Genomic DNA, 140,694 nt, shown 5'->3' with positions numbered 1-140,694 from the left:
TCCGACTTTCAGACTAAGTCAGCTACAAAGGGCACTGACCTAGACTAAACTCATATCCCTCTCTCACGTAGCAGCCTTAACGCTATGACAACGCTATGCAAAAGTGGAATCAACAATAGTTGAGCAGTAAAATTGGTAGAATAACAAAACTTTATTTTCCTAGCGTTGAATGCAGGTTCTCATCAACACTTAGAGATTTAACGTTTGCTACTGCTCAACTACTTACTGAGCATGATCATTTTAAAAGCTACCTGGCGATGTATAACCGGGCAGAAACTGCCTCTTGCTTTTGCTCTACAGAAAACCTAAACACCATCGACCATATGATCAATCATTGTCCAATTTACAATCAAGATAGACTTATTCTGAAATCTTTACGCTTGGTTTCAGGTGGCCATGTCCACTCGATAAGCTTGTTTAGAAGCCACTGTTTGGTGCTTTTTACAATTATGTTCAAAAAACATGGAAGAAAAAGCTATTTATAATTTCTAATATCTATTTTTACATTTTAGTTTTCACTAAAAGTCGAATACTAATTTTATGTTTACTTTGTATCATGTATTTTGGTTCTGGTGGTTTATGTATTCTTAGTGTTATACACCCCATAAGAGTGGTGGACTTATTCTAATAAAAAAAAAATGAGAGAGACTACCACACGGCCTTTCTGCCATGATAAAAAATGTGTAGAGCTTGAATCTGTAAGCGTTATTATTTTGTCACATCACACTTGATGGCGTTAGTACAACGAGCGCTCTAAATAGAAACCGCCAAAAAGCCCAATTCAAAACTCCTCCACTCAATGAGATCAAAAAATACAAATAAGAATATTACGTAAGACGAGATCTATTACCCCTACCCCTGGGTGGCCGAGCGGTCAAGGTTAGCAGCCTGCCGCCCTGGGGACCCGGGATCGAATCCGGACAGGTCGAATAATTCCCAGGAATTTTTCGGGGGGTGGTCCGTCCGGATATGTCGGTCCCCGTCCCTCACCACCCGGCCGCCCCATTGTGGGCCTGGCCGAACCCACAATGGGCTTGCTATAAGAGGCCCTCTTAGTGCCCACTGGGCGGAAAGAGTTTAAAAAAAAATACCCCTACCCCTGAGTAAGAAATCGTAAGACACTCTTGACTCCCACCCACCCCAAAATACCCTAAAAAATTGGTTAGTTTTGAATAATATTTAGGAATCCCTAACGCGATATAAAAAATTCCAATATGTTAAGCCAGGCCTCAAACACGCGGCCCGCCAATACATAGGTTGTGGCCCGCCGAGACTTTTTAAAAATTTTTAAATATCGAGCTTTGACGCTTGAAGTTGGAAAGTTTGAACTGTTTGGTTGACGCTGCGTCGCGTGTGATCGCGTGATCGCTCGGGACACTGCGCGCTGGCGCGAGGCGCCAAATGAAAAGCGGCGGCCGAAGCCGAACGGAGATAAAAAGACAAAACGATTACAAACATGATAGAACGCGGAGTGATCTAATCCGACACACAACACATGTTTGTGTGGCCGTCAGCCATACTGATATTTGTATATTTGTACATATTTTATTATATTATGTTAGGCTTAGGAATCTTTCTTTGTTCTTTTTTCTAACTGTTCTAGAAATTGTTGATAAAAACTTACAAATGGAATTACATAAAATCCAATGCGATAATTTGCTGAAGCAAAAACGTATGGAAGTTGAAATTCCAGATTTTAATAGGCTTACACATTTGTCTGTAGATCGGTTTCCTAAAATGTTATCGTTTGTTACGTGTATACTAGCTATGTTCGGAAGCACTTATTTATGCGAGCAACTATTTTCTTTAATGAAAAATAACGAAAATTCATAAAGGTCAAGATTAATCATCAACATGACGGCCGGATGGCCGAGCGTTAAAGGTGGCAGCCTACCGCTCTGGGGGACCCGGGATCGAATCCGAACGGGTCGAATAATCCCCAGGAATTTTTCGGATGGGTGGTCCGTTCGGATATGTCGGGCCCCGTCCCTCACCACCCGGTTGCCCCATTGTGGGCCTGGCCGAACCCATAATGGGCTTACTAAAAGAGGCCCTCTTAGTGCCCACAGGGCGGAAAGAGTTAAAAAAAAAAAAAAAAAAAAAAACCATCAACATTTATCATCAATTTTAAAAATTTCATCAGCTGAATATGTTCAACCAAATTTTGATGACTTGCCTTGTGAAAAACGTTGTCAAATATCTTCTATAAAGTGATACTAAACTGTGATTTTGTTTATTTCTTATTATAACTTTTATTTTTGTTTTTATAAAAAAAATATAAAATATTTATAGTTTAAGTTTAAAAAATAACATGAAATATAAAATGTCTATGTATGTATAAAATACAATACATTGAGTCTAATAAATACATAATACATAATATAATCATTCTAAAAGTCGTATTTTATTAATTTTTTGAACATTGAAAACATGTGGCCCCGACTTAATACAAGATAGACCATGTGGCCCGTAATATCATATGAGTTTGACATGCCTGTGTTAAACATAGGACCACGCCATATTGAAACAGAAATCCTACTTAAATACAGCAGTAGGAGCTCGTAATCATCTTGGAAATTACTAAGCAAATTTTAAATGCTTTTTACTCTATTACCTTGTATTTTGTTTAAAATAAAAACTAATATTTTAAACTTCGTTAATAACCTCTAAATTTCATCTAAATTTAGCCAAACTTTGAAAATATAGTAGACTCCCCTATAACACGGGTTCATATAACACGAAACGTATCTACCTGTTATAGGGGGTCTACTGTATTATTATTATTTTAATATTGAAACAAGTTCGAACAATATATTTGGATAAGGGCACGCCCTTTGTAAGCTTGGCCGAACCTACGATGTTTCTTATAAAAACCCCCTTTTTCATTCTTTCCTTCCTGTGGGGGCCATAGCAAAGAAAGTTTGTTTATTTATTAAGTTATGGCAACGTAACACTTGGGCGGATGCCTTCCGGGAGGTCTTTTGAGGATAACTGGCTCCTATTCAGGCGTTACAGACGTGGAGAAACCCGAAAACTCCACGTGGCCAGCTCGCGCGAACCCAAGACCGAACTCCAGTGTTCAGGGAACAGAACCGCTCGGCCACTGTGGGCCCGGGAAAGAAAGAATAAAAAATAAAAAAACTTTTCGAAAGGTGAAAGTAATTAAAACTCCTTTAATTACATAAAATGCTTCTAAAGCTTTATTATTTTATATACTTTATAAGTTAATAAAAAAAAAATAACAATCGTAAAAATGAATATAAAAGGATATAAGTCATTACACAATACAACTATGTAGTTGTAAGATAACATCCGAAGGAAGTATTTATATAAACCACACGCTTTTAATCGTCGTTTACATCTTTTTACATCTTGTTGAGTTAAATAAAGTTAAAAATATGAATATTAAATTGGCCAGCACAATAATTTTAATTCTCTGCATCTGTTCAGATGCTAAAGGTAAGTAATTTTTTATTGTAGTTTTAATGCCTTGTATCACACCAATGTTATTTACTATTTTAGAGGTAGACTGTAATCTATATGTATTTGCTGGACCATGTAAAGCACGCCTTTTTCGATATTATTATAATAACGAAACTGGAAACTGCGAAAAATTCATGTATAGTGGATGCCTTGGAAACAGCAACAATTTTAAAACTTTAAAAATGTGTTGCCGCCATTGTCCTGCAAGTAAGAATGAATAATTATAATGCTTTATATTAAAAAACATTAAATTTTTAATAAATTTCATTTATTTCTTTCCAGAAAACTGCTAGTTTATGTGAATGAAATTTGTCATGATTAATGTTATATTATGTAGCCTATAAACAAATAAATACACGTATTTTATAAAATTCAAAATTTCTTTTATATATAAAACATGTATTTAAAAAAATTTGGTTAATGTTACCTATGGTTCCAAGATGGCGGCTCGTCTCTGATTCCAGCAAATAGAAGAAGGGAAACAGTGGGGACGCACGTTCTAACCTAACCTAACCTATTCTAATAAATTACCATAATTATTACCAACAAAATTATTAGAATAGATTAGGTTAGGTTAGAACGTGCGTCCCCACTGTTTCCTTGCTGGAATCAGACGAGCCGCCATCTTGGAACCATAGGTAACATTAACCAAATTTTTTTCTATATTTTTATTCGTGCAGGAGGATAATTATCAGTTTTTATCCGTCTATAAATCACGCCAAGAGAACGTTCTTAGCGAAACAATATAAAACGGAAATGACGACGTATATTTTATAACAAAACAATCGTCGTTCGTTTAGCTACACGAAAACATGCCCGTAGACCTCGTAGATAAATCTAAACTTATTTAAAAAGAAAACTATTTTAGATAAGTTTAAAATATTTAACTCAAATTCTGCGAGCCAAACAGTGGGCGAGTGGATAAAACCGCTGAACACTGGTCGTGGGTTCGTACCCTCCCAACGAACTTGCTATGTGAAGTTTTCTGTATTTTCTTTTTAATAAATAAATAAATAAATATCTGAATTTTCCCTAAAGATATTAATGAAAACAATTGAAATAAAAGATATATTACATCGTAGGACATTGTAAAATAATTTGTTTACTAGGTAAAGCGGGACAATGATATCAAAAGCTGGAAGTGTCACGTATCTTTCCAGCCGAAGTACTGTACGTTGTTCAGTAGGTCGTTTCAGATTTCACGGACGTTCAGGCTAATTATACACCGTGTTTTAAGAAATAAACAATTTTCCATGAAAATAGAGGGATATTGGCTCTTATTCAGGTGTTACTAACGTAAAGAAAATCCTTCACGACCGACTTCAGTGGTTTTATCCATTCGGCCACTGGTGGACCTTCCAAAATCGTACTTGGCAGATTTGAAATGGCGTAAAGCGAAATCGGCAAATTCAATTCCCTCCAAATTTTAATCTTAATATTTTGTAAGCACACATCTCCAGAAAGTCCATGCTGACGAATGAGGAAATAAAACAAGCTTTTGTGGTGACAGTTACTCATCTTGTGTGCATTGAAGTGGTCCACAATACAGTAATTAAGCAGTGAAGCGAAATACATACCAATGTTCAGTTAATGTAAGTGTTGGACTTGCAAATTGTTTTCCCAATTTGTTGTAACGGTCGGGTGTAACTTGATCTGAGTGTCAGGTCAGGGGTGAAAATTCCTACATACTTTCGTGGTCGGGGAGCTGTGTTCTTGTGCAGTCGTCATCCCAGTCAGTTGTATCCGAGAGTGAATAAAGTTAATTGTTAATTAACTATGTGTTTTATGTGAAACAGTGTCGAAAACAAACTCGATATAAAATTGGCGACGAGGAATAATTTACAGACTTGCCAGCAGAAATTACAATTCGATATAAAAAGCCAGAAATGTCGTTCCCAGGAACATCAACCAGTGGAGTTCGTTTCGAACCATTCAAGATGGACAGCCAGTGGAAAACTTACAAGGACCGCTTTAATTTTTGCTTGAAGGCAAACCAGATTGAAAATGACCAAGATAAGTGTGCTTTATTTTTTACTGTATGCGGTGAAACTTTATATGAACTTGTAGTCACACTCATAGCGCCGAAAGAAACGACACAAGTTAACTTCAATGAAGTAATTACTGCTCTTGATAGCCATTTTAACCCGAAACCTAGTGAAATTGTCGAATCGTTCAAATTTAACCAGAGGTCGCAAAAACCGGGAGAGAGTATCAACGACTATGTCGCGGAACTACGGAAAATTGCAATGAATTGCAACTTCGGCGCCTCACTAGAGCGTATGTTAAGAGATAGGCTAGTGGCAGGTTTAAGGGATAAAGGAATACAACACGTGTTATTGGCGAAAACGGACACTACTTATAAGGCCATTTTGGATGCAGCATTGGCAGCAGAGGCAGCGTCTAACGATGTTAGCCAGCTTGGGTCAGACGGAAACAACACCCAAGTGTATAACTTAAAGGCGGACTACAAGAGAAAGAATCAGCCGGCCATATTACGCTGTTTTCGATGCACCGGAAGTCATAACCCGAATAATTGCCGATTTGCTCAGGTAATCTGTAACTTCTGCAGAAACAAGGGACACATAGAAAAGGCGTGTATCACGAAACAAAAGAGTGGACAAAGAAAATTTGCAAACCAGGGAAGAAACCAAATTGGGGCACCACGGAAAGAGATATCCAGCCAGAGAGCCAAAGTACACCGAATTGAGGAACATAAAAATTTGATGTCTAACCAGGTCGAGGAATATACATCTCTATTCAAAATACAGGGAAGTAAGATACCACCCTTAAAAATCTTACTCAAGATTGAAAATATACCAATCCTGATGGAAATTGATTCAGGGGCTGGGTACACTGTAGTGAGCGAACAGACCTTAAAAGAAATCAAAATCCAGCGAGACAAGTTAGAGCCGGAAGAAGTCAAATTACAGACATGGACTGATCAGAATCTGGAGGTAGTGGGTACTACAATGGTGAGGGTACAATTTAAAGGAAAAATTAGGAATCTGCCATTGTTAGTAATTAAAGGAAATGGACCAGGACTTATTGGAAGAAATTGGTTTGAACCATTAGGAATCAGAATAGAGGGACTTTATCACCAACATGATGCAGACGATCTGATACAAGAATTCCAGCATTTATTCAATAATTCAGAAATGGGTCTATTTAGAGGCGAGGCAGTCAGTTTAGCGATAAATAAAGAAGCTAAGCCTATTTTTATGCGGGCAAGACAGGTTCCTTTTGCATTGAGAACAAAGGTAGAACAAGAGTTGAATCGACTTCATCAGTTAGGAGTTATAGAACCAGTTAGAACTTCTAAGTGGGCCACTCCTGTGGTACCCGTTGCAAAACCAGATGGAAGTGTACGTTTATGTGGAGATTACCGCTGCACTGTAAACAGAGAGGCAATAAAAGTAGATGTATACCCATTGCCGGCCATTAACGATATACTTGCTTCACTATCTGGTGGAAAGGTATTTGCCAAGCTTGATTTCAAGGAAGCGTACTTCCAATTTCCTGTGGACCAGGAGTCGTCTGAAATTCTGACTATCAACACATGCAAGGGGTTATACAGAATGAAAAGGTTACCATTTGGAGTGAGTAGTTGTCCAGCTATTTGCCAGAGAGAGATGGAAAAGATCGTAGGAGGTATTCCAGGGACAATTGTGATGATAGATGATATACTTGTCATGGGACTCAATGAAGAAGACCTACATCAAAAGTTGAGGAAAATTCTTAACCGGATTTCAGAAGCTGGACTAAAACTAAACGAAAACAAATGCCTATTCAAGACTAACCAACTTAAATTTTTAGGATATTTGATAGATGCTCAGGGCGTTCGGCCCACACCGGAGAAAATTGCGGCGATCCAACAGGTTCCGGAACCGAAAAACAAACAAGAATTACAAGCATTTTTGGGATTTGTAAACTTCTATGATAGATTTTTGAAAGATAAAGCAACCGAAGCTGAACCCTTATATAGACTCCTTGATAAAAACAAACAATGGATCTGGAAAAAAAACAAACAATGGATCTGGAAAAAAGAACACAGCAAAGCATTCGTGAAAATAAAAAAGATGTTAACACCAAAAGCATTATTAATCCATTATAATTTAAATAAACCAGTAGTGTTATCCTGTGATGCTTCACCATATGGAGTGGGAGCAGTCCTTTCAAACATATTACCAGATGGATCCGAAGCCCCTATATACTTTGCATCGAAGACACTCCACCCAGCAGAAAGAAATTATTCACAATTCGAGAGAGAAGTATTAGCTATAATCTTTGGCATTACAAAATTTCATAATTACCTAGCTGCCCGAAATTTTACTATATATACAGATTGTAAGCCAGTTGTGGGCCTTCTGAACCCTGCTAAACCAATTCCTGATTTAATCTCACCCAGAATGATTCGTTGGTGTTTAAGATTAGCAGCATACTCATATAAGATTGAACATCGTCGGTCAGCAGAGATGACTAATGTCGATGCATTATCTCGTATACCAACTACTGTGGAAGACAAGACTATCCCTGAACCAGGAGAGATATTCCTTATATTTGAACAGCCAGAATTGCCCATCACATCTCAGGAAGTAAGCAGAGAAACAAACAAAGACTCAGTGTTAAAAAGAGTTGAACATGCAATCTTACACGGATGGCCACTGAGTAGTCCAGAAGAACTTATGCCTTTTTCTAGGCGAAAACTAGAACTTTCAATTCACCACGGTTGCATTTTATGGGGACAAAGAGTAGTTATCCCTAGAACCTTGCAACCACAGCTATTACACCTGTTACACTCCACACATGAGGGTATGTCTAGAATGAAAAGAACAGCCAGAAGCTATTTTTGGTGGCCTGAAATGGACTCCCAAATTGAAGAGACTGTATCGATGTGTAGAAAATGCCAAGAACAGAGGTCAAACCCAACCCCAGTTAAGAATACTCATTGGCCATCACCCTCGGGACCCTGGAACCGAGTACACATTGATCATGCAGGACCACACTATGGACATACATATTTTATTCTAGTGGATGCTTATTCGAAGTGGGTGGAGATAGAAGAAGTACAAACGCAGTCAACCCAGGAAACCGTGAAATTATTGAGGAGAATATTTAGTACACATGGACTACCAAATACAATTGTATCAGACAATCACCAAAGCTTTAAATCCCATGAAATGGAAGAATTTATACGTAAAAATGGGATACAGCACATATTTACCCCTCCATATCATCCCTCTTCCAACGGACAAGTAGAGAGACAAGTGCAAACTATAAAGAGGAGAATTGAAAAATTACATCACAACCAAGAAAAAACTGAAGTGTTGCTCCCCAGACTTTTGTTTAGCTTACGCACAACACCTAGTAGTACTACAGGTAAAACGGCAGCAGAACTGTTGATGGGAAGAAGACTGCGTACCATCTATGATCGACTAAATCCACACCTATATAAGGATAGAATAGAGGAAACAAGAATACGAGAATTCCAGATAGGAGACAACATCAACTACAGATGCTATAGAGACGCAAAGAAGTGGAAACCAGGTAAGGTGACAAAGAAGACCGGACCATATACATACATGATAGCTTCACCAGAAGGAACTATAGAAAGGAGACATATTGATCAACTGATAGCTCGAAGAGAACAACCATTCCAGAACAGGCAACATCCAGTTTCTCAGAATAACCAACATCCAACTCCCCAGAATGACCAACATCAAGACAAAGGACCACCTGTTAGAAAGAGCTCTAGAACACGGACACTACCTGCACATCTCCGAGACTTCGTTTTAGAGGGGGAAGATCTGTTGTAACGGTCGGGTGTAACTTGATCTGAGTGTCAGGTCAGGGGTGAAAATTCCTACATACTTTCGTGGTCGGGGAGCTGTGTTCTTGTGCAGTCGTCATCCCAGTCAGTTGTATCCGAGAGTGAATAAAGTTAATTGTTAATTAACTATGTGTTTTATGTGAAACAGTGTCGAAAACAAACTCGATATAAAACAATTCTTGAATAAGACATTGCAAAAGTTTAATTAATAAAGTTTATTTTTTTTAATATATTTGTATAAAAACAAGTATATAAATAAACTGCGTAATAAATTGGCTTCAATAAAAACTAAAAAAGATCAATATATTCCAGCAGTGTACATACACTACCAGACAGTGGAGTAAACAAACAATATACACAAAATATGTGAATAATTTAACAAATCTGTGCATATTTTACAAAAATATTATGCATCTTTTCTATATTTTGCATCTTCTAAACATTCATTCTTCCTCTTGTTCCTCATTAACTTCTTTCTCTTTGCTTTTCTTCCCATCATCTGGAAAATGGTAACAATGTTATATTTTTAAACTTGCAAGAAATAGAGCATTTGTATCTTTGAATGCAGAATGAAATTTATATACCAATTCTAAGATTTGACATCTTTCTTATAATATCATCAATTTCGTCGTTGTTGTTGTTGTTGACATAAGGAGCACCACAATAGCTTTTGTTGTCACAACAATATTCCAATACCCTATGTAAAAAAAACAATTATTATTAATGACCTACTTTATACATATTTAGCAAACATTATTTAAAAAATAATTATTAACCTGTTCCAATTTTTATCCTTTGATAAGTTGAAAGGGTTTCCGATGATTATTAATAGTGCTTTTGCTCTTGTTACTGCTACATTGAATCTCTGAAATATACAAAAGAAATTTATATTTTTTAATCCAATCCTTAAATTTAATTAATTGAAAATTAATTAATTAAATTTACTTTAGGTTCTTTCAGAAATCCAAGTTTAAGTTTATGATCTTTGGCAAGAGGATTGGGATTGCTGCGGACAGTGGAAATGATGATTGCTTTCCTTTCTTGCCCTTGAAATTCTTCCACGGATCCGACAGAAATATCATCACAGCTTGCATTTAATTTCAATTTGTTTGTGATATTATCAACCTAAATTTATTAAGTAATTATGCTAATTTTATTATATTCATTCCAACTGTATAAATATGAGTAAACTAATTATAATTTTCACCTGTTTCCTATAAGGGGATATAATTCCTATATCTTTTGGAGACAAATTGAGATCTCCTGTAGATTCGAGTAATTTTTCAACATAATTCACGACAACTGAAATTTCCTTGGGATTAAAATATGACGAATCATTTGGCTCTCTCTCATCATGACCGATTACACCGTGAAATATAATTGGAAAACATTTTGATGGTAAATATGTCCAATTGCAGAATAAATCACACACACAGTTTTGTCTGCACATGGCTAGAAAAGAAACAAATTCATATCTTTAAATTCTTTGTGACACTCATTAATTATTATTCTCTACTTAAATTATTTCTGGAAGATTAGTGATAATTAATTAGTAGGTGAGAAAGCTGAGTTGGTTAAAGCATGTGATTGAATCCAGGCCATCAACTCACTCCGGGAATTTTTCATATGCAGTCTGTTCATATGTTGGGAGCCCACAATAATAGAATGGATAAAACCACTGAACACACTGTTGGTCGTGGGTTTGCATCTCGTGAGCTGGCCACATGGAGTTTTCTAGGTTTTCTTCAAGTCAGTAATGTCTAAATAGGGGCCAGTTTCCTATAAAAGACCTCTTGGGAGGCATTTCCCTTCAGATTGCCCACGTGTTGCATTGCCTTAATGGAATAAAACTAAACATACATTAGGCATCTGGTTGTCTTCATTGTGGGCCATCCGAATCCACAATAGGCATTAAAAAAAAAGATCTTCTTAGTGCCCGCAGGACAAAGCTTTAAAAAAATGCTAAGTAATTTGTTAAATCTCTCACCTCTAATTCATTGTCATAAAACAACTCATTTGGAAGTTTCAATATAGATGGATGACTTCGATAATTTTTTAATAATTTTGTAAGTACTTCTTTGTTGTATACATTTTCTTTACGTCCATAAACTTGCTCTATATTCATCAAGCGTTCCAAAAGTGACATACCTATTTAAATATATATATATATAATATATATATATATATATATATATATATATATATATATATATTAATTAACAAAATAATAGTTTAAAACCAAAAATTTAAAAATAATTACCCAAACCATATTTAGTGGCTAATTTTGATGCCACAACAGGTCCTAACTGTTTTGGATCTCCTGCAAGAATCAGGTGACCACCTTTAGGATTATCAATTGAACTCTTTATTAAGCCAGATATTGAAATAATTGTTTCTGGTTCAGAAGAATTTCCAGCTTCGTCAATAAATATATGAGTGAAATGATTGCAGGGAAGAGCAGCAGATACTAATCTGAAAATAAGATAATGAAATATTTAAAACCTTCGAATCCAAATTTGATTTCGTATCAAATTATAAATTGGTTAAGTAAAAATTAATGATATAGTACAAATATACTTTTTATATGCATAATTGAAATAAAATTAGATTTAAACTAAAATATATAATTAATAAGTGAACATGCTGTACTAAGGCTACAAATGAGGCAAAATGCCATAAGATCATATTAACAGTGACTCATTTAGAAGAAATAATTAAGGCTCATCCATGTACGAGAAGAAATAAATAACAACATAAGACTATATCACAGCAATCTTAATGAAACAAAATGTGTTTTGGATAATCTGCTGTATTGTATAGTATATTAAGAGAATGTTGTAATTGTAAAGCTGTCCACAGCTAAAAATTTTACTTGTTATTAATTATTATATACTTGAATAAATGCTCAGAGTTTTAAAATTTTACTACTCAGACACCTTATATCTCTGAGAAATTATTAATTTAATATTGCAAACGTTTTCCACCTGTTTCACAGGTCATCTTCAAGCAAATTTTACTTTTGGAATGTTATCTCGTGCAGGTTCGAATGTATATGCGTAAGATATTTCAAATTTTAATAACTTCAAATTTTATGATTGTGAAAGGTATATTTGTACTATATATATTATAAAAAGAGATTAGAAACTAATTGATACAAAAATTAATAAATGTCAATATTTTTAATTATTTCAAATTAAATCAATAATCCAATAAGTAATTAAATAAGTGTTTTTGTGTAACTGGCCTAATACTGGCTGTTTAACAATATTTTACGTTATCACTTCCAGTTTGTTTTTCAAAAAAATTGTTGTTTCTAAGTTAAAAAATGGCATTATTGCCAACTATTAATTTCTTTGATTAACACTAAACAACTTGATGAATTTATTTCTATTAAAAAATAATAAAACTGGAAGATGAAGATACAAAAATGCTGTAACAGAAGTCATGTTGACACACAATTATTCTTTACTTAGGATATGTTTTTTTTAATTAAATTTTTATCTTGCATTGTAATGAAAAATACTAATTCACGGGTGGTTACCCATGAATTTCTCAGTAAAAATTTTAGGAAAGTTTGAACTGAATGACCAAGCAAAGCATATAAATATATTTTAATAGATTTACTGTTTGTTATCAATACATTTAAAAAGGAATAAGTTTAAATTTTCTTCTGTAATAATACACTGAACAAGTTTGAGACCACTTCGAAAAACATTTTTTTAATATGAAACATACAGAGTTTATTTAAGCTAACTAATTTAAATTTCCTTCTTTGTTTATTTCAAAATAGATGCTGGTAAATCATTAACTAATTATAAACAAATAAAATTAGAAAACATCTGAATTTTCAGAAAAATATTATGAGCGGTGTGCCATCATTGGAAGGGATGGAAGTGCTGCTTCCACCTTCCAATGACCTTCCCTTGTATTTTATAAAATATAAATTTTCATGTTTTAACATACTTTGAATTAATTAAAATTAATATTTTATTATAACTGCATTATGTATCTTTTACAAATTTCTATACTACATGTGAAAAAAAACAATAAGATTGCTATTGTATATTCGAATAATTCAGTGGCAGAAGGAATGTCGAAACCGGGTCAGTTTCCAATCAGCCAGATTATATAGGCATTGGCACATGCAGTTTACAGAGCACCAATCTCACCCAGTTTAGCTGGTAGAAGCAACACACACGCATAAAGCATCCAACTTTATATCCCGGACTGGTTGTGGGCTGTTAGCTGCCTGCCTGCTAGATATTCAGCCACCCTCGCCCGATTATGTGAATCACGAGTAGACTAGATCAATGGCGGGCAACCCCCGGCCCGTGGGCCAGATACGGCTTGCGAAAAGTTTCTATCCGGCCCATGAGATCTTTAATAGATTATTAAATTGGAAAAATAACTATTAGTTATTTTTCCAATTTAATACCTAATTTTCCACCCTAGACTAGATTTATAACTTAACCCAACCGATAGGAGTTTACTGGCATGTTTTTATGATAGTTTTGTACAGTTGGCAGGAAATAAAAAAAAAAACTCCATTAAAATATTTGATATATTTATTCTGCATTTATTCTGCTCTCCCATCTTATATTACTTACGGATTTCAATGTTAATGATATTACAATTATAGTATATCCCATCTGTAAGGGAATGCAGAAAAAACGTGTACAACTCTTGTATGATGTTAAAAAATTAACTGTTACTTTAGCAGCATAATTTACAACCAAAATTAAATAATGAAACATACAAGGTACAAAAAAAGTTCTAGAAATTACAGTCAAACTTGTTTTTATGCGGGGGATAGGGACCGCATTAAAAAAAAACGCATTAAAAAAAATCTCACGAAACTTCACGAATGGCTGTAAATAATAGTTTTCGCAACACAATTAAAAAAATAATTTTTTTATGCGGTCAACAGGGACCGCATAAAAAAAGTCTCACATAGAAAATAACTCAAAACCATACGAACTAGAATTTATTGACAACAGATGTCAGCACTTGACTGCATCGTCTGGTCTATCGTCTGTTTTACATATTTTTGTCCAGGTGGTGTTTTGTTGACTTAAAAAGTAAATTATTTCATTTTTCGCATATTCATGCAATAATATTACTATAATAAGTGCATTTATGCTATAATAAGTTTATTTAGCTATAATAAGTCAACGTGAGGCATGACAAATCACACGAGACTAGTCGCCAACTATACCGTACAAATAAAAAATCGCACAAAAAAACCGCACAAATTAAAAATTCGCATAAAAAAAATCGCACATAAAAAGAGCGCATAAAAACAGGTTTGACTGTATTTTCCTTAAATTTACGATTTATATATCCGTTGTCATAAAAATTTTTTTTTTCAATGTTTTCCTAAGACTGCAGATATTCAAGTACAAAGTAACTGGTTTCGACTTATTTCTACTAAGAAGTAGTTAAATAATTAAGAAATTAGGGAATGGGGACATAAATAAAACCCTGCTGAAAGAGCCAGAATTTTACTTAAACAAAAGCTTAACCAAACCAATCACTCGCTCAGTACAGTGGGGAACTGATTTCCGTGTACACCTGGTATTAAAATGAATTAGTTAGAAAACAAATGACTATTAAGCTTAACTTAGTTAGATTTTTGCAGCTATGGTGAGAAATGTTTAAAATTTACAACAGCCCTGTGGCGTCCTTTGAGATATACTAGTGATGCAACAAAAGAGGCATTTGACATTGACCGATATCAGTACCTTCGGGATTTGGCACGCACACACTACACACCTACCTGGACTGTCTCTGATTCCATCCATTAGCCACTCGTATCGAAGCTATTTGACTAAGTGGATTGTTTTAAAATTTAAAAAGTAAAGAATATTTTATGTTATTTTTATGTACGTTTCTTTACAAAGCTATATTTTAATTATAATTTTATTTAAAAGTATATTAATACAATCGAACAATACATTGTACCAGGTATGTATATCCACCGCACATTTTATTTCACCGAGTAAGTTTTTATAACTTATTTTTAATTTTAGCCCTTATATCGTGGTTAGCGATTCAGAATGTAATTGTGATATTAAAAATACATTTAGAGAAGTCTACAAACTTTTCGAACAAATGAATACGAATGGACCCTAGACCAGTGATTCCTAACAGGGGGGCCACGGCCCCCTGGGGGTCCATAAGAAGTTTGCTGGGGGCCGCCAAATTATGCAAAATTTCCTTCAGAATATAATAAAATTGATGTATAACCAAATATCGTATTGAAAAGTGAAATAAGAAAGATAAAGTTTTCCTATTTAGTTTTTTTTATTTATTTTTTATTTCTTCCTACATACAACTTTGTTAGTACAGAAGAAATAAATGCAAATATGCTACTTACACCGCAGTATTTACTTCTTTTATTCCAAAGCAATTCTAAGAAACTATTAATGCTTGGAATTTTAAAAATAATTAGGAAAAATAGTAGGCTTTGAAAATTTAAATATTTTTGCAAAAAATATGCAAAATTCTTACGACAAGTAGGCGTTTTAGTTTTAGTTTAGTTTTAGCATCGACAATGGATCGATTTATCGACATGTTTCTTATTTTATTTTCTGTTAAATATTAATGAGATTTCATGTTTAATTGTGAAGTTTGAATGTTATTTAAATAGATAATGAAATAATAAAGTTATGATTTACATTTATTATATAAAAAATAAAGCAATAATAAAAAAATCAATTTATTATAGATAAATTATCAAATATAAATTATTATTTAAAAAATGGGGTTCACAAAAAAATTACGAAATATTTGGTGGGCCGCGAGTATATAAAGGATAAGAACCACTGCCCTAGACCATCACTGATGCGCAATTAACTGATTGCCACTGGAAGTCGGCTTCTTACAGAAACACAGCTTCCCTGTCATGAAATGTCACGGCATGCCACTGATGAGCAGTAATTATTTCATGTTGTTTTGACATTCCTGATGGTACTACATCATAATCAGTTGACTGAATTGGATATCAACAAATACTCTTCAGGAATATTATCACCATTATAAGCACATTACTAATTTACATCAGCCTGCAGAAAAATATTAAATACATCTTCCATATCAAGCTTCTTCGTGATCACATTTTTTATTCCATTACTTTGTCTTCAGTATTATCAATATGTAGCCACACATTCCTAGGACTCTTCTCAATTTGACCTAAGACATCATTGTGTAAGTAAGAACTCCTAGCGAGAGAGTATTGACCTTAAAATTTCAGAAGTTTAGGATACAATACTCTCTCATTAGGAGTTCTTACTTAACATCCCTCTTTTATTTTTATACTCACATCCCCATACTATCTTTCACATAGTCTGTGTGAAGTGTGTTGAACAAACATCTTACAAAGTAATTTCTCTCTTTTCTTTTTATCTTTATAATTCTGTTTATGTACCCATTTAGTACATTTAATATTTTTTCCTCACTTTTAGTTTCCCATTTCCATTATTTCACTCATCAAACCCAATGATTATATATTTGCTTATATTTTTAAAGTTATTTTAATTCCTTTTTTTGTATTTTACTGTTTAACTTTTCCTTACTTATATATTACCTTTGTTTTTTAGATTTTACTACTCATGTCTTTTTGAATGTCATCCAATCACACTGTATTATCACTAGCTAATTACTCTAGTTGTCTATAATCACTATGTATATTTTAATTTTTTATAAATTATCTTAATCTTAATATTTATTAATTCTGATGTATGTATTCTGTTATCAAATCAGGTCAAACTGATGAGAGGCTTGAGCCTAAAATGAATATTTGACTAAACCACAAGGCAATAAAGAAACTTCTTAAACAGTGAGTGGCTCCTTGTATGATTAGATATGATAAGTATGTCATAATATTTGTGTATACAGTCACTTTATACGTGGTACGATCCAAAAGTTTGGGGAATGCAGTAATCTACGACAACAAAAGCATGTATTTGAAGTTACAGTGTATGAAATGGATTCTACCAAACCACCTCTACGTGTTCAGGTTAATTTCACCCATGTCATGTGATTAAACCGCGAGCGCTGCTGTTTTTTTCCGGAGATAGTTACCTTTGTCCTGCGACGTAATCAAAGTGGAGTTTCAAGAACAACCTCCAACATTAAATTTTGTCAGCGTTTAGGTAAAACACCTACGGAGATTTTAAAATTGCTAAGAAAGGTGTACGGTGATTCTACGGTGAAAGGTCACAGTGAAGTCAAAATGTTGGAGGTTGTTCTTGAAACTCCACTTTGATTACGTCGCAGGACAAAGGTAACTATCTCCGGAAAAAAACAGCAGCGCTCGTGGTTTAATCACATGACATGGGTGAAATTAACCTGAACACGTAGAGGGGGTTTGGTAGAATCCATTTCATACACTGTAACTTCAAATACATGCTTTTGTTGTCGTAGATTACTGCATTCCCCAAACTTTTGGATCGTACCACGTATATATAAGGCATATGATAATCTTTATAAACTTTATAAAGTTATCTGCCTTCTACTGTTACTCAAGTCCACTGTGAAAGGACATTTTCAAAGCTAAAGATCATAATGACAAAGCTAAGAAATCCATGTATGAAAAGAATTTAGAAATATGTATGTTGTTAGCCATTGAAAAGAATTTGTTAGATAAATTGAATGCAGAAGCAGTTATTGACAGATTCTCACAATCACCTAGTGAATTCAAACAATTGTTCTTAATAGTATATACTGCATGAAATATGCTATTGAACTACCTGTTAATGTGTAAAATGTTCAGTATAAGCAAACATTTTCAAAATATCCACCATTTATATAAAATAAAAAAATTTAAAATCCAATTATAATAATCTGTATTTACATTTACTATCTACTGTATATTCCTAGTAACATGAATTGTACAATATATGTACAATATAATTACTAAAAAATATAAGTTTATTTAGAAAAAATTTTAATTGGACCTTTCTTTCATTTATGTATTAATCAAAAATTTTATTTATTTCTTATAAAAATTAAATAATAGCCTTATAGTTGTGGGTGGGCCTGTTTTGTCTCCTGGCAACCAATATTTTTTGGTCCAGTCTGCCACTCGATAGAACAGACCAGAAAGTTCTAACAAGGAAATGTAAATTCTAAATCCTTACTTCAAAAAAAAAAGAAAAAACAAATAAAGAAATACACATGTGCTCTTGTATTCCTGTTGTAAGGTGTGTGTAACAACAAAGCATGCTCAACATGTAGTGTTGCCACTTTACAAAAATCACTGACCCAGACTGCAGGTCAGGTTTGTTCGAACAGAAGTTCCTGACACATGCGCAATGTCATTTTACAATGCAAAGAATAACGTGCATGCTGCTCTAAATCAGTTACAGTTCAGTAGGGACTTGTGTAGGACTCACTACAAGCAAAAATACAAGCAAAAATAAGGTTGAGAGGCAGATTGCGCATCAGACATCAGCATAAACAGAGTAACATGGCAGAATGGCAGATGAGTTTCAGTGAGTGTGAGGTCTTTCATTGTTCAAATAGTGTAAATTTATAACAATATTTGCAAAAACTTTGTTTCATTGTAATTTCACAATTTCTACAAAATTCCCGGACAAAATTAATAGTTCACCCAGACAGTCAAGGAATTGACTCACTGTCCGGATGAAAACCAGACAGGTGGTAACACTATCAACATGACTATTGGAAATAATTCATTGGTTGAAAATAGTAGCTTTTTACTAGATGCTACAAGTGTCCTCAATCATTCTTGACATCACTTGGTTTGAACTATGTTGAAAATCAGGAAATTTTACTAGGAGATTTGAAAATTTGTTACATATTCAATATATCTATGAATATAAATTTATATTGTATTACAGGAATTCTCTCTCTGTATTGAACAAAGGAGAAGTTTATGAAGTTTACTATTTTATAGAAAATTCAAAATTGGAGAATTTCCTGTATATATGTGAATATAATAACTTAAAAATAAGCCTTACCTTCCTGCTGTGACAAGTGTTGTCACTATAATTCGATACTGCATTAGAGATTTACAGGAAGGGTAAAATATCTTTCCAAATATAGAGTCAATGTTACTACATTCCTAAAAATGATTTAAATAGTATTAAATCTCAAAATCGAATAATAAGTTTTAAATTTTAAAAACTTCAGCACAAGCACTCACTTTAAGCTTTTCAGGAATTAGATTCAAAGACCTAGAAGATGCATACATGCGAAAAACTTGGCACAGTGGAACATGTTTTATTATCCTTTCTGTAATCAGATCAGCTGCACTATTTGCAGGTGCACAGACTAGAATCTTTGTATTGTCATCTAGTTTCCATAACTGATTTAAATTTAAAATGAACATCTTAAATAAATCAAAAAAATTAACAAACCATTTAAAAACATGTATTTAAGCAAACCTGTTTAATGGCTTCTACAAGTGTAACTGTTTTTCCGGTTCCAGGAGGGCCAAAGAGTAAATATGGAGCAGGATATGAACTGCCAAGAACAATCTGTTCCACTGCAGTTGCTTGTTCAGGATTACTTTCTATGTTCTTATTAAAAAACCTAAAAAAAATAATTTCAACTTATAATAAAACAAAAAATACAATTAGTCCATTAAATTGTTTAAATACATACACAAATTCTCTCACAGATCGCAACTGATACTTTGCAGCAGTTTCTGCAGTTGGAAATAATAAAGGAGAAATATCAACTTGATTATAGATTTTCAATGCACGATGCATTAATTGCAAATTATATTTATTATATGAAAATCTGATATCAAATCTCATTCCATCAATAAATGTTTCAAGAAACCTGCAAGTATATTTAATATCAAAGTTACATCAGTCATATTTACAGGTACGCTAATTTTTAAAAACTCTTACTTCTTTGAAAATCTTAGTACCACTGTATTCTTATTTATTTTATGAACACGTCCTTCATACTCGGTACTTAAGTTCTGGGTATTATTACTTGATCGTACATATATAGAATTACCTTTAACAATAGGTGGTTTATTTTCCATTAAACCAGGCACCTGAAATAACATTTAAATAAAATTGTTTTGAATTCATTTCATTTTGTTAACAATAATTTCAATTATCGACAAATGCATTCATGTCTCAAAACATAAGCATAACCATTAATTTGAACTATATCTCAGGAGTAACACTTAACATACAAAGCAGAATATTGTATTCTTTATGCAACAAAACATTAACAATATAGCCCTATGTGTATGGGTGTTATCATCCATAAAAATAAATTCATAGCACCTTAGAAAAGGCTTGCATGGGGATTCAATAACTTCATTTCTGTGCCATCTTCCAGAAATGACATGCTTAGCAAAATCTTGGAGCTTAATGTGGACATTAAACATAATGCCACTCTGACCATGACTTTCTCTCCTCAATATGGTTCTTGTCCATGGTGAGGGGCCCACCCACAGATAGATTAGAATTTCTTCTTTACCAACTATGGGATCTGAATGCCTATCTATGTGTTTGCAGTGCATAGAGGCCCATACAATGGAAAGAGGAATATCCTGATAGTTGAGGGATAACATACTGTCCTCAATACAGTGTTTGGGGCTTTGCTTCCTATAACAAGAGGCTCAGTTCAAGCAATCAGCTGTTTGTTGGGTCACTTTTGACCTTAGTTTTGAGTCAACAGATTGGTGTAGACCATGTTTTCTTGACCCTGCTTGACAACATTATCATGTCAGCATTTTAGTCATTTGCAAGTATCTTGCTAAAGTACAGCCATGGAGCGGTTGTCTTGTTGAAAAAAATTGTTCTAGAGCAACCAAATTTTATTATCAAAGAACACAAAAATTGTATTGTATTATATATTTTTTAAAATTTCAACATATGTAAAATTTACAAATATAATAAATATATATACTATTATAAATCTTTAAAATTGTCATAAAGTACAGTACCTATAACAAACTATATTTTAACAATTATTTTAATCCTTCTGTATTTCTTTCTAAATAATAATAATACTAACTTCTATTACTTTTCCTCTGAATTTGCCTTGAATGCCACTTTATTATTGTAATTTTTTTATTATATAATATTGTCATAACTAAAATGAACCCCAGCCCCACCTCTAGCAATAGAATGATGCAAACCATGTGTTTACTCTCACTTTCTAAAGTGGTGACAGATGAGAGCTCTAAGCCATGTAACATGCAATGAACAAAATGTTTGCTCGTTTGGACAGCCTGTGAACACATGCTTCTCTGTTCGTGCAGCTGCACGCCCCAAACAATTTTCTGTTGATCTTTGCCACAAACATGAAAGGTTTGTCAGCACAGCATTCTTTATTTCCAATACTCATGCACGCCTTGGTACTGATACATGTGATACAAAATGATCTTTACAAATTTTATAAGTTTATGACACATAATTGACAAAAACTTAATCTTTCCAAAACTTGGGATTTCTTTAAAACGCTGTGGGAGGTAGGACAAATTGTTAAAAATCAGGACTGTCCCGACTGTCACCTTACTTTAGAAGGAACTCTATAGTTGATTTGCTCAGTTGCATCTATTACCTTTAATTCAAAATATTTTCTACTAAACAAACTGTTTTTTCTATCTTTGTGTTGTATGTTTGAGATTTTAATTGGACTGAAGAAGTGAAGGACATTCAGATGAAGGCTTCATTAAGCAACTTTATATGTCTTAAAAGTTCCTTTGTATACACTGCACCTAGAATTTCAAAGACTTCCTTTACTTAATTAGGCCTATTTATTTCTCTAGAAATAGTAATAACAACAACATAAAAATTTGGAGATCCTACTTAATTGACTAAATGGTCATCAGCTAAGTTCTTTATTTGAAAAATTTGGTTTTCAAAATAATTCAATGTCTTTAAACAATATAAATAATTCAGAAATCCTCTTATCAATGGGTAAAAATTATCTTCCAGATTTTAAAAGGTATGGCAAAATTCATTATTGATTTACAAAGATCTTAAATAATTGGGGCTCATTTCAATTATTCGACTTTCAAAAGACAATGTAATTTAAGTTTGCTTGTATTACATGTTTGATTAAATTCAATTTGACAGATGGCCTCTGATATTGAAATTTTCTGACTTTTGTAAGCAAGAAGTTAAGTTTGATGTATTTCACTTGCTTGCCCTATGTTAATCCTTACTCTCAAGAGTTAATAAAAATGTTTTTCCCAGAATGTGTTAATTTATACTATGCACAATAGGACAAAATTCATGTCTTTATATTTATTTTTCTTTGTTACTCACAAGATGGTATAAGGCATTGTTCCATTTGTCATCAGCAGGAAATCCTACAACACTTTAGAAATAATTTCATAACTTAAAACTCAATTACTTTTATATTACAGCTTTCTATAATTTAATATCTCTTTGCTATCCATTGCTATTTATGATGATGTTATTTTAGATTAATAATAATAATGTTGAAACTCTATAATTAAAATAAAATAGCCAAATATCACAAATAATATGTTACTCTGTACTAATAAATAAATAAAAATAAAAAGCTATTTACCTCAAGTAAAAATACTTTATCTTCACGAATGTATGTCATTGTCGAGTTGGTCATGCTGTACTTTTTAATATCCTCTTCCAATTGAATTTCTTCACAGTATAATAAAAAACTAAAGTATGCACTATATGAATTAGAATTGATGCCATGTTTCATGCGTTTCCTGTTTACACAAGATTAGTCTTAAAATAATTTGGTAATGTTCATAAAATTATTTTTAACAAATTTATTAATATAATTGTTGATTACAAAAAATTATTTTGATCTTTATAAATTATTCATTGTAGATTAATACATACCCACCATATCAATTAACCCTCAAAAATAAAACATTATCAAGTTATGTAAGTTAGATCTGAAGTGTGATTACAAGATATGGTATCCTATGACAAAAGTACATAGTGTCATTAACAATAACAACTTTTTTTGTGTAAACTATCATTTATTGAGATATGGGCTCTACATAAAACACTAAGCAAGTACTAAGAAATCTGTTTACCAGTACATCTGGTATAATAGCCATTCCAAATTCAACAACACTTCCAATAAAATTTAAGTATACCAGTATCTATATACGAACCATTGTTTGGATTCTTACAGTTGCTTGGCCCAGTATGGCCCAACAGTTCTTGACCCAATAAACAAACAATCCAATCCAATAAAAAATTTACACAGCTTTGTACTATAACAATAATATAATATATGCGACAGTAGAACACCAAAGTATGTCTTTACGTATGCTCTGTCATTTGTATCAGTAATGTACGGTTGGCTTATCAGCTATGGGGAAACAGCAAGGCATACTGTTCATTCATACTAAAATTTTTATTATAATTTTCTCAGGCTTAAAAAGTCTACTATATATGCCAGCATAAACAGTAGGAATGTACAAATTTATTCGAAACATTTATACCTTGGTTTTTCAGTAAAGTACATTACTTGCAAAGAATTGATACATAAAATATTGTTGCATTGATATATTTATGTTTACACTTAAACTTAACTTTCAAATGTAAATGATAAATCTTTTTCTATATGCTATCACCAGTGTAATAGAAATATATTTTGAAAAACAATGGTTTTTCATATTAAATAAAACCAGATAAAAATTACATTATTATAAATAAAAACAAATCAATGCTATGTTTGCGGATAAAATGTTAAGATAGGAAACATGGATATTATTTATGTTATGAAAATTAATTTATTTATGCAAGGTAAAGTAGTTAAATGGAAACTATTGAATTTAATATGTATAAAAAGCAGATTAAGTAAAAATAATGTTACCTAATAGAATCTAGCAAAACTGCCTCTTCTTCAGTAATTGACTCCCACTTCTTTATATTATTGAAAACAATCTTTCTTAATTTGTTAGGTATGGAATATTTTTCTAACGCTACACTCTTTTCTAAACAATTAAACACATCTCTGAAAATAAAATAAATTTTAAAATGTAATTCATTTATATATTCTTTTATAATTAGTTTATACTGTATATAATGTATTAAATCATAAGTCTACAGTCTTAAATTATTAGAAAGGTCTGGCCACTTAGTTATGATTTACAATAGATTACAAAAGATCTGAGTTTATCAACTGATAATAGGAGAAAAAAGAAAGGAACCATCTCAGAGGAAAAATGTAAAATTTTAGACATTTCTGTTCTGTCCATATTGTATTGATAGTACTTATTTATACAGGCAACAGGATCTACATAGGACACTAAGCAACTAGTATAATATCTTGCTACGAACCTTACTACATGCAGAACCACAGAAATCTGAATTACTACCTTTCCTTTTTATTTTCAAGATTAATAGTGCAGTTTAGCCCAAAATATTTTTGTTTTATTAAACAATACAACTTGATATTCTGTAATGGCTTTTTCCTAAACAATGTTAACATCTGTTATAATGTAGAAAATACTACAAAACTCAAAACTGTCTTGCAAAAAATCCCAAGGATGAAGCCCACTAAATGAAGGCAGGAAAACAGAATTTGTTGCACATGTGAATATATTTCTACTATAGTTGCCTTAACTTATTCATGTTATATTCATGCCTATACATTTAAAAAATATCTTTAATAAAGTTGTTAATTTGATCAAATTTATATAAACTTATTCTCACGTTTTTGGAGGAACTCCTTTAATTAAGTGTGTGGAAGGCAGCATTACTGCTCCTCAAGGTGTAAGGAACGTGAAGAAGCCCAGAATATTTACATAAACCCACAAAATATAAAATAACAACTGAAACGTTATAATACAAACTGAAATTTTAGAAGTTATATAATAGTGTTAATTAATTTTAAAAAATAGAAATATCTCTTAATCATTTAAATATTAATTATACAAAAACTTTAGCTTCTATTTTTGGCAAACGGAAAAGATACGGGTTGCCACGGACATGTTTATTAATTAACAATGGCTTAAGTGTTTTTAGCCTTGCAAACGTCACAATAAGAATAATTACGTATTTGATGGATCGATTTCGACGCAAGTTTCGTGAGCCTTTATATTTAAATTAAGGCAATATATTCAGTCATCTTCGAAACTTCCCCCGCAAACGATGCATTCTGTTTCTTGATCACAATTGTAGCATTACACCATTGTATATAATTAATTTAATCATAGTTTTAGAATATTTCCCTTTGTTCTTTGTTCCTTCTCGTATGTAGAACTTTCTTATCTAACTCTTTTCTCTTGGGTGGGAGAACTGATTCGTGGAACTACAGAAAACAAAGAGAGAAAGAGGGCCTCAGGGCACGAGTGTGACCTTTTTCGAATGGACCTCAGGGTGGACGGACATAGAGGAACAGTGCTATTCTGATAATCGACTTGGTATAAAGGATGATCAAAGGAAGATGACAGTCCGAGCGAGTTCCACATGGCCTCCCACCGAAATTGTGCGAAGTTCCGTACATCCCGGGTATTTCATTCTTTCCTACAATCTATTTCGGCTAATTGACATTATTTTCTGTTGAGTTGGTATTTTGGGAGCTGTCCATAAATGGCGTCCACACTGGAAGAAGGGTTGCGAGAAGTCCGACAAGTTTTTTTTTTTTTTTTTTTTTTTAGGGATACTTGAACAAACTGAGACAATGGGGGAGGAGTGAAAATTTCAAGAAAAATGCGGACATAGTTTATGGACATCCCCTAGCTTGAAAGTTTTTCAAGAACAGACGCGTGAAAATTAACGGACAAAATAGCTTTAATACCATTATACAGATTTAAAGAATAAGACATTTTTCTTATTTTATTTTATAAAGAAGGTATATTTAATAGACATTTGGAAAACGCATAACGTTTTTCCGAGAGACCCGCATATAAAGTGCTATAAACAAAAAATTGTAGGACTACTTACCGTTTGTGCCGCGTTCGAAACGCCATTGCTTAAGCTTATCTTCGTCGTGGAGATGCACGTTAGACTGCGGATGCACACAGATTGTATCACGTAACCCGATTCGACGTCACTCGGTCATGTGACTACACCTCATGCATTTCCGGTCCTAGGTCAGCTTTTCTCCCGGAAGAATCTATTCTTTTTGCACTATGCAGGAGGCATCACGTGATAGAGCAACGTCGTCTTATTATTAACACGTGATTACCTCTTTTGTGACTTCGAACAGCCAGCGGACCATGAAATAATGGTACAAATATAATAATTATCGTACAGACGGCAACATGACCGTACAACATGTTCAAATCTTTCTGTTGTGGCAGTATATTATCTTTCTGTTGTGCCATTTCGTATATATTAATTTAACTATAGTTTTTGTCCTACCCTTTGTTCTTTGTTTCTTCTTGCTTCCATAACTTTCCTTTCTAACTTGGGTGGTGATGACCGATTCTTGGAAACCACAATGAAAGAAAAGAGGCCCTGAGGGCCGGTGAGAAAAAGGAAGAACATTCTTTGGCTCAAACCACAAGGTGGACAGACGTCGAATGTAGTGGCACCAGGTCGCGAATGGCAACGACTGGAGAATTCGTCCAGGTCCCCTAATTCAAATTTGCTCAAGCCCCATGAAGCAATAACGCGCCACTATGAAGGTAGCATGAATGGAGGAATAGTTGTAGAGATAAATAAAGATAGTTATGGATGCGGTCCTATTCAACTGAGTGAGGTTAGGAATGCGAAATGGCAAATCTGATCTGCATGCGTAACTGCGTAAATGTTAACATATAGAGAGAAAATGTGGAAGAATGGGTGCTTCGAATTTGCAACTTATTTTGGGATAAGGGCAAGATGCCTTGTGATCGGAAAAATGCTGTTATTGTTCTAATATACAAGGAAAAGGGTGAAAGGATAGACTGCAAGAACTTTCGTGACATAGGCTTGCTGAGCGTAACTGGAGAAATGTTTGCACGAATGTTGGCTGACGAAGTTTAGAAGCTGACTGCAAAACAAATATGGAAAGTACAATGTGGATTTATGAAAGGGAAGGGGTTTATGACCAGACTTTCACGTTGCAAATGATTATAGAGAAATGTTTGAATGTGGGTAAAAAGTGTTTGTTACTCTTTAGCAACGTTTCTCAAACTTTTTGCTCATGCCACCCAATTAGGGAATTTGATCCCGGGATCTCGACCACTTTTTAGTCCCGAAATTTTCGGGATTGACATCATTTAAAAAATTTGCAAAATAGACTGCACGAAGCGGAACGTTCAGTGCCAGTGCTCTTAACAGAATTGCTTGCCTATCATTTTAATATAAAACTTCCTGTATTTTGAACTAAAATGATAGGCAAGCAGTTCTCACTGGGTTACTTGGTAATATACTTCATTTTTGAATTTTCGCGAGCGTCGATTTTCTGGCGCAGTCGAGAACACTTTTGGTTGACTTGTTTTAATTCTATAAATTAAGTAAATTTTATGAGAAATTTTTTTGATTTATCTAAATCACGTAGCGAATCGCAATATTTATATTTGTGTCTGGACTATAGGCCTATTGACAAGTAACTCTTAGACATAAAACATATTGTTACGAGCTGTGGGGCTCGGGATATAAATCGACAGCACAGTTTACTGAAACTTACACTTTTTAGATACACTAACAACAAATTAACTTTAAGTATCTCGTTAAAACAGCGTTTCTCAAAGTGGGCGATAACGCCCCCTTGTGGGCGTTGAGTAAATTTAGAGGGGCGCTGGAGGCAGGGTACTGAACGGTGATCAAGGGTAAAGTTCCCTTTCCTCTGTCAAACGGATAAGAGGAAACATTGCATTTAATGGTTTCCAGATGTCGAGAAAAATGTACGGTAAGGGCACAAAGTGTGAGATTCATAGAAAAGTTTTCCTAAGAATATTTTCAATCCTTTCTCACACGGGGGGCGTTGGGTATAACTTTATGGAACAAAGGGGGCGGTGGATCGAAAAAGTTTGAGAATCACTGCGTTAAAAGAACAAAAACAGAATTTTTCACCGTTCTTTTTTGTCCCCCGAATCGTTCTTCTTCATTCCAAAAACGTTTTCTTTTTTTTTAAATCGTTCTTTTTCGTTTTGCAAGTCTCCACACCATGGCGCTCGTCTTTTTTTGGAGCCGGCGCGACAATATTATAATTAATGTCGATCCGAACAAAGACGTACTAAAAGAATTATATGATTTAATATCGTTAATTTTTATGGTACCATCTACCAGTGGGTCTGTAGAGCGCAGTTTTTCGACCACGAAGCAAATTCATACATTGACCAGGAACGCCCAGTCGGTCGCTAGCGTTGCTTTCGATAGAAAAAGAGCTTTCAAATACGTTGATGGAGTCGACGACCAGCGACTTTTAAGATAAAGTAATTAACGACTTTGCCGAAAAAATCGCCGAATAGAGTTAATTTATAAAAATTAAAAAAACAAGTTTTTCTATCATTGTTTGTATCATATCAATTTGTATTATGTATGTATTATTTGTATTAATATTTAAGAACTAAAATACATAAATTGTTTATTTTTGTCATTTCCAGTATTTGTTTAAAACTTTTATGGAAATGTCATGTACCGGACTGGTGTGACCCGTCACGAAAGACGCGAAAAAACAGTTAATTTAGAGAAAAATTTATTAGTTTAAAATACTTAGGAAAAAGTTTCTGATTGTAGTCTGACACCCATTGTTTATATCAAACTGCCAGGTAGAAACCATAAATCACGGAAGGAAGTCGTTCTATGATCGGTGGAAGATCGAATTCGTCTTCGATTTTGACTTTTCTCCCGCTCTGGGTAAGAGTCTCGTTACCTTTAGTAATCAGGAACCAACCACTCGGGAAGCGTGATTGAGGGAGAATGACCAATCAAATGGACGAAAGAAAGAACGGAGATTGATATAATCCCCGACAATCGAGGACACCTGGCACTCGGTTAACCTTCCGAATAACCAAAACGCCGTGTGTCAACGTACAAAAATAAAAGCAGTTTCTCGTCTCACTTCGTAACCTGTAACTCGTGCCACTTCGGACTTAGACCGAGTCCCCGACGCCAACAGAAGAAGTCTCTCCGTGCCCTACAGACTTGTCAACGCCACTGTTCCGGGTGTAAGGTTTGGACTGGTGTAGACTGGGCTTAAATATCCCACTTCACTGACACCAGTGTAAGGTCGCCGACAGGTGGGGATAAGTTAATCCCATGTCAGGATGAACCTAAGGGACGTTTGCATCTGGGTGTGGCGGAGGAGGCAAATGATGACAAGTGTTTTACATAAGGAAACCCGTTTATTGGAGAACATATATGCTTACATCCACAATAGACAGTCCACTTCTCTACAGTCTTTCGGAGTGGCGAGGATTTCCCTTCTGTCGAAGCCCCGGGGCGGACGAGATGAGATCGCTGGACCGATGCTCGCAGAGGTGCTGAGGCGTCATACGTCGTTGGCGGCGACACAACACAAGACAGATCACGGCTCTTTGCGGGATGCGGAGGAGACTCTCCCCGACCTTGGAGATTCCGATTTTTGTAGTTCTTCGCTCGCTATTCCAATTTCCGATTGGCTCCTCATCCCCTTTCCCGTTTTCCGATTGGTCTTTCCCTTGTTTCTAGGCGAAACTCGGGACGACCCGGGTCATGGGAAAGGTCCGATTCGGAGTGTCCATCTGGCGTCTTTTTGACCATTGTGTTCGGAGACTGTTGACAAATTTACAAAACTCGAACTCATAATTCAGCCCGTTAATTGCGATTTCTGTCATTTAGGAACTTTTACGATTCAAGCGCGATTGTTTTCTATCTATTAAACTGTCCCCCCCTTCCGAAGTTGTCTTCTTAGATCGACTATTTATGAGCATTCGAGTCAGAATTTCACCTATTTATGAGTATTTATGTCATAATTCCATTTATTTATGGACTTTCGTGTCAGAGTTCTACTCTTCCGTTTGACATAGATGGATCGTTTTTAACACGTGTTTTGGCACGTGTTCCGACACTCGTTGGTTACATTTTGCGTCGCGATGTCTAGATCAAGAGTTTTTTTTTCCTTTTCTCTCTCTCTCTTTTCTATATAATCGATTGTTGTAATTTAAACGGAAAAATTTCGTGATTTACGGACCTCGTCTGCAACCTCACACCGGAGCCACCTTCGATCGACCATCAAAGAACCACATCGACGCCCAGGATGTCCGAACGGCTGATTGTCCTAAAGCAAACTATTTTGTACATAGTATATGTTTATTTTATGTTTCTTTTTTGTCGGTTTTTGTCAGATACGTCTCTTTCGCCACCACGCACGTACGAATGGACCCTAGGCATCACTGACGCGCAATTAACTAATTGCCCCTGGAAGTCGGCTTCTTACAGAAACACAGCTTCCCTATCATCAAATGTCACGGCACGCCACTGCTATTATAATAGAAAACATAACATTTTTAGTAAAATATTAAATTCAGTTTGTATCAATGTGGGAATAATAATTTAAAATGAATAAAAGTTTTAAATCTTTCGCGGACCACTGGTTGGGAACCGCTGATTTAGTCGATGTTAAGAGAGATTTTTGTTAATTCTCCGAAAGTTCTTCACCGATTTCTTTGAAACGTTCACACAACGTTGCAGTCGAATACGCGCGTGTTTTTATATTATATAGATGTCGAAATCCCGCCGCGGGGAGGGGGACAAAAGTAAGGCTTACCGTGGTTTTCTACTATTCTATTTTAGATGCGGTTTTTTGCGTTTTAACAGGGTACGTCAAGGGAATGTACACTAAGAAGGGATTTTTCGAAATTACCCCCTCCCGCGGGGAGTGTTATACATTTATAATAGATACATTTAGAGCCACAGCAACGCGTGGCCGAATACAGCTAGTACTGTATAAGATTTTTAAAAGACCTGGTAAACTGGAGTCACTGTATCTATATATATAATCGAGATGGGTTGATAATAATAATAAGCGCAGAGCCCAAACGGTTAGTAGTTGAAAGTTGCAATTTGGTACACAGTTAGATTACGTCATGAGAACGTACACTAAGAAGGAATTTTTCGAAATTCCCCCCGCGGGCGGGGGGAGAAGTTGTTAACAATAAAAGTGTTAAGACAAAGCGACGTGCAAGATTTACAGGCGCAGATGCGTTTTTACTGGAAATCGAACGTATTTATAGACCCATCTAAAAATTCTCTAATTAGTCTGGAAACAGGGGGACTTAATTCTTGCATCCTGTGAAAACGGGTAAGATTGGCTATAATGTAATAATCTTAATCTTCGCTATCGTCACTTTTTTCCACTTATACTATTCCTGATAAAGATAACAAAAAGAATGTAGTAAAGTTAAGGTTAACATAAGATTTAGTTGGTAAATATGGATTTAATTTGAGGTCTGGTTTGCTTTATTCGTATGGGGCAACACGATCTACTGAGGAGATGCCTCCGGGGCGGTCTTTTAAGGGAAACTGACCTCTATTTAGGTATTATTAACGTAAAGAAAATCCATGAAACTTCACATAGCCAGTCCGTTGGCGAGGTGCGAATCCGCGACAAGTGTTTAGCAGTTTCATTCACTCGCCCAGTGTTTGGCACGCGTAATTTGAAATAAATATTCATAAAATATTTAACGTAAATTGAATATTTATATAAGTTTAGATTTATCTGCGAAGTCTACAGGCATGTTTTCGTGTAGCTAAACAAATACTGGTTGTTCTGAAATAAAATATACGTCGTCATTTCCGTTTTATATTGTTTCTCCAGGTACGTTCTCGTGGCGTGATTTATGAACAGGGAGAAAAATTGACAATTATCTTCCTGCACGAATAAAAATATCGAAAACATTTCTCCAGCAACAACTAGTTTGATTATCACCGTTTGAATTAATAAAGTTTAAGTAAATATTAAAAAATTATTCTTACAATTACACTATTGTTCTGAATAATTAAATCTAATTATGAAAAAAACAATTTTTAAAATAAATTCATTTATTTAATTTTATTGTAATTTATACAGTATTACTTTACAAAATACATTTCATTTTTAGATTAATTATATTTATAACAAGTAATAAATTGTGAACGTCATAAAATACTTGTTTGTTTCTAACAAATAAATATAATAAAACATTCATCATCTTGACAGATTTCATTTATATAAAGTATTGTAGCAGTTTCCTGGAAAAAAGCAAATGAAAATTATTAAAAACTTAATTTTTTTTTATATAAAGCATTAAAATTAATCATTCTTACTTGCAGAACATTGACTACAACAGTCTTCTAAAGTAAAAAATCTGTTGCTGTTCCCACGACAACCACCATAAATGAAAATTTCGCAGTTTCCACTTTCACTGTTATGAAAATATAGACGAAAGGCTCCTCTACAAGGTCCAGTTTCTGCAGGCAGATTACAGTCTACCTCTAAAATAGGAAATAATATTGATCTAATGCTTAGCATTGAAAATACAATAAAAAGTTCCTTACCTCGAGCATCTGAATACATGCAAAGCATTAAAATAATTGTGCTGGCTAATTTAATATTCATATTTGTATCTTTATGTAATTCAACAAGGTGTAAACAACGGTTAAAAGCGAATGATTTATATATATATTTCCTCTGGATGCTTGCTATCTTACAACTACATAGTCGCATTGCATAATAACTTATATCCTTCTCGTAATTCGGAGAAATTACTTACTATTGCACCTACTTCAATTATACTTTCATATTTTAATTTATTCATTAAGTTGTTTTTATTTTTTTTTTCCTGTAGGCACTAACAGGATCTTTTATAAGAAACATCGTACGTTCAGCCAGGCTTACAATGATAATGAGAAACGGGCCACACCGAAAAGAATTTTAGGATTGTTTGATCGTCCGGGTTCGATTTCGAGTTCTCCAGAATCTCGACCATTCAGCTCGCTACATATTGACTATTTAAACAGAAATTCTACACAATTGCAGCAGTAGGAGCACAAGATGACATTGTGCTCCTACTGCTGCAATTGTGTAGGATTTCTGTTTCAACAGGGCATAGTCTTATGCTTACATTGTCACATATCGCGATTTTTCAGATCATGGTAGCACCTCTAAATATTATTCAAAACTAGCCAAATTTTAAGAAAATCATTATTTCTTTCTTAAAGAAACAGATTTAAAAGAAACCCCGTTCAACTTTTCTAAACTTAAAAATCAGAACCACCCTTCCCTAAACATTGGTAGTTCGGTCGTGAGTTCGTGCCTCTCCAATTAAGCAAAAATTCAATTATCCGGGCAGCCTGAGATTCCGGGTGATTGTAGCTTTACTGTAGTATATACGTTATATTATAAATAAATACATTAGATTTTACCGTTTCGAGAAAACAATAGTGTTTTTGTATTTACGATTTTATTTTCTCTGTATCTGCAGAAATAATATGACTCACAAATACACATATATTTTTATACTTTTAATTTGTACCTTGTTTACTATACATTGAAATGAAATTAAGTAATTTCTCAAAAGAATTCGGTCGAACCTATTGCAATTTCCTTGGAAAATATTAATTTTTATTTATTTTTCTTATCCTTGTCATTGCGAAAGTAAATTTCCTGTTTGTTTGGTCTCGTATATAAGTTCGAATCAAGGGAAAACGTCGTTAAAATTTCATCATGAAGCTTGTAGTAACCAGTCTCCTGGTCATTTTGCTCTTCGATTCGTTTTGCACATCGGACGGTTGTTTATTATATTCATTTATTTCTTTTAATTCCTAGATATAATTATAGTTAACTGAAGGTATAGTTAACTCTTTAGATGATGACTGCTCCCTACGTCCTGATTCCGGACCATGTTTAGCATATTTTCGGAGATTTTATTATAACACTAGAAGTGGAAGATGCGAAACTTTTATTTACGGTGGTTGCGGAGGTAACAGCAATAACTTTAACACCGAAAGTGAATGCTACGAAGCTTGCCACGACGGTAAGAAGTGTGATTTTGTATTAATTAAGTTCGAATTTATTAATATAATAATAATAATAATTTACATTTTTAATTTTAGATCGCCGCTGAAAAGAGTGAAGGAAACATGCTATTGTAAAACATGAATAAAGTGAACCATTTCAATATTACTAATTTACCTTTTAAATTTATTCGTATTTTGTTGAATAAAACTGTATGATTTATTTAAATGCAATTTGATAACATATCAGTCTGCGACTTGATCCTAGCAATGATAACGAGTTTACAAAATGAGGGATTTAATACACGATTTACTAAATTTACAGTATATTAGTGAGTATTAAGTGATATAATAATTCAAATTTAATAGATTTTAATAAAATATTTGGCAAAAAAATTCTAAATTTTATGTTAAGTATATGTGGTAAACATGATTTTGTTTACTCGTTTTTAATATTAATAACTCCTGTGTCTTTTGTCGAAAACATTTGAAATTTTGCACAAAGGGTTGTGTATTGGGGGAATTGACGCTACGTGGTTAAAGGTCAAGGAAATGGAGAGATAGATGAGGTCGTGTGTCATACTTAGGTTCAGGTAATGAAGATTTTTCTCGTAGGATTCACCTAACAGCATTGCTGTTTGATACGTATTAGTACTTAAATACAACACAAAAAAGGCTTGCGGGTCCGTTTTCAGAAGTGATATAGATGCTGGTATAAGTGTGTACCTACAGAAGAGAGTACTACATAAAGCATGTATTTTGTAACAGTTTTTGGATGTTTTGTAATAAAATTCGAACTGAACGTCCGATTTATTGTTTTTGATTCGATTGTATTTAATTATACTTTATCTCTATTTTGATTGTACTTTTTAGATCATCCCCGATCAACGCCAGTGTCTGTGTGTATAAGTTATAGTGGATCGGGAGAAGATGCCTAACATTTTACTTATGAAAGAAATTATAGCGATAATTTGGGTTTTGAAGGCCTCTAACAAAAAGTATCATATTCTTGAGTATGTTTTCAAACGAAACTTTGGAGTATATCAAAAATAATTATGTACTGTGTTTTCAATGACGACTTTTTCACTGTCTGGCATTTTAGGCATCTCACCCCGAGTATCCGGGTGAGATGCCTAAAAGATTAAGGTAAGATAACGAATAAAATTGCATAAAATTAATTTTCGAATATCTTAACCAAATTTAATTTATTGCATATGTAGTACAAAGTACTTTATAGTAAGTGTAACAGCACAGTATAAGTATTGTTAAGTTCATCCCGCCCATTCTAACGTGCTCTATAGATAGCTGAAAGCTTTCTTCAGTCCCGGAACCTTTTCGAGAAGTCCTAATATAATTTCTACGCATATCTTGCAATAAAACGAGAGGAAAAATGGTTGCATCTTTCCCATTTTTCGGGGTAAGATGCCTAGTGGAGTCACGTATTCTAGCATGTCCGATCGGGATCGGCGTTAGCTGACAATGAAAACTTTAGAAGTTTAACCGCATCACACATTGTTTTTCGCAATTTTTTAATAAATTCTATCTTAACTTTTAGTTTTAAAATTACTCTGAAAACATTTCACAACAGGAAACTTCGTTCTTATCCTGCTTTTATTCTTCTCAGATGTAGAAAACGTGGTCACGGTAGCCAAATTTATCCTTCCGCACTCAATATTGGCCTTCATACAAACACATTTTCTGACGTCACCGTTTGAAAATAAAAATTAGGCATCTTACCCCGATCCACTCTATATAGTAGTGATATTTATCGACATAAAATAGTGTATATTATTCAATATAATTGGAAGGAAACCGGTCGGACTTCCCAAGACATTTTTCTCATCTATACCTGTTTGATCTCCTGTTATAAAAACTTGTATCAAGGTTAAACGTCATCAGTTGTAACATGAAGTTAATAATAACCAGTCTCGTTATAATTTTGCTCCTCGATTCGTTTTGCAATTCGGAAGGTCGTTTAATTTATTCGTTTATTTGCCTTAACTCTTAAGTATAATAGTAATTAAATTAAGGTTTGCTTTGTAGATGTGGATTGTACTCTTCCCCCTGACTCCGGACTATGTCTAGCCCTGTTTATAAGGTATTATTATAACCCGAAAACTGGAAAATGCGAAGGTTTTAGTTATGGTGGCTGCGGGGGTAACAGCAATAGCTTTAAAAGCGAACGTGAATGCTGCAAGGCTTGTGGTGACGGTAAGAAATTAATTAATTTATGCAAATTTGTAATTAATATAATAATTAATATACTTTAATTTCAGATGGCTGCTTGAAATAATGAAACAAGATAGCATTTGTAAGATACTTTAAAGAGTGAAATTAAGTAATTATTAAATTCATTCTTGTGTAATTTTTCTATTGGATATGATATAATTATGCATATTAAACATTCCACTTAAGATATGTCATTGAATTCAATTAAACTATAAATCAGTACATACAATTTATACAGTTTTAAATAAGAATTGATTTATATCATCTAACAAACTACAGTATTAATAATGTGTTTCGTCAGCTTATGTCTAAGTAGGTCAAATACAATTATCTCTATAGTAAATTTTAAATAATGAAAATATCAGCAGTAATGCTTATTGAAAGCTTGGTAGACATGTTGAAGCGCCATATTTTCACCTAATGGCGAAAATTTAAACTAAATTCTGTTTTCCGGAAATCTATTCCTCTTAGCGTGAATAGAGTTTCACAGTTTCGTGTCTGGGTATACCCAGTGTATACCGAGACACGTGCCCATCATAATCGACCCTAGAGGACCATGTTCAATTATAATCGTCACTCGCTGTAGCCATTCAGCGCGTGTAGATTTCTCACGTGATTACACAGCTCAAAAAATAAAACAGGAGGATACTCGCTCGTGGACGGTTGGTAGAACACGAGGTTTAATTTCATTAATTCAATCATATGAATCATTTTATAACCATACTATTAAAGAGTATCACGATAAGGTAATCAAAGAAATACTTTCGCATCGTTAGCAAAAGTTTAGGATTACCAGGTAAGAAATGCTGACCCTAGCTTATCACTCGAACGTGTGCAATTGCCGGCTTAAAGAATCGCACGTCACATACCGTATATATCGTATATTTAAAAATTTAAGTCGATTGACATGTTTATTACATCGTTTAGTAGAAAACATTTCAAAAAATCCAGCAACGAGTTGCGTTACTTTTCCAGCAAAAAAATTTAAAGTTGTGGTGTCGCCATCTATTATGATATTGGGCTGCAATTTAAAAAAAAAAAAAATTGCAGGCCTATAAATTCTCACTGCCGTCCATCCGGCTGTCTTTCCCGAATACTGGTCGTGGATTCGCCCCTCGCCAGCGGACTTGTTACGTGGGGTTTTCTGGATTTTCTTCACCTAAACAACTAAAACGGCAAAGGTACAATTCTAGGATTGCCTGAGGGGGCGGAAACCCCCACAAATTGTAGTCCCCCTGTGCGAGGGAAAAAACAAATTTTTAGTATATTATGTAGGTGTCGCGTGATCGGAAATGACGTAGGTATAGCCCTCACCACCCGATCGGCCGATTTTGGGGGGACAATATGTCGCGATGTGTGGCCCATAGGGGTATGGTTCTTTTTTTTTTTAACTCTTTCGCCCTGTGGGCACTAAGAGGGCCTCTTTTAGTAGGCCCATTATGGGTTCGGCCAGGCCCACAATGGGGCGACCGGGTGGTGAGGGACGGGGCCCGACATATCCGAACGGACCATCTCCCGAAAAATTCCTGGGGATTATTCGACCCGTTCGGATTCGATCCCGGGTCCCCCAGGGCGGTAGGCTGCCACCTTTACCGCTCGGCCGGCCATCCGGCCGTCAGGGGTATGGTTCATTAGACATTATTTGATCGCACAGGGGTCTACAATTAGAGGGGGTTTCCGCCTCCCTTAGGCAACCCTAGAATTGTACCTAAAATCTGTACGCGGCACGTTTCGCTGCAAGGTGGAATTGGTCTGGATTGCGTCCTATCTTGTCCGTGATGTCCACGTTGACCTCGACCACTTGTTCTGCCGGTAAAAATTAACTGAGAAACTGATCCAGACAAATAATTTACTTTATATGGATCGACTACGCGATATTTACAATAGTGTCGAGATATAATACAAATCCATGATCGAGCTGTCGACTGGAAAGGTTACTAACATGAAGTAAAAAGATGTCTCTCTTCGTTGGAGTTCGGGAGCAAAGTGAGGTCAGAAGTCGAAGGTCACGCGGTGACGCTCTCTGCCCTAGACGTCAAATTTTTATCGGTCCCACGATTTTACTATACTAGATAATGTTAAAAAAAAACCCATTTGTAACGACATAAAACCCTGTTTTAACGTCATATTTTAAGCACTCCCAAATTTACAAAATTAGATTACAAATTTTATTTAACAAAGAAAATACTACGTGTTCAGTCCTAAGGTCAGAGTTCACTTCCTAGAATGACTGTGGGTGGTACTCTCACCACCTGACTTCGGTGAGGTGAGGTGCCTGTTTTGCCTGTTTGTATAAAGAGTGTCTCCATTTTGTATTTCATTTTGACTCCATTCTCAGTCCCTGACTACCTACAAGTCTGGATTTTTTATGCACAAATGATTTGGGCACCTAATACTCTGTGCCAAATTGCAACTTCTGACATGTACTCTTCGTACCTTTAAGCTGGTAACATAGGCCGGCAGTACGATTTTGTAAACAAGACATAGTCTTGCCAATAAGAGCCAGTTTCTCATAAAAGACCTCCTATGAGTCATCCTTCTCGGTAGGTACACCATGTATCGCATTGCCCTATACGAATAAACCAAATCTCATATTATGTGCATACTTAATCTTATATTCCCTTTATTTTTATCGTTATTTTCATCAGGAATATAATCATAAATGTTAGGGAAATTCAGATATTTCTTTATTATTTTCTCGTTTTAATTAACTGCATATGTTTCTTGTTTTTCAAAGAAAAATAGAAATCCTACGCAAGTGCAGCAGTAATTTCTCTGAATTACGAGACTGTTATAAGTCATTACGCAATGCGACTATGTAGTTGTATAAAATTCAGAGGAAATATATATAAATCATTTGCTTTTACACCTTTATATGTCTTGTTGAGTTACATAAAGATACAAATATGAATATTAAATTAGTCAGCACAATTATTTTAATACTTTGCATGTATTCAGATGCTCGAGGTAAGGAACTTTTTATCGTATTTTCAATGTTATGCATTAGATCAATATTACTTACAATTTTAGAGGTAGACTGTAATCTACCGGCAGAAACTGGACCATGTAAAGCAGCCATTCGTCGATATTTTCATAACAGTGGAAGTGGAAACTGCGAAATTTTCACTTATGGTGGTTGTCGTGGGAACAGCAACAGATTTGCCACTTTAGAAGAGTGTTGCAGTTATTGTTCTGCAAGTAAGAATGATTAATTTTAATGCTTTATATTAAAAAAAAAAAAATTAAGTTTCTAATAGATTTCATTTATTTCTTCCCAGAAAACTGCTAGTTTATGTGAATGAAATTTGTCAAGGTAATTAATGTTACATTACGTAGCCTATAAACAAATAAATATTCTATGTTATTCAAAGTTTTTTTTTAATAGATGTGTCATGTATATTTAAAAGTATATTGAAATGTATCCTGTAAAGTGATATTGTATAATTTACAATAAAATTTTAAAAATAAATAAATTTATTTTGTTTTTTATAATTACATTTAATTACTCATTACAATTAAATTTAAAAAAAATATTTTGTAATATTTACTTAATTATTTTAAAATGAGAATAAGCTTTATTTTGAGAGTAGGGATAAGTTTTATTTAAAAAAAAAAAAATGTACATGTTAATAAGAAGTCAAATCGTAAGTCCGATTCTACTAGAGAGATGACACACGACTCCTTGTATCTCCCAACCTCTTCGATCTTTAACCACGGAAATTTAACACCATCAATATACCTAGCACACAAATCTCTCTGCAAAATTTCAGAAACTTTTGACAAAAAGCACAGGAGTTATTAAGCTTCAAATAGGATGCATAAAATAATGCCTCAAACATAAACACATACTAACATCCATACATACAGAATAAAACCCCAAATCTTCGTATTTCTCAACTTTTAACAGGATCATCGAGATTACAACTTGCTTTTTGCACTCCCCAAGAATAAAGCATCTTAAAACCCGATCCTCTAAATCAGGGGTGGCCAACAAGTCGATGTCTTTGACTTAATGTGTTACACTTGTAACTGAACGCAACGCGTGAACGTAACGCGCAAAAGCAACAATATGCATGCAGTTATGACTGGACTCGTAGAAAACACAGCCATTTAGCTTGAACATTTGATACCGTCATGCGGTAGCTTCTTTTCTTTAGTATTAACAATATTATTATTATTAATCAATATTATTTATCCACGGTGACAACGTCGAGTTTCAATTTTTCATTTGTTTAAAATGTAAGTACCTGTTCTTTATGTTTTAAATTAAATTATGGCTTTTCTTACCTATCTATTTACTTGATAAGTGAGCGTTTTCGGCAACAGACCTCTATGAAATACGTCAATTGAGAAAAATATCCCAGTATCACCAAATGTAGCAAATATATTTATTCCTGTTTCGGAACTACATACCTGTGTGAACTGGCATTTTTATACTTAAAGTTAACGAAGACTAAACATTCTGTCCTGACTGATTCCCATACTGAAGAATCGTTATTATTATCTTTGTCAGGATATACACCTAATTATGTTTCCTTGGTAAGAGACGTGCAAACTCAGTCCTCCCGTTAATGTAACGTAATAAAATAAATTCTAAATCTGTCTTCATCAGTAGCTAATTTGAGTTAATAAATATTGTTAATAATTACTCATGTTGTTTTAATTCCCCTGGACGTGAGTTTTTTGGCCCGTTAAATAATTACGTTGTTTTTTACGTAGGTAGACACGAGATGTACAGGGTGTTTCAGTACAAAGAGCACTCCCGCGAGCTATTGATAGATTAGCAAAAAATAAGTCTAAAAATCTTATATCAGTCTGGAAATTTATTTTCTTTATGAGCCTATATCTTGAAAACTTAATAAGTGATTTAAAAAATAAAAAATAGTTTTGAACATATATTTTCCTTATCTACCCATAGCTCGCGGGAGTGCACTTCGTACTGAAGCACGGTGTATAAACATAGTATGTATTTCACACCCCCCTCGCCACTTAGACTATGCCTACGACAACAAGTCGATCGCGACACATTTTTAAGATAAAAAGTAGATCTTATGTACACAAAAGTTGGCCACCCCTGCTCTAAATCACCAGATATGAAACACATGATATAATTAATTATGTAGAATCATATAACCGTTAAATAGGGATTAATTTCCCGTAGAAATTTCTCTTATCTGACTATAAATCCGGTTTTTTTTTTAAGATTGAATTGTTTGTTTTCTCTGATTATTTAGATAATTCGTCTCATAAATATCTTCCAAACACGAATGGTTGTCAGGAAGGTAAATACTCTTATCATTTACTGATATCGCATCTATTTCTACTTTCCTAGCTGTTATATATAACAGAGGGAAAGTATAGAGATCGATCAAAAAGTTCTTTCGAGGTTTTTTACGTTTTTAGACTCAGAAGACTTTTTTAAACGTCGAAAAATGCAAAAATTAGAGTTTTTTTCTGCATTTATGGATGTTAGTGTACATGTATGTGTGACGCAATTTTGTTATCCTCTTTGAAGCTTAATAAATCCTGTGCCTTTTGTCGTAAATTTCTGAAATTTTGCAGGAAGGTTTGTGTATTAGGAAGATTGAGGTTAAGGTTCGCAGCCTGCCGCCCTGGGGGACCCGGGATCGAATCCGGACGGGTCGAAAAATCCCTTTTTCGGGGGGTGGTGCATCCGGATACGTCGGTCCCCGTCCCTCACCACCCGCCGGTGTGGGCCTGGCCTATAGCCCATTGGGCTTGCTATAAGAGGCCCTCTTAGTGCCCACAGGGCGGAAAGAGTTACAAAAAAAAAAAAAAAAAAAGGCAAGGGGATGATAGAAGGATTCACGTATCACATCTCGAGTGTGGTCGGACTTATTGAGGACATATTACAAATTTGTTATCCTTGAAAGGCAGTATCGTGCTGCATATAAGAAGAACAGAAGATCATGACGGGGTATACTATACAAAAGTTAATGTTTTTTATGCGTATATATATTCCGAATTTGAGTGGAGTGGGGACATTATAAAACTAATTGATAAGTATAAGAGAGACATGATTTTAGATCCTTTCGTGGAGAGAAATTGCTTTTCTGAACACTAATCTTTCTCACAAATTTTTGCTCTGTTCAAATTGGCCGAACACTTAAAATCTAATGGATGCACCCTTATGAAGTTTCCCTACATTCCACTCACTGATTTGAAAATTTAAGTCCTTCAATTGATTAGGCCCACTGTAAACTTTCCTTTTCGCATAGATTTGAGAAATCCATGACTTCTTTTGCATGTATGCTATGGTTATTAATGCCTAAAATCTGGTTCTAAATTGAAGCTTCACTTCATTTTCTAATACCAATGGGCTGTCCACGTGGAATTTTCTTTACGTGTCTGATATCTAAATAGGGGGGGACAGTTTCCTCCTAAGAGACCACCCCCTCGGCAAGTTGATCGCCATATACAAACAAACAACTCTTATAATAGGTGTTATTGGATAGATAATATTTTGGCACACAATCTAGAATTATATAAGGTGATATCTATAGGATATGATGTCTATGGCCAGAAGCATAAGTAGTCTGAGGATCAATAACTTCTAAAACCACTCCTTTAGACATAATTTAATAAATAATGAATCAGATACAAAGCTTTGAAATCTTTATTTTAAATTTAAAAAAAAAAAGAGTTAAAAGAATCGATATTTTATCAGAATACAAGTTATAGTATTGGATATAGTCTAGACTTCTGTTCGTAGTCATAGTTCTGTCCCTTTTCTGTCATAGAAAATATAGACATTTTATTTAATATTAAGCATTGATACAGTTTAAAATACATTAGACTCTCCCACATCCTGCTCTCTAATAAACCGACTGATCAAAGGCGACCAAAAATACTGTATTCCAAAATATTGTATAAAAGAGTCTACTATATTTTAACTAAAAATATTACATAGGCCTATAAAAAAATACTTGCAACTTCATTCTTAGCCTCTTCGTCTTCCTCGTCTGCCCTGTTAGAAATTTAAGAACGAATATTAAATATCGACTCATTAGCAGATATTTTCGCATAATTTTATAACCGAATTTAAGAATTTCCTATTCATTAAAAGTATTTTCATCATTAAGAATGTTTATATCTTCAATTTAATATATATTAAAAGATTTTTTTTATTCTACTTTTATTAAAATACTTACTCTTCTTCCTCTTCTTCTTCCTCCTCCTCCTTCTCCTCCTCCTCCTCCTCCGAGTTTGAGAATGTTTTTAAGAAAAATTCTAGCTACAGCACCCCAAATTCTCTTCTCATGATTCATGCTACTTAATTCCTTGGTCTCAATTTCTTCATTCTCTGCATTAGAAATGCTATCAAAAACAACCACGAAAACGAAGACCACAGCAAAAACTGTCAGCAGCTTCATATCTATTTTAAAATTTTATCAATATATTCAAGCTAATATGTTGATAACATTAATTTACTTCATGCTAAAATCATGCTAAAGGTACTATACTTGACTACAGTATTTGTATGCGGGATATTATAGCAAAAAAGGATCAAAGTATTATATAGAAATTCAATGGGAAGCGAAATGACATTTAGGAACAGGATGCCATTTTTTCCTAATATAACATTTAATTTTTATTTCCGATTTATGACCTTTCTAACATGACTTAAACGAGTCTAACAGAGTGTTTTGTAATTCATATAAACGCAAATTTCAAATAATAATAATAAGATAACCATAGGTATTTTCACTCGTCTGACTGAGTTTCCTGATGGAATATTTCATGTACCGTACAACAATACCGTACAGTACAACAATAAAATGTAGCAAATATTTAGCATCTAATCTTACTTATCAATTATTAATTTGTAGTATATATTATTATATTATGTAGAATTTTATTTAATACAGAATTTATTATATTATTTATTTGTTTAATATAAAATTTCTCGGAAATCATAAACGTTCACGTGATTTAACTAATCGTTATACCTGTCACGTGTTTATCTAGCATTGCCCAATACAACTAGAAGTATACAAATAAGTCGCTTTTATTCATTATTTCGTCATATAAAGTTAAGAATTATGAATACTAAATTGATCAGTTTAATCATTTTACTTCTATGTATCTGTTCAGAGGCTCACGGTAAGTTTATACTTGTTTTTTTTTCATATTTTTCGTCCTCTCAACATCAAGAGGGCCTTTTTTCCATGCCCGTCGTGGGTTTGGTCAGACCCACAATAATTAAGACACTTACCGTCCTGGAGATGCTCTTCACAGAAATCTAAAGCCTTAACCGCTATCTGTCTGCGTTAAAACAATAGTAAATGTTATTATTATTATTTTTGTTTTTCTGTATTAGCTGTAGATTGCAATCTACCTGCAGAAAGTGGACCATGTGAAGCAGCTGCTTGGCTCTATTTTCATAATAGTAAGACCGGAAAATGTGAAATTTTCATTTATGGTGGCTGCGGTGGAAACAGCAACAGATTTAATACTTTAGAAGAGTGTTGTAGTCATTGTTCTGCAAGTAAGTGTGTATTCAAATTTAAAAAGTATTGTAATCTTTTCGGTTATGCACGCCATTTTCACTGGATGGAGTTTAAAACGTGATGCTTTTTCTATGGGAAAATTAAGCATTACATTGTAAAGGTCATGTGCGTAACCAAAGAGGTTACAATCAACTTTTAGCAAATAAAATTTATTTAGATAACCTAAATTTATTATTTTTCCAGAAAACTGTTAATTTAAATAAATGAAATTTCATCAGAAGACAAAATTCGCAGTTATGAGCGGATGAAAATATAAATTGTTATTAGAAATAAAAATGTCTGTTTGTTTAATGAAAATATATTTGTATAAATCTAAAAAAAAAATAATTATTTTTAAATGTTATTCTGAAAGACAGATTCTGCTTAAACTATACACAACTTAGCAGCGAATAAAAGTTTAAATTAAAAGTTAATACTTAAATCACGTATCGTATATTAAAAGGAAAATTCTCCATGTCTTTCCCCTCTTAATAAGACAATTGTCAGTTTTGCCTAACTTCAATGGAGTTCAGACAACATTACGAAATATCATCATCATCCTCGTCCGTCAATAACAGGTTGAATTCTCCATGATTTCAGTCCCTATAGCTTGAGTCAAGGTGATTTGTCTGCATGTTTGGTCTGGAATAACTATAAAAAAGGCTCGTGAGAAGAAAAAAACAAATACATTAACTATAGACTAATCACCCTCCTTAATCACGTCTAAATTCTTTATTAGAATCTTACAAAAAAGGTTCAAAATGGCTACCAATTTCTGTCTTTAGAAATAAGTATATCGTTTGAATCAAACACCTCGGCCATTATTAATACAGCAATGTAGTAAATGCTGTATCGAAACATAGTAATTTGACATAAATTAGGCAATCGAGTTGCCATCTTGTATTAAATTTAATAATTAGAATATTCTAAATTAAAATATAAAACACAATTATCTTTATTTTTACTACAGAAACAAAACATTTTCTTACTACAGTAATATTAGTATTAAAATTAAAAAATATATATAAAAATGCCATTACGTTAAATGAATTGCACAAAAAGGAATGCTAAAATGATTACAAAATGCACATTTGTCAATAAATCCCGACAATTAGTAATAAAAAATATAATTTTCGAAATACAGTAGACCCTTGATTTAACGGACTAAATAAGGACTAGGACTATTGCCGAAAATTCGTTACATCAAACGTGTTTTTAAAACGTATATTCAGACTTACAAATGGCACACTTTGGCACATTCGGGACCGGCTAGAGGTTTCGTATGACATCGGGAAAAAGTTATTAGTGGGTCCCAAAATATTGCCACAGTGCTACAAGATATTTACGCGTGGTGTTATATCAGTTTGAAATTATATTTGTCTTTTTATTTACATTTTCTAGAACTTTTTGACCTCCCCTTTACATCCGTTATATAACTTTAGATTTAATATAACTCACGAAAGCACTTAAATTCGAACGAACATACGAACAAAATTCATTTCTTGAAGGATTACCAGTTGAAGGTATTCCATCGAAACGAGAATTTGACTTTTCTTTTATCATAATGTGTAAATTACTATTTATATTTAACGCTATATAAACTAATAACGATGAAAAAATAATCCCATTAGTATTACCCATTTTTATATTAATTAATTCTCTCTCTTTCATCAAATTATTGCTGGAATCAGTATATATTATGATTATTCCTCTGCAGTTAATACTTCCTCTTTGTTCTTCAGCCATTGTCTTATTATTATAAAAGAAAAATTTTATTTTATAATTTTTACTAAAAGCTTTATTAACCGGCGGGTAATGTTCCACATAAAATGGTATACCCTTTAAATAACTGTTAGGATCATTCAATTGATAGTTTTCCAGTACACGTAGAAAATTTCTGTACGTGTACAATTTACTAGTTTCAATATTGTGAAAACAATTTCTTGGTTTTCTCCATTGATCAATAATTGAGTTGTATTCACTATTGTTTATTAGTGTTGGCCTCGAAATTTCTCTGAAGATGTCTAATTTCTCATTCGTAGTGAGAATCTGGTCTTTAGTTGGATTACCCGCAAATTGTCTTGATGTCATTGTTAAAAATCGAACTTGTTGAAGAAGAGGATTTAATTTTTCGCGAAGTTCATGAGGTGAATGATCTGGATAATTCTTTTTTCCCCATTTAATAACCGCATCATACACATCGACTTCAGATTCCAATACTAATCTGTCCTCTGATACAATATCCATCATAGTTTGAAAGGTGACTTGTTTAATATAATTTTGCTTAACGATCACCGAAGCATTTTCGATTATGTATTGCCAGCATTTAAATTTCAGTTCGTTTTTACGCTTTTCAGACGAAATTTCGTATATTTTCAGGGCAGAATACGGCGTTATATTATTTGTGAGGTAAAGTACGCATACGTCGACCATATGTTTTACAGAATACTTTTCAGCAAAGTGTATACTTGATATAGCTTCGTCAACAGATCGTAGAATAACTTTATTTGTGTAAATATATCTGGAAATAAATATATAAATTATTTGCATTGTTAACTTACGAAATTTTTAATAGTTTCCTCTATTCTAAAATTGGTAATCTTGTCATTGGGATTTTCAAAATTAAACTAATGCACCCATTGTAATACGAGTATAATAAACGTTTCTTCTTAAATATAATAAAAGTACTTACTCTAGAAAAACGTGAAATGCTTCAACGTTGTCATCAGGTAATTCGATGTTGATCATTTCATTTGTGGTGTGTCCAAGAAACATTTTTTGGAAGACTTCGCTAAACATTGACAATAAGAAAGTATGTGTGGTAAATAATTGTTTATCCTGGCCGATAATTACATTTACATCGCACATTTCTTTCGTCGCCATTAAATATAACAGTTTATCCTGTATGGACGGTGAATTGGATTGCCAAGACATCTAAAAAGATTTAAATATAAATGAGTTAGTGTAATTACGCATAAAATATAATTATACTGAAAAGAAGTAAAATTAACGCTTACAAATGTAGACTGTAAGATCTACGTGCGTATAAGATCTATATATGACAAGATTCGCTCTGTCCTATGCATTGTTAGTACACAGACAGATCTACTTAATACGTAGGGCTATACTTTAGATAATCTTGTGTTTATTAGGCTAATTAGTGAGCATTGCTTAAACAGGAGATGGTGGTTAGCCTTACTTTCGATCATGATGATCTGTAGTGTTGTAATCCTTCCAGTCTTCTACTTTGGAAACGTTGCTTTGGCTTTAAATGGAGCTTTGCCTCTGTCCGAATTTATCCGAAGATTCTTCTTCCTTGGATAAATTCGACAGCTTCCAATTTCCTTAGACCTTGACTCCCTTGCTTCATGCAAGTGTGACGAGGTCGATCCTATTCTTTTTAGTACTTCTAACCTCGCAACACAGATCACCAACGCTATTAGAGAGGCTATTCGTTTGGGGTAGAAGCGTACTTAATTTAGTTATTATTACCTATTTTCCATTTTTGAGTGGGCTGCTTTGTGGGCAGTAAGAAGACATGGGTTCAATCATGCTCACTAATGGGAACGGCCGGGTGGTGAGGAGCGAGACCAACTCCCTTTTCTTTTTCCTTTTACCGCCCTGTGGGCTCTAAGACAGCCTTTTTAGGCATGTCGTAGATTCTACCAAGCCCACAAGTGAGGGACGAAGCCCGATATATCCAGGTCGAACCAACTATCAGAAAAATTCCTGAGGTTTTCCAACCCGCAAGGATTCGATCCTTAGTCCCCAGAGCGGTAGGATTACAATTAGGGGGTGCTAAATTCTCATGAGAAAAAGTGAGAAGCTACAACACAGAAACACAAAACTTTTCCGAACAGTTTTAACCTAAGATTATATCCAAAGTTGTATTATTTTTAATAATAATATAATAAAATATTTCAACACAATATTTGTTTGCCTATAATTTTAAAAATAAACGTAAAAAATACAATATTAAGCAATGAATAATTAAATTATACATAAAAATGAAGGGAGAAAGAATTTAGCATTAAAATACAGAATGAATTCTTACGTTATTTGCCATGAATCCTTTTATAACTAAATAATTATATTCGTTAGGCCTACAGACAAAAGACCGTTACGTTATCAGTTAGGAAGCCGTTTTATCAACTGCCGTAGCGTCATTTAACTCTAAGCAACAGTCCAGAGTTAAATGTAAATAGAATCGAAGGTCATTGGAAAGCGGTTTCCTTCCTATTCAAATGTAAAAATTAAAACAAAAGCTCTTATTTCACTTTTGAACGAATGGAATATGCCAATAAAAATATTTCCATCCACAATTTGCAATGAATTAATAACCGTTGGAATTTTTTTCAAATTAAATTCGTGGAAAACATAATTCTAATGCCTCGATTTAACGGATAAAAAAGAGGGCTAATTAACTGACGAGTGGGGAGACACGTGAGTAAGAGATAATATGTCTGATCGTGACAACCAACGACATTTAGTGAACAAGGAAATAACAAAATTTAATAATATAAAAAGTAAAAGAAGTTACAAATAAAATAACTAAATATTCCATCTAACTTAGACAGCGTTAACAACATAATAATCTCTAATATGGGAGATAAGACTGTTTACAACAACATTATATTGCCTCTGTAATATCTTGACTTTTTATTTAGTTGACTTGAAGTTTTATTTATGTATTTTTTATCACAGTTGTTGTGTTTCTTATGCTTGTATTTCATTCTCTGCCGCAGCACTGATGAAATAAGATGATGTTAAAGCAATAAACACAAACATATGTCATCCCAGTACTCAATTATTCTTTTGGAATTATACATTGGACTCACACAGATCTTGAGAAACCAAATGAAAACAAGAACAAAACTCACTAAGCATAAACAACATCATCCTAAATCCGCCAAAGAAAGATTAACCATTCCACGTAAAGATGGCGGACGTGGCCTGATCGATATAGAACTTCCACTACAAACAAATACAGACACTGCGAGAGTTTATCTACAAAAAACAAGAAATATCACAGTTACATAAACTCTAGTAGACTCAAATAATACACCTTTAAATTTATATTCACGAAGTATGGACACAGTACACAATATATAAATAGCATAGACACCATTAAGCAATCAAGGGTGCGAAAGGCACTCCATGGCAGACATCCCTATGACTTGGCCGAGAATTTTGTTGACAAAACTGCGTCAAACAGCTGGTTAAAACCAGCTGGGGAATGCCTCTTTGGGCAAACGGAAGGATTCATGATTACCATACAGGATCAGGTCTAAATACTAAAAAGTACATAAAACACATTCTCAAAGATACAACAATTACAAACGACACGTGCAAAAAAATGTCACATCATGCCAAAAACCATACAACACATCACTTCTGGTTACAAGCTCTTGGCACAGACAGATAATTTACATAGACATAATCAAGTAGCAAATACATCAAGATCTTGCAACAACAAGCACAAAATGTACTACAACAAAGCCATAATCACAGATAAAACAATTTACCACAACAACAGGACATCACACTCATTGACAAACACAATAAAATCACATACATTACAGACATATCTATTCCAAACATTCACAATGTACAAAACACATGCACTGAAAAAATCAGCAAGTGCACAGGAAATAAGGTATCTATGGAGAATGGATAGGATGCTTATGGGAACATTAAAATTGAACAGTGTTAGCCGAGTATATGAAATAACAAGACCCTGAGAGTCGCTCGGCTTTGATAGAATAAAAAAAAAAGGTTTATTAATTTCAGCGAACATAAATAATTTACAAAGAAACGATTACACACATTACTAATTACTAATAAAGAACTTTTGCGGCAAGAACAATCATCATTATTGTGTATAGGTGTCAGCGCCGGATTAAGCCTCTAGCGGGCCCTAGTCAAAATTTAAATTGGGGCCCCATTTAAATAAGTTGCATCTAAACAAATCTTATATAAAGTGACATTAGCGTAGCTAGTATGGGTGACACCCGGTGCGGATATCGTGGTGTCACCCATAACTTTTTAACTCTTTTATAAAACACTATTGAATTGTAATATCTTCGCACTCGAGCAACTTGAACGCTATATTGAATATGCGATGTCGCGACATATAAGTGTAGATTTAGAAAATAAATCATAACAATCCATACATCAGTACTACCACGAGACGCGGCCGTAGGAATATTTGTAGATGGCGGAGGGATCTCGTGGCGTACATTACTTCTGACGCACGGGTGGCTGTTGACCTTTTTTTTTTTTAGGCAATGGATAGTCGAGCGGAGCTTAGTAAGAATTGTTAAATACAGCTTTTTCTGTCCTATCGAATTTCGAATTCGAAACAGAGCAGTCTTCTGCACTGAAGCCGGGCCCCTCCGAATTACGGGCCCTAGACATTTGCCTACTTTGCCTATTCGATAATCCGGCCCTGATAGGTGTATTGTATTATTATTTATTGTAAAATTTTGCGGCTCTCTAAAAGCGCCGCCCGGGGCGGGCTGCCCCTGCCGTCCCCACTACGCTACGCCACTGATCACACTACAGAAGTACTATATTGAATACATGTCATATTGTTAGGAAATTCCTGAATACAGACACACACAATGACACACTTATTTAATTTTTGTCCTTTTTTGAAATTACTATGCCTTGACTCCAGTCCGGCATAGTACACAGTCATCGATGTCAACCGAGTATAACTCACAAAACCCAACATAATAATAATAATAGGTATATGGCATTACGAAATTCTATTAATAGTATCATATCTTACGTTTTTGAGGAGAATAACATTTTGGTGTGCCGTGTCTAGTCATAGGTGTGCAGCGAGTAGAATAAGGTTGCGGAACACTGCTCTAATGCTTCGAAATTGTTGCTGTTTCCGCCACATCCACTATAAACGAAAAGTTCGCAATTACTAGTAGAAATATTATAATAATAACGGTGCATTGATGCGTAACATGGTCCTATATCTAGTTGAAAATGACAGTCCATCGATCTTTCTAAATTCAAAATCCAAAATTAATAAAAATATGAATATTTTAATTGCACGAAAAGAAAAGATTTTTACCCTCAGCATCGGTATTGATGCAAAGAATTAATAAAACGATGCAAACCACTTCTGTATTCATATATTTTCATATTTTATATTTACTCGCCTTTACTTATACTGTAATTTTTATAGCTGAGAATTATATACGTGACATGCAGTTATATATATATATATATATACTAGCTGACCCGGCCACGCGTTGTTGTGGCTCAAAATGTACAGGTTATATATATATTATAACATATTTATCATCATTAAATTTCGTAATAATATCGCGATATTATAAACGCATTTCACATATTTCAACGCATTTCACATATGAAAAATTGCTATTTTTTTCATAAATAATTTCAAAGAGTTTCATTTATTTCAAAGCTTTATTCATGAACTTGTCGATTAAAATGCAAGCCTGGAAATAGAATCCGGGAGAGCTAATCCTCAAAACTTTTTCACGAGAGGCCGGATCAACTGGGGACCTTCACAGGATTGGCTGCAGAGTGAATTTCAGGCTTATTTATTTCAAATATGGAGACGTTAAAAGCGGCTAAAAAGCAGCACAGAAGATTCCGTATAAAAGTATGTAGTGAGTACGAGAAAGAAAACGAGTTATCGGATAAGGAAAGTATTATAAAGTTAAGTCTATTCGAACGAAAGGCGAAACTGATGCTAATGGTTAAGGAGCAAGTTAGAGAAGTACTTTTGACAGAAAGTAAGGATGATGATGTTACTGAGAGAGATCGATTAATCGGAAACACATATCGAGAAATGGATTATGCACAGCAAAATGAATAGTCTTAAAGCAAAAGTATTCCGTTCAATTTAATATGCCTGTTTTTCCCTATCTACAGACGATTAACGAATCAGTTTCGCAAAATTCGTTATTGTTTTACTTATTAGTTAAAATTACCCACATTTGATGGTATTGTGAAGAAATGGTTTGGATTCTGGAGACGGTTTCAGTAAACCGACGAAGTTGATTTGCATCGACTTTCAAAATTTAGACAATTATAACAAATTCGCTTATTTATCTCAAGTTATTTAAAAGGGAACACCTGCCGAAGAATTCATTTGGAGTTTTTCTTTCACCAGGAAAAGACAATTGCAAGCCCGTTTTAATAGAGAAGAATTATTTGCAGAAGTATACGTTTGAGATAATTTACTAGAATTACAAAAAAATAACTTACTTAAAGGAACTTACAAAAAAATAACTTACTTAACTTTAAGAAAACTTTATGATCAACTCGAAACAAAATTACAAGCATTAGAAACGTTAGGAGCCGCAACAGATAAGTATGCAGCAAAGCTGTAGCCACTAGTTGAGTAGTCTTTACCAGGCGAGACACTTCGTTCTTGGGACAGATTTCGATCTGCTCGTCGAAGGTTTAGAAAAAAAAACGACTCAAGAAGATGATTCTTGTATCCAAGTAATGTTCACAAACTCATTGTGTAGGATGATCTTGATCGTTTGTGTTGTTTCAAAATGAAGTTGATGAAGTGACGATACAGTTGGCCGTCAGTGTTTGACATATTCGTTCGAAATGAGCTTTCTAATAATATAGGAGAGAAAAACCATTCTAAGAATGATAAATTATCATTGATATCTTCCGCAGCTGATTTGTTTGTTTCTGATAACTGAAACCGTGTCGTATTCTATTTCTATTGTTTCTCAAACACAATACAATGCAGCTTAACGATCACTTGGCTTCTTTCGTTTTTATTCCAGTTGATACGTGTGCAGTATATCTCGCGTTTCGGGCTTAATACGCCCTCTTCAGTCAACTAAAATTTATTAAAATAAAGACTTTTACATACAATACCTTAAAACTGGCTATACCTTAAAAAATACAAATTAATTAATTACAGGCATACCTTAATATCATAGATTCTGCAAACTGCAAACTGAACAAGGTTTCACGTAAATGCAACACGTACGCAACCTACATGCATACACTGGCATGTCTGCTTTGACAAATATATGACATTAATTGTATTATAAACTATTATTTCATATTTATATGATATAATAGTTAATAAAGAAACAGTACCTCGTGAAATTAAACCCGTATCTTACTGCTTCTCTCTCAGGTTTCCTTTATGACATTTTACTACTTCAGATTTTTCAGAAACCTAGAGATGAAACGGTACCAAAAATTAGGTATGGGGTTATATATAACTACTTGAGTAAATCTGGAATTTACACTGCAGATTTATTACAAGCATGTAAAAGCTTACATGCTTACAATTATTTCATCGGCGGGAAAATTCGAATTATTTTGGCATATTTATCGGGTGAAGTGCAGTAGATACGTTTTATGGAAAAGTAAAACCTGTCAATATCAATAGAAAAACGGAAAGAAATACAGTAGAACCCCGCTTAACGAGTAATTCGCATAACGAGCGAAACAAATTATAAAAAATGACTCGCTAACGAGCGACGTTTCGCATAACGAGTGACGAGGGGAGGGGGAGTCCCGGATTTTTTGCATGCTCCATCAATCTGTGTTTAGTACTGGTTCATCTAGCATCTTAGTGTCGCTTGTGATCACACATTTTTCAAAACTTGAATTCACACATTTGTGAGATCCCGGGGAGGTAAGAGGGAGTCGTACCTCCTTTTCCGGCGACTCACTTGTCAAGGATGGCTGTTACGTTGACGGCGTGTTACGCGTTAGGGCTGTTTCACACTATGACCGACTGGGCCGACCGGTCCGACTCCTAGTCGTATTGCCATGGCAACAGCAGTCGGTCGACCGACTGGTCGTTCCAGTCGGACAGATTTAAAAAGTTAAATATTTGTAGTCGCGTCGGAGCAGTCGGTGAGCTACAGCCAATGAGAGCTTCGAAGCTATAACCAATCAGAGTTTAGATTTATCCGAAGTTAGAAAATGGCGGAAGGTAAAGTTTCTCTGAAGCTTTAATAAACGAAGTTAGAAAATATCCATGGCTTTATGATATTCGGCGAGCCGATTATAAAGGCGACATTGAAAAAAATAATTGGTTAGAGTAAATCGAAAGGTATCCAGCTAAAAAAATAGTCTTAAACTTCATATTAACGAATAGACGTAGACATATCTAAATGTAATTTGATACGCTGAATCGATTGGTATTAAAAAAATATTACTTACGATCAACCGTTTAAAAGTTACGAACGATTTTTTATTTCCGTCTATTTGCTTCGTTTAAGAACAACTTTATTAAGAAATACGCAGGCACTCATCGATATTAACAAAACGAATTACTTTAATTCACCATAATACATTTCATTTACAAGAGAAAGCGACATTAAAAATGCTAAAATGGTGTCGTTAGCCCGCGAACACACGACAACCTTATAAAGACGGCCATGTTTTCTGTTTAAATTGAAAAACTTACCACGATTGGCTAGTGTTCTGATCTGTAAGACGCGTTCCGATTGGTCCTTACGAGTCGGCCACCGACATAATCGTACTCAGTGTGAATTCTTTTACTACTAGTCGGCCCGATTATAGGCTCGGGCGGGTCGGACCGGTCGGACCAGTCGGTGACAGTGTGAAACAGCCCTTACGCGAGTGGGTGAGGAGGAAAGATGGGGTCGACGATAAGGCGAAGCCGACAGTCAAGAAAGACACCATTTTATAACAAAACAAGATTTATTAAAAGCAAAACGAACAAAACTACACTTGTACCCTCATATACAAAAAGGGGGTCCGGAGAGAGAAAGTTTACAAATATTTATTCATACTTCTTAAAAAGTCCGTAATAGACGGAGTCCGGTGAAAGTCCCGGTAGGTAAATATTCACTCAGAAGTGATAATAATTTTCGGGATGACGGAGAGGCAGTTTATGAGACGATGGTACGTAGAACCTTAGAAATTCGTAGACTAGACAATGGCATTTAAAAACTTAGAAATTTAGGAACTTTCTGGTTCGGTCGACGGCGTAGTGCACTTCGTAATGGAGAGACGATCGGAGAGCCCTTTAGGGGGGAAAGAAGCGTCTTTTATAGGTTTTTGATGAGAAAATCAGTCACGTGATCGATAACGGATCGCCATTAGGGCCATACGTGTTCCCGGGATTTAAATAAACGACTAGTTCGGACGCTAACTGTAAACTATCGTGCAAAATGATCTACCTGCTCCGAGGGAATAACGGCTTGTTGACAGTTAGGGAACGATCGTTGCCAGTCGAGGGTCAACAATTTCCCGGGTATGGAATGTTGTTGATTAAGCCGTTTATAACTGGAGTGAAAAAATTCAGAAATTTTTGGTTCTTAACTTCCAGATTTCACACATTTATATATATAATCGAGATGGGTTGATAATAATAATAATAGCCAATAAAAGCGCAGAGCCCAAACGGTTAGTTGTTCAAAGTTGAAATTTGGTACACAGTTAGGGTACGCCACGAGAATGCACAATAAGAAGAGATTTTTCGAAATTCCCTCCGCGGGGGAAGTGTTAACCAGCGGCGGCCTTAATGATTGCGAGGCCCCGGGCGGCAAATCTTTGAGAGGCCTTTGTCCTTTGTGCAAAGTATGTAAATTGAAAATAGATATTTCTGATGATTGACGAGAAATGCAAAAGTTATAAATAAATAAATTTAGAGTGTTAAAATATTATATTAGAAGATTTATAAAATTTAACAGTTATAAAGACCACAAATTAGTAATGATGATAAACTAAGGTACATAAATGCCTTAAAAGATATACGCAGGGATATAAAAATTATGTTTTCCGCTTATAACTAATAGCTCAGGATAAAATAAAAAGTTTTAAATATCAACTTTTTTCTACTCGAGTTGTTGCACGAGGCCCCTGTAAGAGCGAGGCCCCGGGCGATTGCTCTTCTCGCCACCCTCTAAGGCTGCCACTGGTGTTAACAACCTCTCAATGGAAGTGTTAACAATGGAAGTGTCAACAATACATTTGCTAAGAATGGAAGTGTCAACAATAGATGTGCTTAGAATGGAAGTGTTAACAATAAAAGTGTTAAGAGAAAGAGACGTGCAAGATTTACAGGCGCAAATGCGATTTTTTGCGTTTTTGCGGGATACCAAAAATATTTTTAGACCCATCTAAAAATTCTCTAATTAGTCTGGAAACGGGGGGACCTAATTCTTGCATTCTGTAAAAACGGGTAATATTGGCTACAATGTAATAATCTTAATCTTCGCAATCCTCACATTTTGCCCGAGCAACGCTGGTCTTATTTGCTAGTATTACATATAAACATCAACAACCATAGCCTGTTATATAATAAACACGCTAAACGATATGCCAAAATCTTGGAAAATGTAAAGGCTATAATTAAACATTACAAATTAATTAAATATGACTAGAGGTTGGCAGTTAAGCCGCTATCTTGTATTAAATTTAATGGCGAATTCCAAATTAAATTTTAAAAATGTCTGAATTAAAAATTAACTATTTATAATTATTAAATTTAATACGAGACGGCAACGTAATTGCCTATCTCTAGTCTAATAAATCAATTTATAATACTCAATTATAGCCTTTACATAGCCCAAAAATTCGGCATATCGTTTGGCGTGTTTATCAGAGATATTATCTGTGATTCCTTTTGTTTTCTGCAAATCGAATTCGTATTCCAGGTTGATTCATTCCGCCCTAGAAGAAAAGATGAAGATGATTCACACTCAATCTATATTCTATAATTTTCTTTGAATAAACGGTATACATAAAATACTTGATATAATTGAGTATGTTTTTTGGCAAGGAACGCATTGTCGTATTTTATATTAATTTATATGGGAAAAAATTTCGCTTAACAAATGTTTCACATTACGAGTAATATATTGGAAGGAATTATGCTCGTTAAACGAGGTTCCACTGTACATCAGTCTTGTTTCATCCGTAAACAGGAAGACAAAATTCTTTCTAGATATTGTTTGAGCATGGCTGAATAAGTCCGTTTTTTTAATACAAATGAAACAAGCATTTCACAAGTATAAAGCTTTCATCTGGTAGTATAAGTTATTTTTTAAATATATAATTAATTAATTACTGTATTAATACAGAATTAGAGAAAACCCATAATACCACAGCAACTAACTGCTTAGTAACGCTAATAAAGCTACCATTTTAACGGAAGTAATTTTGTGCCCAATCAAACTGTACGTGAGCAGTTGCAATTCCGCCAACACGTCTTTAAAATAACAGTTACGGGAAAAAGGAAACGACATAGTTATTACATTTATTAAAATAATAAATACATTTAATCGAAATGTATTAAAATTGCATCTTACTGTATAATTATAATGGACTTGCGATGCATTTAGGATTTTAATTTCCTCCTCAGGCAAATCTGCTTTTTTAATACATTCTACTCATTACTACATTTTAATAAACAAATACATAATTTTTTAATGCAATAACGATATTTCATGTGTAACAATTATATTTTACACGTAGTCAATTATAGTCCCTCTAAAACAAAATGAATTTGCTGGAAAAAAAAAAAACAGAATACCAGCGTGAAATTTATATATTAATTTAAAAAGTAATTGCCAGTTTAATATAGAGTTTGAAATTGGTAAACTTACATGGAAAACAAAAATCGCAGCAATCCTGTAAAGTTTCGAAATTGTTGCTGTTTCCGTCACATCCACCATAAATGAAAACTTCGCATTTACTATTAGAAAGATTATAATAATAACGATGCATTGATGCGCGACATGGTCCTGGATCTGGCTGAAAATGACAGTCCATGGGTCTTTCTAAAAACAAAATTAATTCAAAATTAATGAAAATGTAAATATTTTAATTGCACGAAAAGAAAAGTTCCTTACTTGTGGCATTGGCATTGATGCAAAGAATTAACATAACGATGCAAACCACTTCTGTATTCATAGCTTTTGATATTTTATATTTACTCGCCTTTATTTATACTGTGATTTTTATAGCTGAGAATTATACACGTGACACATGCAGTTATATATATATATATGCATATTATGACATATTTATCATTATTAAATTTCGTAATAATATCGCGATATTATAAACGCCTTTGACACGTTTTAATTAAGACTTAAAAAATAGGAATTTATTCAAAGAATTCCATTTATTTCAAAGCATTAATCATGCTCGTGTCGATTAAGGTGCAAGCATGGAAATCGAATCCGGGAGATATAATTCTCAGGATATTTTTATGATCATCAACGACGGGATTCGGTTGCAAATTGAACTTCATATCTATTTTAAACATGGAGACGATAAAAGCAGCACAGAAGATTGCGAGAAAGAAGACGAGTTATCGGATAAAGTAGGCCCACAGTATTATGAAGTTAAGTCTAATCGAACAAAAGGCGAATTTGATGCTAATGGTTGAGGGCCAAGTTAGAGAAATACTTTTGACAGAAATTACGGATAATTATATCACTGAACAAAAAATAAACGAATCGAAAACATACAGAAAAGTAGAGAATTCCATTCAATTTAATGTTTGTTTCTTCATAGCTACAGACAATTAACGAATCATTTTCGAAAAATTCGTTATTGTGTTATCCGTGGTTAAAATTATCCACATTTGATGGTATTGTGAAGAAATGGTTTGGATTCTGGAGACGGTTTCAGTAAACCGACGAAGTTGATTTGCATCGACTTTCAAAATTTAGACAATTATAACAAATTCGCTTATTTATCTCAAGTTATTTAAAAGGGAACACCTGCCGAAGAATTCATTTGGAGTTTTTCTTTCACCAGGAAAAGACAATTGCAAGCCCGTTTTAATAGAGAAGAATTATTTGCAGAAGTATACGTTTGAGATCATTCTCTAGGATTACAAAAAAATAATTCAGTTAAAAGGAATTCTTTAAGAAAACTTTATGATCAACTTGAAACAAAGTTACCAGCATTAGAAACGTTACTAGTCGAAAGAGATAAGTATGCAGCAATGTTATAGCCACTAGTTGAGTAGTCTTTACCAAGCGATACACTTCGTGCTTGGGACAGATTTCGATCTGCTCGTTTAGAGAAAGTTTAGAGAAAAACGACTAAAGAGCACTCTTGTAACCAAGTAATGTGCACAAACTCATTGTGTAAAACGAACTTGATGGTTTGTATCGTTTCAAAATGAAGTTGATAAAGTGACGATACAGCTGGCGTCAAAGGGTTTGATGCACTCGTTTCAAACGAACTCTGTAATAATAAAGGAAAGAATAAAGATGGAAGATCGCCAAGTGGTAAAATAGTAGCACGATTTGTGTTTGAGAATCAGAGAGAATAATTATTCTAAGAGAGGTAAATTATCATTGATATCTTCCGCAGCTGATTTGTTTGTTTCTTCCAAAGAAGGCTTCTAGTAGACATGTGTATTTTGTTCTGGGCATCATACGTCAGAGGAAAGTTCAGAAAATGCCATTACAAGATAAACCAGGTGCTGTGGAAAAGTTGAAGAAAGGCATTTAATAAAATAATGTAAACTTAAAACCAGTTGCTTGACTTGCAACAGTTGTTCACACTGACTTTGTCATTTAATTCTAAGCAACAGTCCAGAGTTAAATGTAAATGTAATCGAAGGTCATTATAAAGCTGCTGTTTTCTATTCAAATGTAAAAATTAAAACAAAAGCTCTTATTTCACTTTTGAATGAATGGAATGTGCCAATAAAAATATTTCCATCCATAATTTACAATGAATTAATAACCTTGGAATTTTTTTTTTCAAATTAAATTCGTAGAAAACATCAAAATGGCATAATTTTAATGCCTCGATTTAACGGATAAAACTTTTCTGTCCTAAAGGAAAAGTTTTATAATCGTTTTTTTATTCTCTATTTTAATTATTAATCATTTGAAATTGTTTTCAGAGAAAGATACTAAATTAAACAATGAAAATACTAAAATTCAAATTGTAATTGTACAAATTGTAGTGTAAAACTAACCCAGAATAAAGATGAAATAGTATTTAACTCTAATACTATTTCATATTTATTTATATATTTAAAGCAATGTTGAGTGGAATATCTGATGTTTGAGCAATTTCAAGGCTTTTTTGTCACATTTAAATTTGAATAAATGACCAAATTGATTCCTGAAAAACCATTAACTAGTTATAGTGGTTTAAACACAGCCTTTAATTAACCATGAGAACACTGCTTAATGTTTCGTTGTCGCTTTGCCAACTGATCGGTTTCCTTTAGAAGAATCGAATATTTTCATTGTTAAAGCTGTTATTCCCCGCTATAGTTTACATATTTCATACGTATATACATTAATATCCCGTCTGAATCTTAATTAATCAGAATAATCCGAGGTCATTCGTCGTCTCTTTTTCTTTATTTTCTCGGATGTTTTGTGTGACGGCAGTCAACAGAATAAAACAAATTTTTAATAAAATAATTTCTCTATCAGACAGTAAAAATCGTCAAATAGATTAAAATGATTATATATAATAAATAGAGATTTTTTATTATAACATTCGTTTGTGACTTTGAAAGAATTAAAACAGTCATTTTTGCATTAGCAATTTACAGTTCAGATTAGAATAGGAATATTTCTTAATTAATGCAAGTTCTGTTTTTACGACATTTGTTCATTTTATTTGCAGAATGAAGAATTTCAAAGAATTGAAGAAATGGCACACCTCGGGCCATGCCGAGCCCGAGGATGGCGCCTGGTCTTCGCCGCATGTAATACGGTGCTTCCGAAACGTGCGGAGTGGTCGTCATAATTCCGGACGACAGTGCCTCGTTCATTATCTGGAGCGGCGATACCCCGAAGTTCCAGAATGAACGGTCGAGACACGGGACTCTACAGAAAGGAGTCCGAAGAATCCGTCGAGGGTAACAGGCCTTAGTGGAAAAGGTTGTTTTGCTGCTGGAAAAAATAACCTTATTTCTGCCAAACCTTCTTGCACGGATTTCGACTTTTCACTAAATGTGACACAGTTACCCGAAAGTGACGTTTCACCCGGCTATGACTTAATCAACTAGACTTGACTTTTCATCCCAATTTACGGACGGATACTTTCGACATCATTCGAGATTCGTTCTTTCACTTTGTTTAAAGAGTGTTCTTGTGTCTAGACACGTAAAAACAAAGTTTAAAAAACTTTTGTTCGATATTTTACTTCGATAGAAATATTTTACGTTGTGTAAACGGTAGACTAATGTACCGTGGAATGTAGTTGCTTATACATGTTACGGGTATAGTGATTCTTGTCGTCTACACCGGCAAAATTAAGCTCGAATACAACCGCAAAATCGGATTTTAAAGTTTCTAAGGAGAAAAAAATTAAATAATCAATTTTATTAAGTTTCGTTAAGTAACAGCAAGTCACAAAAGGAGTATAAATGCCCAGGATCGAACTCATTCTTTTCTACACGTACTGTACAATAACATTTCTATTAATGTCACTTAATAATGTCTTATAAGGCATTTTAAATATTGCGTTTATTAAACAAATCGGATAGAACTGATGGATTAAGGAAACACGACACGAGGAAGGACTTCCTCTTGAAAGGACTTTCTATGAAAAACTGGCCCGTATTTAAGACACGCGATAAAAATGTAGAAAACATTACACGGTGAGGCTGGAACCCGCGACTATCTACCAGTTTTAGTGTTTTAATCTACTCGATACCGGTAAACTGTTAAGAAAATTGAATACATTCACATGCTTTTATTAAAAACCAAACAACATCTATAAATTGATCTGTATCTTCAATACATTCTACCCATCAATAACAAACAATATATTTTAATAAGCAGTACACAATCTTTACAATGCGTGACGATAAATCATAGGTAATCAGTATCGTTTTATGTAATAATTATAGTCGTATACTCTATCCCTTATACAAAGACTGTTTCCTAAAAAACACAATACAAGCCTTAAATTTATGTATTAAAATTAACGTTTGCTAAATGTATAAATGAAAATTGGTAAACTTACTTGCAGGACAATAATCGCAGCATTCCTGTAAAGTTCTGAAATTGTTGCTGTTTCCGCCACACCCACCATAAATGAAAGCTCTACATTTACGAGCGGTAACATTATAATAAAAATGCTCGAATTGTCCCCCGCATGGTCCTTTCTCTGGTAGAAGAGTACATTCTACTTCTAAATTCAAAATTAATTCAAAATTGATAAAAATAGAATATTTTAATGGAACGAAAAGAAAAGATTCTTACTTCTGGCATCTGAATTGATGCAAAGAGTTAATATAACCAGGCAAATCGCTACTGTGTACATAACTTTTCATATGTTTTACATACACGCCTTTATTTATATAGTGATCCTTAAGGGCTGAAAATTAAACACGTGCAGTTAGCTTATACGATACATTTATCATCATCAAGTTTCGTAATTAATTTGCTTATATAAACGCTTCCCGTGTATTGTTTTAATTAAGACTTGAAAAATGGGAATTTATTCATAAATAATTTCAAAGAATTTCATTTATTCCAAAGCATTAATCATTGACGGCCGGATACTCGAGTTGGTTAAGGCGTAAGGTACAGTATAATGTACTTTATAATGTTAAAGTTATATAGAATCTTCTTTAAATTGCTGTAATTATGTTAATTATTATGTGAGAAGTATGAGATGGTAAACCAATGGATAGAGTACAGTAGGAACCGTGGGAGGAGAAACAAAAAATATGGGTAAAAAGAACTTGAGTATTGGTTAGATGTTTTGATGTGGTTAGATGTATTGGTTAGAAGGTGGCTCCTCGTTTTAGTATATGAAATAAATTATATAAATATAATTTATTAAATATTTTACTTAAAATATATGTCAAAAATATATTTTAAATACTTCGGTTTATTGAATGTAACAGAAATGTTAATGGCGTAAATCTCTTGTTTCCACAATACGTGCCTACTTGATTAATTCTATATTTTAGTAAATTTAGACTTTAATATTTTGAAATGTTTCACCAGAAATTTAAGAACATAAAGTTAAATTCTACTATTCATTTTTATTCAAAATCAATAAAATTTGGATAAAACACCTTCCTATATTTTTAATGCATTCTATGTAATTGCAACCAACCAAGAATATATTTTAATAAACAATGGATATTTCAAAAGTATAAAAACAGCAAATCATATGCAATGATTATTTTATAATGAAATACGATGAAATGGTTGATTTTTTGTTTATTTCTTTACGTCGAAGCGACACGTGGGCTACCAGCCGGGGTGGGTCGCCCACGTGTCGCTTTGACAAGAGGACTTTAAATGAAAAACTGACCCTATTTAGCCTATATGTTACTAAAGTAAAAAAAACCCGGAAAATTCCATGGTCAGGAGCGAACCCACGAAAACTAGCAGTACTTTTAGCCATTCGCCCACTGGTGAATCCTGAAATGGCTGGTTCTTCAAACAAACCAGATTATTTTAAATATACTTGGCCATGAATAAAACTTAAGTCCTGAGACTAAGTCGTCACTGTATGACATGAACTCGGGAGAATTTTTAGACATTTATTTTTTTTACAACCAACTACACATAGACGGGAAGTAGGGGTACTCCCCGAAAGGACTTTCTATGAAAAACCGATCCTATTTAATGAATAAGACACACGAAGAAGACGTACAGTACAAAACTCCATGTGCCTAATCCGTTGGTGAAGTTCGAAGCCGTGACCAACCACGACGTTTCAGTGTTTATTCCACTCGGTCACGGTAGAGCGTCAGTCAATTAATTATTGACAATCCGAATCGTCTGAAAAGAAAACAGAATACCAGCGTGAAATTTATATGTTAATTTAAAAAGTAATTGCCAACTTAATATAGAAATTGAAATTGGTAAACTTACTTATAAGACATTCCCCGCAGCATTGCTGTAAATATTCGAAATTGTTGCCATTGCCGCCACATCCACTGTAAATGAAAACTTCGCATTGATGGCTAGAAGGATTATAATAATAACGAAAAATTGATTCGCGACATGGTCCTGGATCTCGCTGAAGATAACAGTCTATTGGTCTTTCTAAATTTAAAGTTAATTCAAATTAATGAAAATATGAATATTTTTATCGCACGAAAAGAAAAGGTTCTTACCTGTGGCATCGGTATTGATGCAAAGAATTAATGCAACGATGCAAACCACTTCTGTATTCATAGCTTTCGATATTTTATAATTACTTGTCTTATTTATACTGTGATTTTTACAGCTGAGAATTACACACGTGACACATGCAGTTATATATATATATATATATACATATTATGACACATTTATCATCATAGAATTTCTCGATATTAAAAACACCCTTCACATCTTTCAATTAAGAGTTTAAAAAAATAGCAATTTATTCATCAATAATCTCAAAAGTTTCATTTATTTGAAAGCATTATTCATACACGTGTCAATTAAAGTGCATGCCTGGAAATAGAATCCGGGAGAGGTAATCCTCAGGACTTTTTTATGAGGCCAGATGAACTGGCTTCTGCCACAGGATTCGGCTACAAACTGAAGTTTAAGCCTGTTTATTTTAAACATGGAGACGTTAAAAGCGGCACAGAAGATTGCTTACGAAAGTATCTAATGAATACGAAGAAGAAGACGCGTTATCGGATAATGGAAATATAAAGTTAGGCCTAATCGAACAAAAGGCGAAATTGATGCTAGCGGTTGAGAACCAAGTCAGAGAAATAGTTTTGAAAAAATTAAGGATGATGATATCACTGAATAAAAAATATATGAATCGAAAAATGGAGAAGCATATAGAGAATTCCATTCAATTTAATATGCATGTTCCTTCATGGCTACAGACAAATAACGAATCAGTTTCACAAAATTCGTATTACGAAGTTAAAATTACCCGCGTTTGTTGATATTGAAAAGAAATGGTTTGGATTCTAGTTACAGTTTCAGAAAATCGACGGACTTGATCTGAATCGTTTTCCAAAATTTAGAAAATTATAACAAATTCGCTTATTTATCTCAAGTTATGGAAAAGGGAACACCTGCCGAAGAATTAATTAAGAGTATTCTCTTGAAGAAGATACTATACTATTATAAAAAATAATTTCTTTATAATAGTATAGAAAATTTGTCTGCGAATGAGATTAAAGTTTCTTGTCATTATTTACCACATAAAGTTGTAATCAGTAATAATAACTCAGCTAGAATAAAAAACCTGTATTTGATGCACCGGATAAGCAAAAGAAATTGCCCAGTCTTAACGATTGTCTCGTAAAAGGATTAAATCTCATCGAATTCATTGCTATGATTTTAACTCCTATTCATCTGGAAAAAACAGGTGCAGTGGCAGACATTCGTAAAGCTTTTCTACGAATTAGTTTGTTTCCTAATGATAAGACCTTTCTCCGATATTTATGGCATAGAAATAGTAGACATTTGAAACAATATAGACATTGTAGATTGATGTTTTCCGTATGTTGTAGTTCCTTTCTTCTGGGAGCTGTGATCCAGTATCATCTTCAGTCAGTTTTAAAATTGATCAAGAAAAGGGAGTCGACATATCCAGCAGATGATACTCGGAAAATCACGAAGAGTTTTTTATACTGATAAATGCGTAACAAGTGTTCAAAGTAACCTAGAGTTACAACGTTTTGTGCAAGAAAAGAAAAGTTTATGGTCGAAAAAAAGTTTGAGCTGAGAGGGTGAGGGTATACCGATCTGTCTTTAAACAGTAGCAGATACAAAAGTTGTAGGAATCATTTAGGACTAAAGTAATGACACATTCGAATAATTGTGATCAATTTCAAGAACGTGTTTCGAAAAGATTACAAAAAAATTAATTTTAGCTGCCGCTCATCGTATTTTCGATACACTAGGTACGATCTGTTCAGTACTTTGATCCCTAAGCTCTTACTACAGCGTACGTATGAGATGAAACTAACCCGAGAACAACAAGTTGATGCATAGATTAAGTGTCAGTTCATAAAATGGATTACGAATTTTTCTCTCTTGGACAATGGATTTCCGGATGGTTAGGTGATAAAAACGTTAATGGGAATTGTTCTTGTGAGGTTCCGGACAGAGTTCGAAATCAAGTTAATTGTATAATGTATGAAAAGAAGGAAAAAATGTTACAATAAGATTGGAAGCAAAGGTCATGTAAGCTATGTAAGAGAGAGGAGGAGAGACATGTAATTATCAAAACAATGTGGAGGTGAGAAAAGGCATCCCGGGACGACTCTTGCACGTGTTAGACGATACACCAACGTCAACCGAACAAACGTAAACAACACAGTGAAGTTAAAGTAAATTGGAAAAAGGGGGAGGTTTGATAATCGTTAAAATTCTAAATTGGCAGGGAAATTTCTATAACTTTGTGTTATTTAAATTCCATGTTAAATCGTTAAATAATCGATAAAAGTTGTCCCACAGTTAATAATAGTGTTCCTAATTTTTAAAGGTTTCTAATTTTCAAGATTTACCATGTCTAGTTCAAAAATGATCTCTGTATCGAAAAAAAGAAACGGTACCTCATGAAATTAAACCCGTATCTTACTGCTTCTCTCTCAGATTCCCTTTATGACATTTTACCACTTCAGATTTATCAGAGACCTAGAGAAGAGTCATTACCAAAAATTATGTATGGGGTTATGTATAACTATAAAACTTTTGGTATATGTAAAGGTGATAAATAAATATAAGAAATGAATTAATTTGACTAAAGGTAGGCAGTTAAGCTGCCATCTCGTACTAAATTTAATGACCAATTCCAAATTGAATTTTAGAAATGTCTAAATTAAAAATTAACTATTTATAATTATTACATTAAATACGAGATGGCAGCATAACTGCCTACCTCTAATCACATTAATCAATTTATAATATTCAATTATATCCTTTACATAGCCCAAAAATTAGGCATATCGTTTGGCGTGTTTATCAGACATATTATCTGTGATATTTATTGTTTTTTGCAAACTCAAAGTAACAATCGCGCTCCTTAACAATGTATATTTCATAATATTCTATGAATACACGTTATACATAAAATATTTGAGTATGTTTTTCGGCAAGGAACGCATTATCGTGTTTTACATAAATTTAATGGAAAAAATTGTTTCGAATTACGAGTAAGACTTGGAACGAATTACGCTCGTTAAACGAGGTTCCACTGTATATCAGTTTTGTTTCACCCGTAAACAGGAAGGCAAAATTCAATCTACACATTGTTTACGCATGGTTTAATAAGTTCGTTTTTTAATACAAGTGAAACACGCATTTCACAAGTATAAAGATTTCATCCGGTAGTATAAGTTATTTTTTAAATATATAATTAATTAATTACTGTATTAATACTGAATTGGATAATATCCATAATACCACAGCAGCTAACTGCTTAGTAACGCAAATAAGCTACCATTTTAACGGAAGTAATTTTGCGCCTACTCAAACTGTACGTGGGCAATTGCAATTCCGCCCAATACGCCTTTAAAATATCATCCACGGAAAAAAGAAAACGACATAATTATTAAATTTATTAAAATAATAAATACATTTAATCGAAATGTATTAAAATCGTATCTTACTGTATAATTATAATGGACTTGCGATGCATTTTTGGATTTTAATTTCCTCCTCAGGCAAATCTGCATTTTTAATACATTCTACTCATTACTAACGAAAAATACATTTTACTAAACAAATACACAAGATTTTTTTTAATGCAATAACGATATTTCATGTGTAACAATTATATTCTCACGTAGTCAATCATAACGTCTCTAGGACAAACCGAATTTCCTGGAAAAAGCAGAATACCAGCGTGAAATTTATATATTAATTTATAAAGTAATTGCCAGTTATAATAGAGTATGAAATTGGTAAACTTACTTGGAAAACAAGAATCGCAGCATTCCTGAAAAGTTTGGAAATTGTTGCTGTTTCCGTCACATCCACCATAAATGAGCAATTCGCATGTACTATTAGAAAGATTATAATAAAAACGATGTATTGATGCGCCACATGGTCCTGGATCTGGCTGATAATAACAGTCCCTTGGTCTTTCTAAATTGAAAGTTAATTCGAAATTAATGAAAATATGAATATTTTATCCGCACGAAAAAAAAAAACAATAACCGATTCTTACCCTTGGCATCAGAATTGATGAAAAGAATTAATATAACCACGCAAACCACTTCGGTATTCATAGCTTTTGATATTTTATATTTACTCGCTTTTATTTATACTGTAATTTTTATAGCTGAGAATTTCACACGTGACATATGCAATTATATATGTATAGTCCTATATTATGACATTATTAATTTTCGTAATAATATCGCGATATTATAAACGCCTTTGACACGTTTTAATTAAGACTTAAAAAATAGGGATTTATTCATAAATACTTTCAAAGAATTCTATTTATTTCAAAGTGTTAATCATTCACGTGTCAATTAAAGTGCGAGCCTGGAAATCGAATCCGGGAGAGCTAATCTCAGGACTTTTTTTATGAGAGGCCAGATCAACTGGCGTCTGCCATAGGATTCGGCTGCAAACTGAAGTTTAGGCCTATTTATTTTAAACATGGAGACGTTAAAAGCGGTACAGAAGATTGCTTACGAACGTACGTAATGGATACGAAGAAGAAGACGAGTTATCGGATAACGGAAATAATATAAAGTTAGGCCAAATCGAACAAAAGGCGAAATTGATGGTAATGTTTGAGGAGCAAGTTAGAGAAATACTTTTGACAGAAACTAAGGATGATGATGTTACTGAGCGAAGAATAGATCAATCGGAAGCATCTATCGATAAATGGATTATGCACAGTAAAATGAGCAGTCTTAAAGCAAAAGTAGAGAATTCCGTTGACATTAATATGCCTGATCCTTTAAAACTACAGACAACGAACAAACCAATTTCGCAAATTCGTTATTATGATATCCGAAGTTAAAATTACTCACATTTGATGGTATTGTGAAGAAATGGCTTTAATTCTGGAAACTGTTCCAGAAAATCGACGGACTTGATTTCCATTAATTTCAAAATTTTAGACAATTATAACAAATTCGTTCATTTATCTCAAGTTATTAAAAAGAGAGCACCTGCCGAAGAATTCATTAAGAGTTTTCCTTCAAATGGGAAGAGAAATTGCAAGCCCGTTTTGGTAGAGAAAAATTATACGTTCGAATTCATTCTCTACTATTACAGAAAAATAATTCAGTTAAAAGGAATTCTTTAAGAAAACTTTATGATCAACTTGAAACAAAATTACAAGCATTACAAACGTTAGGAGTCGCGAGAGATAAGTATTCGGCAATTTTATAGCCACTAGAACGAGACCCTTCGTGCTTGGGACAGATTTCGATCTGCTCGTCGTAGGTTTAGAGGAAAAAAACGACTGAAGAAGATCATTCTTGTAACCAAGTAATGTCCATTTATTTCAAAGCAATAACATGCGCATGTTAATGCTTTGAAATAAATGGAATTCTTTGCAATTATTTACGAATAAATTCCTATCTTTTTAGTTTTAATTAAAACATGTCAAAAGCGTTTATAATATCGCGATATTATAACGAAATTTAATGATGATAAATGTGTCATAATATACGTATAACTGCATGTGTCACGTGTGAAATTCTCAGCTATAAAGATCACAGTATAAATGGAGGCGAGTAAATATAAAATATCAAAAGCTATGAATACAGAAGTGGTTTGCATCGTCATGTTAATTCTTTGCATCAATACCGATGCCACAAGTATGAACTTTTTCTTTTCGTGCGATTAAAATATTCATATTTTCATTAATTTTGAATTAATTTGAGTTTAGGATATAATATACCACTAGAATGTCATCTTCAAGCAGATAAAGGATGGTGTCGCGCAGCAATTCCTCGTTATTATTATAATATTTCTACTGATAAATGTGAACTATTTATTTATGGTGGATGTCCCGGAAACAGCAACAATTTCCAAACTTTACAGGAATGTTGCGATCATTGTTCTGCAAGTAAGTTCAGAGTTTTGAAATTCTATATTAAGCTAGAAATTACTTTTTAAATAATTATATGAATTTCACGCTGGTGTTCTGTTTTTTCCAGCAAATTCCGTTTGTCGTAAAGAAAATATAATTGACTACGAGTAAAATATAATTGTTACACATGAAATATCGTTATTGCATTAAAAAAATGTGTATTTGTTTATTAAAATGTATTCTTCGTTAGTAATGGGTAGAATGTGTTAAAAAAGCAGATTTGCCCGAGGAGGAAATTAAAATCCTAAAATGCATCCCAAGTCCATTATAATTATACAGTAAGATGCAATTTGAATACATTTCGATTAAATGTATTTATTATTTTAATAAATTTAATAATTATGTCGTTTTTTTCCGTTGATGATATTTTAAAGGCGTATTGGGCGGAATTGCAATTGCCCACGTATAGTTTGATTGGGCGCAAAATTACTTCCGTTAAAATGGTAGCTTATTTGCCTTACTAAGCAGTTAGTTGCTGCGGTATTATGAATTTTCTCTAATTCTGTATTAATACAGTAATTAGTTAATCATATATTTAAAAAATAACTTATACTATCGGATGAAAGCTTTATACTTGTGAAATGCGTGTTTCACTTGTATTAAAAAACGAACTTATTCAACCATGCGTAAATAATGTGTAGATTGAATTTTGCCTTCCTGTTTACGGGTGAAACAAAACTGATGTACAGTGGAACCTCGTTTAACGAGCGTAATTCGTTCCAAGTCTTACTCGTAATTCGAAACAATTTTTTCCATTAAATTTATGTAAAACACGATAATGCGTTCCTTGCCGAAAAACATACTTAAATATTTTATGTGTAACGTGTATTCATAGAATATTATGAAATATACATTGTTAAGGAGCGCGATTGTTACTTTGAGTTTGCAAAAAACAATAAATATCACAGATAATATGTCTGATAAACACGCCAAACGATATGCCTAATTTTTGGGCTATGTAAAGGCTATAATTGAATATTATAAATTGGTTAATGTGACTAGAGGTAGGCAGTTATGCTGCCATCTCGTATTTAATATAATAATTATAAATAATTAATTTTTAATTTAGACATTTCTAAAATTCAATTTGGAATTGGTCATTAAATTTAGTACGAGATGGCAGCATAACTGCCTACCGCTAGTCAAATTAATTCATTTTTAATATTCATTTATCGCTTTTACATATGCCAAAAATTTTATAGTTATACATAACCCCATACATAATTTTTGGTAATGACCCTTCTCTAGGTCTCTGATAAATCTGAAGTGTAAAATGTCATAAAGGGAATCTGAGAGAGAAGCAGTAAGATACGGGTTTAATTTCATGAGGTACCGTTTCTTTTCTTCGATAGAGAGATCATTTTTGAACTAGATATGGTAAATCTTGAAAATTAGAAACCTTTAAAAATTAGGAACACTATTATTAACTGTGGGACAACTTTTATCGATTATTTAACGATTTAACATGGAATTTAAATAACACAAAGTTATAGAAATTTCCCTGCCAATTTAGAATTTTAACGATTATCAAACCTTCCCCTTTTTCCAATTTACTTTAACTTCACTCTGTTGTTTACGTTTGTTCGGTTGACGTTGGTGTATCGTCTAACACGTGCAAGAGTCGTCCCGGGATGCCTTTTCTCACCTCCACATTGTTTTGATAATTACGTGTCTCTCCTCCTCTCTCTTACATAGCTTACATGACCTTTGCTTCCAATCTTATTGTAACATTTTTTCCCTCTTTTCATACATTATACAATTAACTTGATTTCGAACTCTGTCCGGAACCTCACAAGAACAATTCCCATTAACGTTTTTATCACCTAACCATCCGGAAATCCATTGTCCAAGAGAGAAAAATTCGTAATCCATTTTATGAACTGACACTTAATCTATGCATCAACTTGTTGTTCTCGGGTTAGTTTCATCTCATACATACGCTGTAGTAAGAGCTTAGGGATCAAAGTACTGAACAGATCGTACCTAGTGTATCGAAAATACGATGAGCGGCAGCTAAAATTAATTTTTTTGTAATCTTTTCGAAACACGTTCTTGAAATTTATCACAATTATTCGAATGTGTCATTACTTTAGGCCCAAATTATTCCTAAAACTTTTGTATTTGCTACTGTTTAAAGACAGATCGGTATACTCTCACCCTCTCAACTCAAACTTTCTTTCGACCATAAACTTTTCTATTCTTGCACAAAACGTCGTAACTCTAGGTTACTTTGAACACTTGTTACGCAGTTATCAGTATAAAAAACTTTTCATGATTTTCCGAGTATCGTCTGCTGGATATGTCGACTCCCTTTTCTTGATCAATTTTAAAACTGACTGAAGATGATACTGGATCACAGCTCCCAGAAGAAAGGAACTACAACATACGGAAAACATCAATCTACAATGTCTATATTGTTTCAAATGTCCACCATTTCCATGCCATAGATATCGGAGAAAGGTCTTATCATTAGGAAACAAACTAATTCGTAGAAAACTTTTACGAATGTCTGCCACTGCACCTGTTTTTTCCAGGTGAATAAAAGTTAAAATCATAGCAATGAATTCGATGAGATTTAATCCTTTTACGAGACAATCGTTAAGACTGGGCAATCTCTTTTGCTTATCCGGTGCATAAAATACAGGTTCTTATTCCAGCTAGGTTTTCTTATCCTTATTGACTACAGGTTTATATAGTAAATAATGACAAGAGAATTTAATTTCATTTGCAGACACATTTTCTATACTATTATAGAGGAGTCATTCTTGAAATACATCATCGTACGTTTGATAGAAACTTTCTCATTTAAGATGTTTATCTGTCGAATTTAATCTCTTGAAAGCTAGTTCATAATTGCCTGGAAGTGGGGAATGTCTCAATTCACGGAAAATAATCTTAAAACTTCACTATCCTTCAATTTGACAGTGCTGAAAAAATGTTGTTCCGCGGGATCACGTAGTTCTCTTTTCAGAAAGATCAGTAATACTGAATGAATCCAGTTCATAAATCCGAAATACAAACCTCTTTATCCAACACAGATGTAACTATCGAGGCTGTATCATTAGACGACGTTTCAGCAATGTGGCCCATGACTGTCGAAACAAATTTAGATTTCACAGCTGCGAGACAACAAGGAAGCTTCTTATATCCACCTGTCATGAATTTACCATTCATATCAGCTCCAACGAGAAATTCAATTGATCCACTCTCAACATCAGTCAACTCGATACCATGAACCGTAAACCACGAACAGAACTTCTAATACTATGACTCTTGAACAAAACAGCTAAAGTTTGCAGCATCATACAAGGAATTTTTGTAAAATTAGCAAGCGCTTCGTCTTACTATAGCAATAGTTCACTATCTCTTTCCTTTTCAGATTGACAAACTTGAATGGTCTGAAAACGTTTACACAGGATTAAATGATGTCGTTTGTTGCAAATCAATCAACTAGTCTTAATTTTACATTAATCTTATTTAAATGCCATTATTCACGCACATTTTCCACAACTACTTGTTTTTCTTGTAATGACATTTTTTGAACTTCACTCTGACGTATGATGTCCAGGACAAAATACACACATCTTCTGAAAACCTTCTTTGGAAGAAACAAACAAATCAGCTGCAAAAGATATCACTCATAATTTACCTCTCTTAGAATTATTGTTCTCTCGTTTATTATTACAGTGTTCATTTGGAACGAGTGCATCAAACCCTTCGACGGCCAACTGTATCGTCACTTCATCAAGTTCATTTTGAAACGATACTAACGATTAAGTTCGTCCTACACAATGAGTTTGTGGACATTACTTGGTTACAAGGATGATCTTCTTCAGTCGTTTTTTTCCTCTAAACCTACGACGAGCAGATCGAAATCTGTCCCAAGCACGAAAGGTCTCGTTCTAGTGGCTATAAAATTGCTGAATACTTATCTCTCGCGACTCCTAACGTTTGTAATGCTTGTAATTTTGTTTCAAGTTGATCATAAAGTTTTCTTAAAGAATTCCTTTTAACTGAATTATTTTTCTGTAATAGTAGAGAATGAATTCGAACGTATAATTTTTCTCTACCAAAACGGGCTTGCAATTTCTCTTCCCATTTGAAGGAAAACTCTTAATGAATTCTTCGGCAGGTGCTCTCTTTTTAATAACTTGAGATAAATGAACGAATTTGTTATAATTGTCTAAAATTTTGAAATTAATGGAGATCAAGTCCGTCGATTTTCTGGAACTGTTTCCAGAATCCAAGCCATTTCTTCACAATACCATCAAATGTGAGTAATTTTAACTTCGGATATCATAATAACGAATTTGCGAAATTGGTTTGCTCGTTGTCTGTAGTTTTAAAGGATCAGGCATATTAATGTCAACGGAATTCTCTACTTTTGCTTTAAGACTGCTCATTTTACTGTGCATAATCCATTTATCGATAGATGCTTCCGATTCATCTATTCTTCGCTCAGTAACATCATCATCCTGAGTTTCTGTCAAAAGTATTTCTCTAACTTGATTCTCAACCATTACCATCAATTTCGCCTTTTGTTCGATTTGGCCTAACTTTATATTATTTCCATTATCCGATAACTCGTCTTCTTCTTCGTATCCATTACGTACGTTCGTAAGCAATCTTCTGTGCCGCTTTTAACGACTCCATGTTTAAAATAAATAGGCCTAAACTTCAGTTTGCAGTCGAATCCTATGGCAGACGTCAGTTGATCTGGCCTCTCATAAAAAAAGTCCTGAGATTAGCTCTCCCGGATTCGATTTCCAGGCTCGCACTTTAATTGACACGTGAATGATTAACACTTTGAAATAAATAGAATTCTTTGAAAGTATTTATGAATAAATCCCTATTTTTTACGTCTTAATTAAAACGTGTCAAAAGCGTTTATAATATCGCGATATTATTACGAAATTTAATAATGATAAATGTGTCATAATATAGGCCTATACATATATAATTGCATATGTCACGTGTGAAATTCTCAGCTATAAAAATTACAGTATAAATAAAAGCGAGTAAATATAAAATATCAAAAGCTATGAATACCGAAGTGGTTTGCGTGGTTATATTAATTCTTTTCATCAATTCTGATGCCAAGGGTAAGAATCGGTTATTGTTTTTTTTTCGTGCGGATAAAATATTCATATTTTCATTAATTTCGAATTAACTTTCAATTTAGAAAGACCAAGGGACTGTTATTATCAGCCAGATCCAGGACCATGTGGCGCATCAATACATCGTTTTTATTATAATCTTTCTAATAGTACATGCGAATTGCTCATTTATGGTGGATGTGTCGGAAACAGCAACAATTTCGAAACTTTTCAGGAATGCTGCGATTCTTGTTTTCCAAGTAAGTTTACCAATTTCATATTCTATATTAAACTGGCAATTACTTTTTAAATTAATATATAAATTTCACGCTGGTATTCTGTTTTTTCCAGCAAATTCCGTTTGTCCTGATGACGTTATAATTGACTACGTGTAAAATATAATTGTTACACATGAAATATCGTTATTGCATTAAAAAAAACTTGTGTATTTGTTTATTAAAATGTATTTTTCGTTAGTAATGAGTAGAATGTATTAAAAATGCAGATTTGCCTGAGGAGGAAATTAAAATCCTAAAATGCATCGCAACTCCATTATAATTATACAGTAAGATACGATTTTAATACATTTCGATTAAATGTATTTATTATTTTAATAAATTTAATAATTATGTCGTTTTTTTTTTCCGTGGATGATATTTTAAAGGCATATTGGCGGAATTGCAATTGCCCACGTACAGTTTGATTGGGCGGAAAATTACTTCCGTTAAAATGGTAGCTTTATTAGCGTTACTAAGCAGTTAGTTGCTGTGGTATTATGGATATTATCCAATTCTGTATTAATACAGTAATTAATTAATTATATAATTAAAAAATAACTTATATTACCAAATGAAGGCTTTATACTTGTGAAATGCGTATTTCATTTGTATTAAAAAACGAATTTATCCAGCTATGCGTAAACAATGTATAGAAAGAATTTTGTTTTCCTGTTTATGGGTAAAGCAACATTGATATATTTCTATCTGTTTTTTTATTAATTAATATTGGCCAGGTTCTACTTTTCCATAAACATATCTACTGTACTTTACCCGGTGAATATGTCAAAATATCCCGAATTTTCCGCCGATGAAATACAATGGGTGATCGGTTAACGAACAAATCGGATAACGAACACTTTCGCGAAAGATTTTTATGATCGGACATCGAACACATGTTCGGATAACGAACACTTCACTGAACAAACATAAAAAGAAGCGACAGAAAATAACGAATACCGATTGACTTTACCTTGTTTTCAGATAACAATTCGAAATCTTTCGGAACGCGGGAGACGTCAACATCGACACTCAACCCGGTATACACTGATCGGATAGTATTCCTCCAACTTTGAAATACTCCCTTGTAATTCCAGCTTCTTATTTTTCTGACAGAAACAATTTTTTTTGTATTCGCCAGACTGTTGGGAGGTTTTTCTTTTCGGAAGGTGAGAGTACAAAAATCACATCTGAAAAATAAAGAACATTGAAAAACTGATAATGGAACCTGCAACAGACCTGACGACGAAGAACACAAAAAACTCGGCGAGATTCGTTGTTTTCTTTTGAAAAAGAGGTTTAGTCGATATCTGCTATTAAAGATCTTTTGACAAAGTGGGAGGATGTAAGAACACCCGTCATAGAATGGCATCTAAACCAGGTTGAGGTTAATAGGCTTATGGATCTCTGCACTTACAATGCTATTAATTACTTCTGAAAGATCTTGAAGACAGAAAAGCAATTGACATTAGACAGATTCTTTAACCTCAAATAAACGGAAAAAACATGAATAATAAAAATGCAAGACTGTGTATATATGTATTTTCATTATTACATATAAATAAACGTAGTAAGAAAGTATATACAGTGGAACCTCGCTTAACGAGCATAATTCGTTCCAGAGTCTTAATCATAATGCGAGACACTCGTTAAGCGAAACAATTTTTCACATAGAAATTAATGTAAAATACGATAATGCGTTCCACGCCGAAAAAACGCTCAAATGATTTATGTATAACGGTTATTCAAAAAAAAAATTGTACAATGTGCATTGTTAAGGAGCGTGAATCATTATCATCTTTTCTTCTAGCGCGGAATGAACCATTCTGAAATGAGAATTTGATTTGCAGAAACAAAAAAAAGTCACAGCTAATATGTTTGATAAACACTGCAAACGATATGCCAAATTCTTGGGTTATGTAAAGGCTATAATTAGCGGCCGGATGGCCGAGCGGTCAAGGTAGCAGCCTACCGCTCTGGGGGACCCGGGATCGAATCTGAACGGGTCGAAAAATCCCCAGGAATTTTTCGGGGGGTGGTCCGTTCGGATATGTCGGGCCCCGTCCCTCACCACCCGGTCGCCCCATTGTGGGCCTGGCCGAACCCATAATGGGCCTACTAAAAGAAGCCCTCTTAGTGCCCACAGGGCGGAAAGAGTTAAAAAAAAAAGGCTATAATTAAATATTAGAAATCAATTAACTTGACTAGAGGTAGGCAGTTATGTTTCCATCTCGTATTAAATTTAATAATTATAAATAGTTAATTTTTAATTCAGACATTTCTAAAATTTAATTTGGAATCGGTCATTGAATTTAATGACACAAAAATTTGGCATATAGTTTGGCGTGTTTATTATATAACGGGCTATGGTTGTTGATGTTTATAAGTAATACGTGTGAACACAAGTTTTAAAAAAAAAGTAATCACAAGCGACACTAAGATGCTAGCGGAAGGACTGCTAAACATAGACTGATGGAGCATGCCGCATGTGCACAATTCGGGACTTTTCTCTCCTTATCACTCGTTATGCAAAATATTGCTCGTTAAACGAGACAAATGTTTACAATTTGTTTTGCTTGTAATGCGAAAATGCTCGTTGTGAAAGGTGCTCGTTAAGCGAGGTTCCACTGTATTTTTTATTTTTTGGAATCTCCTGAACGAATTAATCGAATTCCCATAAAATCTATAATCGGTTAATGAACAATTCGGATAGCGAACAAAGTCTTAGAACGGATTATGTTCGTTAACCGATCACCCACTGTAATTGTAAGCATGTAAGCTTGCATACGCTTTAGTGATTGGGCAGTATAAATTCCAGGAGATTTAATCGAGTAGTTATATTTATCCTCATACATAATTTTTGGTAATGACTCATCTCTAGGTTTCTGGACTGAAGTCGTATAATATCATAAAGGGAATCTGACGGAGAAACAGTAAGATACGGATTTAATTTCCTGGGGTATCGTGTTTTTTTCTCTGATAAAGAGATCAATATAATATGAAGTACACATGGTAGATTTTTAAAGGTTTTTACTTTTCAAGAGATACCATACTTTGTTAATATTTATTGGTACAGGACAAGAAGTTTTATAGTTATAAATTCTTTAAGTAGTAACAAATCAGACAAAATACCTATAATACAGAATAAGTACGAAAAATATTCATCACAATATTTATAAGAACAATAATTAAAAACTAAATAGAAACGACAATTTAGGCGCTATACAAAACAATCTCTGGCAGGGCGGGAAAACAAAACAGGTTCGAAGTTTTAAACGCTTATTATTAACATTTTTGTAAGATTTAGAAATTCGAGTGATAAGTTAATAAATTCAGAAGTCAATTTTCGAAGTAAAGAAGAAATAAATAGAATAAAGGCATAAATACTTTAATCACAAATCACACTGTTGTCAATCAACTTACGCAAAAGGGAGAAACCGGAAGCAGTTTTGCTCCTAGATAAGAAAAGCAATATGCTCAGTGGTTAATTCTTTGTGTGCAATCAATAACGTCTATATGAATCTGGGTCGATAAGCCAGCATGAAATAAGCCTACATATAAGAAGCATGCCGTCGCTTATCGTCTCCTGATCTGATGGTCTGGCGTGGAAGTGGTATGCACTTACTTCCCTCATGAAGTGAGATCGCATGAGGAAGGCAAGTGCAAGGTAAGTGCAAGACGATTGTCAGACCATCAATTCTCAAGCATGTTTAGGGGGCGAGTTGATTTCCTACAGTACTGAAATGAAGAAGAAATATTTTGGGCTGACTGCAGATAACGTAAAGTGTATAGCATTCCAACTGACACGTCTAAACAACGTGCCGCATTCCTTTCGGCAAGACAAAATCCGCTGGGCGCAATTGATTCACACAGTTCCTCAAACACCATCCGCAATTGTCCATGAGGACGAATCCAAGGATGATATGGAAAAAAGCAACAGGTAAGCGATAGAGGCAGTCATTCGGAAGTATTAATTCTTCGGACACAGAACTCCACATAATGAACGCTAGTGGGGACCATTTCTGTTGCCGGATGAGGTGAATGCAGTTTTGCGCCGCGAAATATTCCACCAATCGGAATGGTGATGACTTGCTCCGATGCTATGTGTGTTTTTGGCTGCGTGATGCAGTAAGCAAAGAAAATCTCACAAAATACATTTGTACGTTTTGTCTTGATGATTAAACAATTCGTTTATTTCTGTTTTTCCTATATTTATAGTACCGCATACTTTTATATGCGTAAATATTTCTTCTGATGCTTAGAAACTTTCAAGACGTTGTTGTTTTGGTACTTTTATTATTTTTTTATTATTGTACTTCATACAAAGTATTGCTAATTTTTCCAGACTGATAAATTTCGATTTGTTATATTGTATTGATTGAGTTCCGCTCTTTCTTGGCCTTCGATCTGACCCTACCACTCGACGGCCGGATGGCCGAGCGGTAAAGGTGGCAGCCTACCGCTCTGGGGGACCCGGGATCGAATCCGAACGGGTCGAATAATCCCCAGGAATTTTTCGGGGGTGGTCCGTTCGGATATGTCGGGCCCCGTCCCTCACCACCCTGGTCGCCCCATTGTGGGCCTGGCCGAACCCATAATGGGCCTACTAAAAGAGGCCCTCTTAGTGCCCACAGGGCGGAAAGGAGTTAAAAAGAAAGAAAGAAAGAAGACCCTACCACTCAATATCCGGTACTCTTAATACGGCTTAGTTGGAGGAAATGGGCGAAACTTTCTTGGCACACTATTTGTTACTTTTTTCACATTTTTCATGTGAAATATTATATATTTCCCACTGTTTCCTCGCTCTTGTATGCTGGAGTCAGAGACGAGCCGCCATTTTGTATACCTAGGGTAACATTAACCGGATTTTTATCTATCTTTCTTCCTTCTTCCTTTGAAATGATGCTTTCCTTCCTGTTAACTTCCATACCGGCTAAATCACATTTTCTGAATCTAGGTTCATTTTTATTGCAATTGGCCCAATAGGCTTATATGATCGACGGCCGGATGGCCGAGCGGTGAAGGTGGCAGCCTACCGCTCTGGGGACCCGGGATCGAATCCGAACGGGTCGAATAAACCCCAGGAATTTTTCGGGGGGTGGTCCGTTCGGATATGTCGGGCCCCGTCCCTCACCTACCCGGTCGCCCCATTGTGGGCCTGGCCGAACCCATAATGGCCTACTAAAAGAGGCCCTCTTAGTGCCCACAGGGCGGAAAGAGTTAAAAAAAAAAAAAAAAAAAAAAAGGCTTATATACCAGAGAGTTTGACGCATGAACTTCAAACGAATTTAAAGTTACCGTTAATTTTTGTCTTTATTATTATTCTGCTACTTATAAAAAGAAGGATGAAAGCAGTTATGTCGTGCTTATTTATTTAAAAATAAAATAAAATAAAATACATTTACAGAAAGTCAATGTTGTAGCGCCTCTCGCGGCCAGAAGTCAAATTATTCCGCGAGTGAGGATGCTATAGAAGCACGTGTTATTTCATAACATAAATGAATATCTATGGAATTTCGGTGTAAATATATTTATGGTAACGAAATTAACATTTGAATTAATATAATTAAGTTTATAAATGAATAAAAATGAAAATTAGAAAGATTGCTTGCGCTGTTTCTGGAGGTTTGGACAGTGGTGTGGCTGCTTATTTGCTCAAGAGGAAAGGTTCTTGTTTAACTTTCTTTTAAAATCTAATAATCAGTAATTACATATTAAGTTATAAATATATATGATGCCATATCTTTAACGTGTTTCAGTAATACTTAAATATAGACTTTTATAGAGTTATATAAAATGTGTTTCAGTGCAGGTTATGAAGTAATTGGTGTTTTCATGAGAAATTGGGATGTAATTGACGAAACGGGTCAATGCTTAGCAGATAAAGACAGTGAAGATGCTCGATATGTTTGCAGAGTTGTCGGCATACCTTTTCGAGAGGTGAATTTTGTTAAACAGTATTGGAATGGAGTATTCAGGTTTGTTTATAAACGTTTATTTTAGTTTATTGTTATTAGTACTTAAGGTTCATATTTTGTAATTATAGCATAACAGCTACATAATAAAGTTGTGAAACAAAAATAATTGAAATTGGAGTAATTACATAATTTTATATTTAAAAGTACAAAAATATACAGTATTGAAAATTTTTACAAAAAAAGATCTTTTGAAGTCTAAACGGCCATTTGCAACAACTGGAACGCAATCAACTGGCAGAGTTGACCTTTTATAGGCTTTCCCCGCCTATACTTATGCAAAGAATCTCCCCATTCAGAAGCCTTCAAAAGATTTGTCTTACGACTTCATAAATGTTAAAGTGAGCACCCTGTACTTATATTCCTCCAGTTATGAAAATAGTCCATTAATAATATATCTGAATAACATATAAATGCTAAAATGCATAAATATATTGAATAATGGGTTAATGTTAACTATGGTTCCAAAATGGTGGCTTGTCTTTGATTCCGGCAAATAGAAGAAAGGAAACAGTGGAGATGCACGTTCTAAACTAACCTAACCTATTCTAATAAATTACCATAATTATTACCAACAAAATTATTAGAATATATTAGGTTAGGTTAGAACATGTGTCCCCACTGTTTCCTTTCTTCTATTTGCTGGAATCAGAGACAAGCCACCATTTTGGAACCATAGGTAACATTAACTGAGTAATGTTTAAACTCTCATATGATTTTTATTATATAATAATAATAATTGTAATCATTGGTATTTTTTATAATTTAAATTAAACAATATTGATGAAAATTTTTATCAAATAAATTCTCTCTTGAGATGTATTCAAATTTGACAGACAAGGTGAAGCATCATCCTAATGCTCTTGTGGACCTAGAATTGAATTCAGACTATCAGTAACCCCAAGAATTTTCTGAGATAGTCCGTCTCAAATTTGTATGGCTTTTTTCCTCACCACATATCAATCTCCATTGTGAGCCTGATTGAAGAATCTTTGATGGGTATAACTAAAAGGTTCTCTTAGTGTTTACAGAACAGAGTACCAAAAAAAAGTATTCAAATTGCACTGGAACTTCTAAATCAATATTTTTTCAAAATTTATTGAGTGTAATACAATTAAATGTATGAAAAATCACAAATATTTTTAAAGCTAGTAACATTTTCATTCTATTTGTCAAAATTCAAAACTCTACAAATATTGTCAACAAAGCCAAACCATCAGATCAGATTTACAGCAGTTGTTAGTGTATTTGCTTAGATCAGAAATTATCCAAACAGAATTTCTGATGCTATATTTTAGCATTTTGCAGAGCATGAAAAATTGCAGCAATGTTTCTATACATTTCACTCATTTATCAGTTAATTACTAGACAAAATGATAGCTGCAGGCAACAGAACAAGTGTCAAGTAGCAAAAATAAAAAAAAGATTAGATGAGCTAATAAATAATTATTGAATATTTTGTTATAAACCATAAAAGTTTATCATAATATTAAGAAAATGAGCTTAAATGTAAATTCTTTATATTAATTTTTTTATAAAATTAAAATTAATTCATAATTAATAATAGAAAGAACAAACAAAAATTCACTTTTAGTTTTTAGAAATAATATTCGACTTCTAAAAAAACATGTAACTTGCCTTCCTACATGTATTTTACCGTATTTGTATATTTTACTTTTTCATATCCTGCAGAATTGTTTCTTGTACAGTACATAGTATTCTGTATTTTTCCATCTTATTTTACTTCGTTGAATGATCTGTCCTGGTAGCATAGTTTTGTGTAAATACCTTTACCAAACCCAATATATAGCAATAACACCTTCAACTGCTGTAAACCATCGGGCTATAATGGCTATTATGAAATAATCGACGATAGTTATTTCATAATGTTAAATATATTGGAAGAGGAGATCAGACCGGAGGTCTAGGTAGTGTAACTGACAATGCATCCACATGATAAGCGGCAGTTGCAAGTTTGAGTCTTGCTCTGGGCCAATTCTTTTCTTCCAGTTTAATCTAAAATTATTCAATTAAATTATAATTATCAAATTTAATACAAGATGGCACTTAACGCCTCCCTCTAGGGCCAAATTTATTAGTAATTTATAGTTATTATTGCCATATTATAGCAGTGTGATAAGCCCTAAAAATTTAATTGTGTAGTTGCACAAAAAATTGTAATATTTAATATTCTGTTTAAAATAATTTAAATTTTTTTATTTTTGAATTTAGTGAAATGATTGATGAGTATAAAAAAGGCATAACACCAAATCCAGATGTTTTATGCAATAAAAGAATTAAATTTGGTATATTTTGGAATTATATGATTAATCAACTTAAAGTGGATGCTATTGCAACAGGTCATTATGCACAGACTAGTTTTGGAGAAGATCTTGAAAATTATGATCCTCATAAAGGTATTTATAAACTGTATATAAATTTAGAACTGACGGTATTTTCATTCCACGTTACTATATATTTATTATGATACAAAAATAAATTTCAAATAATTTCTACAAACTTTCAAATACATTTTGTCGTTTATTGATATCAAATATAATATATTTTTAGGTGCGAGATTATTACGAGCGGTCGATGACTTTCGAGATCAAACGTTATTTTTATCACAGATACCTCAAGAAGCACTTCAGAAGTCTCTCTTTCCAGTTGGTAGATTAATGAGGAACGATGTTCAAAAAATTGCTTCTGAAATTCCACTAACAAAGATACTAAAAAAGAAAAAGGTAATAATAATCATATTAGATTTTGTTTTAACATTTTTAACTCTTTCTGCACTGTGGGGCACTAAGATAGCCCTTTTCCATGCCAATCATGGGTTTGGCCAGATCCACAAAGGGGATAACAAGGTGGTGAGGGATGGAGCTAGACATATCTGAAACACACTGCCAATAAAAAAATTTTGGGTTTGCTTGCCTGGACTAAGTAAGTACACACAGTACAGTACATCTCACAGAACAGTAGTCCGATGCCTTAATTGCCTTGGCCCTCCTGCCATCTATATTTAATAAACTGTTCTTCAATTATATTGCAAATTTTGGATGAGGAAGATGTTTTGAGTTATAAGATTTTTTATTTGTTCTTAAATTTATTAATTCTCTAATTGACTAATTACTCCATTTAATATTTGTACTATTACCATCATAAATGTTGTTGTATTTGTAATATTTGAGGTAGAGCATTAGCAAAGCTTCTGTATGCTTACAAAATTGCATTCAATCTCAAAATTTGATGGTTTGATTTTGCCATTTTCCATTGATTGCGATGAGGAATCCAAATATGTAATAAAAAATGGGGTCCGTCCTTGACTTTGTTTTTGCGATACACTGGGGACAATGTTCCTGCTTCCTACATAATTTAGCATGCTTAATGGAATTTACAGGGCAAAAATAAAAAACACCAGCATTGAGTGCACCTAACAAAAAATGAATGAAACACAAGAACAAAGCAATTGATGCCAATTGCTTCATTCTTGGATTGCCTCTTCATGTCGGCTAGTGCAAGGTTAGCCTCTGAGTGGATAGCAAATGCAAAACTTTTCTCTTTATGGCTAGTGAACGGATTACCTCTTTCTTTTCAGCTTTATCTCAATTCTATTGCAATACAACAAAGTCACACAATGTCCTAGTTTTAAACAATAAAAAAAATTTGACATCAGTAAATTTGCCAGAAGACAGGTTTTACATGACAGTTCTTGTACGTTATATGCAATACAGCATACTATTTATGTTAGTATATTTAAGTTTGAAATAACTGTTAATGTTAACAGTTATTTCCAACTTTTTATGTAATATACTATTGTGTATTACAGAAAGAGTAATTAGTTACAAAATTAAGAAGAGTAATGGGAAAATGGTCATATATATACAACTAACAGATTCTAAAATGTATTTAGTGATATAAAAGTAGCAAGTGCAATATGTTAAAATGCATGTTTTTCTTAATGTTAAAAATTTCTAGGAAAAATAAATTCTGAACCTTAAATGTCAAACTACTAAGAACATCAATACTTGTTTTTATTATTGTTTGTGACTAATAATTGAGGAAGAAGATGAGCATAAGAGAAACTATTAATACTAATTAATATATTAGCAATGTTCTTAATAAGATTAAATACCACTATTAAACAGTAATGATTTTTTAATATTTATCAACAGTTACCAATGCTGAATAACTCTATATTTTAAATATTAGTATATTTGTGGTCGACCTTTTTATGAAATTAACATTTTTGTTTGTGAAATTTTAATATTTTCAGAATTATAATTTTATCTTGGAAATTTAACCAAAAACTTTTAAATTATTTTGTCATCTATTTTAAAAACTTTTTAATTAGATGAATATGCGGCAATATATTATTTTATATAAATTTTAGGAATCTAGGTTCATGTATCCTCATAGACCTGTAAAGATCTTCAAAATTTTTACAGGTTTTCCTCATTCCTCATCCCTTATCCCTCACCCATACTTGCTGATTCCATTATGGATTATATCCACCTTAATGGACAAAATTGAGGCAAGTCTTGTATATCCATAAGGTCAACATGTGCAGGGCTTAAAGTGACTCTCTTTTTTAGCTTTTTTCACTTCCCATGTGAATTTTTTTTTTTTCGTAAATGCGCTCAGGAGAGAAATAGTGACAGCACGCACCCATACACTTTATGGACCGTGCACAACATGATAAGGCACTGTCGTATACACATGTAGTGTACATGTATATAGACTAACAAAACGAAGAGCTTCCCAAAGCGTGATACTCTGCACATGCTGTAGGAATTTGCATGTGGGTTCTCCTTGCTTGTATTCTGAAATACCGATCTCCGTGGCGCTTCGATACAATCACACTGCATTAAGACATAAGTACACTTCTAGTTCGGCGTTAAGAGTGATTTTTATGCAGCATTATTTTTAGCATTTGTATTTATTTAAGCGCAGTGGACAAAAGAAAGAAATAAATTTTATTTAATACTAACTGTAGAAACTCATGTTTTTACTTCTACTGGAGTTTAGGCTTTTATTTCAACCTCGACCGTTTAGTTACGAAAAGTGGGGAGACGGGCGTCACGTGATCGCGTACCTGACTTTTTACAAGTTTCCTTACCTTGAAAGTTTTATATTTTTTCTCGATTTTAATTATTATTAATTAACTTCTTTTGGCGGATTCTTATACATTTAGTATTATCTGAAGTTGCAGATATAAATGCATAAAACTTAATTTTAAAAATTGTTTTTCTTATATTTTAAAATTAAAAAATAAATTAAATATTATCGGAAATGCTAAACTATAAGTACAGTGTGTTTTACAATATCATTGCGAGCAGATATAGCCAATTATTTTATAAACGTATTTATTATTTTAATTTTTATAAATTATTTAATTTGATGCAACATGATCAATTAATTACTGTGGCGCGTTAACATGGGTGTAGCCAGGAAGGGGCATGGGTGGGCACAGCCCCCCCCAGTTAACCTGGTGCCCTTCCCCAGAAAATTACAGCTCTCTATTAGTCCCCCCATAACAAAACCCTGGCTATGCCAATGCACGTTAATTAATATGGAGGCGAGACTCAATTCAATTACTTTTTCATTTCAGACGTTAATTACAGTGTTATTTTAATGTAATTTCATACGTAATGTATGTTTATTATAATTAATAAATCTATATAGGAATAATATCTGTGTGTAATAAAACAAAGCGATTATAAAAATAAAAAGCGTGCGTTGCATCTCGATCTTTTGTAAGCGAATTTTTATGATTTTAATTTTTAAAAAATGAGATTTTTATTTATAATATCTGTAATTTGATCTATAAATACAAAATCTAAACTTATCAAATATCAACTCTCTAGAAATAATTTCATCATTTACTTATTGACATCAGATTTGTTAAATTTCATGGGATTGTATTATTTTTTAACTTCGGAATTTCTACTACCCCGAAGTTGAAAGCTTTGTATATTTTCTCCCATGAAAGTAATTGACTCTGCCGGTTCCCTACTGTGAAGGACAACAAACTGCTAAACATTTAATTACATTGTTTTCATAAACTCTCTTCTCTGTCAGTTGTGGGTCAAATGACTAACAAATTGTTTTATTGTATTCAGGGGAATAGATTTGGAGACTAGTATTACCAGTAATGAATTCTGTAATTTTATTTTTAATCATTTAAAAAATATTGGTAAAATTACCAAATAAATGTTTGAGTCACAATTACTAGTGGCATTGCTATGTAATGAACATGCAACCCACTGATTCTGTCAGTTGTTATTTTTTTCTTCTTTAATTACATTTTTTTTTTATAAAGAAATCAAAAAATGGCATTTGAAATTTGGCATATTATATGGAAACACATTCTGGTAGTTATGTTACTATTCCATTTGTTTTGCTGTGTAATGGTGGAAATTCCGTACGGGGCACATGAAAACTTAATGCAGGCCTGTTCTGTTCTGGCTTAATGCAGTCTTACTGGTCACTTTTCTGGAGTATAGACGCAGCCTAACTATTTTCATATTTAATCTTATCAGTCCACTTAATAATCAATCTAATATCGTATGCAATGTTATTGATACCAAATATGTGTGCGTTTGTGTGTTTTTTAATAACGCCTGTTTTAGTTCACTTTAACACTATTAGTTTTTTTTCAGTGTAAACTCTCTTTTCTCACTTTTTTTCACTGCCGTAGCTGCTTTAAGCCCTGCATGTGCTAATTCTTTGTGTCAAAATTGTTTTAGTTATAGTTTAAAAATTAATCACTGTTTCTGAAACTCAAATAACAATTTAAAACATTCATTTTCTTATTAATTAGATAACTTGATTGTTGCTTAAACACTATGTAGTGTAATAAATTCAAACACTTGGCATTCTTTCATCTTTATTTTAGTTCACTTGATACGCATTTTAAATTACACATTTCGGGCATAACATGCCCCTCTTCAGCCACTAAAACATGATAAATATACATACAGTACATAAAAAGGTAAAAATTACCTATAAATGGTTAAGATGTTTTTTCCAAGACATACCTCGGAATTTTTTACAAACTGGGTTCTATTAGATGAGTACATAATATGTATTTGGCTTACACATTTATCATTGTATATCTATTTAAACAAACATCATAAATATAATATTAATCATTACAATACATATATCTACACTATCAATGTACCTTCATTATTATTCTTTTTGGGCCAATACAATTAAAGGGTAAGTGTACTGCCAGTACGGAACTTTAACGTTCATCTATTTCATGTTGAAAAAGATATTTAATTTCTTACCTACGTGTCACTGTATTATCTATAGGAATATATTAAATAATATACCTGTTTTTGTTATTTTGAGACTTATGTTGTTAATATTCCTTCTTATCCTTGTCTAACAAGCAATATGGTGTTGAATCAAATTTCATTTCAAATTCTGCCATTTTTTTTTTAATAAGAAAGGAGGTTCACTATAAATTATAATAACATTCACAGAATAAATGTGACATACCTGTTTTTTCATTATATAAAATTCAATATAACCAATAAAACACAAATGGTTGTATCTTCTCCTGCTTTGCCTTATATCGTCGTCTTGTTTTTACTACTTACTATGCAATATCGTACTAATTAGCATATTCTTACGCTGTAAGATGGCCAGTTTGTGATTAATCTTTTGATGGTTATTTTACTTTTATTTGATTTCGTCAAAATTTATAATCTATTTAATTATTGCAATTATTTTTTTCTTTGAATTTTCTGTTATATGTTTCTGTTTCTCTTTTTTTTTTCTTTTTTATGCCTGGAATAACATAAAATTTTTATGTTATTCCAATCTATATTACAGTCATTTGTTGTACTATGATCGTGAAAGACAGAGTTGAATCTATGATGTTTCGGATCTGCTACATATTCTTTTAGTCTTACTTTCAGTTTTCGTTTTGTTTCTTCTATGTAGAATTTGGTATTGCGGACCTTAACAGATACACGGGATCTTATATATGATGTTTCTTGTTTCTTCTTCTGGTTCTTTTCTTTTCTTTGTTGGTTGTCGGGTTTTACTTCTAGATGATAATTTTTCATATTTGGGTGCGAGTTTTATACTAATCTTTCTTGTTTCTCTATCTATTTCTTCATACAGACCTTTAATACATGGGAAACTGACATATTTCACTTTTAACTATCCGTTTTCTACAGCAAGAGTCTCTTGATTGTTTATTTTCCTTTCCCAGGCATTTATTATTCTGTTTGGATATCCATTAAAAGAAATTTCTTCTTTATTAATTCAGTTATGCCTTTTTGTATGTTAATATTTTTGCTGGTTCTATTTTTTTTATTTTACTATATTCTATGTTAAATATATTTCATTTTATATATAAGGGTATGTTAGAATTATATTTCACAGTTGTTTTTATTGAGCAGGGTGTTTTGAAAGTCTCAAGTTCAAGTTCGTTTTCTCTTCTTTTTATTGTGATATCCAGATAATTTATTTCGTGTTTAATTTTACCTTCCTCTTCTATTTTAAATTGTATTGTTTTATTTATATTATTTATCAGCTTTTTAATTTCGTCGATTTTAACTTCTGTATCTTTATATATAATTAAAATATCGTCTATATATCCCTTGTAAAATTTTATTCCTCGTATTTTGTTGATTGATTCGTCGATATCTAACATTATTAGTTTAGCTAACTTCGGTCCGATCACGGACCTCGTACTGATTCCTTCTGTTTGCGTGTAGCATTTTGTCCTCTGTTTCAAAATAATTGCTTCTATAAGTAAATTTTATCAATTATATGATTTCTGACTCTAATTTGTTTTAGTTTATTCTCGATTGTCTCCCACGTTATTGTCGGGTACATATCCACTATGTCAAGACTGGCCATTTTAAACGTATCTTTAACATTTAGCTTCTTTAGGTCGTTTATAAGTTCATCTGTGTTCTTAATAGTGAGATATGAGTTTTGATATCTTTTGCTAAATAACTTGAGTTATAAAATCTTGTTACAATATCTCATATTATGACAAAATCTCAAAGCAATATATAAATAAATAACAATTTTATAAATCTTTACTATAACAATCTTTTTTAGTCTATAATTAAATCTTACATAATTTAATTTTTCTTTATCTAAGGATGAATCATTTTAAAAATTATATCTAGTTTTTGATATGCAATATGATTTGTTGTTTCTAATTATGACATTGATGATAATTATTCAGTATTTTTAGAGCACCGGCATCTGTTTCATTGGAAAAAGAAATTTCCAGAAATTTATTAATGATTACATAGAACCATCAGTTGGAAACTTTATTGATGTTGAAACAGGTTCCATTGTTGGACAGCATTCAGGTTAGCTATTGCAATTTTTACTTGATTATTAACTTATTTTAAAATGCTTTTACAAACCTCTAATATTTATATATGAAACAATTTAGGTATTCATCAATGGACATTAGGCCAAAGATGTTTGTTGCCAGGTTGTAAAGTTGCGTATTTTGTCGCAGAAAAGAATCCAGCATCGCAAGATATTTTAGTGGCAAGTAAAATACGAAAAAATTTCTTTTTTTAATTAATTACTATTTTTACTATAAAGCTTCAAATACAAACATTTATAAACCCAATTTTTAGATTAAAGCGAATGAAATTGATGCTGGATTACATGGAGTTAATTAGTAACTAGTAGCATTAATTTAGGCCGATATAATTTGTACCTTTTAAATTCACTTATCATCAAAACAATTTCACTAATATAACATTTAGTGTTATGGAAAAAAGATTTAATCTTGTGTACGATCAGTTTATTTCTATTAAAGCAAATGAAGCTAAACTTCATAATACTATGCAAAGGTACCCATACGTAGTAGACTATTAATAATAACGGATATCTTAAAGCATATATTTTAGAATATTATTCATTAGAACATAATTTTCATTATTTATATATTATATTTTTATTACAGGCACCTGGTAGTGATCATCCTAGCTTATATTGTGATACTGTTATTGTTGAGAATCCATATTGGATTAACAGAGTACCAGAAGATTTACTAAGAACTAAGAAACTAAAATGTAAAATAAGAACTCAACAAGGATACAGATATCCTCTTGAGAAATGTCAAGTGGATATAATCGAAGATGATAAATTATTTGTTAAAATTGAAAATTCCCAGAGAGCTCTTACACCTGGACAGGTATATCTAAAATACCAAATATTTGGTTGCATTAGATGTTTGTACAATTGGTGAGGTATTATAAGATGAAAACATTAATTTAAAAATAATAAGTGACATCATTTCGTAGATTAAGTTTCAGATAACTAGAAAAGATGCATCATAGAACAAATTAAAATGTGTTTTAAAGGTAACAAAATACAGTGGGTATACTAGAACAAATGTATTTGGTTCAAGAACCTCATTTGTTATAGCATCTGTTCATTGTAGCATATATTGAAATCTATGTATTTATGGGAAATCATTACCAGATGCACAACATAAAGCAAAGTTACCATTCCGCACAAATTAAACAGGAAAATATAATATAAAATGAAAAATAACCCACTGTATAAAAGAAATCCCTTTCTTCAATCTGGCAATTTGTTGAAGTAGAAGAGAGATTTCTTTTATATTGTATATCATATTTTTGACCAGTTCTGTTACTTTCTTGTACCTATTAATCTTCATATCTGATAAATAAAATATTATAGTTTATTTATGATCGTTTATCATGAAACATATTGATAGAATTTTAATAAATTACGGTGGGTGATTGGTTAATGAACATGATCCATTCCAAGACTTTGTCTGCTATCCAAATTGTTTGTTAAACGATTATTGATTTACCATAGGTTATTATGGGAATTTGATTCATTCGTTCTGGAGACCCCAAAAAAATAAAAATATATATACTTTCTTACTACATTTATTTATATGTAATAATAAAAATACATATATACACAGTCTTGCATTTTTATCGGTCACGTTTTTTCTATTTGTAGGGGTTAAAGAATCTGTCCAGTGTTAATTGCTTTTCTCTCTTCTTCAGGATTTTTCAGAAGTAATTAATAGCATTGTAATTGTAGAGATCTCTGAGCCTATTAACCTCAACCTGGTTTGGATGCCATTCTAAGGTGGTTGTTCTGACATCTTCCCACTTCTTTAAAAGATGTTTAATAGCAGATATCAGTATTAATCCTCTTTTTCAGAATAAAACATATTTCAAGAGTTCTTGGCGTTCTTCTGTCGGCAGCTCCGATGTAGGTTTCATTATGAGCTCTTCAATGTTCTTTATTTCTCACATGTGATTTTTGTTACTTCTTTAGCTGCTTGAATAATCTTGATTATACTGTATCTTTCTTAGATGAGATTGAACTGTGGCCTACTGTAAACCTGTTCAAGCCATACTGCCCAGCAACATCAGACATCTTCTGCACACACTATACCTTTGCTATTATAACCTCACCTTTCAAAAACAAAAACAGATGCAAAACTTAACGAGTGCCCACCCAAGAGTCTTGGAAATACTATAAAAGAATTGTTTCTGTCAGAAAAATAAACGGCTGGAAATACAAGGAAGAGTTTCAAAGTTTGGAGGAATACTATTTGATCAGTATATACTAGGTTGAGTTGAGCGTCGATGTCGACATCTCCCGTGCTCCGAAAAGTTTCGAATTGTTGCCCGAAGACAAGGGAAAACCAATCGTTATTCATTAGTTTATGTCGCTTCTTGTGTTTGTTCTGTGAGGTGTTTGTTATCCAATTTGTTCATTAACCAAACTGTTTGTTAACCAATCACCCACTGTATTACAATTTACATCATTTTTATAGTAAAAATGATGACATTAAGATGACTGTAAATTTGGATTTAGAATGTAATATTTCCAAAATTTTGTTAGATAATTCAAAATATAATATATTTATTTATGTACAAAAATATCTATTAATGATATTCAGAATTTGTCCCAAATCAAATCTTACCAATTTTTACTTTTCCAGCCATTATACATAACAGAGGGAGAGTATGGCAATCAGTCAAAAAATTACCCCCCAAGGTTTTTACATTCTTACACTAGGAACATTGAGAAATGGAAAATTTGGAGGATTTTTCTGTGTATGGATGTTACTGTATGGGGAGGCACAATTTTGTTCACCCTGTTTGAAGCATATAAGTCCACTCTAATAACCTTAAATAGCTTCGCAAATATATTTATCCACAAACGTTTTCGGTCCCTTAGGACCTCCTTCAAGTGGGAGGTCACTCTCTACTTAAATCCCACCTGAAGAAGGTCCTAAGGGACTGAAAACGTTTGTGGATAAATATATTTGTGAAGCTATTTAAGGTTATTAGAGTGGACTTATTTGCTCTTGCTTCGTTTTCTTGCGATGGATTTTACAGTTTGAAGCATAATAATTCCTATGCTTTTTGTCAAAATTTTCCAAAATTTTGGGTGGTTTCTGTATTAGGGGGATTGATTCTTTAAAATTTTGGTGGTTAAAGGTTGACAGGATGGGGAGATAAAGGGGGGGGTTGTGTCATATCTCAAGTAGGGTTTGATTTAAAGACGATTTTACTTATTATTAGCATTTACAAATTTTTATAAAACTCATCCCTACCCCGAAAATTATGTTTTTTTGCCATTTTATAATAATTAAAAATAGAATATTTTATTAAAAAGAAATATTTTATAACAGATGGCACCACCAAATGTTGCCAGGAAAGTTAAGCAACTTGTTGCTGGATTTTTTCTAATGTTAACATAATTTTTTTCCTAGAAGTATTAACATAGTATTAATAAAACATAAGTAGCAAAAACGATTATAACAGTTGCTAGATCATTATAAACAGTGAAAAGAAATATCTTTGCTCCTGTTTCTTACATATGAATAAAATATTGTATTTCAAATCACATATTGTTGAAAGATAATTATTTTAAGTATTCAGTATTTACCAATTATATATGGAAATTACATGTCAAAAACAAGTTAAATTTGAATGTAAAACATTAAAATTACTTCAGTGGTGATTTATAATATGCAGATTATCTTTTTAAAACTACTTTTTAGGTCCAATAACTATAGAGAAATGTAAATTTAGAAGTGAGTATATTCTTTACATTAAACAAATGAAGCTAAAACTCATATTTATCACTTCAGTAATCGTGATCCGATTTTTACAATGATTGACAGTCATTTGAAAATTATGGAGAAAAACAAGTGATAGAGCTTTAAAGTGAGATAAGTTATGCATAAAATAATAGCTTGTTTTAATTATGAAGCTAAACAAAACAAAAAAAACACTGCTTCTTTGAATAAATTTCCTTAATATATTTATTTTAATATTCTCAAATCAATTTACACTTTGTCTTCAGAAATCATGCTAGAAAACTTTAGACAAAAGAATTTTTTAAACACATTCTGTCTGAATCAGGAAAAGCTACATTAATTCTGTTCATCTGTTTTGTTAATTTTAGAAATCGTATAGTTGAACAAAGAAAAATCAGATTTAGAAATCTTTTTGACATGTGAAAATAATTAAACTAGATGATAGACTACTATTACTGAAATGTGTGAAAAAATACAGAAACAAGTCAGTATTTTAGGCATTTGAATGAGGATTTAAGTTCTTAAATCAGCATACTTTTATCTTTTTACTCTTCTCTATTCGTATTATTTCGTTCATTTGAAATTAATTAAAAATGAAATTGAATTATTTAAAATCCATCCTGAGATGGAGGCAGTTTGTCCCAGATACATCATGTCTCAGCCCTCACCTTCCTTTCACCTTCTTGCAAGCTTGGCTGAACCTACAATGGATATATAAAGTAGGTCCTTAGTGTCCACAAGGTGACAAAAACCAAAAGATTTATAAATAAAAAAAAATCAAGACAACTATTATATGGAATAAAAGTTCATTGTAATTGATACATCAAAGCATTTGATTTTTAAGCATTGCATATATTAAATGAATATAAAATAATGGAAGAAGAATAAATGAAATGAGATTGTGCCGTTTATGTCACGATAAAATTTTTATAAATTTTGTTTGTCCTTCATCTGAACATGCATCAACCCTTAAGCTATAAAGGGTTGATATTAATCAACCCTTTGTAGCTTAAGGGTATGGTTAGAGTTGATTTATGTTTTATGTTCTGATGAAAATGACTTCATCCAGTCTCATTGCAGAACAAGGTGGTGCTCACCAGTGGCTGAGTGGTTAACAGTGGGTTAAGTTTAAAGAATGCTTGAGAAACCAGTTAATGGTCCATTCTCTTATTTTTTACTCTTTCTGCCCTACAGGTATTACTAAGAAGGTGTTACGAGCCATCCTCGGGTACGGACAGTTGAAAGTGGAATGCTGCTGTTGGTAAGGAAGGAAGATGGGATCCTCTGCTCGTTCGTTTACTCTATCCCATCTTCCGTACCGATACCGACCTTCCACTTTCGACTCTCCGTATTCGAGGACAGCCTGTTAAACTAAATATTTAAATTTCTGATAGGTTCTATAAAAGTAAGTAAATTAAAAATTTTATTTATTATGAAAATGGAGACAGACGGTTTGATTCTTCTGTATATTGTAGGAATCGAATTAATCGGCGTACCTTTAATAGCGGGCGAAGTTTAAAGAACGTTGGTGTTTTCAACCTAGTTAATTGATAATGAATTTCATTGTGGTTTTATTTTAAAATATTTTTAAATAAAAAATATTCTAATAATGTTAAATATGTAAACAGATTTAAAAAAAAAAGTTAACATTGCACAATATTTGTTACAAGTTCTGACAAATTATAAATATTTGACAACTTACATAAACATCACTTAATCATATATATATTTATTAAACAATGGAAAGTTTAAATATGTAATTAGACTTTATAAGTTTAAACAAATTAAAAATATGTTTGTAATTCATGTGGGCGTCATATGTTCTTTCTGGAATGAAATTTCTTCTCTCTTGTAATAATAATTGATTAACGACTAAAAATCAGTCTATTAATTTCCCTAGTTTCAACTGTTTAAAAATACTTTAAACACCCATTAAAATAATTACCATTTTTTAAACTGTTGTATAAGGAATTTTACAAAATATTTTGTATTTTTCTTGCAGTATGCTGTATTGTATCTAGACGAAGAATGCTTGGGAAGTGGAAGAATCGCTCAACTAGGTCCATCCCTATACGATTTACAAATGAATAAAAATACTGAACTTGGTTTCATTAGTACAAAATAATTTCACTTAAATAAAATAAAAAAAAGTACTTTTTAAATTGTCTCCTCATTTACTCATTGAAATAATATAAAATAGAAAGAGTAATACGTGATTTTTAATACGAAATATTTAAAACTTTCGTCGATTTCGAGTGTTTAAAAAATAGAATATTCGAAAAAATTAACGCCTAAAGTAAATATTTATAAAGTAATTACGTCTATTTTAAACCATTAATAGCTATGAATGAGTTAGACGGGGAAAATTCTCCAAATAAGGAACAGATTGTCTTCCTATTTTTTCTATACACCACCGATACACACTCATTGATAAACAGTAAGAGACACGTAGTCGGTTAAATGTAGAAACGTATAATTTGTTACACGCACACTACAATGACTGACATATTGTAAGTGTTCTTCCAACACACTCGGATGGTTGAGTCGCGAGTAAGACGATGCTGACAAAAGTGATGTTCGTTTCTAATCTGGGAAGCATCTATATGACGTCTAGTTACGGCCGACCAATCAGAACGACGTTCCACCTTCATCCCTCGACCCTTGGGAGTGTCCCGTCACTACCGTCGCATGTTCATTGAATAGCAGTAGTGTATGTGCGATGACCGTCACCTGTATCAGTCGGACGAGTTGTATAATCGGTATTACGTTATGAAAATTCACACTTAAAAGTAGTTTCGGTAGAGAAAGAGTAGAAAAAAAAGGGGAAAAAATGGTCGTACAAGAGAACTTGACACCGGTAGAAGGTAATCGTGCACCTTCTAAGCACGAGAAGAAACACCGATTAAAACAAAGATTCGAAGTCGTGAAGAAACTAGGACAGGGCACTTATGGAAAAGTTCAATTGGCAATTAATAAGGAGACGGAGCAGGAGGTAAGGACACTTTTGTTTTAATAAGGTATCGTTTAACACAACGAATTAAGTGAATAAACACTACTACCGGAGGTGTATCGGTTACGGTGTTGTAGCAAACGCACAACAGGTGTGACACTGTTATTACTGTATCGTGTTCTAACGACGACGTCGTTTCGACTCGGATCAGAAGCGATCTAACTGATTAAAAACTATAATTATCGAGTGTTACCACAGGATTTTATCTCCCTACGAAATCGTTTAGTGTTGTTTTACTTTAGAAAATAAAAAATTTGGATCCGTATCAATAGAAAAAAAAAGGGATTTCTGTCCGTAGTTCGGAGAGCTTTAGCCCAGTTCGAGTGTTTTTCACAACTGAAAATCGAGAGTTATTTTTAAACGTCACGGGAAAGTGTTCCCAAAACAACATAAACTGGGTTGTATAATCCATCACACATTGGAAGAAGAATCTGTAGAGTTATGCCACCTTAAAATACGTTATTTTGGCATCACGTGAGGAAGATTCTGCGAGGGGTTCGTAACCCACAATTCTGACGTCAAATTGCGTCAGTTCGGTATCAAAATACAAAAATATACGTTTTACGGTAGCGTTATTTATGTTGTTGTTGTCGTTAAAGTTGCGTTAATGATTAATACGTATGTGTTGCGCGTTGGTTTTTTTTTATATTTATATATATTACGAATTTATACGTTTTTATATTGTTTTTTCTTCTGGATTTGGCAATAGTTTTATCGCTAAACCGAAAACTTGGACCGTGCCAACTTGGCTTGACTTCTCGACTAAAACAAAAGATCGAGTGTTACTATCGGCTTTTTCGTCATCGGATAAAAAGAAATTTAAGGAAACAACACATAACGATTATGTAGAAATGTCGTAAAGGTCGTCATTTAACGAGAGACGTCCAAAACCTAGTCTACGTCACCCTCCTCGAAGAGGCTCCTTCACCCATAAATGCGGTTCTCGGCCAGGTGTGAAGGCTCGCCCCTCTATCTAGGAAGCCATTCTGCAGTTTAAAACAGGAAATTATTCGAAAGAAAGCCATTTTCAGCTTACACACTTTGTGCCCGCGATTGCGACAAGGCTGATTTCTCATGTAATGACTCATCTGTACCGAGTTAATACAAAGAACTAGCGATTTTCGGTTAATTAGTCACAGTTGGCACCAGGTGTAGGAAGTGATTTTGACCTTGCGCAACTGTCCAAGGATAGTTATGTATAATATGCCTTTTCCTACAGTTTTATCATATAATTACGCTTATTTATTTTATGCATGGGTTAGCTTCCTATGTTGAATGGCTCGCATCTTCCCTTTTGTAGGGGCATGTGTTTTTTCTTAGCAAACCTGATCTGTCAAAAGGGCGGAAGTCTTAACGGGAAGCAAAAGTTTTAGCGCCATTTTTCGTATAAACAATTGCATAACTTTGTTTCTCGGAGTCGGGAGACTGTGGAGCGTGTCAAACATTTTTATCTAGGTTACGTAAATAATAAATATTCTCGAAAGTCTGGAGACGTGTTTAAAAAATCGATTTTAACAGTCGCAAAAACCGGACAGAATCTGTTTTAAGGGTAGAGTACGACTTAAAAATAACTTACAATGCTGACACATCGAGACATACAATTTACTGTACGTCTGTCTCGGTGCATTCTGACACAAGACACTGCATCCATCAGCCTGCAATGGTACGCTAATTATAGAGCTATGCCCTACGTCAAAGCCATATACCCATGTCGAGCATCGTTAGTTACGTTTCGGAATGAATAGAGTGACACTTTGATTGGTACGCAGAATGAAAAACCTATTAAAAATATCGCGTTGGAGTATTTAGTTAAATCGACTAAGTTCCAATCGGGGAGTGCAGCGACCCGATTTTTAAAAAGGTCGACTTGTCTTTGGCCTTGCCATGTTGAAACGATACGCACGATAATTCATAGTGTGGCTTATCTCCACGTCCTTTAATCGGGATCAATTAATTCCGCAATTAAATTTTACTGCGACAAACCTTAAACGCTTTTAAATCCAAATATAACTGTTGTAAATCTATTGTTTTCTGTGTATAGAATCGCATTGTCCCGCCTACGAATAAAACAAAACACGTGATGCTTCCTTCCATCCCTAGAAACACCTGCACGCAGTCTCTTTGTTATTTAGTTTCCCAGATTCGCATGGATGAACTAGACACTGACATTGATACCAAAGAAGGTTTATTATTTTGACCTTTATCGCTGTTTCGACTTTTCTAACAAAATAAATCGAATTTGTTTAGTGTGTGCCGAACAATGCGCCATTGAACTACAGAGAGATGCGACGCCTTCCCGTCGGAAAATATGTTTTGAGAAGAAAAAAGGAGCAACGAAAAACCTCTTTATCTTAACATTTAATCGTCTAACTTTCTTACAATATTATAGAATGATTGTTAAGAATATAAATTTAGAAACGTTAAGTATAGAAGGGGCCTATGGTTTCTTAGAATTGGAAAAACCAGCTTGACCACAACCCACATCACTTGCCTACGACCCTTTTCTAAGAAGACTGAAGAAAAAAATTGAACTCTTAAATTTACAAATGCCTATTCGCACGGTGAAATATAATATAAATTTTTATTTTATCGGTCAGAATTATTTTAAAAAGTAGGAAAAAAGTATAATATCTGCCATGTCTAGTTTCCTATCAGTGAGATAAAAATAAATAAATCTGTATGAAATCTAAGACAGGATGAGATCAAAAACAACATGAAACAGTTTGATTTTTGTAGGAAAAAAACCATTAATCACCCTATTTATTGATATATAACCGGTTATAAATATCATTTTTCACCCATTCAGAGTTTTTATAGCAGAATTTTTCAAATAAAACTCATATAACTTCTGTTAAATTCAAATGATTAGTTATTATCTTCAAAGATATTGATAACATTCATAACCTCTTTGAGTTAAATCATATTTTTCAATGAGTATAACATTTTATTTAAGAATTTAATTGTTAAATCAGATAAGCTCGGTCAAAAAAATAAATGTAATTGTCTTTATTTTCCAGGTTTTTAACCGATTATTAAATTATACAAATGGTGTTATATTTATTTAAACCGAAAAATAAATTGCCGAAATTATAGTCAAGCTTCTAACGAAAATAGTACCGCGTGTCTAAATAAAATATCTGTTCTCGAAAGCGACGAAGTTTAATAGAAAATTATTCTAGTTAGAAATATCTGGCAAGAAATCTAGAACATTGCTGACAAGGGAAGATCCTTCTACAAAGTTCTTAGATTTGGATGAAAAAATAAAAATACTAAAAGGATGAATCGATTTTATCCTATTCGTCCGGCGACCGCGAATGACTAATTACAAATTACAATAGTGTCTGCAGTCTGTAGTATCGGAGCAATAAACGGCAACGTGCCCCCGTTATCGTATAATAGAAAAACTTTTTATAATTAACCTGTAATTTGTTGACATTAAAACAAGTATTTATTTATACTGTACATTAATTTTAAAATTATTTAATTATTGCAAAATAATAATAAATATTTTAAATATATCATCATCATCATAATTTTTAAGGAATGAAATTATGGAATATTTATACTTTTAAATTGAAATTATATATAAATATATTAAGATAAGTCATAAATCTTTCGGCAGACTTAACTGATAACTACTATTTGAATTTGTGTTGATACTTTATATATTTCTGTATAGGAAAAAAAAAAATGTTTTTTGTAAAAGCAGTAATATAAAACTTCTTGTAGGATATTTTAAAGCGTGTGTAGTAATTTTATAAGAAGGATATTTCTAGCAATTAAAAATATAACTTGTGCTAGCACATTGTCTATCAGATGTCTGCATCTGTTTGATGGTTATCTTGAAAACTTTCCTAGAATAAAATATTTTTGCGGATTCAATGTAGTATACCTTTATGCTAATTTTAGTTAGAATTAGAACAAAAGCTCTAAACAAAAAGTTTAAAAAATTAGAAAACTTTATATATAATTCTAATTACCGGTTTAACTTAGTTCTTTCTACTTCTATTCCTTGATATAAATTGAACTCTTCTCAAACTCTTTCTTCTACTAGACCTACCGAGTTTACAAATTCTTTGGCATCCTGTCCATTAACTTGGTTCTTGAATTTTTTTGTGGTTGAAATTGTCTATTTTATGATGTTTTGGTAATATATCTAGTAAATTTGCGTATTGTTTAAATGCGTATGTAAAATTCGCAAATTAATTTACCCAACCGAATAAAATTATTAAAGAAAAATGTGGAATAGCAAAATGTTATCGGGAGATATCGTTGTCGTATAATGCTACAATTACTGAGAATGTAATCAAAAGCTGTGATTTATCTTATCTAAGTTTTGAAAAATAGACATATAATAATAAAATTATTTTAATTGTCTCAGAGTTATATTGAACAGGAAAAGAATATTAAACTTTTATATTTTTTCAAGATTAAAGTTAATGTTGTAGAATAACAACTGGTACTTAAGATTGGTGAGATGGATCCAAATTCTTACTTGAAAACCCATAAACACACACAAATGAAATCAATAAAACAAATTTTTCATCATTTATCAAAAGGCATTTTAATTTATATAATTTTTATATAGTGCTTTTTTACTAAAAAACACTAAATTTTGGCCCTCTTTGTTTAGGGCTGGAGATAAATGATCCTACTACCACTTTTCCTATCTGGACCTGCTAATAAGATAAGATAAGCCTTTTATAAAAGCCTTCTGTGTTTTTATTTAAAAAAAAAATCATCATTTCAAGGATCTTAACCCCCATTATTAATTCTTCAAAGTTAAATCCTGTGATTCTAGATTTAAATCCAGTGGGAGTTGTCACACCTACTAGTCTACAGCTGTTTTATCTCAGCAGATTTTTTCCAGTTTAATTTAGTATATCTACTAAGAATAAATTTAATTGACTCTTATAAGCTTATTTATATATATATATTTATAAATAATAAAAATGCGCATTAAAAAGTTAGAACTAGTTAACATTCAAATATTTCTAATATCGTAGTATTTATTTAAAACAAATATTGTATTGTTATAAATTTATTTAAATTGAATCTCTTAATTTCAAAAGGATAATTTATGCATTAATAATAATTGCAAAAATACAAGTTATTTATAATAATAGCGGATATAAGGTTACTCGTATTTCTTGCATTTTCTGTTTTCTGTATTTCATATTCCCGTGGGTGGTTCGAAGGGAGTTTTCAGTCATCACTTTACATCAAATGGTAACCAGTTGGCACCTAGACAATTATAAAGATTCATTTGAAAAATTCAGCTTTTTTCTATTTATAATCATTTGCAACATTTAGGAAAAGTTCTCTTAAATATTTCACTTTATTTTTCTTTCCATTATTAAAATTTTACAAAGTTAAACTAAACGATAACCTACTTGTGCTATAATCTGTAGATGTGTGTGGTAGACTGAACAGGAAGTGATAAAGTTGGGTGGGTTACCATTTACCTGTGGGATTCAGTTGATTACTGCATAAAAAAAAAAAGAATGCAGTATTCATTATATAAATAGATATAACAACATAATGCATAGATATATAATTCTCTTATATATTAATTCACGTAAACTTTTAGAAATTATTTACATATCAATGTATTTTATAGAACTTCTGTTGGATAATGTGAATATATAACTTTATTATTTACATATAAATATAGACGTCCTTGAAACCTCCAAAAATAGCAAACAATACTGTATGCTTAGATAATTTAAGAAGAAAATCACAAAAATTTACTAAAATTGTGTGTGAAACAAGACACCATTTTATTGTTTATTAATTAATGGTTGATTACATTTTGGTTTAACTTACATTTGCAAATATATTTTCTATGTATAATTATAATTAGTATATAGTGTATTATATAATTTATTTTTTAAACTGAGTTTAGTGTGTTTATAAGGAACGTATTTAACTTTTAGTTGAAAAGTTCACATTTTTCTATAATGTTGAACACATTTAAAAGTGGCACCTTTTAAACTAATGTATCATTTTAAAGAGTGCCATATTTTATGCACTAATTGTCATTGTTAATGCGCTGATTATAATTGTTGTAAACATGAATAAAGAAATAAATTATTCTTAACTGTTAACTAAAACAAAATTGTGTTGAAATTTAAATATTAAATATGTAATTTAAATGAATATGTGATTTAAATGTTTCAAAGTCACAAAATTCAAATATTATTCTAACAGTTTAAGAAAATTTGAAAACAATTAGACAAAACCAGATCAAATTTGATGGCACACCCTACACTAGATGATACTTTACATAAATAATCACTAAAATTGCTTGAATCAATGTTTGACGAGGCTATTGTTTTACAAAAAAGGCAGGACTTATTGTATATAATAGAACAATAAGTTAAATGGGAAAAATATTTTATTTTTATTGTTTAAACTGTTCTGTATATTCATTCAACTAAAGTTATTATTGTTGAAAGAGGAGTTGTTTTTAGAATATTTTCATAATGGTAATAAAATAATGGAAAATAGAAAGAACTTACTAAAAGAAATAAGTAAAAAATTTTTAAACAATTTCAAATAAATAAATTTCTACTTTTTTTTAGAAATTATCTAAACAAAGAATTATTACATGGAATGCTTAAGGATATATATTTGCTGGATATTTTAAGAAACTAATTATCAGCATTTTGGAAAGTTTACTGAAGTTGTTTTAATGAGCATTTATTGTTTGTTTAAAGAAAATTCCAAGATCATTTGTTTAAATGTTTTAAACGAAGAATTATTCTAAAAGAATAATATTTAAATATTATTTTCAAAATTGCTAAATATATTATAAAAATGAGCAACTTTTAAGATTACAATTAATTTGATATTTAATCACATACATCCACTTTGTTATAACTTTAATAATTTGCAACAAGTAATAAAAAGGAGGAAAAGATTTTAATTATGCTTTATCTAATTTTTATTTTCTGATATTTATATATAAATATTGTAAAATAAAAGTTAGACACATCAACAACAAAATTTACCAAAAGTTATTGACAGGATTTTATTTAATTTTAATACGAACTTTAACGAGAAGTTTAGAATGTTTATGAAAAATAAATTTCCAAAAGTTTTAAACAATTTTCAACTCAAAGTACAGTAAAACCTGCGTAAACCAGAACCCGAATAAGACGGAAAAATTCTTCAGAATGGAGCAATCTTCTATGATAAAAAAAAACACAAAAAAAACCCATTCAAAATGGAAACCTGCCAAACCAGAAAGTATTTGGTACTGTGTGATTCCAGTTTACGCAGGTTTTACTGTATTTATTTTCTGATTTCAAAATCTAAATAATTTAGTCAATTTCTTTGAAATAAAATTGCTTAATGCAAAAAATATAATGTATTTTTGTGTATTTCAGAAACAATATATAATTTATATTTTTATGAAAAATTTTAATTTATTTCTAACTTTATCCAAGAAATTATTTATTCCAGCTAGGATAATGTAAAATAAAGTAAGCTCAACCGTTTTACGTAAACATAACTGTCATTGGGAGTTCAACAACAAATTCAGTTAACATGATGATAGATGTGTTTACAAAAAAAAGCTTGTGTATGGTAATTTGTTTTATACTTTGTGTTATCACCTTTAACAAAGCATTTTGTAGTTGATTTTTATTGAGAACCACCTTTTGGACTTTGTGAGATTTATTATTATAAAATGCAATTAATATGTACTATTATACATCAAATGCAGTACTATGCATGTTGACTGCTTTCAACTAACCTTTGAAACAATAAATTAAAAAAATATTAGGACAATTTGCAAATTCGGTTATAAAACTTTGATAAATTTATTATGATGATTTTTCTATAACAATTAAAGAATTATTATACATATTATCAGAACATATAATAGATGTTTATGATAACTTTTTAGAAGCTTAAAACTAATAACCAATATTATATTAATTTATATCACCATCATTCTTTGCCTATTTATAAATGCATAAAATTCAGTGGCAGAGCAACTTCGCTTCGGACTGTGGTTCAAAATTCTGATATGGGCCCCCTCCCAACCTATGCCCAGTCGCAAAGAATGAGACAGAAAAGTACAGTGAAGACCTTTCTCTTGATGGTCTTCTTCATCTGAAGATGTGCAGTATTATAAATTGAGTGACTATTAATTCCTAGGATTGTGAGAAAGAACAGAATGTAAAGATGCATTTAAATTTTTTTTATTTATAACATGCTTTAGCCTTTTAATGTCAAAACCATGATGTTTTGATCATGGGTCATAGGGGCATACTTGGCACATTTGTGTTTGATGGTTCTTGGCCCTAGTTCAGTAAAACCACTTTGTACCATTGTAGTTCCACCACTGATAAAATTTAATTTTGAAATTTGTTTCTGTGATTGAATAAACAATATTATATTGTACACAAATTTTTTCTTAAATGTGTTATATGATTACCATACTTTCATTATTTTAGCATCACAATGTTTTTATAGAAATAGTAATAAAGTTAAACAGAATAAAAATAACTAAAACATATATATATATATATATATATATAGATTTTACTCTACAATTTACGTAGGCCTAGATGACAATAGTATCAATAACTTACAATATATGAAAGATTTCACTTTTTCATCTCCACCATGTAGATAGTAAGTGGGCCATTTTTACAGGCCCATATTAGATTTAGTCAGATCACAATGGGACTGCCTGATATATCCAAAACAAATCCCAAAAAATTCCTGAAGTTTTCTGACTATCTGGATTTTATGGAGCCCCAGAGTGGTAGGCTGATGCTTTAACTGCCTCACTCATCCAGCTGGCAAAATGTTTCATTTTGCCAGCAGCATATGAGATAATATATGAAAACAAAATAGTTGCTATAACAGATAGCATATAATATAAAATAAACATAAAATAAGTAGATCATAATAATTATCCTCAATATAGTATCAATTAAGAGATTTGATATACTGTAAATACATCAAGCATGAAACAATTATGTACTTTCTGTAATTTTTAAAAATAAAAAATGTTAATCTGTTTTCCTAAAGTTACAATTTTATCTTTTTCTACTTTTCTCTATACTTAAGATATAGCAAAAAGAAGCTTTATCTATAGATATCAGTTACAGATACTGTTGAGAGGGGGGGGAGCTTGGATTTTTCCCCAGACCCCAGAGAAAATTTAGGGTTCATAGTGGTTCCTATCCCTATAAATAAATAAATAACAAAAAATAAAATCTATCCCTGTGCCCCATAGAAAGCACAGAGCTGCCAAGAGCAGCTCTGTGTTTTCATAAAAACCTAATCTGTTTTTTAGGCTTAATAATTCTGTAAAGAAATGCACTGTTATTATTCAGATTATATTAATTAAACTAAACTTATCAGCTCCTGAAGAGATGATTCTGGGAATTTTCCATTCTAGGAGTAAAAAATTTTGAGAGATTTAAAATTTTTACTCTCAGCAATATCAAAATGCCACGACATATTCTTTAGTCTGTTTAATATATACTATAAAAGTTGAATGTCTTGTCGAGTAAATACAGAGAGACTAGGACTTAATTCAGGAGTCAAAAAATTTTAAAATTTTTGCCAAATTTTGGGAGACTTCTGGCACGTCAGGAGAGTTGGCAACCATAGTTACCATTGAATGAAAGTAAAAAACTTAATATATTTTCTAACAAATAGAAAATTTCAAAGCTTTTTGTGGTTCTTAATATACTTTTCAAAAATATTAGAATTTTGAGATCGTTTCATTGTAATAGATATACTTCATTTCGTGATATACTGTATTTCCTCGTGCATCCTGCATATTTATGTACAGTCGGTCAGAAGTTGTACACCAACTTATAAAACCTCTCATTATGTCAACCAGATGATGGGCTGTAACGATTATGAATTCATTCAAAATTGTAATTTTATAGCATTTTTTTACTTGTGCGTGAGTATAAAGAAAATCTCAAAGCAGATCCAAAAGCTTGCTTACAGACTTTATAATGATAAACAATAAATGCAAATACATTCTGATATATTTTGTTTTATTATATCTATGTTAATTTTCTTATAGCTTTCATTCATCCAGTTGATAGATCTTATTTATCAGTTTTAGATTATCTCATAATTTAACTGATTTTAGATAATTATGATACTTTCAAATAACAAATCAGTATGCATATATAAAAGTGATATGCCCTTATCAATTGTGATTGCGTTACCAATATTTACAAATTATAATTGTGTCGTTCGTATTTATATATAAATATCATCCGAAATTTTCCTTGCTCCTATAAAAATTGAACAAAATGATTCAACAAAACAACTGCTGTAAAATGCAGCATAAGTCTTTGCCTCGGTGCCAGAATTTTCTTCGATACGGCAAAGAAAGAATTTTATTTATCTCTGCCTGGCTCTGGAACTCACTCAGCCTCTTCCAAGTAAATACTTGGAGATGATTTCAGGATGTTGCTAAATGACTATGAATCAGTGAGACCATACACCCACTGTTCTCTGATGAAGTCAATGACATGATATAGATTTTTACATAAAAGTTTATCATAGTTTTTCACGGCATTCTTCATTATTCTTATAAATTAAGCTAAATTGAAATGTAACAAATACATACATTTCTATGAACGTTATAAATTCAAAAATAGCATCCCCACAAAAACCTTTGTTTTATTGTTTGTTAAAAGTACCATTTTTATCTCTTTAGTGAAGAGGAAAAAAAACATTTCAATAAATGATCATTGAAATTAATTATTTAATTATAAAATCTATATATAAGGATTATTTTAAAACATTTTATTTATCAAAGAGTTTTTCTTTGATAAATAACTTCTATATCAATTTATAAGATATGACTTTTCTAAAAAATTACCATATTTTCCGGCGTATAAGACGACTTTTTAACCCAGGAAAATCTTCTCAAAAGTCGGGGGTCATCTTATACGCCGGGTGTCATCTTATAGGGGCGAGTATATCCCAAACTCTATATTTTAACTGTAAAAGTCGGGGTCGTCTTATACGCCAGAAAATATGGTAATTTTTATCGCAAGCTTTTAAATGTAGTAGTATTATAATATAAAATAAGTAATGCTTAATTATCAATTTTTTAGGTTGCAATTAAAACGATAAAAAAATCTAAAATTGAAAGCGAGCAAGATTTAATAAGAATCAGAAGAGAAATCCAAATAATGTCATCAATTCAACATCCTCATATCATTCATATTTATGAAGGTAAATTATAATATATTTATACTTAAACTATTAATTTTAAAATTATCTTTTAATTAATTTCAGGATAAATCAATTTTTTTATTTTTTAGAAAGTTGGGCAATGTAAATGTAAATTATTAGTTATATTTAGTTAAGGAAATAATTTCTAAAATCTATAATACAGGGTCTTATTTGTTTTATAACCATGTTTGTGTTATAACCATGATTAATTTTTTCATAGATATTAAGGTTTTAAATCATATGAAGTAAAAATATTTTTAAATAAAGATTCATAAAGGTCTAGCTAGTGTCTTTATGGTTACATTTTAAAGAGTTAGACATTTAAAGAGCATTTGGAAAATATAATTAACTACTTAAATTTTAAAAAATTAAGTTGAGTAATTTATTGAAATGGACGATAGCCAAGAAAGAATGCATTTTCAATGAATAAGATCCCTTGTAAATAACGAGAAGAAAATGTTTTTAATTAAAATTTATTTACTTTTATTGATGTTTTATTATGTATAATGAAAACAGTAATTTTGAAAGGTTTTTAATGAATTATTCTGAAATTGACTAATTTTTAAAAATCTTGTATATTTTTTGTTTGCATATAACAAATAAAATTTTATTGATTAAAGTTTATAAAGAATCAATATGCAATTTTTAGCATAATTACTTCTCACTGCTTGATTGCTTACTTTTATATAAAGGGACCAGCCATCCCATCCTGTACAGAATCATTTCATATTTTTCTCCTCTGTCCTGTTGTCCTGACAGTTTTTGTCAGGACACTGAAATGTCCCCTATTCCAGGATTTTCCAGAAAAATGTCTCGTACCTCAAAAAGATTTTTGACAAGGCTTGACGAATATCCACCATGTTGTTTTGCAACATCAGTGATGTAATGTGACATCTCTGTCCTTATGTTGGAAGAATGAATCCAACACAAGGACAGATATCAAATTAAATTACATCATTGATGTTGTAAAACAACATGAATATCCATCCTTGTCAAAAACAACATCCATCAAGCCTTGTCAAAAATCTCATTCATAAGTATCAGTTCCATTCCACCTATAAGAAAGATGAATGTAAAACTCACAAGGTTATCAAATATAACCAGCATCTCTCTAAGATTTACAAACAAATTGCCGGAACAACCAAATCAGCATTTCTTACAAAAGAAACCCATCCAAATGTCATAGTTTTGCTGGATTTTTGTGTTTGTTGTGATATTTTTAAGGAGCATCTTTATTCCATCCAAAAAGGCTGACCAACCACTGGTCTGGTGGCATTTGTGACTGAAAATTATGTACAGTATCTTCCAATGAAACCCATATCTTACATCTGATTAGGGAGTAGGCCATTCTGAAAAAATCTGGAGAGACTGGAAATGTATAAGGCTACTTCAGAATGCCACAATAAATTAGAGATGCAGAGACCTTTTCTAATGTATAGAAGTCCTTCTTTGAAATACTCTTACAGATAAATTTTCATTTTAAATTTTATAAAATCTTGTTGACATTGTTGTTGACACACAAGTGCTCCACGAATGGAATAATTATACCATTTCCTTTAAATTGATATTTTACTTCGTATGTAGTACATTCAATTGCATTCTAACATGAAGTGATTGTTTAAAGACATCAAAAATATTTGTTTTTTATTTAGCAAAGTATTGTTGGATATTTTTGGTGTGGGTGTGTTTATTCAAACATGGCTTGCCAATGTACAACCCAGGTCTCACTGTAAAAAAATAAATATCCAACATCTTTGCTGAGTTTTATATTTTAACTGAATAGGATACAATTTTATTGAATAGTACAATACTAAATAAAAATACAATAAAGAAACAAATGCTATCAACTGTTTTAGTAGTAAGTAATAAAAAAATGAGAGAAATATCCTATTTCCAAGACATCTATCTCTGTGGCCACTGACTTACAAGCAGGTTGCTAATTTAGTTGAAAAACTGCTAAAACTAGTTTTCCCATAGCATTGTCTAGCTGCTAGACCAAATAATAATATCCTCCCAAAAATTTTGGTTGGCACAAGAGAAAATTTTGCATCCTAGATTTGGCACACACACTTAAAAAATTGTTCACCCCTGGCCTAGACCGATATAGTCAGGATTGATATATGCTGGTAAAATTTGGAATTTGCTGTTTACCATTAAATTGTGGCCTTCCTTTTTTTTATTTATGACATACACAAATAGGGTGACCTCCTCTGAAATTCTGTAAATGCAAAGATTTTTTTTTAGTTATGTGACCACTACCTGCTCTCTAATTCCATTCATCACACTACATTCCATCCACAAATAGAATAAATGGATTCATGGCCACCATTATTATTCACATCCACCCAAGATGTAAACAAGAAAACATTCTGTCACGTTTTATGTCAAGATGACTTCTTAATATGGCAGAAAGTAAATTATTTCTCTCTCTTTTTTTTTCTGATGATGCAGAAAGTTGTTACAGAACTTTTGTAGCTCATACTCTGCACTACCAAAGTTAGAAGGTTCTTATTAGCATGGATTATAGGCAGGAAATTACAGTGGGTTAATGAACATAATCTGTTCCAATTTGTTTGCTATCCAAATTGTTCGTTAAACGATTATCGATTTACCATAGGTTTTTATGGGAATTTGATTAATTCATTCTGGAGACCCCAAAAAATAAAAAATATATACTTTCTTACTACGTTTATTTATATGTAATAATAAAAATACATATATACACAGTCTTGCATTTTTATCGGTCACATTTTTTCCATTTGTGGGGGTTAAAGAATCTGTCTAATGTCGATTGCATTTCTCTTTTTCGGGATTTTTCAGAAGTAATTAATAGCATTCTAATTGTAGAGATCCCTAAGCCTATTAACCTCAACCTGGTTTGGATGCCATTCTAAGATCATTATTCTGACATCCTCCCACTTCAAAAGATTTTTAATAGCAGATGTCGGTATTAATCCTCTTTTTCAGAAGAAAACATATCTTGCCAAGTTTCTTGGTGTTCTTCATTCAAGAGTTCTTGGCGTTCTTCTGTCGTCAGATCCGTTGCAGGTTTCATTATGAGCTCTTCAATGTTCTTTATTTTTCACATGTGATTTTTGTTACTCCTTTAGCTGCTTGAATAATCTTGATTATACTGTATCTTTCTTAGATGAGATTGAACTGCAGCCTACTGTAAACCTGTTCAAGCCATACTGCCTGGCAACATCAGACATCTGCACACACTATACCTTTGCTATTATAATCTCACCTTTTGAAAATAAAAATCCACGCAATACCCTTATTGAGTGCCTGCCCAACAATCTTGCAAATACTATAAAAGAATTGTTTCTGTCAGAAAAATAAAAGGCTGGAATTACAAGGGAGAGTTTCAAAGTTTGGAGGAATACTATCCAATCAGTATATACCAGGTTGAGCGTTGAGAGCAGGGGAGATGTCGACATCTCCCGTGCTCTGAAAAGTTTCGAATTGTTTCCTGAAAAGAAGGAAAGACCGATCGGTATTCATTATTTTACATTGTTGCTTCTTGTGTTTGTTCTGTGAGGTATTCATTATCCAAACATGTGGTCATTGTCTGAACATAAAAATCTTTCGCAAACATGTTCGTTATCTGATTTGTTCGTTAATCAATCAACCACTGTATATTATAATAGAGTAGATAAGAAATAATTCTATATGCTATGATTTTTGATAAATAATCAATAATTCAAAGATCTGTATGGTGGGATATTAATTGATAGTGGAGTTTCTAAAATAGATGTATTGATGCAGCTGTACATTTTTTTAAACTCTTTCCATCCTGTGGACACTAACAGAACCTTTTTCTTCCATATACATTACAATTTTAGTCAGATAAAGAGTGGTCAAGTTGGGGGTGAATATGTCCAGAACCGACCTCCCATGAAAAATTCTTGAGAATTTACTTACCTGGATTCAATTCCAGGTACTGAAAGCAGTAAGCTTATATGTTAACTGTCTCAGTCATCTGGCAACTGTGCAGTTGTACTAATAGGTGTCATTAAGAATCATTAAAAGATTATTCTATGTAAAATTACAAACATTTCTTGAGTAACTTTGTGGCAAATTGTTATACTTGAAGAACCCTCTGCTTCCCAAGATACTTTCCTTTAAGAACCTTATACAGCAGACTAAAGAATAAACTATTGGCAATTTTCTATTGGTTTGTAGAATAAAAATAATTCTAGTCATTAGTTTCTCTAAAAGAAAGATTGATATTAAAGAAAAAAAAAAAAAGCTTTTATAGAATAGAAAAGTGAAGATATTTGTAGGACACAATACCAGATTTTCCCACTTTTAATAAAATTGCAGTTGAGATTATTGACCTGCCACTAGCACTTCTACATGGACTTACTCAAAGGCATTCTTTGAGGAAGATATTTGCATTGTCGTGCCCATATTCGAAACTGTAAACAATTTTTCAATCTATCATTTTACTTTGGCAATTTGCCTTATTTATTTTGCTGGCAAATAGTATCAACATGTTTTTGTTGTAGGATTTTTAATGAATTTACTAATAATAATCTTTATATTTATGAGTAATCTACATATAATTCTTCACATTTATTCAATGTTTAATATCATTCTTCAATATTAAAAACAGTCTAAAAATTAATTTGAAATGAATTATACATATTAATATGTCTTCAGGTACATTACAATGTTAAATAATTTACTTAAACAGATCACTTTTTTGCATTTAGCCTATTTAACTTTGAAATCTCAATGCCTTTGAGAACATTCAGGAAAAGATTATTATTACTCATATTAACAAAATATCAGAATGAATAAACTATATTAAACAAACAATTGATTAATGAGAATAGTCTGTGTAAATTTACCAAATTGAAAAAGTATTCTTATGCAATTCTATAATGGATAAATAGTTTTAAAAGTATGCAGTATTCAGGAATACATGTCTAGAGACAAAGGTAAACAGTCATTCTTTCTCATTGAAAATTTAGCTCAAATATGCTGATTTCTCAACAATTTTACTCAATATCATTATCAATTATATCAATAATTTTATTATTAATAAATCTGTGGACATATTAAGCTGAATATACAGTTTTTATGATATAGGGCATAAAAGTTGTTTGAGTTTATAAAAATTTGAGCTAAGGAGTATTTTCTCTGATGGCGTGGTGGGATATACAGTACAGTAATACCTTGACTTACGCTACCCCGACTTACGCAAACCCGGAGTTATGTGATTTTCAAATCTCATTGATTCATCTTTTGTTTGAGCACCACCAACTTTTGATTACTCACTCCCTCCACACTATTGTTCAGCTAACATGTTCGGACATGTCACGCGGAATCGACGCATAGCTACAATTTATTTTGTGTTATTTATTTCTGTGTTTGTTATATCTACGGAGACTTGAGAGACTCTACTATGTCATCCAAATGAAGTAGAACTGATTCTTCTGCATCAAACAAGAAAAGAAAAACTTTATCTTTGGAATGTAAAGTTAACATTATTAAAGACTTTGATACAAAAATGAAAATTTGTGAATTGGCAAAGAAGTTTGATCTATCGGAATCGACAGTCAGAACAATTTTAAAAGGTAAAAATAAATTCTCGAAGCTGTGAAAACTTGACAGAAAGCCTCAGTTCAATTGAAAAGGGGTTACAAACTTTAGAAAATATAGACTTTGACGAAGAGCGCATTTCTTCTACAAAACAAGAAATAAAAAAATTATTAGCATGCTACGAGGAAATTTTGCAGGAGAAAAAATCTTTGAGTTATCAGATGAGTTTATTAGATTTTATGAAGCCTTCTACATCAAAATAACTTCGGTTTACGATTTTAATAATATAATTTGTTATACATATGTATTATCTAAGATTTTGTTAAACATTTTTTCTAAATTATTGTTTTCTTTAGTCTCCGGCCCTAATTAAAAATAATTTGTATGTATTTATATGTGAAATTATACCCCGACTTACGCGAATTTGACTTACGCGGTTATCGCTTGGTCCCACCTATCGCGTAAGTTCGGGGTATTACTGTACAAGTAAATTTATTATGATCAGCTATTTACAGATATTTTAGTGAACTTTAATAGCTTATACTGCTAAATTTATTATTACAGAAAATAAAAAATTTCATGACAGTACAGTTTTTCTTTAGTAACTTACTGACTACAGTAATATAATACAACAATCTAAAAGACTCAGAAATATTAAACACATGTTAATTATATTTTTTCAAAAAATTTGTGGGTTGTCTGAAGTGCGAGTTAGCTGGGTCAAAGTTACTGGGATATACTGTGCCATAGGTATAGGAATAGCCATAGGTATGAAGAAATATGCACAATTTATTGCATAAAATACATACTTATGTCAATACAGTTTGATACCTATGGCTATTCCTTTCAAACGTCACACAAAATGGCGTGCATCGCTTTTGGACACTTTTGGGTATACAAGCAACAATTTATCTCATTCGTGTGAACCGCATGTTGTTTCGTACTAATTAATTGATGCTCTAAAACTTTCTAATTGGAAAGTTTGCTCTATCTGTTTTAGTTTTTGATTTGCACTGCCTATTTTCCAAATTTCGCCACTAGGGGCATTGCTGTTGTTTGCTCACTTGCATAGCTGTAGCTCTCTCCGTTTGCAAGAATTTTCTGGTTAAAAGGACTTTCCTATGCACCCTGTATATATCATACTATATATTTGGATCAGAGTAGATACAAAATGTATCTACTCTTACTATTTATATACAGGAGATCCAAAAATAGGCATACAATTGTGAATCTGAAAAATACAGATCTTTGGCACTGAGTTCTTTATTCTTTATTTATTTATTTTTTTATCTCTCTCATTCCTTATTGGTAATTTGTGTGTGAGAATGAATTTTTTTCCATAATAGAAACTGTATTCCATACTAATTACAGCATTCATTCTGTCACATTACATTCTTAAGCCTTAGTACAGAAGATATGACTCATAGTTTCTCTGGTAACAAATCATGTCAGTCTTTTGGTATACTTGGAGACTTCTAATTGAAAAGTGATGAAAAACATTGAAGTAAACTAAGTGTAACATTTATACGAAATGAATCAAAAAATTTTTCAGATATTTTTCTGTTTTAAAATACTTTATTTTGCATGCTTCATAAACTGTACAAATGAAAGTATTGAAATTTCCTGCAAATAATTCACAGGTTATCTGTGTTTTAAATTTTAAAATCAGTTTGAAAGAGATTTAGGTTTATGCCTCCGTGGATTATCTGTGAAATTACGACCTTACTCGGCAGTTTTTGTTTTACTAAATAACTTACATAAAAGAAATTTTACAACTTTTAAAGACAGTAAGTTATATATTCATAACATAAACAGCAATTGTTCATTGAATGGGATCCTAATACTTTAACGTTCATATTTAGCCTTTTAGTGTTGCAATTTCCATAGCTGCTACTGTATATGCTGTCATCATTTCTTATCTGTAAGGTATATATCTCCATAACAAACTATTAATTTTTTAAAAATTATTCTGTTTTTCTTTTCTGATTAATGAAGGATATTTTAAATTTAGATACACACATACACATAGTTTTATGATGACCTTTCAATTAAATTTTCTGAATCTAATAGTTCTTTAATACTATTACAATTACTGTGGTATTCAGCATATGATATTTTTATAAATTATAAGGATTAATAGATAATACTGAATGCATTTCCCAAAATGAAATATCTAGCCACGACTTCTAAATTAATTGGCTGATGAGAAAATCTCACTGCTAAAAACAATTGAATCAGCATGTTTCGTGAATACTTAGCTAATCAACATTTCATATACAATTACATTGATTGAAATATTTTCTATAATTTTAAAATTATTCAAGCATCTAAATCAGGCCTGGCCAACCCAAATTGTTTCGTGGGCCACTTTGATCACACGTAACATTACGGTGGGCCACAATTTAGGCAAACATGCTTTTAAAAAAATAAAACAAATACCAAATAAATAAGATTTTATTGTTATACCAAGAGTTCGTACTCGCACTTGCGCATTATAACAATGAAACATGCAAATTTTCATTTAATTAATTGTTTTGGTATACACGTAACGGGAAACAAAAGTTTTAATAGATATGTCATATTGCTTAGCGGGCCACACAATTTAACGTGACGGGCCGCGGGTTGGCCAGGCCTGATCTAAATCAATCTTTATTATCAATTCTAGTCTCACTTTCACAAAATTATCATATCATCAGTATGAAATAGTTACTTGATATTATTATTCATTACCTAACCTATAACAAAGTCAAAGGGCAATGCATTTATTTATGTATTTTGAAAACAATTTGAAAAAATATATTATTTTTTTCACAGAAAAATTCGTTTAATTTACTTTTACAAACAGTAATTTTACTTTTCTTTAATACTTATTCTCAATAGAAAGATTTAAAAAATATCTTTATGTTGAAATTAAATATTGTCATTACATTGAAAATAATTTTTTAATTGCTAGGAAATACGCCTGTGGGTGATAATTTTTGATTTTATAATTTTTTTATTGTACTTAATAATTACATTGAATTATTTATGTAATGTTTGTATCTAATTTTAGTGTTCTACGTGTACATTAAAATTACATATATAATTCATAAATTGATATGAAATAATAATTATATGTAATGAATATAAATATGTATTATTCATATATATTGTTTGAAGATAAATTATTATCTAATATGTATAATTAACCTGTTTTTATCTGTAATGATAGATAAATTATTTTACAATGTAATATTTCTTTTTTACTTATTTATATTTATTTTTAGATTGAAAAAATTTAATGATCATAAATGCCGTAAATGTATTTATTTATGATAATTAAATTTAAATATCTGCCTTTATCTGCAATATTTTAACTTAGAATGTCTTTTATTTCAGTATATTGGTCAGAAAAATTTAAGCTTGTTGTGTGTTTTGATGAAAAATTTTAATTTTATTTTAAAGCGTAAATTAATATTCTTTTAATTGACAATTAATTAAAACAATGGATTTATATTAAAAAGTAAAATAAATTTCTGAAACTAAGATACATTTTCTTTTATTATTAAGCTACAGATTTTTTTAAAAATAAATATTGTTATCTATGTTGCAAGATTTTGAAAGAATTAGATGTAGAGCAAATTTGAATCTCCAAAAACATTTGTATGATTTCATACATGATCTTGGAATTTATCAATTTATCTTCAGATTGCTCTACTCACACTAATTAATACTGGAGTGGAAATATAGCACCAAATCTTCTTTGAAGTACCTTCTAAATAATTCTCCAGTAGCTTATTATTTTGATAAAAACTAACGTTTTCGATCCTCGGATGGATCTTCTTCCAGTCGAACGTAAACGTTGCGTTTTAAAAACATTCCATTAATCGAATCCGTCTTCAGGTTAAATTAGCTGCGTGACATCATTGCTAGAAAGCAGGATACGAGATATTAAACCTATTTCAAACCTTCATTTCTTTAAACGTTTAAAAAATTTTTTAATTTTTAAAAGTTTAAAGAAATAACGGTTCGAGATAGGTTTATCCCACTTTGTAACAAATATGATGAACATGTTCTGATTATATTAAAGTTAAATATTATGAAATATGCTAAACTGTCACATATAATATTAAAATCAAATTTAAGCACTGTAAGTTTTACTTTTGTAATATAAGTTTCTTAAAACTAGATTTTGAAATTTTATGTAACTATGACGTGTGTAAAAAGTTAACAATGTATTTTTTGTTAAAGAAGAGATTATCTATTTAAATAATTTTAGATTTAGCCGACAAATAATAATCCATCCATTAAAGATGAATCATATATACAACAATGAAAGAGTTTCGATATAAATATTTTAATAAATGTGAAGCGTAATATACAAAAATTTTGGAAATTTTTTAATTGAAAATAGTGCAGATTAAAAATAATTACTTATAACTGAAATTGAGAGCAAATAATATGTATATATGTATTTTTGGAATTAAATTAGAACTCTGTCCTTATTAATTGAGAACATGCTTTAAATGTCAGTGTCTTAGCAAAAACAAGATTAGGACAGCTGCTTCAGGTGGAATCAGATCAAGCACATCTGCATAAAAAAAAAGTCTTTTGTGATTCGAAAAATTTGCAAACTTTACTGAATGCAAAACATCTGTAACTTAAAATGACATCTCAATTTTTAAATTTTACATAAATTATAACTGAAATCATCTATTTATATTATAACGCGTCTGAAAATTTAAAAGGCAACTGAACCCGAATTTGTTCTCTTTAATGATCCTTGACCTCGTTCAAGTTAATGCCAAATTTCGTCATTTTCCAGCATTTCGCTTTCGAATTTGTAATAATAATTGATAATAAAATTTTCAATTAAAAAAATTAATTTTTATTTATTTCTGAATAAATAAATTTTCTTTTAATCAGAAAATAAGTACTTTTATAAAATTTAATATTTATTGATTAATACGTGAATAAATCAATTTCGTAAATGATTTTTTTACAGCATATTTTTTTTCTTTTTTATATTAATTTTGGCTAAACTGATAAAAGCATAGTAACCTACATACTTGATTCAGTTGTAATTGACCAATATTTAAACAATTAGTGGGTTGTTCATAAGACACTGATCCAAATAACTAACAATAGAAATAGAACCTGCTGCCAAAGTTTCGCTTCTCTATTCTTTTAGGAGTGTTATTTGCAGGAATTTAAAAATAATACATGCATTTATAATTTTATTATTAAAAAAAAGAAAAGATGACGCGATAGAAATTCACATTTTATATGTATTTATATTCATTTAATTGATAAAAATTAATGTATCTTTAATTACGAAATTTTATGCTTTTATTGTAATATTATAGAAAGTCGTTTATTAAGATCAAATTATTTAATTATTAATTTATGAAGAGATGCTATAAAATAATTCAATAAAATTTATATTTCTTTTTTATTTTTTAATTAAGTAGGCAAATATTATTATTAACTATACTGCATAGAAACAATAATGAATTTAGAATTGTCTATTTTTTAGTATTTGAAAACAAAGAAAAGATTGTGTTGGTGATGCAATATGCTAGTGGAGGAGAACTATATGATTACTTAAGCCAAAAAAAAATATTGAATGATGTAGAAGCTCGTCGTATTTTCAGACAAATTGCAGCAGCTGTATATTACTGCCACAAAGTAGGTAACATTACTCTAGTTGAAAATCATTGGCTTAAACGTCAGTAAATACAGTCTAAATGCACAAACAGCTGTAGTTGAATTTATATAGCTTCTGTCTTTAATAAATATTGTATATTTCATTTAATTACAGCTTTTTCTTTTATATAAATTCTGAATTATTAAATATTTGTTATTGTTCATTTTTATACCACATTTTTTTTTTTTTTATATCAGCATATAAGTTAAATAGATAATCTTTATACTATTAACTTATCAGTTAAATATTGTTGTAATAAATAATTATTATAATTAACTTTTCATTTTTTTTATTTTAAAGAATAAAATATGTCATCGTGATCTCAAACTAGAAAATGTTTTATTAGACGAAAAAGGAAACGCAAAGGTATAATAACTTATTTCTTAAAATGATATATTTATTAGGTTTTCTTTTATTTATTTAATAAAGAATGTAATACAATTTAACATTCGTAAGTTTCCGTAACATTTAAATTTATTTTAAGACTATTAATCATCATAACTCTTCTCTGTTTTTAATTTCAGGCAACAAATATACAATGTATTATTTAGTCTAGGAAAGTATATACAACAGCCTATCACTGATTCTATTAAGAATTAGTGATAGACTGCTGTATATACTATTAGAGAGAGAATTATTTTAAACAAAACAGATTTCTAAATAAAATTGAAATGTTTAGTCACATCTATCAGAAAAATTTATATTAAAAATATTTCCCTTATCTCTATTTACAAATCAGTCACTCAATTATCGTAAAATATATATAAACATTAAATAGTTTCAAGATTATCAAATTTAACTGGAACTTTTGAAATATATTACAGTATTAAAGATAAGCAAAAATAAAAAACTTACACTTTCTAGGAAAAATTCTTTCTATGATTTTCAATTTGTTTCTAAAGTCTTACTTTACCAGTTCTATTTAATGTAATTGATTATTCATATTGGACTTTAAAAAATACTATATTTGAGTATAAAAGATTTGTTTGATAATTAAGTTGTTATAATTTCTAGAAAATCTTCTCTTTAAAAAAAATAAACTTCTTAAAATTATTACAGATTAAATAAATTAACGTCGTTATTAGGTACGTAATGATATTATTGTTAAATTACATTACGTCGATCGCAATAAAAAGGATTGTGTACCGGTACATTCACAAATTTAAAAATTTTAATCCTTCTCTTATTTAAAATTAATCTTGTTCTGAATGTCAGCTCCAAAAAGTTTTTAATGAAGAATGTTTTAAGTCAAAATTTCTGAGTCAATTAACTGGAAAATGTTTAAATTTTCACATATTTTGGCATCCTTATTCATAAGAAATTACATTTTAAAGATATTTGCCGATATTAAACAAAAGATACTTTTTTCTAGCTTTATATACATATGTATTCAAATACATATATATATATATAACACAATAAAATAGTTAATTTTAATGAAACAGTTTAATGGAATAGTTTAAAATGAAATGAAAGTTACAATGTGAATCTTGTCGAATGAAACACTTATTTAAGCTAGAATTCAGCAACAAGAAAAATAATTCAATTGCTGTTTCAAGGATTTATGGGCTGAAAATTAACAGTAAACAACTAGCAAAGTTATTTTTATCTCAGGTTTTTACAAGAACCTTTTACTTTTTTTTTCCGTTATATATAAGCAAGATTTCAATGTATTTAAATTAGCAGGAACTTTGAATAAATTTTAATACTTAAATAAGAAATAATCAGTTTAAAATAAATAATTTATTTAATGACACTGTTATGTGTTTTCAATAAAGAGAAAACAAAGTTGTTAAATATTTGCTAAACATGCTTCAAATTGGAAGTCCTTGAAACTCTGAAACATATATATTAAGTTTGTGTGTGTTGATTTAAATAAAAAAACTAAATGATAAAGTAAATAAATATGATAAACGAATGATACTTATATTGATAATTTTAAGACAACAATATTGTTAAATTACTACTCATCGGCGCTATATACATTAGATCAATTTCAGACTATTAAATAATTTGATGAATTATATTTTAAAATATTTTAGAATTACTTTGTTACACGTGAAATTTTATAAGTTTATATTTCAAATTGAACAATTTATTATCTAAATTATTATCTTAAATTAACAAATTATTATCTAAATCAATCTATTATACTTCTGGAAGCGAAGACTCGCTTGGGGTCCGGATGGCGTAACTGGCAAGCGCACCGCACGGCAGGCGGAGGTTGCGGGTTCAAGCCCCGTCCCGGGCCAGTTCTTTTATTCCAGAAGGTTCTAAATTTATTTAATAATTTATTTATTTAATTATAATTATTAATTTTCTTAAGAGATGGCACCTAACATCTACCTCTAGTGTCAAATTGCTTTATACTAATCATTTAACTAGCCATGTTATAGCCTGATATTTAGGCGATCGTTTGGTATTGTGTTATATACTACTCGGGCTTTGAGATGATGTTAGTTATATATTTTTTTAATGTTTCAGTGATTTTGTCTTACTAATTAAAAACCCAAGAAGCTGGTTTCGAATAGAAATATTCGCTTGTAACAAATTTTTAAGATACTTTAACTTAATACATGACTTTAGGATACATTTAGTATATAAACTTTTTAAAAAAATGAATCAAATAAGATAAATTTTCTTCTGATATATACCCCTATGTAACTAAGAATGGAATACGAAATAACAATGATTTAAGAGAATAAATCAGATCTCTATAAATTCCGAGCCGTAGACTATAAAAGATCTGATCTGACTTTTTTCTTAAATTCTAATTTGAGTAGACTTAAACGCAAAATTAAACATTTTTAAAGTACTGTATATATAATTATTTTTTTATTATTCTTTACTATATAAAAAATATAAATCATAATACAAAGAAACAGTGATAAATTGATCATATTGATGAAATACACTATGTTGATATTTGTTGATACAATGTAATTTCTTATTATTAAAATAATTTAATTTTAAGAACATGTAACTGAAAAGTTTTTTAATAAAGACGAAAGATATTCAATGTTCGCCCGACATGCGCGTTATATCGGGGATCCACTGTATTAGTACAATTATACATAAAACAACTTTTAAAACAGAATTTTTAAACAATTTTAAAAATGATTTTTTTTAAATCAGTTTTTAATACTTTAAAAACATGATATGCCAGCATTAATAAACATGTAATAATAATTGCTATATAATGTAGAGATTATAATATTTGATGCAAATGGATCCATTCACTTCTGCTTGTGTTTTACACATTCATTAGTCTTCCAATAAATATCAAGCCAATCTTTACTTTTTAAATTTAGCTTAAGATGTTTTAGCTTAGATAATTAATAACAATTAATAGCATTAAACTCTGACACTTCAACCAAGAATGACAAGATGTGTTTCCTTCACTATTGATATGGAGAAAGTTTGTTTCAGTGATTGATTCAGAAAGTTATTATGGAGATGCAATATAATTATATTTTATTATTTATATTATAAATTTCAGATTAGAATGATAATCTTGGACTAAACAGCCCTGCAGAAAATTTCATTTTCAATTTTTCAAGTGTTTTTTTTTTCCATTTTCATTCTATAGGCAATGAGCAGACTATGAGAAAGGGGAACAATCTATAAAAAAGAGCATCACACATTATGCAAACTCTTCAAACTCTTATTCAATGTTGCATTTGGGGCTAATTTGGCCTTGAAAACAAGAAATGGGGTTTTGGTCAACATAAGACAAAGTTGCATGGGTCAATGGACAAATATCATTCATTAGTTTCTTCTTTTATATTTGCAGAATAGGCTAGAAGTCATAAATTTTCTGTTGTTTGTGGCCCCCTGGGGAATTAGGAAAAGGGCAGCCTAGATAGAAAGGGGGTGCATACATTTGGGGCATATGTCCCAATGTATACACCCCCTGATCATGAGTTTGGCTAGGCCCGTAATAAGGGTGACCAGATGGTCAGAACCTGATAGATCTGGGACAGACCCAACTATTTGTAGAAAATTCCTGAAGTTTGTCTGTTTGGATTTAATCCCAGGTCTCCAGAATGGCAGGCTGACTTCTTTACTGCTTCAGCCTGCCATTTATCTTTTCTATCCATCAATTTTTAAGCACTAGTGGCATAAATCTAAGTTACATTTAAATACAAATAAACTTATAATATATTGCTACACAGTGTGTGTGTATTATCCATTAAAGAATCATATTTAACACTTATACCATGCCATTAGTGAATGCAACTGATTGTTTGGAGTTGAAAATATTTCTTTAGTGTACTGGTTTTGGTTGTCGTAAGTCAGAAACTCGTAAATGAAGAACTAACTGCATTTTTCAATATTGGAGTTTAAACATTCATTGCACAACTTTAAAATGAATTGTTTAATTTCCTTCATAGATTTGAGAATATTTCTTTTTAATTATTAAATGTTCTTACAGTTTGTAACGTTTCTTTGCGAATATGCCAAGAAAGAAAATAAATGACACTGCAAACTTGCAAAAATTATATGACAAAATGTTTTTGTAAATGAAAAACTGCCCCTGCAGAGGCAGGAAATTATAGTACATAAAAATTTTTTAAGATTACTTATAGAATATTTAAATTGGTTAGAATTATTCTTAATAGTAGTATTAACTTTTTTATTTAATTACGTATACTTTTAACAAATTTTTAGTAAAATTAAATGTGATATTTTATTGATATAAATCTGATTTTTCACTCCTTAATTTACTTCTTATTATTTTAGATTGCTGATTTTGGATTGTCCAATGTATATGATGAAAAACATCTTTTAGATACTTTCTGCGGAAGTCCACTATATGCATCTCCTGAAATTGTAAAAGGTGTTCCGTATTATGGTCCAGAGGTAATAAGTTCATTTAAAAAACTTTTTTTCAAATTATCTTTCTATAAAAATTGACTGATTTACATACATTATATATAACTGATACTAAATTCAAAGTTCCGGAAAGAAAAGAGCAAATACTGAACATTGAAAAAGTAATTATGAAATAAGAAGTTAGAGAAATATAAACCAAAATCATCAATAATTTATGGATTTTGTTTCATTTTTTTTTTATAAGTAGCAATCTGTATGATTGCCATCAATATAAATGCATAGAAAAATGAAAAAGAAATAAAAAAATAAGCAACTAAAGATCTATATTCTTCTTCTTACTGTCAGTTTGTCACAATTACTTTATAATATCAATAAGCAAATGCATATTAAAACAAACATTTTATAAAGAATAATTGTTACTGGTCAAAAATATTAACATTCTAACAAGAAATTATACATATTAAGTGACTCTCAATTGATTGTTTCAGATATTAAAAATGAACTTTTTCTGATATTGCAATGATCAATAATAATATCTAAACCTAGTTCTAAAATGTTTATATATACAAGTACTCCTCGCTTTACAACCTATCTGTTTAACGACCACTCGCACTTACGACCAATTGTATTTCAATCTGCAATTCGAGGAATCTCCTTTCTCAGCTTGAGTGTCAGTCAGTGGCGGATAGTGACATGCACACTAAGCATACTATAATAGTCTTTTTATGAATAAATTTGAAGTTTGTTGCATAATTTGTACAATTTTACAACGATCCTATATTCCTGATGCAAGCTCCTCGCTTATCGACCAATTCGCTTAACGACGTAGTCGTCAGAATGGAACTCGGTCATAAAGTGAGGAGTACCTGTATATATATAAACATTAAACATTTAGTAGTTATATATCTTTTTATATATCATAGTTCTTGTGTGATTGTTTAATCTACTTATCACTAAATTGATCACTGATTAAATCTATACGTAATTTTAAAAACTTTGTGATTATTTAATATTAACTTCATTAAATATATCCATCTGAATACTGAAATTTGATACTGTATTCTGTACATTAAAATCTTCAATTTTCTTTTATTTGCACATTTTGATATTGCAAAGTTAATCTTCAGTGCTTAGTATTTGTTTGAACTGTAGTTTTTAGATTGATTCGTTTTTGAATGCATTTAGTTGAAATGAATCTAGATCATGCAATGGAATTTTTTTCAATATATCAAAGATTATGAGATGATGTGATATTTTATTGATATAAATCTGATTTTTCACCAAGCTACGCTAATACACGAGGTCTTCGACCAATAAAATATTAGAAAATTAGAAGCGGTAGAGATCTACGGGGCAGATGGGAGTGGAGCCTGCATAACACAGATGCCATTCGTGTACCGAATGCATGGAAATACTATTTAGACTCATAAAATATACATAATATACGAAACGTCACAGCCTTTATTCAAACTTATTTGAAACTTTTAAAATTAGAAGGCAGCTACGTTCTATTTATAGAACGGTTTTTTTGTTTTACATTTCCTGAAGAGGGCTGATAAAATAGTGGCCAAAAACGTTCAAACATTGAAGTTAAGCATTTCTTTGCTGGAAATTTTGCATTTGAAGTGTGATTCTCTACTCTAGAATATGAGTTAATTCAGGAAGTTAAAAATAAATTTTAGTCACAGTCTGTCCATAAGCTTACAAACTTTTAAGTTATAAGCTGATATTCTTTTATATATTTATTCTAGTTTCAAATCATTTGATTTTCTTAACTTTTAATATGAATATATGAAATTATTCTTATTTTTACACATAATTTAACTCTTAAATTATTATCAGGTAGATTGTTGGAGTATGGGAGTAATACTGTATACGTTAGTATATGGTGCTATGCCTTTTGATGGAAGCAACTTTAAGAGACTTGTAAAACAAATTTCAGAAGGAGATTATTACGAACCCACAACAAAGGCCGGTTAGTTATAACATTTTTAAAGTATAATAATATTAAGAAAGTATAATCCAAAAATATAATTATAAAGCTATTTTATTACTTATTAAAAATATGAAATCTATTTTCTATTTGTTTAATTTACAGAGGCATCTAATTTAATTCATCGTCTTCTAAATGTAAATCCAAGTAAAAGAGCAACTATTATTGATATCTGTTCAGATAGCTGGGTTAATGAAGGTTATGAACATTCGTTACTTCAAGTTTCAGAAGATCTAGCTAACTTGACTCCAGTTCGAATTGATTTGTTGCTAGCCTTAGCACCTGCTTCACCAGAAGAGGGTAATACGCAGAATCCTTTGGCAGCTTCGGATGGCAAATCAAAGTTACCCAATGATGATGATGCCGACACAATTACAGATAGTTTTACCTTTACTGATGGAAAAGCTGACAACGAGCACAATGCTAGTATCCCTAATTTACCAAACTTAGAAGAAGATGAAGAGTTTTTGCCAGCAAATGTAGCAGCAGAATTAGATGAACAATGTGCTAAAAGGCAAGCTGAAAGATCTTTTGATGGAAGCTTAATGAAAATATCAAGTATAGCACATAAAAATAAAAAACCAAAAAAATCAACATCAGTAAATTTAGATCAACCAAAAGAAACCGAAATTTCTAATCAGCAATCAAAACAGGTCTCACAAGAAGTTGGTAAAGATCAAAATAATAACGATAACATAAGTGAAACAAGTAAGGAACCTTCTACAGTAAGTGAGAAAGTGACAGAAAATGAAAATAAAACAGTAAAACCTGACAATGAAGAAAAAAACAAAGCTAAATCTGTGAAAACCGATAAAACCAAGGATATTACTGCCGAGAACAAAAATGAAACCGGTAAGAAACCTATATCGGGAAAAAATGAAAAAAATGAATCATCGAAAAGAAAACAAAGTGTTGAATTAAATAAGACTGATGAAGAAAAGGTTGCAACGCATGATGGACGTAAACCTGGAAAAGTAACTATTCCTAAATTTTTAGAATCGGCCGAAACATCACCTACAAAATTTGAAAGAAGAACCTCTTTAAATGAAACACAATCAGAACAGAAAGCAAAGAAAGAAAAAGTAAAAGAATCTGAAAAAGAAACAAAAAAGGTTGAAACACCGGACAGTAGTGAATCGCATCAAGAAAATCAAAGTTCAGAGAATGCAAATTCGCCTGAAAAAACTTCTGAAAATGAAGATAATTCTAATAAATCTGAAGCCAAAAAAGTTGCTGCTAAAGGAATATTAAAAAAAAATATTGCTAAGGCACGCTTATTAGAAAAAAGATTATCACAGCAAAGCTCTGTAGAGTCTAATGATCCATCTTCTCCACCTGTAGATCAATCAAACATATCACCACCACTAAATGTAGAAAGTCCAGATGTAACTAAAGGACCGTCTTTTTTCAAAGTTCCACAGCCGTACTCAAAAACTACAAAAGAAAAACCAATACAAAGTAAAGCAGAAATAGTATTCAGTAATCAGGAAAATTCATCTAAAGAAAAAAATTCATCTCAAACTGAGAAATCATTAGTTCATTTTTCACAAAATCACGAAGAAACCGAATCCATTTGGGGAACGCCACTTTCACCACCTATTAAAAATGAAAAAAATAATCAGGCACTTATTAAACATTCTGAATGGAATAATATTTCATCAGACATATGTGAAGATAACTGGAAACAAGTTGACGACGATAATTTTGCTTGTGTTAAGCAAGGTCCTACACCAATAACTCGTAGCTACAAAAAATTTACCTTTACCAAAGAAGGTACATGTATAACAGAAACGGGGAAAATTTATACGAAACCAGGAGCTGACGGATCATGGACAAAAGTCGAGAAAAAAACAAAAATTACTACTTTACCAGGAACCGATGAATTTCAAAAATTTGAACATGTTCAAGTCCGTGATGAGTCTTTATCCAGATCAGATAGTCAAAGTTCTTCTGAATCTAATGATATTTTTGATGATATCTTTGATAGTTGGACTGGTGATTCAATGATGTGCAACTTTATGAAAATTAAAGATAATATGAGAAAATTTTCAAAAAGACCACTTTTTTGGAGAGAAAGACATCGTGATCCCTTTCGACAATTTAAAACAGAGAGACAGCAATCAAAAGAATGGAGCAGGCAGAATGATAAAAGATATGTTCAATCCTCTGAAAGAGAATCATCAGATAATGAAGATGAATTTGATATTCACTTTGATGATATGCATCCTGTTGTTTATGGTTCACAAGGGCTTTGGCAATTAATGATGTCAGTTAATAAAGATCTACCTCATCATTTAAGAAGTTTCAGGGATCCGCCACAAATGCCTTGTTTTACAAGATCTGTTAGTCGAAACAGAGGAGCAGCTTTGCTGCAAAAGCAGAATCAACTTGGCTCTAGAGGAAGTACAGGATACAGCACAAGATCATTAAGTAGAGAAAGATCTCAATCCCCAAGAGAGACTGTTTTAAGATTTGTTCTTGAGTCTCCACAAAGGCAACAGTCTGTAAATGTAAGTGAACCAGATTCACCACAAAAGCAAGAAGCTTGGAATTGTAAAGATTATGCTACAAATGCACAGGAAAGACGAAGTCGTAAAGACAGTGGTGTTGAAAGTTGTACTAGTACAGATTCAGATGGTATAAGACGGCTATATTCTAGAGATGAAACAAGATACTCGTCATTCGACGATGGTTTTGGCCCTAAAACATTTCATCAATATGTTAAATCAAAAAATTCAGCAGAGAGGCATGGTTCATTTGAAGAAGAGTATCCCCAAAGTCCTTTTGATAATTTAGCTGACAGCAGACGACATAGAGTGGAACAATGGTTACATATGACTGATGTACCCGGTTTTGATAGCCCTTTTGAAGAATTTGTTAGATTACATGATTTATCTGCACATAATGAAAATCCTACATCATCCATATATGGAACAATGAGACCTAGGGATTATATGAGATATAACCGATCTATGAGTGATAAGCTAACAGATATAGATGCTCCCTTTAATGATCAATTACATGAACCTCAGCATTCACAATCAAACCAAAGCTTGGAGAAACAGAGTAATAAGTCATATCGAAGTGAAATTTCTGTTGACAGTACAGGAAAAGTTCAAAGTTCAACAGTTAAAACTGTTACAGAAACAAATTATCCAGAAAGGATGCCTATACATTCAAACAGTGGAAATTCATTTAATGTGAAATATGATTCAGATGGAAACAACGGAAGACCACAAGTTACATCTAATCCACAGAATTCTACTAAATATACACGTTCTTACAGTGGGAATTTGCAGTTTGCCGGACCTCAAGAAGGAGTTACTTCAAGAGGAACAAATCGTCCTATTCTTTCAATGACAGTTTCATTCAATAGGGGTAATCCAGATGGATCTGTCATTGTTCAGTCAAATACAAGAACACCAGGTAGTACAGGTGGTGTTTGGCAACAACAAGAATTTACTACGGCGCCAGGAAGAGTAACAATAAGACGTGAATTCAGTGATCCAACAAGTGAAACAGCAAATGTCACTACTATTCCAGTACAAAGGTATTATAGTACACAAGAATCTAATAGATCCAATGTAGAAAATCTTGGACAACCTAGAGGTAAGTATTTCAATTCAGAACTTTTGAATCCTGCATGCTCTGGATGGCGCATGGCAAGTACTAACAATTCCACAAAGCAATTTTCCTATTTAGCAAAAAACATTACTAATGATTACGTTGCATGTTTAAAAGAAAATTCTGCTTCCGAATTAAAAGAGGAGAATACATTAGACATCAGATCAGATGGAACTCTTACACCCGACAGTTTAGAAACATCATCCGTCAAAGACGAAAATGAACCGCAGGTTTCAATCACTGCACCAGAATCTGTCGGACTTTGGAAATTTGTTAACAATAATTCTTTAAACAAAGAAAAAATGATAGAAACCGAATATAAACAGCATTTATTAATATCAGAAAGGAATGAAGTTAGTGTTAAATTGCAAAATGCAGCTTCACAAACAAGAGTTAGTGCATACGAGTCGTCGTTAACATCCGTACACGATAAGGATTCTAGTCAGTCCTTTCCTATTGAAAAAACAGCTAAAATATGTGATATCAATTTAGAAGGTTGTGTTAAAGAAGAAGTAAATTCACTTATTTGGGACAATAAAACTTCCTTAGAGTCTTGTACATATAAAGTTGATCAAGAAATGGAATCGTCTCAACATGCCAAATCTTTTCAACAGTTTTCTAAAAATGATTCCATTGGCATATCAGTTTTAGAACCAAAAAAATGGGCTACTTTCGATCAAAATATGTTAATGATTACAAGTAAATTAAAACATTCTTAAAAGTTCTAGACTATATTTAGTTTATAACTATCCTATTATATTAAAATAAGGGTTTAACTATTTACCAAGAAATTTATATTTTTATTTTCTATTTAATCAAGTAAACTTTTTATTTTTACTTGATTAGATTTATAGAAAATTTTAAATATTTGTTGACGAAAATACTTTTGAAAAGACACGACTGTACTTCAAATTAGTATAAAAATCATTTTTTTAATTACTATGTTAGTCATATTTTATGCTCTTACTGTGATATTATAACTATTTTAAACGTTATGTGAAATTTGTGCTCTTAATGGTGTGAAGTCCTATTGTTTGTTATCTAATTTGTTTTACTAATATTTTATCATTACATTAAATCATGTTTACAGGATTAGTAATAAGACCATTGTAATAAAATATAATATTTTTATACAAAAATGTGACGTACATACATATAATTTTATAAATTTTGGCAAATGTACTTTTTATATTAATTAGAAATGTTGTTCATTATGGATATTTAAGTTTTTTTTTTTTAATTTAAAACATATAATATTATATCTTTACATTCCTAATATTCTTTTCAACATACAAAATCATTTAATCTGTAATTTGAACTTAAAAAATTTAATAACAAAACAATTAAAAAGCCAAAATATCTTTCATCATCCAACTTGCATCAATTATATATTAATATACAAAAAAAGCATCCTGAAAGAAACGAAAAATATACAGTAGAGTCCCATACAACACGCAAATAAAGCAAGCAACAACCCTCGAATTTTGTCGATCAGAGGTATACATTTTTTTTCAACTTATAGGCCAAGGTTTAAACTTTCATAAATCGTGTGATAATGCAGGTTTCGGTAACGCAATTTCCTATAATGTGTAACGAATCCCCCGCATTGTACGGGACTCTACTGTAATTTTATCATCTTCACATACAAGCAGTGCCATAACTAGCCTTTTATGCGCCCGGTGCGAGCTTCTGTAACTATGCCCCGAAACTCGGTCCGGGTCATTTCTACGCCCCCCGAGTTTGCACCCTGTGCCTGGGCACTGCTGGCACCGCCCTAGTTACGGCACTGCATACAAGAAAATATTCTGAAGTGATTAAGTTTCGGAAGAGATTAAATCTTCTCACGCTCTTCTAACTTTGTAACTTCTATAATTTCACCAAAAATGTCATTTTTGAGTTTATTTTGGTGAAAATTTCATTAATTTAAAAATTACTGAAATATCCTTTCTAGATAAGTTATATTTAACTAAAATAATTGTTACATATGTTTAACATATGTAAGACTTGAATATAAATTTTTATCAGTAAATCAATGTCTTTTAACTAAATTGCCATCATTGGAATTAAAATAAAAAATCACAATTATTATTATTATGATAATTTGAATTAAAATTATTATTTAAATGATTAAATAAGTCGGACGATTGAAATTTTTTGGGGTTTTTTTCCAAATTCTAAAAGATTCGGAAATAGAAAAAATGTTTATATTTACTCATCCTTTAATATTGTTAAATATGGTTTAGCAGAAACACAATGAGTATTTAATTAAACAGAATTATTTAGATCTATTGAAAGTCTTTAAAATTTCTATTGTGCCAAAAAAAAAATAAATGATGATGATAATTTGGATTTAAAATTAAATATTTAAAAAGTATAAAAATATGTTGAGATTTACTTTATATTGAAATTTAATTAGCTGTTATAAACAATTTCAGAATCATTTATACGAATTCTAATTATAGAAAAAATTATTTAGATATATTGAAGTTCTTATTATTATTATAAAATATGAAGTGCCTAAATAAGATACATATGAAATAAGATTTTTAACTTTATTATTTTTTAATTATTCGAAGAGTTCTGTATATTAATTCACTAATTTCTTGTTATAAAGAAAGTTATTAAGAGTATCTTTCCATAATGGATATTGGTATTTCTACAACTACACCTAAATATAGAACGTCACTGTAAATAGACTAGAGCATTACACCAGTCTTACTCAACATCTGAGGGTGATATTGTAGGAATGTGATGTCATAATTATATTTTTACTCTTTATTCCCGTTCTAAATTTAGATTTTGTGTTTAATTTATTATTATTATTATTATTTTATACTGACTGCTAATTTATTGCATGATGTAACAGTACTTTTACTGAAATGCTATGATGTTTAACGACTGCTGACAATAAAAGTGAAATTTATTTTTTTCCTGTATTTTATTTGTACATAAAAATATTTGTCATTAAATTTATTTTCTATTTAATTGTTGAAGTAGTTAATTCATTTAACTAATTGTTATGAATTTGAATTTTATGATCTGTAAGCAATTAACTCGCTTGATTCGATCGCTGTTAAAGAATATGAATTATCAATTAATATATTTTATTAACGAAAGAACTAGAGTGAAAAATATTAACAAATCTTAGGTAAGTTAATATTTACTTATATAAAATTATACTGTTACGAGCCTATACTAACTTTTAAATAACTGCCGTAATAATCTAATATTTGATATTAAATTAAGCTTTAAAAAAAAAAACGATTAAAATTCCTTAATTCACTTTTAGTTACCATTAAACATAAATTTTCTACATTTAATTGTCTGTATATTTAAGTCCATTAAATATTCTTATTCATTTATAAAAATTCAATACAAGATGTATGAATGAACAAAAGCCAAATGTTTGATATATATTTAAATGGAAGAACTTTTTGCACGTTGTTCAAAAATGTCGACTATGTCGTATCGACATTAAAACATTTCTCTTACGCGCTATGTCAAAAATGCTTAATTGCCGACTTTTGTGCATGTCTTTTAGACTCTTATTAAACTGTAAAAGATTAAAGAAAAATTTTGTTCCTACACAAACACTGAAATCGAATAATAAATGTGTAAAATTAAAACAATCTCTATTAAAATTAAATAGATATTTCGAAGCGTAGTATGTCTACAGACAAAATAACTCTGGCAGACTCACTGGAATACAATGGAAAATAATATATAATATTGGATGTCTTTTTTAAGTATTTAACATACTTTAATTTTTACTGATGATTCTAAATTTTCTGACTTAATTGTTATGGTTAATTCGGATTGCAATTCCGAACAATATTTCTCCATTCCAATAATTTAACTAACAATTAAATTGATAAATTACCTTTAAATAATAATTAAAAATTAATATTACTATAAATCTAATATTAATTTTGAATTTTTTGTTAATTGATATTCTTAATTTAAATAAAATTTTATTATAATTAGTTACCTTATTAATGTAATTAAGATATATTATTTAAATCTTATAATAATTTTCTTTTTAATATAAAGTTTATCAAAAAGTATAAATTTGCAAAGTAAAAGATTTTAAATTACAGGTCACCCTTGTATAATGTGGTAATTAGGATCCACATTATAAAAGAATTGTATATAACAATCTTTCATTGAACACAAAAAATAAATTTTAGTTGTCTTCACTTCTACCTGCCAAAACAACATTCCACTGATATCTGCCAATGGCTAGATGTTTTCATCACTTGAAATCTTTCGGACATTGCTATAACTTTCAACTACTTCAGATTTGTCTGCTGGTTTGCTTCTTGTTAAGTCAATTGTGAGAGTTTATTAAGTACTTAAGTACCTTATTGCAATTGTTTTCAAAGTTCATTGTATCGTACTAAACAAATTTCAATTATCTTTGAAATTTGCTTGAGCACTCAATGGAGAGATCGTTATCTGTAAAAAAAATTTCCTAACTTTCTGCCAAGTCTATATTCTCTCTTAGTTTTTTTTTTAAAGTGAATTTGTTAACAGATTCCTAGAATCTTCGGCTGAACTATTTCCATTGGTATTCTCTACATATTTTGGGTCATTGTCATCTACTAATTGTACCAATTTTTTCCCTTTCAAATCTTTCGTCTCTTTAATATCATTTTCATCCATATCGTAAAAACTCTCTCCGCCAAAATTACGAGCCATTATATCGAAATTGCATTGCGTAAGTACTACATTATACGAGGGTTACCTGTATACATTTTAATGAATTCGGATAGGCTGCAATAAAGATTGAATTAATCTGTTAAAATATAGAAAATAAAATTACTAAATATAATGATAATTCTTTTACAGCCGACGGTTCGGTTCCCATCCGGGTTTGGACAACCAAAACAACTCGAATGAACTGATGAAAGGGGACACAATTTCAAATCTAGTTTTAAGTGCCTTATAGCTTTATAATAATCTGTGTGAAAATATCTTACTGAGAAACTTACTAATGTTTTAACTAGAAAATAAAAATAATACGATAAAGTAAAATCATAATGTTTATATTTGAATTCAAGACTTTGTTGAACAATAATAACAAACATGTAAATATTGAATTGGTTGGATTGTAAAAATAAATCAAAAGAAATTTATAAATTGGATGCCAAATTGATCATAGTTGCTTATAAATCAATTTTTGAATAGAAAAATCCGAAAATATTTATTGTTCTTACAAATTTCTTCATAATTATAATTTCTATTATTGTTTTTTTACTATTTGAAAAATCTTTTAACAAATTCTATTGCTCCAACCAATTATTAGTCATGTTTTGTATGCATAAAATTGTTAGGTATATTAGCGTTAGCTAGTAAGAAAATAAATTGTTACTTATTGACTATTTTAGCTTTATAATGTCTTACACTATATACAATTTGAAGCCTTAAAATCTTGATTATAAAAGGCTTTTGATATTTCAAAATAAATTGTGTACAGTCAATATAAAGTTAAAGTTTAAAGTTCTCAATAATTTGTTTGAATTTAAACTTTATTTCTACAATGTGATTTATTCCAAGTCAGTTTTTAAATACAATCAAAAATATCTTTCATCTACCAACTGTATTCGAAGTACCGATAATAAATGCTGGCTTTGCATTTACAGAATATCTGGAATGCGGAAAATTCTGCTTTTATAAACTAAGTAAATTCATAAATTATGTAAATTCTGTGATAATAAAATTTATGCATAAACCCTTTTGTAATTTTCAATTATATAATAATTTTTAATGTATTAAATCACTTTGCATGTGATATATAATAATAATGAATATTATTCTTATATATAACAAGGAACATTAAACATTCTCATAACAATAAAAATATATAAAGATGAATCTTCTGAAAGGATAAAATATAATTTAGTTTTATGTGAAACACATACTCTGAAAATATGATTTCTAATTGTTATATTTCATCATCAGTGATGCACCTAGAAGGGGGCCCAAGAAGCCCTGGCACCCTCCAAAGGTAAAGAAAAAGAAATTAATTAAAATTCATTTTTTGTATATTATATTGTGTTGTCTTCTATTTCTATACTATTAATGAATTAGCAGTCACATAAGATGGAAATTTTATTGAATTCCATATGAAAAATGTTTTTATTCATTCAACTTGGCTCCCCTGGATTAAATCCCGAGTGCACCATTGTTCACACTTAGAAAGAAAGCCTGTTAAGATTTAATATGTTATATTTATCAAATCAAATAACAAAATAACCAGAAGAAAAACGTTTGAATGGGATGGGAATCCAAACTCGTACTTTAAGAGACAGCAAAGAAAAAACATAAACTTCAAATTCTCGCCTCCTCTCTTCTCAATTTAACTTATTTTATAGATTTGTTAATGTAAATATTATCACGGCTTTGAAATTAAATAATGCTAAGTGAAATAATATGCTTTTATAAAATGTTATATTTCGACGTTAATAAAGTTGCATAATAATTCAAATTTTGCACCATTTCATAGGCACGATGATTGCAATTTCATTGAGATTTCCTCTTCACTCGTGGAAAGTCTGGCAAATAACTTTATCCTCCAACATCAAGACCTAACTTACAAATTGTAAATATCTAATTTTTATCATCATTCAAAAACTTCTGTCATTTAATATATATGAACACAGAAAATCCATTTAAATTTTTATATTTAATGGAATTTCTAGGTACTTGAACTCCTATTACTTTTAAGATTATGAAAAAGATATGTTTAACATCTCTATTTTTCTATTTTGAATGATTTTATTTCATTGTATGTATACAAGTAAGAATTTAAAAGCTGATATTATATGGTAAGGTCATCTTTCATTAGAAACATTTTAATGAACATTTTTTAAAATTACTTACAAATTATAATTTTTATTTAATTAATTTATGTGTAGAATTAACAAGCAATTATTTATTGTGAAATAATCACAATGGCAGGTTGTAATTTTTAATCATATTTAAAATGTATGCTCTCACCTGAAATTAGTCGTCTTGCCCCTGTAAATCATACTTTTCCTTTAACAATAAGATCATGTCTGTCCTCTCAGGGAAAAATTTTTGAATTGAAATAACGTAACTTCCGGATTTCATCGGAAGTAATAAATTACTTCTTTTTCAATCAATTTTAGCTTCAGTTTTTCCTCCACTCTTCACTTCCTATGAACACTAAAAGCAAGGACACTCACAGAATATAAAAGGAAAGTATGATGATCCATTTTGACTTGGGTTTTTCGCATTTTCCGACATTTTACGCTCCAGGATCCCAAAACTACAAGATCTTCGCCGTATTTCAAATGTCGAGTAGCACCCACACGTTTGTTTACATTTTTACAATGCAAAATTTTCCCATTGTCTTAACAAGTGGATAACATTTGACCCCCGATATCTCCTGTTCCAGGTGAAATTTTAAAATTCGACCTTCGTCACGACACACCATTTTATTACTACTATTAATGTGCAAAATTTCGTTCAAATCGGTCGAGTCGTTACTTCGCAAAACCTGTTTCAACGATTAGTCAATTTGAGTCGCTGTCAAAGATGCTTGCCCACTTCGCTTCAATAAGTAATAGAAATATAGAGAATTCGAACATGACTTGTTTTGCCCATATTCTACAAAATTGTGTGTACAGTACGTATTATTCGATGTTACCACCAAATTACATCGAAAACGCTGCAGTTATTTTCCCTGTTAGATTGATATTGATGATATACGAATTCTGCAAAGCAATGATCATTGGTTTTGCTCTTATTACGACACAGAACGTATTCGTATATACGATTCTATGAATTATGGTAAAATATCCACAAACAACGAAATATTCTTAGAGATTGCAACCTCACATAATACTGAACTTTCCGAGGATATAACAACCAAATGTGTATATAATTAGCTTTTGGTATCAAACCTGATGCAATTCGGTATAATCATACCGAATTGCAATCATACCGTATATTGTCATGTAATACTAGGTGTATGCGTTTATGATGATCGTTACGCGGGAAATAATGCCTTCCGGGAGGTCTTTTAATTAAGGTCAAAGTACGTTAAAATATGAATATAATCTCACAATATGTATTTATATTTTAGAAAATACAAGGCCCATGACGCTTCCACAGGTTTCACGGACGGCACTGAATTTTAGTGGGTGTTCGACGGCGAGCCTTATCCCTACTTACCAGATACAGGATGGTAAATCCCGTTTACTGTTGTCAATGGATGGCCGCTCTTCAAGATGTGTCCGCCCGGATGATCGAGTGCGACAGTTCTCACACGCGTTTCGTGTGAGAACTGTCTGAGGTCATTATGATGCAATATGTTCTAAGTTCGAATTTAAGTCCGTGTTTTGCTGGTACGGGCTGTCAGAAATCGGACGTTTCGTCAAATTATTGACACCTATCCGGTACTGTTACTCATCGTAGCTCATAATTCCGTTTGTTTGACAGTGTTATCATGATTAATAGCCTACTCCTACTTAAGGTCATGTTACAAGCTGAGTAATAATTGATGATTTACAGGGATATTTGATCGGGGTTTTATCTGTCAATAAATCGGGAGAAAAAGGATGTGTGTGGGTTTTTTCCACTTTGTCATCCTTTCCCCCGTTGACCTATCGTTCGCCCTTTTCTCGGGTGGAATATTAGACTCGGATTAGCATATTACTTCAAATATTAATTATTACTTTAAGTAACGTCGATCAAACAAAGTGGGAATGGGAAAGGGGGCAGAAATCTCACATTATCATAATGTGAAAACGATTTTATATTGTAAAAGATAAAGGCTAACATTGTATAAATTAAGACAAAATTCTGAATGCAAGATGAACCTCTCAGACCGTGGATTCCAGTCTTGCTTCACGAAAAGCCACCGATATTTTTAATAAACAAATTTTAATTATTTTTTGTTTTAATATTATATTTATTACAGTCAAACCTGTTTTTATGCGCTCTTTTTATGTGCGATTTTTATTTGTGCGATTTTTTTAATGCGAATTTTTAATTTGTGCGGTATAGTTGGCGACTAGTCTCGTGCGATTCATCATGTCTCACGTTGACTTATTATAGCTAAATAAACTTATTATAGCATAAATGCACTTATTATAGTAATATTATTGCATGAATATGCGGAAAATGAAATAATTTACTTTTTAAGTCAACAAAACACCACCTGGACAAAAATATGTAAAACAGACGATAGACCAGACGATGCAGTCAAGTGCTGACATCTGTTGTCAATAAATTCTATTTCGTACGGTTTTGAGTTATTTTCTATGTGAGACTTTTTTTATGCGGTCCCTGTTGACCGCATAAAAAAATTATTTTTTAATTGTGTTGCGAAAACTATTATTTACAGCCATTCGTGAAGTGCAAGATGAACCTCTCAGACCGTGGATTCCAGTCTTGCTTCAC

The 140,694-nt window shown here is 31.9% G+C and overlaps 7 protein-coding genes and 1 long non-coding RNA gene across 13 annotated transcripts; 3 read left to right on the top strand and 5 right to left on the bottom strand.

Annotated features, from left to right (window-relative positions):
* Window positions 1-9,753: 9,753 nt before the first annotated feature.
* On the bottom strand, window positions 9,754-25,030 carry LOC136974959 (putative helicase mov-10-B.1). The gene is made up of 15 exons (XM_067269956.1): window positions 24,970-25,030; window positions 24,128-24,268; window positions 22,844-23,003; window positions 20,191-20,342; window positions 19,940-20,119; window positions 19,720-19,867; window positions 19,479-19,640; window positions 19,294-19,397; window positions 11,571-11,782; window positions 11,297-11,458; window positions 10,518-10,759; window positions 10,256-10,435; window positions 10,087-10,175; window positions 9,895-10,007; window positions 9,754-9,809 (listed from the first exon to the last, which is right to left on the bottom strand). The coding sequence occupies exons 1-15, from the start codon at window positions 25,011-25,013 to the stop codon at window positions 9,754-9,756; spliced, it is 2,145 nt and encodes a 714-aa protein (XP_067126057.1). The 5' UTR covers window positions 25,014-25,030.
* Window positions 25,031-32,219: 7,189 nt separating this feature from the next.
* LOC136974932 (isoinhibitor K-like) lies at window positions 32,220-32,850 on the bottom strand. Its single transcript, XM_067269934.1, has 3 exons — window positions 32,707-32,850; window positions 32,476-32,643; window positions 32,220-32,400 (listed from the first exon to the last, which is right to left on the bottom strand). Exons 1-3 carry the CDS (start codon window positions 32,765-32,767, stop codon window positions 32,372-32,374), a joined length of 258 nt encoding a protein of 85 aa, XP_067126035.1. The 5' UTR covers window positions 32,768-32,850; the 3' UTR covers window positions 32,220-32,371.
* Window positions 32,851-36,000: 3,150 nt separating this feature from the next.
* Window positions 36,001-45,224, top strand: LOC136974958 (carboxypeptidase inhibitor SmCI-like). The gene is made up of 7 exons (XM_067269955.1): window positions 36,001-36,134; window positions 36,208-36,375; window positions 39,256-39,360; window positions 39,424-39,591; window positions 44,383-44,517; window positions 44,735-44,902; window positions 45,108-45,224. Exons 1-7 carry the CDS (start codon window positions 36,071-36,073, stop codon window positions 45,116-45,118), a joined length of 819 nt encoding a protein of 272 aa, XP_067126056.1. The 5' UTR covers window positions 36,001-36,070; the 3' UTR covers window positions 45,119-45,224.
* LOC136974933 (uncharacterized) lies at window positions 43,015-43,881 on the bottom strand. Its single transcript, XR_010880719.1, has 3 exons — window positions 43,566-43,881; window positions 43,345-43,381; window positions 43,015-43,145 (listed from the first exon to the last, which is right to left on the bottom strand). It is a non-coding gene; the product is annotated as an uncharacterized lncRNA (long non-coding RNA).
* Window positions 45,225-46,319: 1,095 nt separating the features above from the next.
* LOC136974929 (BTB/POZ domain-containing protein 2-like) lies at window positions 46,320-49,039 on the bottom strand. The gene is made up of 3 exons (XM_067269927.1): window positions 48,958-49,039; window positions 47,596-47,837; window positions 46,320-47,424 (listed from the first exon to the last, which is right to left on the bottom strand). The coding sequence occupies exons 1-3, from the start codon at window positions 48,967-48,969 to the stop codon at window positions 46,332-46,334; spliced, it is 1,347 nt and encodes a 448-aa protein (XP_067126028.1). The 5' UTR covers window positions 48,970-49,039; the 3' UTR covers window positions 46,320-46,331.
* A 9,336-nt stretch (window positions 49,040-58,375) lies between these two features.
* On the bottom strand, window positions 58,376-65,047 carry LOC136974957 (boophilin-H2-like). The gene is made up of 6 exons (XM_067269954.1): window positions 64,987-65,047; window positions 62,871-63,038; window positions 62,736-62,788; window positions 58,763-58,850; window positions 58,517-58,690; window positions 58,376-58,419 (listed from the first exon to the last, which is right to left on the bottom strand). Exons 1-6 carry the CDS (start codon window positions 65,045-65,047, stop codon window positions 58,376-58,378), a joined length of 588 nt encoding a protein of 195 aa, XP_067126055.1.
* A 7,148-nt stretch (window positions 65,048-72,195) lies between these two features.
* On the top strand, window positions 72,196-97,496 carry LOC136974930 (mitochondrial tRNA-specific 2-thiouridylase 1). Of its 5 annotated transcripts, none has more exons than XM_067269932.1 (8): window positions 72,196-72,218; window positions 82,073-82,238; window positions 84,468-84,652; window positions 84,807-84,979; window positions 91,465-91,585; window positions 91,672-91,772; window positions 92,197-92,427; window positions 97,337-97,496. In XM_067269932.1, exons 2-8 carry the CDS (start codon window positions 82,096-82,098, stop codon window positions 97,457-97,459), a joined length of 1,077 nt encoding a protein of 358 aa, XP_067126033.1. In that variant the 5' UTR covers window positions 72,196-72,218; window positions 82,073-82,095; the 3' UTR covers window positions 97,460-97,496. The 5 variants fall into 5 exon arrangements, with proteins under 5 accessions (XP_067126033.1, XP_067126030.1, XP_067126032.1 ...); XM_067269929.1 differs by lacking the exon at window positions 72,196-72,218 and adding an exon at window positions 76,416-76,550 and having other exon boundaries at window positions 82,068-82,238; XM_067269931.1 differs by lacking the exon at window positions 72,196-72,218 and adding an exon at window positions 79,162-79,219 and having other exon boundaries at window positions 82,068-82,238.
* Window positions 97,497-97,886: 390 nt separating this feature from the next.
* On the top strand, window positions 97,887-136,441 carry LOC136974928 (uncharacterized). Of its 2 annotated transcripts, XM_067269926.1 has the most exons (8): window positions 97,938-98,326; window positions 109,456-109,576; window positions 120,642-120,793; window positions 121,113-121,178; window positions 125,556-125,675; window positions 127,491-127,623; window positions 127,747-131,250; window positions 136,114-136,441. In XM_067269926.1, the coding sequence occupies exons 1-8, from the start codon at window positions 98,165-98,167 to the stop codon at window positions 136,167-136,169; spliced, it is 4,314 nt and encodes a 1,437-aa protein (XP_067126027.1). In that variant the 5' UTR covers window positions 97,938-98,164; the 3' UTR covers window positions 136,170-136,441. The 2 variants fall into 2 exon arrangements, with proteins under 2 accessions (XP_067126026.1, XP_067126027.1); XM_067269925.1 differs by lacking the exon at window positions 136,114-136,441 and having other exon boundaries at window positions 97,887-98,326; window positions 127,747-131,989.
* The last annotated feature ends 4,253 nt before the right edge of the window (window positions 136,442-140,694 follow it).

This window comes from Centruroides vittatus, unplaced genomic scaffold, assembly GCF_030686945.1.
Source record: "Centruroides vittatus isolate TY-2023 unplaced genomic scaffold, ASM3068694v2 contig_359, whole genome shotgun sequence".
NCBI classification, from domain to species: Eukaryota; Metazoa; Arthropoda; class Arachnida; order Scorpiones; family Buthidae; genus Centruroides; species Centruroides vittatus.
This window is presented reverse-complemented; position numbering and strand designations above follow the sequence as displayed.

Coding starts and splice junctions, on each gene's coding strand:
- LOC136974958 (XM_067269955.1), top strand. CDS start 36,071: ATGAAGTTAATAATAACCAGTCTCGTTATAATTTTGCTCCTCGATTCG. Junction 36,376..39,255: donor CTGCAAGGCTTGTGGTGACG/GTAAGAAATTAA, acceptor AAATCATTTGCT/TTTACACCTTTATATGTCTT. Junction 39,361..39,423: donor CATGTATTCAGATGCTCGAG/GTAAGGAACTTT, acceptor TTACAATTTTAG/AGGTAGACTGTAATCTACCG.
- LOC136974957 (XM_067269954.1), bottom strand. CDS start 65,047: ATGAATACAGAAGTGGTTTGCATCGTTGCATTAATTCTTTGCATCAAT. Junction 62,789..62,870: donor CTGCGATTATTGTCCTGCAA/GTAAGTTTACCA, acceptor TGTGTTTTTTAG/GAAACAGTCTTTGTATAAGG. Junction 58,691..58,762: donor CATCAATGCCAATGCCACAA/GTAAGGAACTTT, acceptor TTTTGTTTTTAG/AAAGACCCATGGACTGTCAT.
- LOC136974932 (XM_067269934.1), bottom strand. CDS start 32,767: ATGAATATTAAATTAGCCAGCACAATTATTTTAATGCTTTGCATGTAT. Junction 32,644..32,706: donor CATGTATTCAGATGCTCGAG/GTAAGGAACTTT, acceptor TTCCTATTTTAG/AGGTAGACTGTAATCTGCCT. Junction 32,401..32,475: donor TTGTAGTCAATGTTCTGCAA/GTAAGAATGATT, acceptor GCTTTTTTCCAG/GAAACTGCTACAATACTTTA.
- LOC136974929 (XM_067269927.1), bottom strand. Junction 47,425..47,595: donor GCATTTCACGTTTTTCTAGA/GTAAGTACTTTT, acceptor ATTTATTTCCAG/ATATATTTACACAAATAAAG.
- LOC136974959 (XM_067269956.1), bottom strand. CDS start 25,013: ATGCTGCCTTCCACACACTTAATTAAAGGAGTTCCTCCAAAAAC. Junction 20,343..22,843: donor ATAAAGTATTTTTACTTGAG/GTAAATAGCTTT, acceptor ATGTTATTTCAG/GTGCCTGGTTTAATGGAAAA. Junction 19,641..19,719: donor TTGTAGAAGCCATTAAACAG/GTTTGCTTAAAT, acceptor AATTTAAATCAG/TTATGGAAACTAGATGACAA.
- LOC136974928 (XM_067269925.1), top strand. CDS start 98,165: ATGGTCGTACAAGAGAACTTGACACCGGTAGAAGGTAATCGTGCACCT. Junction 98,327..109,455: donor ATAAGGAGACGGAGCAGGAG/GTAAGGACACTT, acceptor TCAATTTTTTAG/GTTGCAATTAAAACGATAAA. Junction 125,676..127,490: donor TTCCGTATTATGGTCCAGAG/GTAATAAGTTCA, acceptor AATTATTATCAG/GTAGATTGTTGGAGTATGGG.
- LOC136974930 (XM_067269928.1), top strand. CDS start 81,849: ATGAAAATTAGAAAGATTGCTTGCGCTGTTTCTGGAGGTTTGGACAGT. Junction 81,928..82,072: donor TTATTTGCTCAAGAGGAAAG/GTTCTTGTTTAA, acceptor GTTTCAGTGCAG/GTTATGAAGTAATTGGTGTT. Junction 91,773..92,196: donor CATCGCAAGATATTTTAGTG/GCAAGTAAAATA, acceptor TTTTTATTACAG/GCACCTGGTAGTGATCATCC.